General features: G+C 45.6%; 1 protein-coding gene across 4 annotated transcripts; it reads right to left on the bottom strand.

Annotated features, from left to right (window-relative positions):
- Positions 1 to 80,348: 80,348 nt before the first annotated feature.
- On the bottom strand, positions 80,349 to 143,775 carry TRIM36 (tripartite motif containing 36; the record flags this gene model as incomplete). Of its 4 annotated transcripts, XM_080698419.1 has the most annotated exons (11): positions 80,349 to 80,703; positions 82,486 to 82,783; positions 85,301 to 85,591; positions 95,573 to 95,697; positions 95,937 to 96,190; positions 99,530 to 99,625; positions 115,719 to 115,865; positions 118,842 to 119,167; positions 123,116 to 123,145; positions 130,145 to 130,379; positions 143,713 to 143,775. In XM_080698419.1, 11 exons carry the CDS (start codon positions 143,773 to 143,775, stop codon positions 80,349 to 80,351), a joined length of 2,220 nt encoding a protein of 739 aa, XP_080554545.1. The 4 variants fall into 4 exon arrangements, with proteins under 4 accessions (XP_080554545.1, XP_080554544.1, XP_080554546.1 ...); XM_080698418.1 differs by lacking the exon at positions 123,116 to 123,145 and having other exon boundaries at positions 118,842 to 119,193; positions 130,141 to 130,379; XM_080698420.1 differs by lacking the exon at positions 123,116 to 123,145.
- Positions 143,776 to 144,179: the final 404 nt, after the last annotated feature.

The raw sequence follows: 144,179 nt of genomic DNA, 5'->3' as shown, positions 1-144,179 counted from the left end.
GACTGGATGCGGTAGCGGCAGGATGGCCCCCGTGCCTCCGTATCATTGCAGCCATAGCTGTGCTTGTCAAAGATGCAGATAAATTGACTTTTGGACAAAATCTACAAATTACAGTTCCCCATCCAGTGGAGGGAGTCCTAAGACAGCCGCCAGGGAAATGGATGACAAATGCCAGATTAACTCATTACCAGGGACTGTTATTGGACTCGCCCAGGATTACCTTCACAGACTCAGTGATTCTGAATCCAGCCACCCTGCTGCCAGCACCGGACCTGCAACAGCCTCTTCATGACTGTGCAGAAATCCTGTCAGAAGTCTCCCAAATGCGAGCTGATCTGCAGGATGTCCCACTGCCTAACTGTCAGTTGAACTGGTACACGGATGGCAGCAGCTTCGTACAGAATGGGCAACGGCGAGCGGGGGCAGCAGTGGTGAATCAAGAAGGAGAGGTAGTCTGGAGTAGTGCCCTACCCCCCGGAACGTCAGCCCAAAAGGCTGAGCTGGTAGCACTAGCCGAGGCCCTTGAACGAGCTGAGGGAAAACGCGTCAATGTGTATACCGACAGCAGATATGCATTTGGTACTGTACATGTGCATGGCGCCATCTACCGGGAACGGGGGTTTCGCACATCAGAAGGCAGAGAACTTAAAAATTTGGCTGAAGTACAGCGACTGCTCACTGCTGTGAGTAAGCCAAGAGCTGTGGCTGTGATGCACGTTCCAGGACATCAATCAGCCAACACCTCAGAAGCAATCGGTAATCGACAAGCAGATGCAGAGGCCAGAAGAGTGGCCACAGAAAACATCATCACTGTGGCCGCTGTGAGTCTGCCCCTACCAGAGATGCCCGCATTGCCGCCACAGCCAAACTACTCCTCAGAGGATTTGAATTGGATAAAAACTCACCTACGAGTTCATGGACCTACAAATTCCAACAAATGGCAAAGAGACTGTGAAAAAAGGCTAATTTTGCCACAAGAATTAGGACTCTTTCTTCTCACCAATCTTCATCAAACTTCTCACTTGGGCTGGAAGAAATTATTGACTTTGTTTTCGGCAGCACAGATCCGGTTTCCTCACCAAAACAGCATCACACGGCAGGTAGTAGAACAGTGTGTGAGCTGTACCATGATGAGGCCAGCTTTACAGAAAAAGCTGCATACAGGTACTCGGGTATCAGGGAGGTCTCCAGGGCAGAGTTGGGAGGTGGACTTCACTGAGGTAAAGCCTGGCAAGTTCGGGTATCAGTATTTATTAGTGTTAGTAGATACTTTCTCTGGGTGGGTAGAAGCTTTTCCTACAAAAAGGGAAACAAGTCAGGTGGTAGCCAAAGCCTTACTAGAAGAAATAATTCCCCGATACGGGGTCCCAGAGACAATAGGGTCTGATAACGGTCCGGCTTTCATTAGTAAAGTCCTCCAAGGACTGGCCCAAGCAATGGGGTTGGATTGGAAATTGCATTGTGAGTATAACCCCCAAAGCTCTGGGCAGGTAGAAAGGATGAATCGGACTCTAAAGGAAACCTTAACTAAATTGGTAACAGAGACTGGTGGTGACTGGGTGACACTCCTCCCTCTAGCCATTTTTCGGGTTCGGAACTCTCCATACATTCATGGCCTAACTCCTTTCGAAATTTTGTATGGAGCACCTCCCCCCATCATCCAGCGTGCTGTAGCACCACCAGGGGAGAAGAATCTGGCCTCAAATTACCTAACTATGTTGCAGGCCCTGTCCAGGGTCCAGAAAACAATTTGGCCCTTAATTCAGGCCTATCATGAAAAGAATACAGAACCGAACCCAAAACGTGGTATCATCCCAGGGGATATGGTCTGGGTCAAGAGACACCAGTCAAAGACTTTAGAACCTCGGTGGAAAGGACCTTATGTTGTCTTGTTCACTACCCCTACTGCTTTGAAGGTTGACGGTATTGGACCTTGGGTGCACTTTTCCCACGTGAGGAAAGCACAACCCAGTGAGGCAAGAACAACTGACGAGTGGACTGTCCGACGACATCTCTCCAATCCACTGAAGTTACATCTAACCAGAAAGAAGAACGATGGCTCATCTTCTCTTTTCTCTCTTGCTCGGAACAATCCTGACCCAGACTGAGGCTGAACCCTTCAACCCGCTCTATCCCAGTGACCCTTATCAACCGGTAAAGCAAACTTGGGTGCTTAGAAGTGCTACTACCCAGGAAATATGGAACTCCACATCCAAAGTAGCACCGCCACTGACTTGGTTTCCGGACTTGTACTTCAACCTGGAAACTATAATGGGGGGTGTCAATGACAAAACTGATCCTGAACTCAAATTGATAACATGTGCTGATATGAGAAAACAGGGATTTTGGGTATGCCCAGAAAACCAAGCGGTAAACTTAAGAGAAAAATGTGGGGGCGTACAAAAAGCATATTGTGCACTGTGGGAATGTGCTATTACTGCAGATAGACAGGAGCCAATAACTTTAGTGAACTCAGGCTTAATATCAATGAAATTCATTCGCCCCTATCCACCTGATAGCGATGGAGAAGATGTTAATGTAGTTAAAATTCAATTTACTGAAAGAGGCAAAGCAGAAAATCGATGGGAACGAGGGTTCACTTGGGGTACAGTATTGTCTCCTACAATTGAAGTCATGACTTTCCCGGCTACGGGAATAGGAATGGGGATGCACTGGGGATTTAAGTCCAGTGATATGGTAAAAACATACCCCGGCCGCAGTGTACTGGCCCAAATACTCTTGAAAATAGAACAAGTGGCAGAACCGGCGTGGGGACCTGCCCGGCTAGGCCCAAAACCAGTCACCAGGGTTCCTACCACCACCACTACCATGGCCACTCCTACTACCGTTATCCCTACTACATCAATAGCTCCAAGGACAGTGTGGACCGATCCACTATGGTCAATGGTTAAGGCCATTTATAATACCATTAATCACACGGTTCCAAATTATACGGAGTCTTGTTGGCTATGCTATGAACCCACCTTACCTTTCTATGAGGAGGTAGGAGTAGAAGGGAAGTATACTACTAGCAGTGAAGCCCCAACCAATTGGAAACAGCGCCCTGTGGGTTTAAATCCATTGACTAAACTTACAGGTAAAGGAACATGCATTGGAAAAGTCCCTGATGACCAAAGACAGTTATGTGCTACCACAGTGCCCTCTCCCGGTTGGCCAACTAATACCTGGGTCATCCCAAGTCAGGATCTGTGGTGGGCCTGTTCCTTAACTGGAATATCTTCCCACATAACTACTACGGTGTTTGATCCCACTCAAGAATTCTGTGTTACGGTCATGGTGATACCCCGTATCCTCTACTACAAGGGAGACAGGCTCTTCCGATACTATAATCATAGAGCCCAGGTGAGCAATCTAGGAGAACACATCAGGTTGAGGAGGGAACCAATTACTGCTATTACTGTCGCAGTATTGCTGGGATTCGGGCTAGCAGGAACAGGAGCAGGTATTGCTGCCTTAGCCACACAGAAATATGGACTTACAACTCTTTGGGCAGCCATAGATGATGATCTAGAACGTATAGAACAATCAATTACCTCTTTGGAAAAGTCTTTAACATCTCTCTTGGAGGTGGTCCTTCAGAACAGGCGAGGATTAGACCTTTTATTTCTCAAGAGTGGTGGGTTATGTGCAGCCTTAGGTGAGGAATGCTGTTTTTACGCTGATCATACAGGAGTGGTGCGAGAATCAATGACTCTATTAAGAGAAGGATTGCAGAAACGTAAAAAGGAAAGGGAATCTCAACAAGGATGGTTTGAATCTTGGTTCAATTTTTCGCCATGGCTGGTAACCCTGCTCTCAGCTCTGGCGGGGCCTTTAGTCATTATCCTTCTCTTGCTTACCATCGGCCCATGCGTTATAAATAAACTGATAGCTTTTGTGAAGGACCGTATCAACTCTGTACAACTCCTGGTCCTCAGACATCATTATGATCTCTTAGATGGGCCTAACAGTAAGTCTGAGGAAGATTCCTCAGTTTGAAGAGAAAAAGGGGGGAAATGTAGGGGTGCTGGAAAGCAGGCTGGAAGAAGCGCTTTCCCCCCAATATGAGAAGTTAACTAGAGAAGTCTTCTTCCATATTAGGATTAGAAATAAGACATTAAAATATAAAGTCAGGATATAGAAGTAAGGTAGGATTGGAAATAGAGTGAAGATCCATAAGCCCAGTGGCCCAAGTTGCAGGATTCAAGGACGAGGGTAGGGGACCCACAAGGTCAAAGTCTCTAATCTCCAGCTTGCTGACCAAGGTCTTTGTAAATGGGACCCCATCCCCATATCTCTGAGCTAGATCAGCAAACAAGGCCAGGCTAATCTGCTCTCCAGGCAGACTCTCCAGTGCAGAGATAAGCCTGGCCCAGCCTAGGTGGGTGGGAAAGACAGCCCTAGGGAACAAACACATACCATAAGGGAGATAAGCAGTCCTTAGCAGGCTCTGACATGTGGATGCATGTTTTAAAATTATTGGTTGTACTTGTTTGTCCTTGTATCTGATTGTTTGTATTCTAAGGTTGGCGGGCTCAAACTTTTGGCGGGCTCTGACGTGTGTAACCACTCCCTCGCGTGTAACCACTCCCTCATAAGGTAATAAAATTCAGAGTGTGGAGGAGGGAGAGGTCGAACCTCGGCCATAGTGTCTTGGTCTCGACCCCTGGCTAGCCGGGACAATAAACCTCGCTTGCATTTTTACATCTCTTGTGAGTCCTTCGATATTTGGGTTGGTGGGCAATTCTTGGACCCTTTCAGGGTTAGGGTTACTGGCTGCCAGTGTGCCTAGGGTTAGGGTTCCTGGGTGCCTATGGTTAGGGTGCCTGTGTGCCTGATTTCCTAGGATTAGCATTCCTGGTTTTTTTTTTTTTTTTCGCTAGAAAGTTAATGGTTTATTTTTTTTCGTTTAACAATTTTTTTATTGAACATAAATAGTATACATTTAAGCTATATTTTGTGCCCTCTCCCCTCCGCCCCCCATGGTTGTCCAGGTTAACCATATCATATTCATAATTTTACACATATTCAGATGTAGACCCTCATTAATCAATATCAGCCTTCCTCCTCTCCTGTTTCCATTCAAACTTTGCTGATATTTCCCCTCCATTATCTGGAGTCCCTCTGGTATCCTCTGTGTTTCCTAGTTTGGGCATATTAGAGAAAACATATGTACCTTCTCCTTCTGTGCTTGGCTGATATCACTTAACATAATGTTTTCCAGGGCTTTCCATCTTCTAGGCACCCCATCTCCCGGGCACCCTAACCTTAGGCACCCAGGCACCCTCACCCTAGGCACCCAGGCACCCTAACCCTAGGCACCCAAGCACCCGATCTCTAAGCACCCGGAACCCAGGAACCCTAAAACTAGGCACCTAAAACCCAGGAACGCTAATCCTAGGAAATCAGGCACACACGCACCCTAAACCTAGGCACCAGGGAACCCAGGCACGCGAAACCTAGGCAGCAAGGCATCCCGGCACCCTAACCATAGGCAACCATAGGCAACCAGGCATCCAGGCACAATAACACTAGGCACCCAGGCACCCAGGCACAGTAAACCTGCCACCTCCCACCCTCGGCATATAGGAGCGTGACAAATGCTTGTATCGCTCGGCAAGGTCCAAGGAGGCCATGCCCGGAGGAAGGAGGCATCATCTCTGGCAGAAGTACTCCCCCACTCTTAGATATTCTTTCATAACTATTACCCTTTTGGTAATGATTCTTTTAACTTTCCACACGAATTGCTCTGGTGATGAAAGATCAGGACTGTGAGTGAAACTGAGTCTGTGAAAAATAAATTTTCTATTAATTTGTCTAAGCCTCTAAACACCCTTGGCTTTGCTCAAAAAGATGTAAATCTAGTCAGAATTCAGATACTGTGGAAGCATCCCAGCTACCGCAATTACAAATGCAGAACTCCTCCCTATCTTTGACCTTCATTCTAATCATTACAATAGAGCCAAGGGCTAGAAGGAATCTTGACCTTTGCACCTAGTGATAGCGCTGCCTGGAGACAGGGCGACACCACCTGTTTAAAATAGCTATGACAGAATAAAAGACATATAATAAAAACTTCATGTTGTTTTTTGGGCCCTGTCTACTAAAATATATTTTAAGTGTTTAATAGGGTGAAGCATTCAGACAGCAGATGGTATTGCAGACAAAATCCAGCAGACATTCATCGAAATCCTCTAAATCATCATAAATGTACACGGATTTCCTACGCCAACTACATGTATGAAAGCTGGCATCTCGGACTTCGTCCCCCATTCAGCTCAAAGGAGGTTGCTAGATAGAGAAGGACATTGGACTAAGCCCTAGGAATAAAAGTTCCGAAAGGGTTAAAGAAAACTCTCAAAAACTGGATTCTTCAAGTGATTTTGGGTGTGACTTTTGTTTTTCTGGAGTTTGCCCACTAAAAGCCTCTGCAGCTGCAAGGCCAAAGGGGCTGACTCGAAGCACAAGACCCACCTGCAGGGTCATGGGACTGATTTCAATCACAAGGACCTGTGATGTCACAGGCCTTACTTTTGTCTTGTTCAGGGTTGGTAATTTGCATGTGTATCTCACTATTGTATTTTGGGTGTTTGCACTTTTCTACTAGGGAATCTTGGGGAAATGGGGAAATATAAAAAATCTTGTGTCTAGAATAAAGTGTTCGATTGCACAAGAGGCATTGATCCATGTCAGATTCTTTCTCGGAGAGGAATCTCCACATTTAGCGCCGTGAATAGGAACTTAAAGGAGTTTATTTCATAAAAGGGAAAGAATCGCTGCAGATAAGTGGCTGCAGAACTACCACCCTAACCTTTGTCCACCTTTCTGAGATAAAATCGATCTCGAGCTTATTTAGTGCTGGATTTATTATTCCCGACTGAGCCAGGCTGCCATATAAACCTAAGCACCCAGGCACACAGGCACCCTAAACCCAGGCACCCAGGCACCGTAACACTAGGCACCCAGGCACACACGCACCCAGGCAACATAAAACTAGACAACCAGGCACCCTAACCCTAGGCACTAGGGCACCCAGGCACCCTAAAACTCGGAACCCAGACACCCTAAACCTAGGCACCCAGGGACCCAGGCATCCTAACCATAGGCACCCAGGCACCATGACCCTAGGCACCCAGGCAGCCAGTTACCCTAACCCTAGGCACGCAGGCAACCAAGCACCCGATCTCTAGGCCTCCGGCAACCAGGCACCCTAAACCTAGGCACCTCGGCACTCAGGCACACTAACACTTTGCACCCAGGCACCCAGGGACCCTAACTCTGGGCACCCAGACAGCCTTACACCCTAACCTTAGGCACCCAGGCACCCAGGAAACAAGTACCCTAATCCTAGGCGCTGAGGCACCCTAACCCTAGGTACCCAGGCTCACAGGCACACAAAGCCTAGGTACACAGGCACCCAGGGACCCTAACTCTAGGCACCCAAATACAGGCACACTAACCATAAGCACCCAGGCACCCAGGAACCAAACCCTAGGCACCCAGGAAACCTAACCTTAGGCACCCAGGCACTCTAAATCTAGGCCCTCGATCTCCCGGCCACCTTAACCTTAGGCACCCAGGCACCCTAAGCCTAGGCACCCTGGAACCCTAACCCTAGGCACCCAGGCACCCAAGAACCCGATCACTAGGCACCTGGCACCCAGGCACCCTAAAACTAGGAACCCAAAACCCAGGAACACTAATCCTAGAAAATCAGGCAAACAGGCACCCTAAAACTCGTCACCATGGCACCCAGACACCCTAAACCTAGGCACCCAGGCACCTCGGCACACTAACCATAGGGAACCAGGCACTAAGGCACAATAACACTAGGCACCCAGGCACCCAGGCACAGTAAACCTAGGCACCCAGGCACACAGGCACCCTAAACCCAGGCACCCAGGCTCCCTAACATTAGGAACCCAGACACCCACGCACCCAGGCACCCTAACACGAGACAACTAAGCAACCTAACCCTAGGGAACCAGGAACACAGGCACCCTAACCCTAGGCACCAGGGCACCCAGGCACCCTAAACCTAGGAACCCAGACACCCTAAACCTAGGCACCCAGGCACCCAAACCACCCAGGCACCCTACCCTAGGTACCCAGGCAGCCAGTTACCCTAACCCTAGGCACCCAGGCACCCAAGCACCCAACCTCTAGGCACCCGGCACCCAGGCTCCCTAAAATTACACACCCAACTCCCAGGCACGCTAACCCTGGGAACCCAGGCACACAGGCACCCTAACCTTAGGCACACAGGCACACAGGAGCCCAAGGACCCTAACTCTACTCACCCAAAGACAGGAACCCTAACCATTAGCACTGAGGCACCCAGGCAACAAAACCCTAAGAACCCAGGCACCGAGGCACCCAAACCCTTGACACCCAGGCACACAAACAACCTAACCCTAGGCAACAGGCACCCAGGCACCCAAAAAATAGGCACCCAGGCACCCAGGCACCCTACCTCTAGGCTCCCAGGTACACAGAAACCCTAAACCTAGGCACCCAGGCTCCCAGGCACCCAGGAACCCAGGTACCCTAACACTAGGCACCAGGGCACCAAGGGACCCTAACCCTAGGCACCTAGGTAACATGCACCCTAACATTAGGCACCCAGGCACCCAGGTACCCTAATCCTAGGCACCCAGACATCCTAACCCTAGGCACCCAGGCACCCTATCACTAGGCACCCAAGCACACAGGAACCCTACCCCTAGGCACCCAGGCTCCCAGTCACCCTAACCCTAGGCTCCCAGGCTCCCAGGCACCCTAACCCTAGGCACCAGGCACCCAAGCATCCTAAACCTAGGCAACCAGGCACACAGGCACCCTAAGCCTATGCACCTAGGCCCCAGGCACCCTAACCCTCAGACCCAGGTATCCTAACTCTAGGCACCCAGGCACCCTGTAACCCTAACCCTAGGCACCCAAGCACAAAGGCAACTTAACTCTTCACACCCAGGAACCCAGGAACCCTAACCTTAGGCACCCAGGCACCCAGGTTCCTGTGTGCTTGGGTGCCTAGTGATAGGGTGCCTGGGTGCCTAGGGTTAGGATGTCTGGGTGCCTAGGATTAGGGTACCTGGGTGCCTGGGTGCCTAATGTTAGGCACCCAGGCAGTGGTGTACCCTAACCTTAGGCACCCAGGCAATCAGGTACTCTAAACCTAGGCAACCAGGCACCCTAACCCTAGGCAACTAGGCACACTGGAACCCTAACACTAGGCACCCAGGCACACAGGCACCCAAACCCTAGGCACCCAGGCACCCTGGATCCCTAAACCTAGGCACCCAGGCACACTGGCACTCTAACACTTTACACCCAGGCACCCAGGGTCGCTAATCCTAAGCACCCAGGCACCCAAGCACCCATGCACCCTAACCCTAGGCACCAACACACACAAGCACCCAAAACCTAGGCACACAGGCACACATGCACCCTAACTCTAGGCACCCAAACACAGGAACCCTAACCATAAGCACCCAGGCACGCAGGCAACCAAACCCTAGGCACCCAGGCACCCTAACCCTTGGCACCCAGGCACACAAGCAACCTAACCCTAGGCAACCAGGCACCCAGGCACCCAAAAAATAGGCACCCAGGATCCCAGGCACCCTAACACTTCGCACCCAGGTACAAAGGGATCCTAACCCTAGGCATCCAGGCAGCGGTGCACCCTAACCTTAGGTTACCAAACACCAGGAACCAAGTACCCCAAACCTAGGCGCCCAGGCACCCTAACCCTAGGCACCCAGGCACACAGGCACCCAAAGCCTAGGCACACAGGCACCCAGGGACCCTAATTCTAGGTACCCAAACACAGGAACCCTAACCATAAGCATCCATGCACAAGGCACCCTTACCCTAGGTACCCAGGCACCCAGGCACCCAGGAACCCTTAACCTAGGAAACCAGACACCCTAAACCTAGGCACCCTATAAATAGGCACCCAGGCACCCATGCACTCTACATCTAGGCACCACGTCTCCCAGGCACCCTAAACTTAGGCACCCAGGAACCCTAACACTAGGCACCCAGGCACGCAAGCACATGATCTCTAGACACCCAGAACCCAGGCACCCTAAAACTAGGCACCCAAAACCCACGAACACTAATCCTAGGAAATCAGGCACACATGCACCCTAACTCTAGGCACCAGGGCACCCAGACACCCTAAACCTAGGCACCCAGGCACCACGGCACTCTAACCATAGGCAACCAGGCACCCAGGCACAATAACACTAGGCACCCAGGCACAGTAAACCTAGGCACACAGGCACACAGGCACCCTAAACCCACGCACCCAGGCACCCTAACCCTCGGGAACCAGGCACAAGGCACCCTAACCCTAGGAACCAGGGCACCCAGGCACCCTTAACCTAAGAAACCAGACACCCTAAACATAGGCACCCAGGCACCCTAAACATAGGCACCCTGACCCTAGACACCCAGGCAGCCAGATACCCTAACCCTAGGCACCCAGGCACCCAAGCACCTGATCTCTAGGCACCCGGCAACCAGGCACCCTAAACTTAGGCACCCAGACACTCAGGAACCCTAACACTTCACACCCAGGCACACAGGGACCCTAACCCTAGGCACCTAGGCAGCAGTGCACCCCAACTTTAGGCACCCAGGCAACCAGGAACCAAGTGCTCTAAACCTAGACACCCAGGCACCATAACACTAGGCACCCAGACACCCAGGCACCCAGGCACTGTAACACGAGACAACTAGGCACCCTAACCCTAGGGAACCAGGCACCCAGGCACCCTAACCCTAGGCACCAGGGTACCCAGGCACCCTAAACCTAGAAACCCAGACATCCTAAACCTAGGCACCCAGGCACCCAGGCACCTTAACATAGGCACCCAGGCACCCAGGTACCCTAACCCTAGGCACCCAGGCAGCCAGGTACCCTAACCCTAGGCACCCAGGCACCCAAGCACCTGATCTCTAGGCACTCGAAACCCAGGCACTCGAAACCCAGGCACCCTAAACCTAGGCACCCAAGCCCTAGGCACTCAGGCACCCTGGAATCGTAAACCTAGGCACCCAGGAACCCTAACAATTCACACCCAGGCACCCAGGGTCCCTAAACCTAGGCACCCAGGCACACAGGCATCCTTACCCTAGGCACCCAGGCACACAGGCACCCAAAGCCTAGGCACACAGGGACCCTAAATCTCGGTACCCAACACAGGAACCATAACCATAAGCACCCAGGCACCCAGGCAACCAAACCGTAGGCACCCAGGCACCCAGACACTCTAAATCTAGGCACCCCGTCTCCCAGGCACCCTAACCTTAGGCACCCAGGCACCCTAACCCTAGGCACTCAGGCACTCTAACCCTAGGCACCCAAACACCCAAGCACCCAATCTCTAGGCACCCGGCACCCAGGCACCCTAAAACTAAGCACCTAAAACCCAGGAATGCTAATCCTAGGAAATCAGGCACATAGGAACCCTAAACCTAGGCACCAGGACACCCAGACACCCTAAACCTAAGCACCCAGGCACCCAGGCACAGTAAATCTAGGCACACAGGCACCCTAAACCCAGGCACTCAAGCACCCTAACACTAGGCACCCACGCAACCACGTACCCAGACAACCTAACACAAAAAAAACAAGGCACCCTAACCCTAGAGAACCAGGCACACAGGCACCCTAACCCTAGGAACCAGGGCACGCAGACACCCTAAACCTAGATACCCATGCAACCCGGCACCCTAACCATAGGCAACCAGGCATCCAGGCACAATAACACTAGGCACCCAGGAACAGTATACCTAGGGACCCAGGCACACAGGTACCCTAAACCCAAGCACATAGGCACCCTAACACTAGGCACCTAGGCACCCACGAACCCAGGCACCCTAACACTAGACAACCAGGCACGCTAACCCTAGGGAACCAGGCATACAGGCACCCTTACCCTAGGCACCAAGGCGCCCAGGCACCCTAAACCTAGGAACACAGACACCCTAAACCTAGGCACCCAAGCACCCAGACACCCTAACCATAGGCACCCAGGCACCCAGGCACCCTAACCATCAGCACCCTGGCAGCCAATAACCCTAACCCTAGGCACCCAGGCACCCAAAAACCCAATCTCTAGGCACCCAGGCACCCTAAACCTAGGCACCCAACACCCAGGCACACTAACCCTAGGAACCCAGGCACACTGGCACCCTAAACCTAGGCACCCAGGCACCCTAACCATAGGCACCCAGGCGCCCTAACACTAGGCACCCAGGCACAGTAAACCTAGGCACCCAGGCACCCTAAACCCAGGCAACCAGGCCCCTAAACCTAGACATCCAGGTACCCATTTACCCTAAACCTAGGCACCCAGGCACCGTAACTCTAGGCACTCAGGCATCAGGGCACCCTAACCCTAGGAAGCGAGGCACAAAGGCATGCTAACCTTAGGCACCCAGGCAACCAGGCACCCTATAATTTTAGGCACCCATGCACCCAGGCACCCTAACCCTAGTTGCCCAGAAACCCTACCTGTAGGCACCCAGACACCTAGGCACCCTAAACCTAGGCACACAGGCACCCTAAACCTAGGTACCAAGGAACCCTAACACTAGGCCCTTAGCTCCCCAGGTACCCAAACCCTAGGCACCCAGGCACTCAGGCACCCTAACCCTTGGCACCCTGGCATCCAGGAAACCTAATCTTAGGCACCCAGGCCCACAGGCACTTTAAACCTAGGCACCCAGGCACATATGCACCCTAACCCTAGGCACCCAGGCACCCTATCCCTAGGCACCGAGACACTAGGCACCCAGGCACCCTAAACCTAGGCAACCAGGCACACTGGCACCCTAACCCTAGGCACCTATGATCTCAGGCACACTAACCCTAGGCACCCAGGCACCCTAAATCTAGGCACCCAGGCACCCAGGCACTCAGGAACCCTAAACCTAGGCACCCACTCACCAAGTCACCCGAACCCTAGGCACCCAGGCACCCTAACACTAGGTACCCAAGCACCCATGCACCCTAACCCTAGGCATGCAGGCAACCTAACCTTAGGCACCCAGGCTCCCAGGCACCATAAACCTAGGAACCCAGGTACTCAGGCCCCCTAACCCTAGGCACCAGGGCACACAGGCACCCTAACCCTAGGTTCCCAGGCACCCAGGCACCCTAGGCACCCAGGCACCCAGGCACCCTAACCCTAGGCAACATGACACCCAGGCACCCTAACCCTAGGCACCCATGCACCCAGGCACCCTTCCCTAGGCTCCTAGGCTCCCAGGAAACCTAACACTAGGCACCCAGGAACCCTTCACCCTAACTCTAGACACCCAGGCACACAGGCACCCTCACAATAAGCACCCAGGCACCCAGAGACCCTAACCCTAGGCACCCAGGCACCCATGCAACCTAACTTTAGGCACTCAGGCATACAGGTACACAAACCCTAGGCACCTGGGCACCCTAAACCTAGGCACACAGGCACACAGACACCCAAAGCCTAGGCAACCAGGCACCAAGGTACCCTACCCCTAGGCACCCAGGCAACCAGGCACCATAACCCTAGGCACCTAGGCATCCAGGCACCCTAACTCTAGGCACCCAGGCACCAAGTCACCCTAATCCTAGGCACCCAGGCACGGAGGCACGTGACCCTAGACACCCAGGCACCCAAGCGCTCTAACTCTAGGCACCCAGGCACCTTAACCCTAGGCACCCAGGCACACAGGCACTCTAACACTAGGCATCCAGGCACCCAGGCACAGTAAACCTAGGCACCCAGGCACCAATGCACCCTAAACCTAGGTACCCAGGAACCCAAACCTTGGGCACGCAGGCAACCAGACACCCTAAGCCTAGGAAACCAGGCACCCAGACACCCTAACCATAGGCACCCAGGCACCCAGGCATCCAGGCGCCCTAACACTAGACAACCACGCACCCTTACCCTAGGCAACCAGGCACACAGGCACCCTAAACCTAGGCACCCAGGCACCCAGAAACCCTAAACCTAGGCAACCAGGCACCCAGGCACCCAAACTTAGGCAACCAGGCACCTGGGCACCCTAACCCCAGGCACCCAGGCACCAAGGCACCCTAAACCTAGGCACACAGGACCCGGCACCCTAACCCTTGGTACCCAGGCACCATAACCCTAGGCACCCAGGCACCCTAACCCTGGGCAACCAGGCACCCAGGCACCCTAACAATAGGCACCCAGGCACTCTAACCCTATGCACCCAGGCACCCTAAACATTGGCACCCAGGCACCCAGGTACCCTAACCCTAGGCAAACAAGTACCCTAAACCTAGTCACCCAGGCACCCATGCACCCTAAACCTAGGCACCCAGCTCCCAGGTATCCTAACCCTAGGCACCCAGGCACTCTAACCATAGGCACCCAGGAACCTTAACCGTAGGCACCCAGGCACCATAACCCTAGGCACCCAGGAACCCTAAAACTAGGTTCCCAGGAACCCTAACTCTAGGCACCCAGGCACACTAAATCTAGGCACCCAGGCACAAAGGCACCCTAACCCTAGGCAACCAGACACCCAAGCACCCTAAACCTAGGCTTCCAGGCACCCTTAACCTAGGCACCCAGGCACCAAGAAACCCTAACTCTAGGCACCCAGGCAACCAGGCACCCTAACACTAGGCACTCAGGCACCCTAATACTAGGCACCCCAGCTCTTAGGCACCTTAAACCTAGGCACCCATTCACCCTAACCTAGGCACCCAGGCACCCTAAGCCTAGTCACCCAGGACCCAGGCACCCTAAATGGAGGTACCCAGGCACCCTTACCCTGGGCAACCAGGCACCCAGGCACCCTAGACCTAGGCACCCAGACACACTAACTCTAGGAACCTAGGCACCCAGGAACCCTAAACTTAGGCACCTCAACTCCCAAGCACCTTAACCCAAGGCACCCAGGCACCCTAAACCTAGGCACCCAGGCACCCTAACCCTAGGCTCTCAGGCACCCAAGCAACCTATCCCTAGGCACCCGGCACCCAGGCACCCTAAACCTAGGCACCTAAAACCCAGGCACCCTAACCCTAGGAACCCAGGAACCCAGGCACCCTAACCCTAGGCACCCAGGCACCCTATACCTAGGCACTCATGTATCCTAAACCTAGGCACCCTGGCACACGGACACCCTAAGCATAGGCACCCAGGCACCCAACACTAGGCAACAAAGCACCCAGGCACCTAACACTAGGCATACAGGCACCCTAATCCTAGGCAACCAGGCATCAAGGCACCCTAACCCTAGGCACCAGGCACCAGGTGCCCAGGCACTCTAAACGTAGACACCCAGGCTCCCAGGCACCCTAACCCTAGGCACACTGGGACCTAGGCACCCTAACGTTAGGCACCCAGGCACACAGGCACCCTAAATTGAGGCACCCAGGCAACCTAACCCTAAGCACTCGGGCACCCAGGCACCCTCATCCTAGGCACCCAGGCACCCTAACCCTAGGCACTCAGGCACCCAGACACCCTAACCTTAGGCATCCAGGCACCCACATACCCTAACATTAGGCATCCAGACACACAGGCACCCCAACCCTAGGCACCAAAGCACACAGGAACCCTAACCTGAGGCATCCAGGCACCAGGCGCCCAGGTACCCTAACTCTAGGCACCCCGGCACTCAGGCACGCTAACCCTAGGCACCCAGACACCCCAAACCTAGGTACCCAGGCTATCTAACCCGAGGCACCCAGGCACCCTAATCCTAGGCACCCAGACACCCTAACATTAGGCACCCTGGCACCCTAACCTTAGGCACCCTGGCACCCAGGCACCCTAAGCCTAGGCACCCAGGCACCCTAAACCTAAGCACCCAGGCACCCTAACCCTATGCATCCAGGCATCCAGACATCTTAACCCTATGCAACCAGGCACCCAGTCACCATACACCTAGGCACCCAGTCACTCAGGCACCCTAACTCTATGCACCTAGACCCCCAGTCACCCTAACCCTAGGCACACAGGACCAGGAACCCTAAACCTTGGTACCCAGGCACCCATGCACCCTAAACCTAGGCACTTGGGCACACAGGTACCCTAACCCTAGGCACCCAGGCACCCAGGAACCCTAACCCTAGCCTCTCAGCCTCCCAGGCACCCTAACCCTTGGTACTCAGGCAGCATTTCAACCAAACCATAGGATCCAAGGCACCCAGGCACACACGGAACCTAAACCTAAGCACCCAGGTGCACATGCACTTTAATCTTAGACAACCAGGTACCCTAACACTAGGCACTCAGTCACCAAAGCACCATAACCCTAGGCAACCAGGAACCCAAGAACCCAAAAACTAGGCACACAGCCACCCAGATACCCTAAATCTAGGCACCCAGGCTCCCAGGCACCCTAACCCTAGACACCCAGGCATCCAGGCACCCTAACCCTAAGCAACCAGGAACACAGGCACCCTCACCCTAGGCACCCAGCCACCCTAACCATAGGCTCACAGGCTCACAGGCACCCTAACCCTAGGCGCCCAGGAACCATGTCACCCTAACCCTAGGATCCCAGGCACCCAGGCACCCTAATCCTAGGCACCGAGGCACACACGGCCCCTAACCCTATGTACCCAGGCACACTAAACCTAGGCACCCAGGCACACTAAACCTAGGCACCCAGGCACACAGGCACCCAAAAATAGGAACCCAGGGACCCAGGTACCCTAACCCTAGTCACCCAGGCACGCTAACCCTAGGCACCCAGGCACCCTAACACAAGGCATTCAGGCACCCAGGAACCCTAAACTTAGGCACCTCAGATCCCAGGCACCTTAACCCGAGGCACCCAGGCACCCTAAACCTAGGCACCCAGGCACCCTAACCCTAGGCACTCAGTCACCCAAGCAACCTATCCCTAGGCACCCGGCACCCAGGCACCCTAAACCCATGCACCCTAACCCTAGGAACCCAGGCACACAGGCACCCTAACCCTAAGCACCCAGGCACCCTAACCCTAGGCACCCAGGCACCCTATACCTAGGCATTCATGCACCCTAAACCTAGGCACCCTGGCACCCTGACACCCTGACACCCTAAACATAGGCACCCAGGCACCCAGGAACCCAGGAACCCAACACTAGGCAACCAGGCACACCTAACACTAGGCATGCAGGCACCCTAACCCTAGGCACCTGGCACCAGGTGCCCAGGCACTCTAAACGTAGACACCCAGGCTCCCAGACACCCTAATCCTAGGCATCCTGGACCCAGGCACCCTAAAGTTAGGCACCCAGGCACCAAGGCAACCACACCCGAGGCACTCAGGCACATAGGCACCCTAAATTGAGGCACCCGGGCACCAAGGCAACCTACCCCTAGGCACTCAGGCACCCAGGAACCCTAACCTTTGGCACCCAGGCACCCTCATCCTAAGCACCCAGGCACCCTAACCCTAGGCACTCAGGCACCCAGGCACCCTAACCTTAGGCATCCAGGCACCCACGCACCCTAACCATAGGCATCCAGGCACACAGGCACCCCAACCCTAGGCACCCAGGCACACAGTAACCCTAACCCTAGGCACCCAGGCACCAGGCGCCCAGGTACCCTAATCTAGGCACCCCGGCACCCAGGCACGCTAACCCTTGGCACACAGACACCCCAACCCTAGGAACTCAGGCACCCTAACCCTAGGCAGCCAGGCACCCAGGCACTCTAACCCTAAGCACCCATGCACCCAGGCACTCTAATCCTAGGCACCCAGACACCCTAACCTTAGGCACCCTGTCACCCAGGCACCCTAACCCTTGGCACCCAGGCACTTTAACCATAGGCACCCAGGCACCCTAACCCTAGGCACCCAGGCACCCAGACATCCTTACCCTATGCAACCAGGCACCCAGGCTTCCTAACCCTAGGCAAACAGGCACCCAAGCTCCCTAACCCCAGGCACCCTAACCCTAGGCACCCAGGCACCCAGGCACCCTAACCCTAGGCACCCAGACACCTGAACCTTAGGCACCCTGGCACCCAGGCACCCTAACCCTAGACACCCAGGCCCCCTAACACTAGAAACCCAGGCACCCTAACCATAGGCAACCAGGCCCCCTAACCCTACGCACCCAGGCACCCAGACATCCTAACCCTATGCAACCAGGCACCCAGGCTTCCTAATCCTAGTCAACCAGGCACCCAAGCTCCCTAACTACAGGCCCCCTAACCCTAGGCACCCAGGCACACAGGAACCCTAAACCTAGGCACCCAGGCACCTAGACACCCTATCCTTAGGCACCCAGGAACCCTAACCCTAGGCACCCTGGCACCCAGGAAACTTAACTATAGGCACCCAGGCACCCAGAAACCCTAACCCTACGCACCCAGGCACCCAGAAACCCTAACCTTATGAAACCAGGCACCCAGCTGCCCTAACCCTAGGCAACCAGGCACCCAAGCACCCTAACCCTAGGCACCCAGGCACCCTAACTTACCTAGGCAAACAGGCACCCAGGCACTCTAACCCTAGGCACCCAAGCACCCAGTCACACTAACCCTAGGCATTCAGGCACCCAGGCACCCTAATCCTGGTCACCCAGGCACCCATGCAGTGGCCAGTCGGGTTTGCATCCTGCCAATCAGCCAGCCAGCCAGCCGTAACCCCAGGCACCCTAACCCTAGGCACCCAGGCACCCAGGTACCCTAACCCTAGGCACCCATGCACCCAGGCACCCTAACCCAAGGCACCCAGGCACCCAGGCACCCTAACCCTAGGCACCTAGACACCCTAACCTTCGGCACCCTGGCACCCAGGCACCCTAACCCTAGGCACCCAGGCCCCCTAACACTAGAAACCCAGGCACCCTAACCATAGGCACCCAGGCACCCTAACCCTAAGCACGCAGGCACCCAGGCCCCCTAACCCTACGCACCCAGGCACCCAGACATCCTAACCCTATGCAACCAGGCACCCAGGCTTCCTAATCCTAGTCAACCAGGCACCCAAGCTCCCTAACTCCAGGCACCCTAACCCTAGGCACCCAGGCACACAGCGGCCAGTCAGGATTGCAGCCAGCCAGCCAGCCAGCGACCAGTCGGGTTTGCAGCCAGCCAGCCAATATTCTCATATCAGCGTGACCCAATCAACGGGCTAGCAACTCATTTTTTCCTCGTTTTCTCAGGAAGGCAATATTCTCTGTTCTCTGGTCGGCACGCTCAACAAGCACAGGAGTGCTGATCGATCATCTCTCTCTGTCTCTCTCTCTCTCGTCTCTTTTTCTACCTCTGCCTCATCGGTGGCCCATCAATTATGGGCACTTTGAAGTCACACATGAAGGTGACATGCAGCATCCCAAGGCCCCGACCGAGGAGCCCGGCTGGCCAGCCGGCCTGCACGGATCTTTGAAAATTTGGCCAAGTCCTTCCTTCCGAAGCGCGGAGGAGGGGCTGTCCGCACTTGCGTGGGTGCCCGAGGCGGGGCACTGGTGAACCGAGGAGCAGAGGAGATGAGGGGCCAAGGAGCCGAGGAGTCGAGGAGCTGAGGGGCCAAGGGGCCGAGGGGCTGAGGAGATGTTGAGCCAAGGGGCCAAGGGGCCAAGGGGCCGAGGGGCTGAGGGGACGAGGGGAAGAGGGGCCGAGGCACCGAGGAGCCTGACCGGCCATCCAACTGCCCATCCTCGGGAGATTGTACCTGCAGGAAGGTATGGCGAGGGATTCTGCCACCACTTTCCCGGGCACAGCATGGTGGGGTGGCGACGCAGGCGGGTAGACTTGCACTCACAACCTGCTTCCTCCTGAGCTTCCAGCCTAGGCATCCACGATTTGTGTGGGGGATTGACAATCGACAGAGGCATTGTACCGGCTTCTCAAGCCTCTCCACCCTGGGCCCTGACCGAGGATCCTGGTCAGCCTTCTGGCCTGCACGGTTCTTTGAAAGTTTGGCCAAGTCCTTCCTTTTGCGGCATGGAGGAGGATCGGTCCGCGCTTGCATGGGTGGCCAAGGTGGTGAACTGGTGGACTGAGGAGCCGAGGAGCTGAGACCCCGGTCAGCCATCTGGCTGCCCATTCGCGGGAGATTGTACATGCAGGAAGTTATGGTGAGATCTCTGCAGCCACTTTCCTGGGTGAGGCATGGTGGGTGGGCAGCCCAGATGGCTCCACCAGCACTCCCACCCTGTCTCCTCCTGAGCTTCCAGCCTAGGCATCCGCGATCTTGTGTGGGGGATCGACGATTGACCGAGGCATTTTGCTGGCTTCTTGAGCCTCTCCACCCTGGCCCCGACCAAGGAGCCCGGCCATCTGACCAGCCTGCAAGGTTCTTTGAAAGTTTGGCCAAGTCCTTCATTCTGCGGTGTGAAAGAGAGGTGGTCCGTGCTTGCATGGGTGGCTATGGTTAGGGTGCCTGGGTACCTATGGTTAGGGTGCCTGAGTGTCTAGGTTTAGGGTGTCTGGGTTCTTAGGTTTAGGGTGCCTGGGTGACCTGGTGCTTAGGGTTAGGGTGCCTCTGTACCTGTTTCCCAAGTGTTAGGGTGCCTGTGTGCCTGGTTCCCTAGGGTTAGGTTGCTTGGTTGTCTAGTGTTAGGGTGCCTGGGTGCGTGGGTGCCTAGGTGCCTAGTGTTAGGGCACAGGGGTGCCTGGGTGCCTAGGTTGAGGGTATCTGGGTGCATTGGTGTCTGGGGTTAGGATGCCTGTGTGCCTGATTTCCTAAGATTAGTGTTCCTGGGTTTGGGGTGCCTAGTTTTAGGGTGCCTGGGTGCCGGGGGGCCTAGTGATCAGGTGCTTTGTTGCCTGTGTGCCTAGGGTTAGGGTGCCTGGTTGCCTAGGGTAAGGGTGCCTGGGTGCCTAAGGTTAGGGTTCCTGGGTGCCTAGGGTTTGGTTGCCTTGGTGCCTGGGTGCTTCTGGTTAGGGTTCCTGTGTTTGAGTGCCTAGAGTTAGAGTCCCTGGGTGCCTGTGTGCCTAGGATTTGGGTGCCTGTGTGCCTAGGGTAAGAGTGCATGAAAGCCTAGGTTTAGGGTACTTGGTTCCTGGATGCCTGGGTTCCCAAGGTTAGGGTGCACTGCTGCCTGGGTGCCTAGGGTATGGGTCCCTGGGTGCCTGGGTGCGAAGTGTTAGGGTGCTGGGGTGCCTGGGTGCCTAGATTTAGGGTGCCTGGTTGCTGAGTCCCTAGAGATCGGGTGCTTGGGTGCCTGCATGCCTTGGGTTAGGGTATCTGCCTGCCTTGGTGCCTAGGGTTAGAATGCCTGAGTGCCTATGGTTAGTGTGCCTGGGTGCCTAAGGTTAGGGTGCCCGGGAGATAGGGTGCCTAGATTTAGAGTTCCTGGGTGCCTGGGTGCCTAGGTTTAGGGTGTCTGGATTCCTAGGTTTAGAGTGCCTGGGTGCCCTGGTGCCTAGGGTAAGGGTAAATGGGTGCCTGTGTGTCTCGGCTTTGGGTGCCTGTGTGTCTGTGTGCCTAGGGTTAGGGTTCCTGGGTGCCTAGGTTTAGGGTGTCTGGGTTCCTAGGTTTAGGATGCCTGGGTGCCCTGGTGCCTAGGGTTAGGGTGCCTGGGTGTCTGCATGCCTATGGTTAGGGTGCCTGGGTGCCTGGGTCCTAGGTTTAGGGTGTCTGGGTTCCTAGGTTTAGGGTTCCTGGGTGCCCTGGTGCCTAGGGTTAGGGTGCCTCTGTGCCTGATTTCCTAGGGTTAGGGGGCCTGGTTGTCTACTGTTAGGATGCCTGGGTGCATGGGCGCCTGGGTGCCTAATGTTAGGGTGCCTGAGTACCTGGGTTTAGGGTTCCTGGGTGCCTAGGTTTACTGTGCCTGTGTTCCTGGGTGTGGGTGCCTAGTGTTATTGTGCCTGGATGCCTGGTTTCCTATGGTTAGGGTGCTGGGGTGCCTGGGTACCTAGGTTTAGGGTGTCTGGGTGCCCTGGTACCTAGGGTTAGGGTGCCTGTGTGCCTGATTTCCTAGGATTAGCGTTCCTGGATTTGGGTGCCTAGTTTTAGGGTGCCTGGGTGCCAGGTGCCTAGTGATCAGGTGCTTGGGTGCCTGGGTGCCTAGGGTTAGGGTGCCTGGTTGCCTAGGGTTTGGTTACCTGGGTGACTGGGTACTTCTGGTTAGGGTTCCTGTGTTTGGGTGCCTAGAGTTAGGGTCCCTGGGTTCCTGTGTGCCTAGGCTTTTGGTGCCTGTGTGCCTGGGTGCCTAGGGTAAGGGTTCTTGGAAGCCTAGGTTTAGGGTACTTGGTTCCTGGGTGCCTGGCTGCCTAAGGTTAGGGTGCACCGCTGCCTGGGTGCCTAGGGTTAGGGTCCCTGAGTACCTGGGTACGAAGTGTTAGGGTTCCTGGGTGCCTAGGTTTAGGGTGCCTTGTTGCCGGGTGCCTAGACATCGGGTGCTTGGGTGCCTTGGGTTAGGGTATCTGGCTGCCTCGGTGCCTAGGGTTAGGGTGCCTAGGTGCCTATGGTTAGGGTGCCTGGATGCCTGGGTGCCTAGGTTTAGTGTGTCTGGGTTCCTAGGTTTAGGGTACCTGGGTGCCCTGGTGCTTAGGGTAAGGTTGAATGGGTGCCTGTGTGCCTGTGTGCCTAGGGGTAGGGTGCCTGGGCGCCTAGGTTTAGGGTACTTAGTTCCTGGGTGCCTGGGTGCCTAAGGTTAGGGTGCACCGCTGCCTTGGGTGCCTAGTGTTAGGGTCCCTGGATGATTGGATGCGAAGTTTGAGGGTGCCTGGGTGCCTATGTTTAGGGTGCCTGGTTGCCGGGTACCTAGAGATCGGGTGCTTGGGTGCCTGAGTGCCTAGGTGTAGGGTACCTGGCTGCTTGGGTGCCTAGGGTTAGGGTGCCAGTGTGCCTGGTTCCCTAGGGTTAGGGTGCCTGGGTGCCTGGATGCCTAGGTTTAGGGTGTCTGGGTTCCTAGGTTTAGGGTACCTGGGTGCCTGGGTGCCTAGGGTTAGGGTGCCTGGGTGCCTGGGTGCCTAGGATTAGGATGCCTGGTAGTCTAGTGTTAGGGTCCCTGGGTGCCTTATGTTAGGGTCCTGGGTGCCTGGGTTTAGGGTGGCTGGGTGTCTGGGTGCCTAGGTTTACTCTTCCTGGGTGCCTGGGTACCTAGTGTTATTGTTCCTGGATGCCTAGGTGCATAGGGTTAAGGGTGTGTGGGTGTCCTGGTTCCTAGGGTTAGGGTGCCCGTTTGCCTGATTTCCTAGGTTTAGCATTCCTGAGTTTTGGGTGCCTAGTTTTAGGGTGCCTGGGTGCCAGGTGCCTAGAGACTGGGGGCTTGGGTTCCTGGGTCCCTAGAGTTATGGTGCCTGAGTGCCTAGGGTTAGGTTGCCTGGGTGCCTAGGTTTAGGGTGCCTTGGAGCCTTGGTGCCTAGGTTTAGGGAGCCTCAGTGCCTGGGTGACTAGGGTTAGTGTGCCTGGGTGCATGGATGCCTAAGGTTAGCGTGCCTTCGTGCCTCACTTCCTAGGTTTAGGGTGCCCTGGGGCCTGGATGCCTAGGGTTATGGTGCCTGGGTGCCTAGGTTTAGGGTAAAAGGGTGCCTGGGTGCCTAGGTTTAGAGTGCTTGGGTACCTGGGTGCCTATGGTTAGGGTGCCTGGTTGCCTGGGTTTAGGGTGCCTGAGTGCCTAGGGTTACTGTGCCTGGGTGCCTAGGCTTTGGGTGCCTGTGTGCTGGGGTGCCTAGGGATAGGGTGCCTGGTTGCCTGGGCGCCTGGATGCCTAGAGTTAGGGTTCCAGTGTGCTTGGGTTCCTAGGGTTAGTATGCCTGGGTGCCTAGGTTTAGGGTCCATGATTGCCTGGGTACCTAAGGTAAGGGTGCACCTCTACCAGGGTGCCTAGTGTTAGGGGCCCTTGGTGCCTGGGTGCCTAGGTTTAGGGTGCCTTGGTGCCTGGGTGCCTGTGTTTAGGGTTCCTGGGAGCCTGGGTGACTAGGTTTAAAGTTCCTGTGTGCCTGGGTGCCTAGGGTTAGGGTTCTTGGGTCTCTGGGTTCTAGTTTTTTGTTTCCTGGGTGCCTGGTTACCTAGAATTAGGGTGCTTTGTTACCTGGGTGCCTAGGGTTACGGTGCCTGGGTTCTTGGATACCTAGGGTTAGGATGCCTGGGTGCCTCGTTTTAGGGTGCCTTGGAGCCTGGGTGCCTAGGTTTAGGGAGCTGGGGTGCCTTGGTGACTAGGTTTAGGGTGCCTGGGTGCCTAGGGTTACTGTGCCTTGGTGCCTGGGTGCCTAGTGTTAGGGGGCCTGGGGGCCTTGGGTTAGGGTCCATGGGTACCTGGGTGCCTAGGATTAGGGTGCCTGGGTGCCTGGGATCCTAGGTTTATGGTGACATGTTGCCTGAGTGCCTAGTGTTATGGTGCCAGGGTGCCTAGGGTAAGGGTGCTTTTGTGCCCTGGTGCCTAGGTTTAGGGTGGCTGGTTGGGTTGCCTGGGTGCTTGGGTTAGGGTGATTGGGGGCCTGGGGGCCTAGGGTTAGGGTGATTGGGGGCCTAGGTGGGTAGGTTTAGGGTGCCTTAGTGACTGGTGCCTAGGTGTTGTGTGGCTGGGTGCCTGGGTGCCCAGGGTTAGGGTTTCTTGGAGCCTGGGTACCTAGGGTTAGGGTACCTGGGACCCTGGGTGCCTACAGTTAGGGTGCCTGGGAGGGTGGATTCCTAGGTTTAAGGTTCCTGGGTGCATGGCTGGTTGGGTTGTCTGGGTGCCTAGGGTTAGGGTGATTTGGGGCCTGGGTACCTAGGGTTAGGTTGTCTGTGTCCCTGGGTACCTAGTGTTAGTGTGCCTGGGTGCATAGAGTTAGGGTGCCTGGGAACCTAAGGTTAGGGTTCCTGGGAGCTGGGGTGCCTTGGTTTAGGATGCCTGGGTACCTGGGGGCCAGGGATAGGGTGCCTGGGTGGATGGTTGCCTGGGTGCCTAGGGTAGGTTGCCTGGGTTCCTGGGTGCCTAGTTTTTGGGTGCCTGTGTGCATAGTTGTGTAGAATTTGGGTGCTTGGGTACCTGGGTGTGTAGGTTTAGGGTGCCTGGGTGCCTGGGTACCTAGTGTTAGGGTGCCTGGGTGCCTAGGTTTAGGGTGCCTGAGAGCCGAGGTGCCTAGGTTGAGGGTTCCTGGGTAATGGGTGCCTAGGGTTAAGGTGCCTGGTTGGCTGGTTGCCTAGGGTCAGGGTTCCTGTGTGCCTGGGTGCCTAGCTTTAGGATGCCTTGGTTTCTGGGTGCCTAGTTTTGGGGTGCCTGGTTGCCTAAAATAAAGGTGCTTTGTTACCTGTGTGCCTAGGTCTATGGTGCCTGGGTGCCTGGGTACCTAGTTTTTAAGGTGCCTGGGTGCCTAGTTTTAGGGTGCCTTGGAGCCTGTGTGCCTAGGTTTAGGGAGCCTGGGTGCCTGAGTGCCTAAGTTTAGGGTCGCTGGGTGCCTGGGTGCCTAGGTTTAGGGTGCCTGGGTACCTAGGGTTAGGGTGCCTGCGAGCCTGGGTGCCTAGGGTTAGTGTTCCTGTGTGCCTGGATGCCTAGAGTTAGGGTGCCTGGGTGCCTAGTTTTTCGGTTCATGGGTGCCTGATTGCTTAGGGTTAGGTTGCTTGGGTGACTGGGTGCCTAAAGTTTGGTTTCCTGGGTTTCTGGGTGCCTAAGGTTAGGGTGCATTGGTGCCTGGGTGCCTAGGGTTAGAATCCCCGGGTGCCTGGGTGCCTAGGAGTAGGGTGTGTGAGTGACTGGGTGCCTACGAGTAGGGTCCCTGGGTATCTGGTGATTAGTGTTAGGGTGCCTGGGTGCCGAGTGTTTGGGTGTCTGGGTGCCTGGTTACCTAGGGTTAGGTTGCTTGGGTGACTGGTTGCCTAGTATTGGGGTATCTGGGTGCCTGGGTGCCTAACGTTAGGGTGCATGTGTGTCTGGGTATCTAGGGTTAGGATCCGTGGGTGCCTGGGTGCCTAGGGTTAGGGTGCTTGGGAGCCTGGGTGCCTAGGGTTAGGGTTTCTATGAACCTGGGTGCCTAGATTTATGGTGCCTGGGTGCCTGGGTGCCTAAGTTTTGGGATCCTGGGTACCTGGTTGCCTAGGGTTAGGTTGCTTGCGTGACTTGGTGCCTAGTGTAGGGTACCTGGGTGCCTGGGTGCCTAAGGTTAGGGTGCATGTGTGCCTGGGTGTGTAGGGTTAGGGTCCGTGGGTGCCTGGGTGCCTTTGTTTATGGTGCCTAGGTGCCTGGGATCCTAGGGTTAGGGTGACATGGTGCCTGATTGCTTAGGATTAGGGTGCCTCGGAACCTGGGAGTGAAGGTTTAGCGTGCCTGGGTGCCTGGGTTTCTAGGGTTAGGGTGCTTGTGTGCCCTGGTGCCTAGGGTTAGGTTGGCTGGGTGCCTGGGTGCCTAGGGTTAGGGTGATTGGGGGCCTAGTTGGGTAGGGTTAGGGTGCCTGAGTGACTGAGTGCCTAGGTGTAGGGTGGCTGGGTGCCTGGGTGCCTAGGGTTAGGGTGCCGGGGAGCCTGGGTGCCTACGCTTAGTGTGCCTGGGAGGGTGGGTGCCTAGGGTTAAGGTTCCTCGCTGCCTGTGTGCCTAGGGTTAGGTTGCCTGGATCCCTAGGTACCTAGTGTTAGTGTGCCTAGGTGCATAGAGTTAGGGTGCCTGGGTGCCTAAGGTTAGGGTTCCTGGGAGCCAGAGTGCCTTGGTTTAGGATGCCTGGGTGTCTGGGTGCCTAGGGATAGGGTGCCTGGGTGATGATTGCCTAGGTTGTGTGTTCCACTGTGCCTGGGTGCCTAGGGTTAGGTTTCCTGGGTTCCTGGGTGCCTAGATTTTTGGGTGCCTGTGTGCCTGGTTGCCTAGAATTAGGGTGCTTGGGTACTGGGGTGCCTAGATTTAGTGAGCCTGGGTGCCTAGGGTTAGGGTGCCTGGGTGTCTGGGTGCCTATGGTTAGGTTGCCTAGGTGCCTGGGTGCCTAGGATTAGGGTGGCCATGTTCCTAGGTTTAGGGTCCCTGGGAGCCCTGGTGCCTAGGGTTAGGATGCTTGTGTGCCTGGTTCTCTAGGGTTAGGGTGCCTAGTTTTCTTGTGTTAGGGTGCCTAGGTACGTGGGTTCCTGGGTGCCTAGTGTTAGGGTTCCTGGGTGCCTGGGTTTAGGGTACCTGTGTGCCTGGGTTCCTAGGTTTACTGGGCCTGGGTGCCTGGTTGCATAGTGTTATTGTGCCTGAATGCCTGGTTGCCTATGGTTAGGGTGCCGGGGTGCCTGGGTGCCTAGGTTTAGGGTGTCTGGGTGCCCTGGTGCCAGGGTTAGGGTGCCTGTTTGCCTGGTTTCCTATGATTAGCATTTCTGCATTTTAGGTGCCTAGTTTTAGGGTTCCTGGGTGCCGGGTGCCTAGTGATCGGGTGCTTATGTGCCTGGATGCCTTGGGTTAGGGAACCTGCTGTCTGGGTGCCTAGGGTTAGGGTGCCTGGGTGCCTGGTTGCCTATGGTTAGGGTGCCTGGTTGCCTAGGTTTACGGTGTCTGGGTTCCTAGGTTTAGGGTGCCTCGGTGCCCTGGTGCCTAGGGTTAGGGTGCCTGGGTGCCTAGGGTTAGGGTGCCTGGGTGCCTAGGTTTAGGGTGTCTGGGTTCCTAGGTTTAGGGTTCCTGGGTTTCTTGGTGCCTAGTGTTAGGGTGCCTGGGTGTCTGGGTACCTAGGGTTATGGTGCCTGTGTGCCTCTTTCCCTAGGGTTAGTGTACCTGGTTGTCTAGTGTTAGTGTGCCTGGGTGTGTGGGTATCTGGGTGCCTTGTGTTAGCGTGTCTGAGTGCCTGGGTTTAGGGTGCCTGGGTGCCTAGGTGCCTAGGTTTACTGTGCCTGGGTGCCTGGGGGCCTAGTGTTATTGTGCCTGAGTGCCTAGGGAGCAAAGGGCTAGGGTTTGGGTGTCTGGTGTGCCTGATATCTAGGATTAGCGTTGGTAGGTTTTTTGGTGCCTAGTTTTAGGGTGCCTTGGTGCCGGGTTCCTAGAGATCGGGTGCTTGGATGCCTGGGTGCCTAGGGGTAGGGTACCTGGGTGCCTAGGGTTAGGGTGCCTGGTTGCTTAAGTTTAGGGTGCCTGGGAAACAGGGTGCCTAGATTTAGAGTATCTGGGTGCCTGGGTGCAAAGGGTTAGGTTTCTTGGGTGCCTGGGTGCCTATGGTTTGGTTGCCTGGGTGCCCCGGTGCTTATGGTTAGGGTTCCTGTGTCTTGGTGCCTAAAGTTAGGGTTCCTGGGTGCCTGTGTGCCTAGGCTTTGGGTGTCTGTGTGCCTTGGAGCAAAGGGTTAGGGTGCGTGGGTTCCTGGGTTCTTAGGTTTAGGGACCCTTGTTGCCTGGGTGTGAAGTGTTAGAGTGCCTGGCTGCTTGGGTGCCTGGATTTAGGGATCCAGGGTTCCTGGTTGCCTAGGGTTAGGGTGCCTGGGTGCCTAGTTTTAGGGTACCTGATTTCCTGGGGGTCTAAAGTTAAGGTGCACCAATGCCTGGGTGCCTAGGGTTAGGGTCCCTGGGTGTCTGGTTGCAAAGTGTTACAGTGCCTGTGTGTCTGGGTGTCTTGGGTAAGGGTTACAGGATGCCTGTGTGCCTAGGGTTAGGGGACCTGTGTGCCCTGTTGCCTAGGGTTAGGGTGCCTGGGGGCCTACGTGCATAGGTTTAGGGTGCCTCTGTGCCTGGTTGCCTAATTTTAGGTTTCTTGGGTGCCTGTTACCTAGGGTTAGGGTTCCTGGGAGCCTGAGGGCCTAGGGTAAGGATGCCTGGGTGCCCTGGTGCCTAGCGTTAGGGTGCTAGTGTGCCTGGTTACCTAGAGTTAGGGTGCCTGGTTGTCTAGTGTTAGGGTGCCTTGGAGCCTGGGTGCCTAGGTTTAGGGAGCCTGGCTTACTAGGGTTAGTGTGCCTGGGTGCATGGGTCTCTAAAATTAAGGTGCCTGGTAGCCTGGGTGCCTAAGGTTAGCGTGCCTTTGTGCCTCGCTTTTTAGGGTTAGGGTGCCCTGGTGCCTCGGTGCATAGGGTTACGGTGCCTGAGTGCCTAGGTTTAGGGTAAATGGGTGCCTGGGTGCCGTGGTTTAAGGTGCCTGGGTACCTGAGTGCCTAGGGATAGGGTGCCTGTTTGCCTGGGTTTAGGGTGCCTGAATGCCTAGGGTTAGGTTGCCTGGGTGCCTGGGTGCCTAGTATTAGGGCGCCTGGGTGCCTATGCTTAGGGTGCCTGGGTGCCTAGGTTTAGGGTTCCTGGGTTCCTAGGTTTAGGGTGCCTATGTGCCTGCATGCCTAAGGTTAGGGTGCCAGTGTTCCTGGATTCCTAGGGTTAGCGTGCCTAGGTGTTATGTGCCTAGGTTTAGGGTGCCTGTGTGCCGGGTGCCCAGAGATCAGGTGCTTGGGTGCCTGGGTGTTTAGGGTTAGGTTAACTGGCTGCCTGGTGCCTAGGTTTAGGGTGCCTGGGTGCCTAGATTTAGGGTGTCTGGGTTCCTAGGTTTAGGGTGCGTCGGTGCCCTGGTGCCTAGGGTTAGGGTGCCTGGGTGCCTCTGGTTGGGTACCTGGGTGCCTGGGTGCCTAAGGTTAGGGTGCATGGGTGGATTTGACCTAGGTTTAGGGTGTTTAGGTGCCTTGGTGCCTAGGGTTAGGGTGCCTGGGAGGCTGGATGCCTAGGGTTTGGGTTCTTGTGACCCTGAGTGCCTAGAGTTAGGTTGCCAGGGTGCCTGGGTCCTAATTTTTGGGTGCCTGGGTGCCTGGTAGCCTAGGTTTAGGTTGCTTGTATGACTGGGTGCCTAGTGTTAGGGTACCTAGATGCCTGGGTGCCTAAGGATAGGGAGCATGTGTGCCTGAGTGCAAAGGGTTAGGGTCCGTGGGTGCCTGGGTGCCTAGGATTAGTGTGCCTGGGTGCCTGGGATCCTAGGGTTATCGTGGCATGGTGCCTGAGTTCCTAGGGTTAGGGTGCCTCGGAGCCTGGGAGCCTAGGTTAAGGGTACCTGTGTGCCTGGGTGCCTAGGGTTAGGTTGCTTGTGTACCCTGGTGCCTAGGTTTAGGGTGGCTGGGTGCCTGGGTCCCTAGGGTTAGGGTGATTGGGGGGCTGGGGGCCTAGGGTTAGGGTAATTGGGGGCCTACGTGGGCAAAGTTAGGATGCCTGAGTGCCTGCGTGCCTAGGGTTAGGGTGCCTGCGAGCCTGAGTACCTAGGTTTAGGGTGGCTGGGAGCCTGGGTGCCTACACTTAGTGTGCCTGGGAGGGTGGGTGCCTAGGGTTAAGGTTCCTGGGTGCCTGGGTGCCTAGAGTTAGGGTGCCTGGTTGCCTAAGGTTAGGGTTCCTGGGAGCCAGGTGCCTTGGTTTAAGATGCTTGGGTACCTGGGTGCCTAGGGATAGGGTGCCTGGGTGGATGGTTGCCTAGGGTTAGTGTTCCATTGTGCCTGTGTGCCTAGGGTTAGGTTGCCTGGATTCTTGGGGGCCTAGTTTTTTGGTGCCTGTGTGCTTGGTTGCATAGAATTAGGTTGCTTGGGTACCTAGGTGCCTAGGTTTAGGGTGCCTGGGTGCCTTGGTTTAGAGCGCCTGGGTAACTGGGTGCCTAGGTTTAAGGTGCCTGGTTGGCTGGTTGCCTAGGGCTAGGGTTCCTGTGTGCCTGGGTGTCTAGAGATCGGTTTTGGGTAAATGGGTGCCTGGGTGCCTAGGTTTAGGGTGCCTGGGTACCAGGGTGCCTAGGATTAGGGTGCCTGGTTGCCTGTGTTTAGGGTGCCTGAGTGCCTAGTTTTACTGTGCCTGGGAGCCTGGGTGCCTAGGCTTAGGGTGCCTGGGTGTCTGGGTACATAGGTTTAGGGTGCCTGGGTGTCTAGATTTAGGGTGCCTATGTGCCTGTGTGCCTAAGGTCAGGGTGCCAGTGTGCTTGGGTTCCTAGGGTTAGCATGCCTGGGTGTTGGGTGCATAGGTTTAAGATGCCTGGGTGCCAGGTGCCTAGAGATCAGATGCTTGGGTGTCTCAGTACCTAGGGTTAGGTTAACTGGCTGCCTGGGTGCCTTGGTTTAGGGTGCCTGGGTGCCTATGGTTAGGGTGCCTGGGTGTCTGGGTCCCTAGGGTTTAAGTGCCTGGGTGCCTGGGTGATTAAGTTTAGGGTGTCTGGGTTCCTATGTTAAAGGTGCCTTGGTGCCCTGGTGCCTAGGGTTAGGATGCTAGTGTGCCTGATTCCCTAGGGTTAGGGTGCCTGGTTGTCTAGTGTTAGGGTGCCTGGTTGCTTGGGTGCCTAGTGTTAGGGTGCCTGGGTGCCTGGGTTTAGGGTGCATGTGTGCCTGGGTGCCTAGGTTTACTTTGCCTGGGTGCCTGGGTACCTAGTGTTATTGTGCCTGGATGACTGGTTTCTTATAGTTAGGGTGCCAGGGTGCCTAGGTTCCTAGGGTTAGGGTGTCTGGGTGCTCTGGTGCCTAGAGTTAGGGTTCATGTGTGCCTGATTTCCTAGGATTAGCATTCCTGGGTTTTGGGTGCCTAGTTTTAGGGCTGCCTGGGTGCCGGGTGCCTAGTGATCGGGTGCTTGGGTGCCTGGGTGCCGAGGGTTAGGGTGCCTGGGTGCCTAGGGTGAGGGTGCCTGGGTGCCTAAGGTTAGGGTGCCTGGGAGATGGGGTGCCTGGATTTAGAGAGCCTGGCTGCCTGGGTCCCCAAGGTTAGGGTGCCTGGGTGCCTGGGTGCCTGGGTGCCTAGGGTTTAGTTGGCTGGGTGCCTGGGTATTTCTGGTTAGGGTTTCTGTGTTTGGGTGCCTAGAGTTAAGGTCCCTGGATGCCTAGGCTTTGGGTGCCTGTTTGCCTGTGTGCCCAGGGTTAGGGTGCCTGGGCACCTAGGTTTAGGGTACTTGGTTCCAGGGTGCCTGTGTGCCTAAGGTTAGGGTGTACCACTGTTTGGCTGCCTAGGGTTAGGTTCCCTTAGTGCCTGGGTGCGAAGTGTTAGGGTGCCGGGGTGCCTGGGTGCCTAGGTTTAAGGAGCCTGGTTGCCGGGTGCCTAGAGTTCGGGAGCTTGGTTGCCTAGATTTAGGGTACCTGGCTGCCTGGGTGCCTAGGGTTAGGGTGCCTGGGTGCCTGGGTCTCTATGTTTAGGGTGCCAGAGTGCCTAGGTTTAGGGTGTCTAGGTTACTAGGTTTAGGGTGCCTCGGTGCCCTGGTGTCTAGGGTTAGGGCACCTGGGTGCCTGGGTGCCTAGAGCTAGGGAGCCTGTGTGCCTGGGTGCAAAGTGTTAAGGTGCCTGTGTGCCTGGGTGCCTAGGGTTAGGGTTACAGGGTGCCTGGGTGCCTAGGTTTAGGGTACCTGGGTGCCCTGGTGCCTAGGGTTAGGGTGCCTGGGGGCCTAGGTGTGTAGGTTTAGGGTTCCTGTGTGCCTGGTTTCTGAGGTTTAGGGTTCCTGGGTTCCTGGTGCTTAGGTTAGGGTGCCTAGGATCCTGGGAGCCTAGGGTTAGGTGCCTGGGAGACTGGGTGCCTAGGGTTAGGGTTCCTGTGTGCTTGGGTGCCTATAGTTAGGGTTCCTGGGTACCTGGGTGCCTAGGCTCTGGGTGCATGTGTGCCTGAGTGCCTAGGATTAGGGTGCCTGGGTGTCTAGGGTTATGGTACCTGGGTGCCTGGGTGCCTAAGGTTAGGGTGCATGGGTGCCTGGGTGCCTAGGGTTAGGATTACTGGGTGCCTGGGTGCCTAGTGTTAGGGTTCCTGGGTGCCTAGGTTTAGGTTGCGTGTGTGCCTGCGTGCCTAGGGTTAGGGTGCCTGAGAGCCTGGGTGCCTAGGGTTAGGGTTCCTGTGAACCTGGGTGCCTAGAGTTAGGGTGCCTTGGAGCCTGGGTGCATAGTTTTTGGGTGCCTGGTAGCCTGGAGTTAGGTTGCTTGTGTGACTTGGTGCCTAGTGTTAGGGTATCTGGGTGCCTGGGTGCCTAAGGATAGGGAGCATGTGTGCCTGGGTGCATAGGGTTTGGGTCCGTGGGTGCCTGGGTGCCTAGGATTAGGGTGCCTGGGTGCCTGGGATCCTAGGGTTAGCATGACATGGTGCCTTAGTTCTTAAGGTTAGGGTGCCTCGGAGCCTGGGAGCCTAGGTTAAATGTGCTAGGGTGCCTGGGTGCCTAGGGTTAGGTTGCTTGTGTGCCCTGGTGCCTAGGTTTAGGGTTGCTAGGTGCCTGGGTGCCTAAGGTTAGGGTGATTGGGGGCCTGGGGGCCTAGGGTTAGGGTGATTGGGGCCTAGGTGGGTAGGGTTAGGGTGCCTAATTGCCTGGGTGCCTAGGGTTAGGGTTCTTTGGAGCCTGGGTGCCTAGGGTTAGGGTGTTGGGGAGCCTGGGTGCCTACGCTTAGGGTGCCTGGGAGGGTGGGTGCCTAGGGTTAAGGTTCCTGTGTGCCTGGGTGACTAAGGTTAGGTTGCCTGGGTCCCTGGGTACCTAGGGTTAGTGTGCCTGGGTGCGAAGAGTTAGGGTGCCTGGGTGCCTAAGGTTAGGATTCCTGGGAGCCAGGGTGCCTTGGTTTAGGATGCCTGGGTACCTGGGTGCCTAGGGATAGGGTGCCTGGGTGGATGGTTGCCTAGGGTTAGTGTTCAAAGGTGCCTAGGTTTACGGAACCTGTGTGCTGGGTGACTAGGTTTAGGGTGCCTGGGTGCATGGGTGCCTAAAATTAGGGTGCCTGGGTGCCTAAGGTTAGCGTGCCTTTGTGCCTCGCTTCCTAGGGTTAGAGTGCCCTGGTGCCTGGGTGATAAGGTTTACGGTTCCTGGGTGCCTAGGTTTAAGGTAAATGGGTGCCTGTGTGCCTAGGTTTAGGGTGCCTGTGTACCTGGGTGCCTAGGCTAGGGTGCCTGGTTGCCTGGGTTTAGGGTGCCTGAGTGCCAAGGTTTACTATGCCTGGGTGCCTAGTGTTAGGGCACCTGTGTGCCTGGGTGCCTATGCTTAGGGTGCCTGGGTATCTGGGTGCCTAGGTTTAGGGTGCCTGGGTGCCTAGGGTTAGGGTGCCTATGTGCCTGCGTGCCAAGTTTAGGGTGCCAGTGTGCCTGGGTTTCTACGGTTAGCGTGCCTGCGTGTTGAGTGCCTAGGTTTAGGGTGCCAGGGTGCCGGGTGCCTAAAAATAGGATACTTGGGTGCCTGTGTGCCTAGGGTTAGGTTAACTGGCTTCCTGGGTGCCTAGGTTTAGGGTGCCTAGGTGCCTATATTTAGGGTCCTGGGTGCCTAGGTTTAGGGTGTCTTGGTTCCTAGGTTTAGGGTGCCTGGGTACGCTGGTGCCTAGGGTTAAGATGCTAGTGTGCCTGGTTCCCTAGGGTTATGGTGCCTGGTTGTCTACTGTTAGGGTGCCTGGGAGTTTGGGTGCCTGGCTGCCTAGTGTTAGAGTTCCTGGGTCCTTGGGTTTAGGGTGCCTGTGTGCCTGGGTGCCTAATTTTACTGTGCCTGGGTGCCTGGGTACCTAGTGTTATTGTGTCTGGATGACTGGCTGCCTATGTTTAAGGGTGCCGGGGTGCCTGGGTGCCTATGTTTAGGGTGTCTGGGTGCCCTGGTGCCTGGAGTTAGGATGCGTGTGTGCCTGATTTCCTAGGATTAGCATTCCTAGTCTTTGGGTGCCTAGTTTTAGGGTGCCTGGGTGCCGGGTGCCTTAGGATCGGGTACTTTGATGCCTGGATGCCTAGGGTTAGGGTGCCTGGGTGCCTAGGGTTAGGGTGCCTGGGTGCATAAGGTTAGGGTGCCCGGGAGACGGGGTGCCTATATTTAGAGTGCCTGGGTGCCTGGGTGCCTAAGTTTAGGGTGCCTGGGTGCCTAGGGCTTAGTTGCCTGGGTGCCTGGGGTCTTATGGTTAGGGTTTCTATGTTTGGGTGCCTAGAGTTAGGGTCCCTGGGTGCCTGGGTGCCTAAGGTTAGGGTTCCTGGGGGCTCGGGTGCCTTTGTTTAGGAAGCCTGGGTTCCTGGGTGCCTGGGTGGATGGTTTCCTAGGGTTAGTGTTCCATTGTGCCTGGGTGCCTAGGGTAAGATTTCCTGGGTTCCTGGGTGCCTAGTTTTGAGGTGCCTGTGTGCCTGGTTGTATAGAATTAGGGTGCTTGTGTACCTGGGCGCCTAAGGTTAGTGTGCCTGAGTGCCTGGGTACCTAGTGTTAGGGTGCCTGGGTGCCTAGGTTTAGGGTGCCTGGGAGCTGGGGTGCCTAGTTTAAGGGTGCCTGGGTAACTGGGTGCCTAGGTTTAAGGTGCCTGGTTGGCTGGTTCCCTAGGGTTAGGGTTCCTGTGTGCCTGGGTGCCTAGGTTTAGGGGCCCTGGTTCTCTGGGTGACTAGTTTTTGGGTGCCTGAGTGCCTGGTTGCATAGAATTAGGGTGCTTTGTTACCTGGGTGCCTGGGTACCGAGCATTAGGGTGCCTGGGTGCCTAGGTTTAGGGTGCCTTTAGTCAGGGTGCCTTGGTTTAAGGCGCCTGGGTGCCTGGGTGACAAATTTTAGGGTTCCTGGGTGCAGGGGTACCGAAAATTAGGGTGCCTGGTTGCCTGAGTGCCTAAGGTTAGGGTGCATGTTTGCCTGGGTGCATAGGGTTAGGGTCCGTGGGTTCCTGGGTGCCTAGGTTTAGGGTGCCTGGGTGCCTGGGATCCTAGGGTTAGCGTGATATGGTGCCTGAGTTCCTAGGGTTAGGGTGCATCGGAGACTGGGAGCCTAGGTTAATGGTGAGTGGATGCCTGGGTGCCTAGGGTTAGGGTGCCCTGGTGCCTGGGTGCCTAGGGTTAGGGTAAATGGGTGCCTGGTTGCCTGGGTTTAGGGTGCCTGAGTGCCTAGGTTTACTGTGCCTAGGTGCCTGGGTGCCTATTGTTAGGGTGCTTGTGTGCTTAAGTGCCTAGATTTAGGGTGCCTGGGTGCCTAGATTTAGGGTGCCTATGTGCCTGTGTGCCTAAGGTTGGGGTGTCAGTGTGCCAGGGTTCCTAGGTTTAGGGTTCCTGTGAACCTGGGTGCTTAGATTTATGATGCCTGGGTGCCTAAGGTTAGTGTGCCAGTGTGCCTGGGTTCCTAGGGTTAGCGTGCCTGGGTGTTGGGTGCCTAGGATTATGGTGCTTGGGTGCCTGGGTGCCTAGGGTTAGGGTAACTGTCTGCCTGGGTGTTAGGGTTAGAGTGCCTGGGTGCCTGGGTGCCTAGAGTTTGGGTGCCTGTGTGCCAGGGTGCCTAGTGTTAGTGTGCCTGGGAGCCTGGGTTCCTAGGTTTAGGGTTCCTGTGTGTTTGGGTGCCTATAGTTAGGGTGCCTGGGTGCCTGTGTGCCTAGGTCTGGGTGCATGTGTGCCTGGGTGCCTAGGGTTAGGTTCTTGGGTACCTAGGCTCTGGGTGCCTATGTGCCTGGGTGCCTAGGTTTAGGTGTCCTGGTGCCAGCGTGCACAGGGTTAGGGTCCCTGGGTGCCTGGGTGCCTAGTGTTAGGGTGGCTAGGTTCCTGGGTGCCTAGGTTTAGGGTTCGTGGGTGCCTGAGTGCCTAGGGTTAGGGTGCCTGGGAGCCTGGGTGCCTAGGGTTAGGGTTTCTATGAACCTGGGTGCCTAGAGTTATTGTGCCTGGGTGCCTGGGTGTCTGGTTGCCTAGGGTTAGGTTGCTTGCATGACTGGGTGCCTAGTGTAGGGTACCTGGGTGCCTGGGTGCCTAAGGTTAGGGTGAATGTGTGCCTGGGTGTGTAGGGTTAGGGTCTGTGGGTGCCTAGGTGCCTAGGTTTAGGGTGCCTGGGATCCTAGGGTTAGCATGACATGGTGCCTGAGTTCCTAGGGTTAGGGTGCCTCAGAGCCTGGGAGCCTAGGTTAACGGTGAATAGGTGCCTGGGTGCCTAGGTTTAGGGTGCTTGTGTGCCCTGGTCCCTAGGTTTAGGGTGGCTGGGTGCCTGGGTGCCTAGGGTTAGGGTACCTGGTTGCCTGGGTTTAGGGTGCCTGAGTGCCTAAGTTTAATGTGCCTGGGTTAGGGTGCCCGGGAGACGGGGTGCCTTGGTGCTTAAGGTTAGGGTCCCTGGGTGCCTGTGTGCCTAGGCTTTGGGTGCCTGTGTTCCTGGGTGCCCAGGGTTAGGATGCCTGGGCACCTAGGTTTAGGATACTTGGTTCCTGGGTGCCTGTGTGCCTAAGTTTAGGGTGTACTGCTGTCTGGGTGCCTAGGGTTAGGGTCCCTGGTTGCCTGGGTGCGAAGTGTTAGGGTGCCAGGGTGCCTGGGTGCCTAGGTTCAGGGGGCTTGGTTGCCTGGTGCCTAGAGATCGGGTACTTGGGTGCCTGGGTGCCTAGGGTTAGTGTTCCTGGCTGCCTGGGTGTGTAGGGTTAGGGTGCCTGGGTGCCTTGGTGCCTTTGTTTAGGGTGCCTGGGTGCCTAGATTTAGGGTTTCTGGGTTCCTAGGTTTAGGGTTCCTTGGTGCCCTGGTGCCTAGGGTAAGGGTGCCTGGGTGCCTAGTGTTAGGGTTCCTGTGTGCCTGGGTGCAAAGTGTTAAGGTTCTTGTGTGCCTGTGTGCCTAGGGTTAGGGTTCCAGGGTGCCTGGGTGCCTAGGGTTAGGGTTCCTGGGTGTCTAGGTTTAGGGTACCTGATTGACTGAGTGCCTATGTTTATGGTTACAGGGTGTCTGGGTCCCTAGGGTTAGGGTTCCTCAGTGCCTGGGTGCAAAGTGTTAAGGTGCCTGTATGCCTGGGTGCCTAGGGTTAGGGTTACAGGGTGCCTGGGTGCCTAGGTTTAGGGTACCTGGGTGCCCTGGTGCCTAGGGTTAGGGTGCCTGGGGGCCTAGGTGCGTAGGTTTGGGGTGCCTGTGTGCCTGGTTCCCTAGGTTTAGGGTTCTTGGGTGCCTGGTGCCTAGGTTAGGGTGCCTGGGAGCCTAGGGTTAAGGTGCCTGGGAGCCTGGGTGCCTAGGCTCTGGATGTATGTGTGCCTGTGAGCCTAGGGTTAGGGTGCCTGTGTGCCTAGGGTTAGGTTACCTGGGTGGCTGGGTGCCTAAGTTTATGGTGCATAGGTGCCTGGGTGCCTAGGGTTAGCGTCCCTGGGTGCTTGGGTGTCTAGTGTTAGGGTTCCTGGGTTCCTGGGTGCCTAGGTTTAGGGTGCGTGGGTACGTGGGTGCCTATGGTTAGGGTGGATGTGTGTCTGGGTGCATACAGTTAGGGTGCCTGGGTGCCTAAAATTAGGGTTCCTGGGAGCCGGGGTGCCTTGTTTAGGATGCCTGTGTACCTGGGTGCCTAGGGATAGGGTACTTGGGTGTATGGTTGCCTAGGGTTAGTGTTCCATTGTGCCTGAGTGCCTAGGGTTAGTTTGCCTGGGTTCCTGGGTGCCTAGTTTTTGGGTGCTTGTGTGCCTGGTTGCCTAAAATTAGGGTGTTTGGGTACCTGGGTGTCTAGGTTTAGGGTGCCTGGGTGCCTGGGTATCTAGTGTTAGGGTGCCTGGGTGCCTAGGTTTAGGATGCCTGGGAGCCTGGGTGCCTAAGTATAGGGAGCCTGGGTGCCTGAGTGACTAGGGTGAGGGTGCCCTGGTGCATGGGTGCCTCAAATTAGTGTGCCTGGGAGCCTGGGTGCCTAATTTTAGCATGCCTTTGTGCCTCGCTTCCTAGGGTTAGGGTGCCCCGGTGCCTGGGTGCCTAGGGTTATGGTGCCTGGATGCCTAGGTTTTGGGTAAATGGGTGCCTGGGTGCCTAGGTTTAGGGTGCCTGGGTACCTGGGTGCCTAGGGTTAGGGTGCCTGGTTGCCTGGGTTTAGGGTGCCTGAGTGCATGGGTGCCTAAAATTAGTGTGCCTTGCTGCCTGGGTGCCTCAAGTTAGCATGCCTTTGTGTCTTGCTTCCTAGGGTTAGGGTGCCTGTGTGCCTGGGTGCCTAGGTTTACTGTGCCTGGGGTCTGGGTGCCTAGTGTTATTGTGCCTGGATGCCTGGGTGCCTAAGTTTAGGGTGCATGGGTGCCTGGGTGCCTAAGTTTAGGATCCTTGGGTGCTCGGGTGCCTAGTGTTAGGGTTCCTGGGTTCCTGGGTGCCTATGTTTAGTGTGCCTTGGTGCCTGGGTGCCTAGTGTTAGGTTTCCTCTGAGCCTCAGTGCCTAGGTTTAGGGTTCCTGTGAAACTTGGTGCCTAGAGTTAGGGTTTCTCGGTTCCTGGGTGCCTAGTTTTTGGGTGCCTGGGTGCCTTGTTGCCTAGGGTTAGGTTGCAGGCATGACTGGGTGCCTAGTGTTAGGGTACCTGGGTGCCTGGGTGCCTAAGTTTAGGGTGCATGTGTGCCTGGGTCCCTGTTGCCGACTAATCTCAGTCGGGTCGTTATTGTCTGCTTCCGGTCAAATCCTCAGAAAGATGGGGCAAAAGGCAGGTGAAGTTCTGCAGCCTCCTGTCTGCAGCGATTCTTTCCCTTCTATGAATTCCTTAAGTTTTTAGGTACGACGCTTTGGAAAGAACCTGAGATGGACAAAGGCTTCTTGAGCCAATGACACTTTATTACAAAAAACCCAGAAATGTATACCCTTCACCAGTAAAGTTAATGATAAAGAGAAGAGGGGGTGAATGCAATCACTGTGAAATAATAATGAATGACATGTAAACAAAGGTAATAAAACTAGTCCTTCAGCTGGCTGTTGATCTTCGAGAGATTAACTCCCAATCCTCTCCAAGGTCTTGCAGATAAGCAGTTTCAGGGGCCGATCTCCCAGGAAAAACAGGCATGCCCAAGGCTTGGGGGCTTCTCAGGGGATCTTCTTTAACTTTCTTGGAACTTTCCATCTTTTGGGCTCAGTTCATATAGCAAGTGTGGGGAGATGTGGTGATTCAGATGGATGCGATAGAGTTTCTTCAGGTGTTGGCATCTTATCTTCTAAATCTGAAAGCTTAAGCATACTCACAACACAGTTTGGCAGACAAAATACCACAAACAACACCACAAAGTTCTTGGTTTTAATTGTCAGATGTATTTCCTTAACTGCTGAACACTCTTCTTTAGACAACAAGCCTATTAAAAGCCTACTCATCTTTAATAATCCATTTCTCTGTCACAAACCCTCTGCAACCTGCTTCTAACTTTCTAATTCCTTTCTTTCCCAGTTGGGACTTCCTTATGATAAGCTCTTTTTCATGCAAAAATGCTTTTCTTACTCTTACGGTATTTCATTTCCTTCATACATATATATTTAGAACATCTGTCCTTTATTTTGTCATATTCATTTCTTAACCATGTGGTCAGTCTCCCTTTCTCCAGGAATGCTCACACTGAGGTAAAAGTCAACAATCTTTTTCATTGGGTCTATTGTATTTGGGCAACTAAGTTGTTTACCAACTAAATTGCTTTAAGGTCACACACAAGGTTTTTTCTTCTCTGTCGCTAGGCAGGATCTCCAGGGTAAACAGTTACCTTGAATTGAGCTACCTTACCGGAGTTAATGGCTTAACCTAAGTTAGTGATTGGAGTGAAGGTCGGAGACCCTTTGTAATTGCTGCAGCTGGAATGCTTATCACAGTACCTGAATTCTGGCCAGTTTCTCATTATTGTTGAGCAGAGCCAAGGACATTTAGACAAATTATTAGAGAGTTTATTTCCACAGACTCAGTTTCTTTTTATAGTCCTGATTTCACATCACTGGAGCAATTCGTGTAGAAAGTTAAAAGGAATAATAGTGAAGGGTATCTAAAAGTGGGGGGTACTTTGGCCAGAGACGATACCTCCTTCTCGGGGCTTTTTTTTTTTGCCGATTAACTATGTGGAGTGGGGTCTCAACACATAGATGCCGAGGCAGCAGGATGTCTTGGCAGGTCCCTTGGGTTAGGTTCCGTTGGTGCCTGGGTGCCTAAGATTAGGATGCCTGTGTGCCAGGGATCCTAGGGTTATCGTGACATGATGTCTGAGTTCCTAGGGTTAGGGTGCCTTGGAGCCAGGGAGCCTAGGTTAAGGGTGCCTGGGTGCCTGGGTGCCTAGGGTTAGGTTGCTTGTGTACCCTGGTGCCTAGGTTTAGGTGGCTTGGTGCATGGGTGCCTAGTGGTAGGGTGATTTGGGACCTGGGTGCCTAGGGTTAGGGTGATTGGGGGCCTAGGTGGGTAGGGTTAGGGTGCCTGCGTGCCTGGGTGCCTAGGATTAGGGTGCCTTTGAGCGTTGGTGCCTAGGATTAGGGTGCCTGGGAGCCTGGGTGCCTACGCTTAGGGTACCTGAGACAGTGGGTGCCTAGGGTTAAGGTTCCTGTGTGCCTGGGTGCCTAGGGTTAGGTTGCCTGGGTCTCTGGGTACCTAGGGTTAGTGTGTCTGTGTGCGTAGAGTTAGTGTGCCTGGGTGCCTAAGGTTAGGGTTCCTGGGAGCCGGGGTGCCTTGTTTTAGGATGCCTGGGTACCTTGGTGCCTAGGGATAGGGTGCCTGGGTGGAAGGTTGCCTAGGGTTAGTGTTCCATTTTGCCTGGTTGCCTAGAGTTAGGTTTCCTGGGTTCCTGTGTGCCTAGTTATTGGGTGCCTGTGTTCCTGGTTGCATAGAATTAGGGTGCTTGGGTACCTGGATATCTAGTTTTAGATCGCCTGGGTGCCTGGGTACAATGTGTTAGGGTTTCTGGGTGCCTGGTTGCCTATGGTTAGGGTGTGGGGGTGCCTAGGGGTCTAGATTTAGGGTGTCTGGATCCCCTGGGGCTTAGAGTTAGGGTGCATGTGTGCCTGATTTCCTGGGATCATCCATCCTGGGGTTTGAGTGCCTAGTTTTAGGGTGCCTGGGTGCCGGGTACCTAGTGATTGGGTTCTTGGGTGCCTGGGTGCCTAGGGTTAGGATGCTTAGGTGCCCAGGTTTAGGGTGACTGTGTGCCTAGGTTTAGGGTTCTTGGTTCCTGGGTGCCTGTGTGCCTAAGGTTAGGGTGTACTGCTCTCTGGGTGTCTTGGGTTAGGGTCCCTGGGTATCTGGGTGCAAAGTGTTAGGGTGCCAGTGTGCCTGGGTGCCTAGGTTTAGGGGGGCTGGTTGCCGGGTGCCTAGAGATCGAGTGCTTGGGTTCCTGGGTGCCTAGGGTTAGGGTACCTGGCTGTCTGGGTACGTATGGTTAGGGTGCCTGGGTGCCTGGGTGCCTACGATTAGGGTGCCTGGGTGCCTAGATTTAGGGTGTCTGGGTTCCTAGATTTAGGGTGCCTCAGTGCCCTGGTGCCTAGGGTTATGGTGCCTGGGTGCCTGGATGCCTAGGGTTAGGGTGCCTGGGTGCCCGGGTGCAAATTGTTAAGGTTCCTGTGTGCCTGGATGCCTAGGGTTAGGGTTCCAGGGTGCCTGGGCGCCTAGGGTTAGGGTTCCTGGTTGTCTAGGTTAAGGGTACCTGATTGACTGGGTGCCTAACTTTAGGGTACACCACTGCCTAGGTGCCTAGGGTTGAGGTCCCTGGGACCCTGGGTGCGAATTTTAAGGTGCCTGTATTCCTGGGTGCCTAGGGTTAGGGTTACAGGGTGCCTAAATGAATAGGTTTAGGGTACCTGGGTGCCCTGTGGCCTAAGGTTAGTGGGCCTGGGGGCCTAGATGAGTAGGTTTAGGGTGCCTGTGTGCCTGGTTTCCTAGTTTTAGTGTGCTTGGGTGCTTGGTGCCTAGGTTAGGGTGACTGGGATCTTGGGAGCCTAGGGTTAAGGTGCCTGGGAGCCTGGGTGCCTAGGGTTAGGGTTCCTGTGTTCTTGGGTGCCTAGAGTTAGGGTGCCTGTGTGCCTGGGTGCCCAAGCTCTGGGTGCATGTGTTCCTGGGTGCCTAGGGTTCAGGTGCCTGGGTGCCTAAGTTTAGGATACCTGAGTGCCTGGGTGCCTAAGGTTAGGGTGCATGGGTGCCTGGGTGCCTAGTGTTAGGGTTCCTGGGTTCCTGGGTCCCTAGGTTTAGGGTGCGTGGGTGCCTGGGTGCCTAAGGTTATGGTGCATTTGTGTCTAGGTGCATATAGTTAGGGTGCTTGTGTGCCTATAGTTAGGGTTCCTGGGAGTCAGGGTGCCTTGGTTTAGGATGCCTGGGTACCTGGGTGCCTGGCGATAGGGTGGCTGGGTGGATGGCTGCCTAGGGATAGTGTTCCATTGTGCCTGGGTGCCTAGGGTTAGGTTTCCAGGGTTCCTGGGTGCCTAGTTTTTTGGTGCCTCTGTGCCTGGTTGCCTAGAATTAGGGTGTTTGGGTACCTGGGTGCCTAGGTTTAGGGTGCCTGGGAGCCGGGGTGCCTAGGTTTAGGGTCCCTGGGTAACTGGGTGCCTAGGGTTAAGGTGCCTTGTTGGCTGGCTGCCAAGGTTAGGGTTTCTGTGTGTCTGGGTGCCTAGGGTTAGGTTTCCTGTGTGCCTGGGTGCCTAGGTTTTGGGTGCCTGGGTGCCTGGGTGCCTGGTTGCGTAGAATTAGGGTGCTTTGTTACGTGGGTGCCCAGGGTTACGGTGCCTGGGTGCCTGGTACCTAAGGTTAGGGTGCCTGGGTTTCTAGGTTTAGGGTGCCTTGGAGCCTGGGTGCTTAGGTTTTGGGAGCCTGAGTACCTGGATGTATAGGGTTAGGGTGTCTGGGAGCATGGGTGCCTCAAATTAGGGTGCCTAAGGTTAGCATGCTTTTGTGCCTCGTTTCCTAGAGTTAGGGTGCCCTGGTGCCTGGATGCGGTGTCTGGGTACCTGCGTGCCTAGGTTTAGGGTGCCTGGTTGCTTGGGTTTAGGGTACCTGAGTGCCTAGGTTTACAGTGCCTGGGTGCCTCGTTGCCTAGTATTAGGGTGCCTGGGTGCCTGGGTGCCTAGGCTCTGGGTGCATGTGTGCCAGGGTGCCTAGGGTTAGGGTGCCTTGGTGCCTATGTTTAGGGTACCTGGGTGCCTAGGAGCCTAGGGTTAGGGTGCATGGGTGTCTGGGTGCCTAGGGTTAGGGTCCCTGGGTGCCTGGGTGCCTAGTGTTAGGGTTCCTGGGTGCCTATGTTTGGGGTGCCTTGGTGCCTGGTTGCCTATTGTTAGGTTTCCTGGGAGCTTTGATGCCTAGGTTTATGGTTCCTGTGAACCTGGGTGACTAGAATTAGGGTGCCTCGGTGCCTGGGTGCCTAGTTTTTGGGTTCCTGGGTGCCTTGTTGCCTAGGGTTAGGTTGCTTGCATGACTGGGTGCCTAGCGTTAGGGTTCCTGGGAGCTTGGGTGCCTAAGTTTAGGGTGCATGTGTGGCTGGTTGCCTAGAGTTAGGGTCCGTGGGTGCCTGGGTACCTAAGATTAGGGTGCCTGTGTGTCAGAGATCCTAGGGTTAGCGTGACATGGTGCCTGAGTTTTTAGGGTTAGGGTGCTCGGAGCCTGGGAGCCTAGGTTAAGGGTGCCTGGGTGCTGGGTGCCTAGGGTTAGGGTGCTTGTGTGCCCTGGAGCCTAAGTTTAGGGTGGCTGGGTGCCTGGGTGCCTAGGGTTAGGGTGATTGGGGGCCTAGGTGCCTAGGGTTAGGGTTCCTTGGAGCCTTGGTGCCTAGGATTAGGGTACCTGTGAGGGTGTGTGCCTAAGGTTAAGGTTCCTATGTGCCTGGGTGCCTAGGGTTAGGTTGCCTGGGTCTCTGGGTACCTAGGGCTAGTGTGTCTGTGTGCGTAGAGTTAGTGTGCCTGGGTGCCTAAGGTTAGGGTTCCTGGGAGCTGGGGTGCCTTGGTTTAGGATGCCTGGGTATCTTCGTGTGTCACAGGCCAGCTAGTCCAATGGGGCGCGAGTTTGCTCGCGGTCGAGGGTCTCAGTAAAGGTGGGGAAGGATAGAGTGATTTTACCACAGATTCTTGTCGCAAACCAGCTCAGTCTAATTGGGGCGCAAGTCCACTCGTGGTCGAAAACCTCAGCAAAGATGGGGAAGGATTAGAGTGAAGTACCGCAGCCTCTTCTCTGCAGCAATTCTTTCCCTTCTAGGAACTAAGAGTTCCTAGTGACAGCGCTCTCTAGAAAGAATCTGACATGGACAAAGGCTTCTTGAGCCAATGACACTTTATTACCAAAACCCCCCAAAATTTATACCCTTCACCAGTAAAGTTAATAATAAGAGAAAAGGGAGTGAATGCAATCACTGTGAAATAATAATGAATGACATGTAAACAAAGGTAATAAAACTAGTCCTTCAGCTGGCTGTTGGCCTTCGAGAGATTAACTCCGGATTCTTTCCCAGGTCTTGCAGATAAGCAGTTCCAAAGGGCGACCTCCCAGAAGAGACAGGCACGCCCAAGGCTTGGAGGCTTCTCAGGGAATCTTCTTTAACTTTCTTGGAACTTTCCATCTTTTGGGCTCAGTTCATATAGCAAGTGTGGGGAGACGTGGTGATTCAGGTGAATGTGATAGGGTTTCTTCAGGTGTTGGCATCTTACCTTCTAAATCTGAAAGCTTAAGCAAACTCACAACACAGTTTGGCAGACAAAATACCACAAGCAACACTACAAAGTTCTTGGATTTAATTGTCAGATGTATTTTCTTAACTGCTAAACACTCTTCTTTAGACAACAAGCCTATTAAAAGCCTATTCATCTTTAATAATCCATTTCCCTGTCACAAACCCTCTGCAACCTGCTTCTAGCCTTCTAATTCCTTTATTTCCCAGTTGGGACGTTCTTATGATAAGCTCTTCTCCATGCAAAAATGCTTTTCTTACTCTTATGGTATTTCCTTTCCTTCATACATATATATTTAGAACATCTGTCCTTTATTTTGTCATATTCATTCCTAACCATGCAGCCAGTCTCTCTGTCTCGGGAATGCTCATACTGGGCGTAAAAGTCAACAATCTTTTTCCTTGGCTCTATTGTATTTGGGCAACTAAGTTGTTCATCAACTAAATTGCTTCGAAGTCACACACAAGGTTTTATCTTCTCTGTCTCTAGGCAGGATCTCAAGGGTAAAGAGAGTTACCTTAAACTGAGCTGCCTTACCAGAGTTAATGGCTTAACCTAAGTTAGTGATAGGAATGAGGGGGAAGTTAATGGCTTAACCTAAGTTAGTGATAGGAATGAGGGTCGGAGACCATTTGTGATTGCTACAGCTGGAATGCTTATCACAGCATCTGAGTTCTGGCCAGTTTTTTCATTACTATTGAGCAGAGCCAAGGGCGTTTAGACAAATTTTTAGAGAATTTATTTCCACGGACTCAATTTCTTTCGTAGTCCTGATCTCACATCACCGGAGCAATTTGTGTAGAGAGTTAAAAGGAATCATTACCAAGAAAATAATAGTCATGAAGGGTATCTAAAAGTGGGGGGGAAAAAATATTGGACTTCCGGGAAGATGGCGACCGAGAAAAGCGGGGCTTAAGAGTCCCGCTAACAACCAATCTCCATTACCACAAAAAGAGCGCCTTTCATAGCCAGAAAACACCATCACCAGAAAAACAAAAAAACCACCAGGCTCCAGAGAGAAAGCGGACTGAGAACAGAGCTCAGGGCCACAGAGGAGACACACGCGCCCGAGGACACGGCAGCAGCGCCATACTGCCGGCGGCAGCGGCGAACACAGCGGACGGCTACAGCAAGCCGAGGTGAGCCGATGCGGAACAGCCAAGCGGGATCTTTCGGCGCAGACAGCATTTAAAGCTCCCAGTGGCTGAGCTCAGCACACGCTGCAGGGATTCAGAGTGGAAATCAAAACCAGAGAAGAAAAAATACGCCAGCCTCATGGCCGAGGGCGTGGCAGAGGCGCCATATTGCCACCGGCGGCGGCAGCAGCAGTGAATTCACCGAGTCCAGTACAGCTACATCTACGTACTCAAGAACAGTGAGTCAAATTGCGGGCCACAGAGGAGAAATCCCAGTATTGTGCCTTCTGGGACTTGACCCAGTGAGGGAGTGGTGGTGGCAGAGATATCACACCATAGGAGAGCGTGCAACCTGGCACCCCCCATAGTTTAAAGCAGCCTCTATCGACTCCCTGGGTCGGAGACTCTGTGATACAACCCAGTAAAGGAGTAGTAGGGTCTGAGATAATACAGACTCGAGATCCAGAGCACCTTAAGTGAAGTCATAGTGACCCAAGGGAAGAACCCAGAGAAGGCACAAACTTCCGAAATCATGGGAAAGAGGAATAATACTGGAGCAATGAATGCCCACAACCCCACAACATCAGAACCTGATAAAACAGAAAATCAGAGATTTCTAGATCAAATCAGGAAAATAACTGTAGAAATAATAGAGGTGCTTCGAAAAGAACTCAGAGAGAGCCAAAAAGAGATAAAGGATGCAATTAATGAAGTAAAGGCCTCAATTCAAAGCATAAACAACCGATTAGACCACATGGAGAACAGAATCTCGCTCTTAGAAGATGAGCAATCCAAAAATGAATGCATAGTTTCTAATCTAGAAAAAGATATCCAACAGCAGGAATCTGACATTGAAGAAATATGGGCCCATCTTAAGAGAGCTAACCTAAGAATAATTGGAATAGAGGAGGGAAAAGAAAGTGATACCAAAGGGATCAACAATCTCTTCAAGGAAGTAATAGCAGAAAATTTTCCAAATATAGAGCAAGAGGTTGATACACAGATCCAGGAAACTTATAGAACTCCCTTTAGACAGGATCCGAGAAGAGGATCCCCACGCCATATAATTGTCAAAATGACCAATGTGGAAGCCAAGCAGAGAATCTTAAAGGCAACAAAAACAAAGGGCCAAGTGACATTCAGAGGCAAACCAATTAGAATCACTCCAGACTTCCCAAACCAAGTCATGAGAGCCAGAAGGGCTTGGAGTAACATATTCCAAACTCTGAAAGAAAACAACTTCCAGCCAAAAATTTCCTATCCAGCAAAACTTTCTATCAAATTAGATGGAGAAATAAGAAGCTTCCATGACAAACAGAAACTGAAGGAATTTATGTCTTCAAAACCAGCGCTAGAGAAAATACTCAAAGAGATTAACTACAAAGAAGAAATAGGTAACACTCACCAGAACCAGAGAAACAAGAGTTTCCATCCAACAGACAACTAAGATTGGTTATCTGTGGAGATTCATTATTTATGTTAGTCTTTTACCTATCTCTAAATTGTATTGTTTGCCTTTATTGTTGTTAATTTTTAGGATTTCTAGTTGGAATATTAATATACCTTCAGATATAGCATTTGGAAATATTTTATCCAATTCTATTAGTAACTTTTAACTCTGTTTACATTGTCTTTGGATATACAATATTTTCTTTTATTTTTTAGGGAGTTTGTATATTCTTCTGTTGCCTGTGCCATTGAAATCATATCCAAGAAATCACTGCCAATTTCAATGTTGTGAGGTTTTATGACCCAGATTTTCTCCTAAAAGTTTATAGTCTTAAGATTTATATTTAGGTCTTTTATCTAGTTTGAGTTAATACTTGTATGTGGGATTAGGTAAGGGTCCAATTTTATTCTTTTCCATATAATTATTATTTTTCAACAATATTTAGTTAAAAGATTATTATTTCCACCACCAAATCTTCGTGGAAACCTTGTCAAAAATAACTTGACAATATAGGGAAGAAGTTAGCTCTAGGCTTGTATTTAACTCCAATGGTCTATATATCTGCCTTTAGAACAGTACTACACTGTTTCAATTATTGTAGCTTTATATGGTTTGAAATCAGAAAATATACATCTTCTAGCTTTGTTTTTGCTTCGAGATTGTTTTGGGTATCTAGAGTCCATATTCCATATCAGGATAGATTTTTTTCTGAAAAATAAATATATGATAGTTTCACCTAAAAAAAGAAAAAAATATTCTCTGGTAAGAAAGAAAGCAAAAAGAAATATTGAAATGTTATCTTTAAGTCATCAAAAGCTTGGTATCAGACAAATGAAACTGTTATGTGAGATTATCATTTTTAATTTTGGATAAATTGCTATAATACTAGATGTCAACCACTAAGCCAAGCATGGGAGGGAGGGATGGGGAGAGAATGGGGTGGGGATCGGGTTGGGGCTGACTGGGCGATGTGTGCATGTATGTCTACAAAAGTTTGTATCCCACTATGATGTATGAATACAATGCACCAATAAAATAAAATTAAAAAAAAATAGCTATGTCAAAACAAAGGACAAATAAAAATAGATGTGTAAAGATGAAAGAAAGAAAGAAAATATGGTGAGAATAAGAAAGTATTTTGTATGAAGAAGAGCTTATCCTGAGGTTGGCCCGAATGGGAAAGAGAGAATTAGGGTAATCAGAAAAGAAAAGAAAGTTGCAGAAGGTTAGTGATAGGAATATGGATTATTAAAAGAAGGAAAATGCTCAGCTGCTAGAGAAATATATCTGACAACTAAATCTAAAGACTTCATGTTATTTCTTGGTGTTTACCTGCTAAACTGTGTCATGAGTTTGTTTAAGTTTTCAGACAGCGGATAGTATTGCAGACAAAATCCAGCAGACATTCATCGAAATTCCTTAAATCATCATAAAGGAACACAGATTTACCTTATGATAACTATACTATGTTTGGGTGCCTAGAGTTAGGGTCCCTGGGTGCCTGTGTGCCCAGACTATGGGTGCCTGTGTGCCTGGGTGCCCAGGGTTAGGGTGCCTGGCGCCTATGTTTAGGGTACTTGGTTCTTGGGTGCCTAGGTGCCTAAAGTTAGGGTATTCCGCTGTCTGGGTGCTTAGGGTTAGTGTCCCTGGATACCTGGGTGAGAAGTGTTAGGCTGCTGGGCTGCCTGGGTGCCTAGGTTTAGGGGGCCTGGTTGCCGGGTGCCTAGAGATGAGGTGCTTGGGTGCTTGGGTGCCTAAGGTTAGGGTATCTGGCTGCCTGGGTGCATAGAGTTAGAGTTCCTGAGTGCCTGGGTACCTATGGTTAGGGTGCCTGGGTGCCTAGATTTAGGGTGTCTGGGTTCCTAGGTTTAGGGTTCCTCGGTGCCATGGTGCCTAGGGTTAGGGTGCCTGGGTGCCTAGGGTTAGGGTGCCTGTGTCCCTGGGTGCCTAGGGTTAGGGTTCCGGTGTGCCTGGGTGCCTAGAGTGAAGGTTAATGGGTGTCTAGGTTTAGGGTACCTGATTGACTGGGTGCCTAAGTTTAGGGTTACAGGGTGCCTGGGTGCCTAGGGTTAGGGTCCCTGGGTACCTGGGTGCAAAGTGTTAGGTGCCTGTATGCCTGGGTGCCTAGGGTTAGGGTTACAGGGTGCCTGGGTGCCTAGGGTTTGGTTTCCTGGGTCCCTGGGTGCTTATGGTTAGAGTTCGTGTGTTTGGGTGCCTAGAGCTAGGGTCCCTGGGTGCCTGGGTGCCTAGGCTTTGGGTGCCTATGTGCCAGGGTGCCTAGAGTTAGGGTACCTGGTTGCCTAGGTTTAGGGTACCTGATTGCCTGGCTGCCTAAGTTTATGGTGCCCCACTGCCTGGGTGCCTAGGTTTAGGGTCCCTGGGTGCCTGGGTACAAAGTGTTAAGGTGCCTGTGTGCCTTGGTGGGTAGGTTTAGGGTTACAGGGTGCCTGGGTGCCTAGTGTTAGGGTACCTGGGTGCCCTGGTGCATAGGGTTAGGGTGCCTGGGGGCCTAGGTGCATAGGTTTAGGGTGCCTGTGTGTCTGGTTGCCTAGGTTTAGGGTGCTTGAGTGCCTGGTGCCTAGGGTTAGGGTGCCTGGGGGCCTAGGTGCATAGGTTTAGGGTGCCTGTGTGTCTGGTTGCCTAAGTTTAGTGTGCTTGAGTGCCTGGTGCCTAGGATTAGGGTGACTTGCATCCTGGCAGCCTAGGGTTACGGTTCCTGTCTGATTGGGTGCCTAGATTTAGGGTGCCTGGGTGCCTGGGTGCCTAGGCTCTGGGTGCCTGTGTGACTGGGTGCCTAGGGTTAGGGTGACTGGGTTCCTAGGGTTAGGGTACCTTGTTGCCTGGGTGCCTAAGGTTACAGTGCATGTGTGCCTGGGTTCCTAGTGTTAGGGTATCTGGGTTCCTGGGTGCCTAGGTTTAGGTTGCCTGTGTGCCTGGGTGCCTAGGGTTAGGGTGCCTTGGAGCCTTGGTACCTAGGGTTAGTGTTCCTGTGTACCTGGGTGCCTAGAGTTAGGGTTCCTGTGTGCCTGTGTGCCTAGTTTGGGGGTGCCTGGTTGCCTAGGATTAGGTTGCTTGGGTGACTGGGTGCCTAAGGTTAGGGTATCTGGGTGCCAGGGTGCCTAAGGTTAGGGTGTATGGGTGCCTGGTTGCCTAGGGTAAGGATAACTGGGTGCCTCGTGCCTAGTGTTAGGGTTCCTAGGTGCCTGGGTGCCAAAATTTTGGGTGACTGTGTGCCTGGTTACCTAGGGTTAGGTTGCTTGGGGGACTGGGTGCCTAGTGTTAGGGTACCTCAGTGCCTGGTTGCCTAAGGTTAGGATGCATGTGTGCCTGGTTGCCTAGAGTTAGGGTCCATGGGTGTCTGAGTGCCTAAGATTAGGGTGCCTGTTTGCCTGGGATCCTAGGGTAGGGTGACATGGTGCCTAAGTGCCTAGGATTAGGGTGCCTCAGAGCCTGGGAGCCAAGTTTTAGGGTGGCTGTGTGACTGGGTGCCTAGGGTTAGTGTGCTTATGTGCCCTGGTGCCTAGGTTTAGGGTGGCTGGGTGTCTTGGTACCTAGGTCTAGGGTGATTGGGGGCCTAGGTTTAGGGTGATTGGGGGCCTACGTGGGTAGGGTTAGGTTGCCTGAGAGACTGGGTGCCTAGGTGTAGGGTGGCTGGGTGCCTGGGTACCTAGTGTTAGGGTGCCTTGGTGCCTAGGTTTAGGGTGCCTGGGAGCTGGGGTTCCTAGGTTTAGGGTGCCTAGCTAACTGGGTGCCTAGGGTTAAGGTGCCTTGTTGGCTGGTTACCTAGGGTCAGGGTTCCTGTGTGCTGGGTGCCTAGGGTTAGGATGCCTGGGTCTCTGGGTGCCTAGTTTTTGGGTGCTTGTTTGCCTGGTTGCGTAGAATTAGGGTGCTTTGTTACCTGGGTGCCTAGGGTTACGGTGCCTGGGTACCTAGTTTTAAGGTGCCTGGGTGCCTAGGTTTAGGGTACCTTGGAGCCTGGGTGCCTAGGTTTAGGAAGCCTGAGTGCCTGAGTTTTTGCGGGGTGAAATGTGCATGGTGTGTGTGTGGGGAGAAGTAATTCCCCCACCACCACCACACAGACAGACAAACAGAAAAACCGTGGATTCTTGTCCTAAGCTAAAAATAAGCATTCATCGCTTGGACAGCTACTGAAGATTTTAAAGAAGTTTATTAAAAAGATAGAAATATAGGAATAGTTACAGCCCTGTGCCAGAGCAGGGCACAGGGAGGCAATTCAAATGAAAATGCCAAAGAACTCCAGTTTACTGAGTGTTTTTATCCCACCCAAGTCCAGCAGGTCCCTTTCATTTTGGAGATATGCTACCCCTTATCTCCAGCCCCGGCTCTGCTTCTGCTATCTCTCCAGCAGGATTTAGGGCTGGAGGGGGAGGCATTTCTGTCTCCAGACACAGGCTTTTACATTTTGTCTTATCCCCCAAAATGTGTGAAATTGTTCTTAGAAATGTAAAGACACATTTTTTCCTGGCTCCAGCCTTTCTTCCTTTACAAATGGAAATTACAAGTCTCTTATTCCTGTTAGCTAACCCTGGCTTTCTTAGTAAAGAAGATATATTTTATAATTGGAAATCTTTCCCAATACTGATACATTAATAAATTTTAGAACCTCTTCCCAATACTAGTACATTACCCCCTTTGTCTAGTAACTTCCTGACATCTGTCAGACCAAAGGTAGGTACAGAAAATACATTTTGACATTTACAATTTTACAACCATTTAACATGAGCTAATTTTATATCAGTGTCATCACCTTATTATTACATGTATACATGTACCCCTAGCAAAGGAATCAGGGCGACGACTCATCGAGCTGCTTCAAAGCTGAACAGGGGCGATGTAAGGGGGCCCCGGCTAGGGTACATATGTATGAAATTGGCATGGGGAGATTAGATGGGTCCATGTTGTGTGTGTCTATGACGAGTCAAAGTTCTCGGTAGATGTCTGTCAGGTTTTGTCTGTCAGAAAGCTTTGATTCTATGAGATAATATTTAACAATATAGGTTAGCCATGAAAACCTAAACATAATAGTTAAATGAGAAATTACATTTGTTTTGTTGACTTAGACTGAAACACACAAACGTGGGATGTATTAAGTTTATTTTGCACCATGTGAATCCAGAAATTATTATTGTGGAGACCTGAAATAGGCTTTGGAATAAAGACTTTGGATGATTTGATGAGTGCCAAGTCACCTGGATAAAACAGTTTATTTATTTTATTTTTGGCCCGGTTGAAATGTAGTTAAGACTTGTTGATATTGCCAATTGGGTAACATAGTCTGTTAATATTTGAGACTCTGTATCTAAGACTATATCTTGAGTTAAGAAAGGTCTTTTATTAAAGGGGGTGAGACTTAATTGGCTAGGCATATTTTGAATCCATATTAAGGCCATTGGAAGTAATTGTCACCAGGGGCCCTGTACCTCTTGGGTAAGTTTGAGAAGATGGCACTTTAAAACCCCATTTGCTCTTTCTACCTTTCCTGAGGACTGGGGATGACAGGCATAGTATACATTAAAATCTATTTCCAGAGCTGACTTTTGATTTAAATGTTGGCTATTACCACTTTAATGAGTGGGAAACTCCAAAAAATACTAGTACATGGGTGATTAGAGTTAGGGTACCTGGGTGCATGGGTGCCTAAAATTAGGGTGCCTGGTTGCCTGGGTACCTAAGGTTAGTGTGCCTTTGTGCCTCGCTTCCTAGGGTTAGGGTGCCCTGGTGCCTGTGTGCCTAGGGTTACGGTGCCTGGGTGCCTAGAGTTAGGGTAAATGGGTGCCTGGATGCCTAGGTTTAGGGTGGCTGGGTACCTGGGTGCCTGGGGTTAGGGTGCCTGGTTGCCTGATTTAGGGTGCCTGAATGCCTAGGTTTACTGTGCCTGGGTGCCTGGGTGCCTAGAGTTAGGGTGCCTAATTTTAGGATACCTGGGTGCCTAGGTTTAGGGTGCTTGTGTGCCTAGGTTTAGGGTGCCTGTATGACTGCGTGCCTAATGTTAGGGTGCCAGTGTGCCTGGGTTCCTAGGGTTAGCATGCCTGGGTGTTGGGTGCCTAGGTTTAGTTTAGGGTGCCTGGGTGCCGGGTGCCTAGAGATCTGGTGCTTGGGTTCCTGGGTGCCTAGGGTAGGGTACCTGGCTGCCTGGGTCCCTAGGGTTAGGTTTCCTGGGTGCCTATGGTTAGGGTGGCTGGGTGACTGGGTGCCTAGGTTTAGGGTGTCTGGGTTCCTAGGTTTAGGGTGCCTGGGTGCCCTGGTTCCTAGGATTAGGGTGCCTGGATGCTTGGTTCCCTAGGGTTAGGGTGCCTAGTTGTCTCGTGTTAGGGTGCCTGGGTACATGGGTGCCTGGGTGCTTAGTGTTAGGGAGCCTGGGTGCCTGGCTTTAGGGTGCCTGTGTGCCTGGGTGCCTAGGTTTACTGTGCCTGGTGCCTAAGTGCCTAGTGTTATTTTGCCTGGATGCCTGGTTGCCTATAGTTAGGGTGCCGAGGTGCCTGGGTGCCTAGGTTTAGGGTGTCTTGGTGCCATGGTGCCGAATGTTAGGTTGCCTGTGTGCTTGATTTCCTAGGATTAGCATTCCTGGGTTTTGGGTGCCTAGTTTTAGGGTACCTGGGTGCCAGGTGCCTAGTGATCAGGTGCTTTTATGCCTAGGTCCCTAGGGTTAGGGTTCCTGGGTGCTTGGGTTAGGGTGCCTGGGTGCCTAAAGTTAGGGTGCCCGGGAGATGGAGTGCCTAGATTTAGAGTACCTGGGTGCATGGGTGTCTAAGTTTAGGGTGCCTGGGTGCCTAGGCTTTGTTTGCATTGTTGCCTGGGTGCTTATGTTTAGGGTTCCTGTGTTTGGGTACCTAGAGTTAGGGTCCCTGTATGCCTGTGTACCTAGACTTTGGATGCCTGTGTGCCTGGGTGCCTAGGTTTAGGGTGCCTGATTGTCGGGTGCCTAGAGATCGTGTGCTTGGGTTCCTGGGTGACTAGGGTTAGGGTACCCTGCTTCCTGGGTGCCTAGGGTCAGGGTGCCTGGGTGCCTATGTTTAGGGTGCTGGGTGCTTAGGTTTAGGGTGTCTGGGTTTCTAGGTTTAGGGTGTTTGGTAGCCCTGGTGCCTAGGGTTAGGGTGCCTTGTGCCTGGTTCCCTAGGTTTAGGGTGCCTGGATGGGTGGGTGCCTGGGTGCCTAGTGTTAGGGAGCCTCGGTGTCTGGGGTTAGGGTGCCTGTGTGCCTGGGTGCCTAGGTTTACTGTGCCTGGGTGCCTGCGTGCCTAGTGTTATTGTGCCTGGATACCTGGTTGCCTATGGTTAGGGTGCCAGGGTGCCTGGGTGCCTAGGTTTAGGGTGTGGGTGCCGTGGTGCCTAGGGTTAAGGTGCCTGTTTGCCTGATTTCCTAGGATTAGCATTCCTGGGTTTTGGGTTCCTAGTTTTAGGGTGCCTGGGTCCCGGGTGCCTAGAGATTGGGTGCTTGGGTGCCAGGCACCTTAGGGTTAGGGTGCCTGGGTGTCTAGGGTGAGGGTGCCTGGGCGCCTAAGGATAGGGTACCCGGGAGACAGGATGCCTAGATTTAGAGTGCATGGTTGCTTGGGTACCTAGGTTTAGGTGCCTGGGTGCCTGGGTGCCTTGGGTTAGGGTGCCTGCGTGCATGGGTGCTTATGGTTAGTGTCCCTGTGTTTGGGTGCCTAGAGTTAGGGTCCCTAGGTGCCTGTGTGCCTAGGCTTTGTGTCCCTGGGTGCCTGAGTGCCTAGGGTTAGGGTGCCTGGGCGCCAAGGTTTAGGGTACTTGGTTCCTGGTTGCTTGGGTGCCTAAGATTAGGGTGCACCGCTGCCTGGGTGCCTAGTGTTAGGGTCCCTGGTTGTCTGGGTGTGAAGTATTAGGGTGCCTGGGATCCTGGGTGCCTAGGTTTAGGGTGCCTGTGTGCAAGGTGCCTAGAGATTGGGTGCTTGGGTGCCTGGATGCCTAGGGTAGGGTACCTGGCTGCCTGGGTGCCTAGGGTTAGGGTGCCTGGTTGCCTGGGTTCCTATGGTTAGGGTGCCTGGGTGCCTGGGTTTAGGGTGTCTGGGTTCCTAGGTTTAGGGTGTCTGGGTTCCCTGGTTCCTAGGGTTAGGGTTCCTGAGTGCCTGTGTGCCTAGTGTTAGGATGCCTTTGTTTCCTGGTTCCCTAGGGTTAGGGCACCTGGGTCCCTGCTGACTAGGTTTATGGTGTCTGGGTGCCTGGGTGCTTAGGTTTACTGGGCCTGGGTGACTAGGTGCCTTGTGTTATTGTGCCTGGATGCATGGGTGCCTAGGTTTAGAGTTCTGGGTGCCCTGGTGCCTAGGTTTAAGGTCCCTGTGTGCCTGATTTCCTAGGATTAGCGTTCCTGGGTATTGAGTGCCTAGTTTTAGGGTGCCTTTGTGCCGGGTGTCTAGTGATCAGGTGCTTGGGGTTAGGTGCCTATGGTTAGGGTGCCTGAGTTCCTAGGGTTAGGGTTCCTGGGTGCCTAGGGTTAGGGTGCCTGGGAGAGGGGGTGCCTAGATTTAGAGTGCCTGGGTGCCTGGGTGCCAATTGTTAGGGTGCTTGGCTGCAGTGGCGGTGGAGGCTTGTATTTGGGAGAGGCAGAGATCTGATCCAACACACCCTGATCTTCTGAAGAAATTGCCCCAAAGGTGGAATGCTACCATCACACATGATCAGGAATACTGGACAACATGCAGTAGGGGGAAAGAGTTTGGGAAAGAATTGAGATGGTGGAGGCAACAGCAATGGCAGTGGCCAGTACTTAGGAGAGGCAGAGATCTGATGCAACAGACCTGGATCTTTTGAAGAAATAACCCCAGAGGCAGAACGCTACCACCGTGCATGCTTGGGAACCTGGGAAAACATGCTGTGTGAAAAGGGTGCTCAGATCAAAGCCTGCTGAGGGATGATGCCAGTGCCGGGTACAGGGAGGCTGGGATTGGGGCCTACCATGAGGCAAGGCCAGAGCTGGGGCCTCCCAGGCTGGGATTGTAGCCTGCTGAGGGGTGAGGCCAGTGCCGGGGCCAGCCTGGATGGGATTAGGGCCTGCCGTGAGGCAAGGCTTGTGCTGGGGCCTCTGAGGCTGGGATTGGAGCCTGCCAAGGGATGAGGCTGGTGCCAGGGATACCGAGGCTGGGATCAGAGCCTGCCGTGAAGCAAGGCTTGTGCTGGGGCCTCCAAGGCTGGGATTGGAGCTGGCCGAGGGATGAGACCAATGCCAGGGCCACTGAGGGTGGGATCGGAGCCTGCCGAGAGGCAAGGCTCTTTCTGAAGCCTCCAAGGCTGGGACCGAAGCCTGCCGAGGGACTAGTCCAGTGCCAGGGCCAGTGAGGCAGGGATAGGAGCCTGCCATGAGGCAAGGCCAGGGCTAGGGCCCCCGAGGCTGGGATCAGAGCCTTCTGAGGGGTGAGGCCAGTGCCAGGGCCTCCGAGGCTGGGATCAGAGTGTACTTGTACATCCTCACAAGTCTTGTACTCCATTGTGATGTATGGCTACAATGTATATATATATATATATATATATATATATATATATATATATATATATATATATATATATATATATATATATATATATATATATAAATAAATCTCCATTATAGCAGACAGAGTTAGTATCCTGCACTAATTTTTCCAGGATGTATTCTAGTGGCTGCTGGATCCATTTGGTATCTTGTTGTTTTGGCTCTAATTGGTCTTTAGATTTTGTTTTAGCCAATGCTGCCACAATTGTTTCAATTGTTAAAGAAATCTAGGTGGTCTTGGAGGTTAAACAGCTGAAGATAAGCTACTTCTATCCATCTTTCCTCCTTTTTACAAAATAGATCTAGTTGTCAAATAATTTAAACTTCACTGAAGGGGCCAGATTTCTCCATCCTCCAGCACATACTGTGGCCATACTTGGGTCCAGAGAATATGAGATCTTTCTTCCTTTGCATTTTGGTGTCATTTCCCCCCAATTTTGGAGAACCCATGCTAGTGGAGATCTGGCTTCCACTTTGGATTGATGGGATCCCATCTGAGAGAAAAAGGGCATGGTTTTAGTGGTCTGTCTGGGCAAGGTTGTCTCCCCTTCCCAGAGCTTCCCAATCTAAAAACCAATTACTTTAGCATTTAAGATATTGCTGTAATCTCATCTAAGACAGAGAGAGGTATTTTGTTCCCAGAAGGTTGCCCTTATTTGCTGCATCCTGTGTGTGTGAGGGCCTTATGAGGGTGGCCTCACTTCCCACCAGTTTGCTGCCCACCGGGAGGGTACTAAATGGGAAGGGGTTTTGCCACCATTTTCCCTTGCTTCATATTCCCCTGTCCAATTGAGCTGCATGACCTTTCTCTGTCCAGATGTGGTTCTCAGCATCCCCTAAAGCTTAAGCTCAGCCAGGAGAGAATCCAGTCAAGCACCTGTGTGTGAGCATTCGTGAGGGCGACTCCTCATAGCTCAGCCACGATGGGCTATAAGAGTGTGAGTCTGTGGCATCCCAAACCCTGCCTTCTTTCTCAATCCCACCCTCTCCTTTCTTCCTCTGGATAAGATAATGGTACCGGCTAATAAAACACTATATAGTTGTATTATCTAGGTAGGATTAGAAGCCTAAAACTGCCAATAAATCAGAGCTAGCCAAAAGCAGATTTCTTTTACAGAGGGCCAGTAACACCCTAGTTGATTGGAGGCTAATCTGGCAGCACTAGGACCTTGAGAATCCCAAGCCGCTGGAGCTGTGCCTGGGACAATATGGCTTTCTTAGCCACCTAGACCTCTCAGAGACAGCCATTCAGGCTTCTAGATGCAAAATTTAGACTTCAGCACTTAGCTGCTGGGAGTTCAAAGCCACTGGGGTGCATGAACTGCCAGGGTTTACAGACCAACAGGGCACACATAGCCACGGTTGATGATGGCAACGCTTCTCAGGTGCCACGCTAGAAACAAGCTGGCTTATTTCCCTACAGGCTGTTCCCAACTGCAGCTGCAGAAAATAAAACTCACTGCCATTTAGAAATGGGTGATGGCTGGCATATCCTGTTTGGGGAGTTTTCTAGAGATGGTATTTTTTTCTTAGATTTAACCATTTATAGGGCTTTTTTTTTTAAGAGTGTCCAATCTTTGATGGGGGCAGACTGCACAGGACACTTAATGGGCCTACCAATCCTACACTATTTAAAGGGGAATTTTCACCTCCCCTTGAGATTCTGCCAGAGCTAGGCAGTGGCAAGGGGGTCTCCAAGGTTCCAGAGAGCCCGTTGGTGCTAGCAATGCAGTAATCTGCCACGATCTGGTCACATTTTGGAGAGGGTTACTAACTTTCAAGATGCAGTGGCTTCAGGACACCATTAGCTAGAGTCACCTTTGGCTCCAGAGATAGCCCCATGTGGGCACCAAAGATGTTACAGTTTGGACTGTTATTGATTAGGAAACTGTTACTGAAGATCTTTGTTAGGCTCCCGGGAACAATTCCCATAAAACAAACCACAGGTTCTTGTCCTGAGCTAAGGATAAATATGAAATAGCCTGGACTCTTGCTGAAGATTTAAAGGAATTTATTAAAAGGATAGAAATACAGAAGACAGTTACATCCCCATGCCATTCATCAGTGGCATGGGGGGTGGTGAATGAATTCACCAAAGATTTCTAGACACAGAGTATCTTTATAACCAGCTCAAGCAGATCAGTGGCAGGTTGTTTGATATGTAGATATCCTGCCCTATCTCTAACCCAATCAGATACACCCCCTCTGGGGAGGCAACTCTGTCTCCATCACAGACTCCCACACCTTTTGTTACACTCCAAAATATGTTAAGTTGCTTATCTGGAATCTGGGATTTCCTCACATTCTTGAGGAAGTTTGCCCTTTTTTAGAAATGTAAAATAAAAAGGTCCTAGGCTCTTGGGCTTCTTCTATTCCCTTGCTAATTACCCCTGGTGCCTGGAGATCTGCAGCCTTTTTCCTTGAAGCTCCTGGATTTCTTCACTATCAATGATATATTTTAAAATTTAAAGTCTTTCTCAATAATACTGGTACATTAATATATTTTGAAGCCTCTTCCCAATACTGGTACAGTATATATGAAAATTTGCAGCTGCTTTACATTCATTAAAATTGGCTGGAACATAGGCTTCTGTGGTAGCTCCACACAAGGACTCTATAAGTTACACTACAGAATTCTAGATACAGTTGTGTGTGAACCCCCCTTATCTTCTAGCCATAGGCACTTTGATAGATCAACAAAATAATGTGACATGCTATAATTGTAGATTATATACCTATGTTAATACATCTGTCAACTTTAATAGGTCTAAAGAAAGTCTTATGATTCTCAAAGATCACATATTTGGATACCTGTCACTTTAAACTACCCCTGGGAGGAATTGTCTTTTGTTCATGCTTTTCATCAATATATCCTCTGTAGAGGAAAACATTTTATAGAATGGATAATTTTAATAATAATAGTAGGACTTATAGCTGTTGCCTTCATGGGAGTTGTTGCAGACATGGTGTTGCATAATTCTATGTAAAATAAAAAATTTGTAACTAATTGGCATAATCAATCCCATACTGTGTGGGAACAAGCTAGAGTAGATCAACAATTGTTAGAGGAAATAAATGAGTTTAGAGAAGCTATCCAATAGATAATAAATCAATTGATAGATTATCTCTGAGATGTCATTAGAACATTAGTCAATTTTATGTTACTAATTTAGAATACAATCAAACAAAATATAAATGGGATTCTGTTCGTTGGCATTTGGTCAGGATTTCTGATAATAATTCCTTGGATGTTACCACATTAAAAAGAGATATCAAAGAAACATTTGCTCATGTACTCTCCTCAAAATATGATGGTAAATTTTTCAATGCTTTAAACAATGTTATGACCAATAGCCCTTTGACAAATTTAGTGAAACACCAGCTGGAATATTACAATGGATACTTATTGGACTATGTTATATGCTTGAACTCTTGGAATTCGGGTGGATCCAACAGAACTTTATATGAATCAAAATCCTTTAACCTCGCTCTCACTGTGGCTGCCATCCAACTTGACAAAAGAGGGGGAAATGACAAAAGACATGGACAAAGCCTGAGGAACAAAAGTTTCTGATAGTTAAAAGCTCAACATGTTAGGAATTAAAAACCATCTTCAATAATCACACTGAATGTAAATGGACTCAACTCCCCAATAAAAACACATAAAGTAACAAAATGGATTAAGAAACAGAACCTATCTATCTGCTGCTTGCAAGAAACACACCTTATAATTAAAGATAGGAAAAAAACTAAGGTAAAGGGCTGGAGCAAGGTAATACATGCCAATGGAACTCAAAGACAAGCAGGAGTTCTATGATACCAGATGAGTTAGACTTCATGTCCAAGCTTCTATAAGAGACAAAAAAGGTCATTTTACTGGTAAAAGGAACAATCCAGCATGAGAAAATAATGATAATAAACATTTATGCCCCAAACTTAGGTGCAGCTACTTTCATAAAACAAGCTCTTTGTGACATTAAGTCACATATAAATCAAAATAAAATAATACTGGGAGACTTCAACACACCTCTCACCCATTAGATCATCTTCTAGACAAAAGGTCAGTAGAGATGCCTCAGACCTAAAGAACACCATTAATCAAATGGACCTGTTAGACACATATAGAATATTTTACCCAACTATAGCAGAGGTTACATTTTTCTCAGCTGTGCATGAAACCTTCTCCAAAATAGATCATATCCTGGGCCATAAAGTGAGCACTAGCAAATTAAAAAATGTAACATACTAAGCCGGGCGTGGTGGTGCACACTTGTAATTCCAGCATTCAGGAGGCTGAGACCAGAGGATTGTGGTTTGCGGACAGCCTCAGCTACTTAGTGAGGCCCTCTGCAACTCTGTGAGACCTGGTTTCAAAATAAAGAATAAAAAATAGTGCAGGGGGTGTAGCTCAAAGGTCATATGTCCCTGGGTTCCATCCCCAGACCTGAAAAAAAATGTAACATACTTCTGTCTGTGTTTTTAGACCATAATGGACTGAAATTACAAATCAACTATAAGAAGACTCAGAAACCACATAAACATGTGGAGACTCAACACCATGCTTCTAAATGAAGAATGGGTAATCAGAGAAGTAAGGGGTGAAATCAAGAAATTTTTAGAAACAAATGAAAATAGATATACAACATATAAAAACCTCTGGGACACATTGAAGGCAGTATTAAGAGGAAAATTTATAGCACTGAGGGCTCACATAAGAAAAACAGAAAATCATCAAATAAATAACATAATAACACACTTCAATGCCCTTGAAAAACAGGAACAATCTAACAACAAAGCCAGTAGAAGACAGGAAATTGTTAAAATCAGAGTGGAAATCAATGAAGTAGAGAATAAAAAAACAATACAGAAAATCAACAAAACCAAAAGTTGGTTCCTCAAAAAAATTAACAAGATAGATAAACCACTAGCCAACTTAAATAAAAAAGAGAGAATAAACCCAAATTTTGAAAATAAGAGATGAAAAAGAGATATCACTACTGTCAGTGTAGAAATCCAAAGGATTATCAGAAACTACTTTGAAAAACTATACTCCAACAAAATGAAAAATCTGGAAGAAATTGACACTTTTAAGATAAATGCATCCTTCCTAAACTGATTCAAGAAGATATAGAAAATTTAAACCAAACAATAGCAAGCAAAGGGATTGAAACAGCAATAAAGATCTTACCATCAAAGAAAAGCCCAGGACCAGATGGCTTTCCAAGTGAATTTTACAAAATCTTTATAGAAGAGCTAATACTGATACTCATCAATCTATTTAATGAAACAGAAAGAAACGGGACTCTCCCAAATACATTCTATGAAGCCAACATCACATTATTACCAAAACCAAATAAAGACAGTTAAAGGAAGGAAAACTACAGGCCTATATCTTTTATGAACTTAGACACAAAACCGCTAAACAAAATACTAGCAACACACATTCAAAACCACATCAAGAAAATCATACATCATAACCAGGTAGGTTTCATCCCAGGGATGCAAGGCTGGTTCAATATATGAAAAACAATCCATGCAATTCCTCATATAAACAGAACCAAAGACAAAAATCAAATGATTGTTTCAATAGATGCTGAAAATCCTTTGATAAAATCCAACCTCCATTTGTGATAAAAAAAAAAAACACTGCAGAGAATTGGAATAGAAGGAACATATCTCAACATCATAAAGGCAATAAGCCCACAGCCAACATCATATTAAATGGGGAAAAACTTTGAGAATTCCCCCTAAAAACAGGAACAAGAAAGGATGTCCATTATCACCACTTCTCTTCAATATAGTACTTGAGACTCTAGCCAGAGCATAAGGCAAGAAAGGGAAATCAAAGGAGTACAATAGAAAAAGAAGAACTCAAACTATCACTATTTGCAGATGACATGATACTATATTTAGAAAATCCAACAAACTCAACCAAAAGGCTTATAGAACTGATCAACAAATTCAGCAAAGTATCTGTATATAAATCAATCTTAACAAATCAGAAGCTTTTCTGTATACCAACCATAAATCCACTGAAAAAGAAATTCAGAAAATATTTCCACTCAAGATATCCCACAAAAAATAAAATACTTATGAATAAACTTAACCAAGGAGGTAAAAGACCTCTACAAAGAAAATTATAAAACATTGAAAAAGGAAATCAAAGAAGATCATAGATGAAAAAAATCTTCTATGCTCATAAATAGGCAGGATAAATATCATTAAAATGGCCATACTTCCAAAAGTGATCTCCAGATTCAATGTAATGCCCATTAAATTACCAAGATCACTCCACAAGACATAGAAAAATCAGTCCTTAAATTCATTTTGAACAACAAAAATCCAGAATAGCCAAAGTAGTTTTCAGCAACAAAAAACATGCAGGAATAATCACAATACCTGACTTTATACTACAAAGCCATTGTAACAGAAAACAGCATGGTACTGGCACAAAAACAGATACACAATGAATGAAGCAGAATAGATGACCCAGAAGGAAATCCATACACAGTTAATTGATTTTTTACAAATGCGGCCAAAAGCATACACTGAAAAAAAAAAGATAGCCTGTTTAACAAATGGTGTTGGCAAAACTGGTTAACTATATGCAGAAAATTAGAAATTAATCCCACTTTCTCACCCTGCACAAAAGTCAATTCAAAATGGATCAAAGGATTGGAAATCAGACCAGAGACCTTGAAGCTCCTTGAAGAGGGCATAGGTCAAACACTGCAACCATAGGCACAGATAAACACTTTCTCAACAAGATCCCAAAGGCACAACAAACTAAAAGGTGAATCAATACTTGGAATTGCATGAAATTGAAGAGCTTCTGTACAGCAAAGGAAACTGTTAAGAACCTCAATCAAGAGCCAACGGAATGGGAGATTTTTGCCACCGACACCTCTGATAGAGGACTAATATCTAGAATATATAGAGAATTCAAGAAACTCAACACTAAAAAAAAACAAATCATCCAAACCAAAAATGGGCAAGTGAACTAAAGAGACACTTCATGAAAGAAGAAATTCAAATGGCCAATAAATGCATGAAAAATGCTCACCATCATTGGCAAACAAAGAGATGTAAATCAAAACTACCCTGAGATTTCACCTAACTCCAAATAGAATGGCAATCATTCAAAACATAAACAACAAAAGCTGGAGAGGATGTGGAGAAGTGGGAACTCTAAAATATTGCTGGTGGGACTACAAATTAGTGCAACCACTTTGGAAAACAGTATGGAGAATACTCAGAAGAATGGGGACAAATTTACCATTTGACCTAGCAATACCACTTCTGGGTATCTACCCAAAAGAAAAGAAACCAAATTACAAAACTAATGCATGTGTATCTATGTTCATAGCTGCACAACTCACCATAACCAAAATATGGAACCAGCCAAGATGTCCATCAACAGATGAATGGATTACAAAACTGTGGGATATGTACACAATGGAATTTTCCTCAGCCATAAAAAAAACACAATTACATCATTTACACGGAAATGGATGGAACTGGAAGACATTATGCTACGTGAGATTAGTCAGTCACAAAAAAATAAGAAATTGGGTACTTTCCCTAATATGTGAAAGCTAAGGAGAAATGGTTCATAGGAGGAACTCTAGATTAAAAAAAGAAATAACATAGAAAAGCAAATAAGGCAACCTGAGGGGATGGGAGGGGGAAGAAGGAAACTCTCTAAATCACATGATGTACTTAAACATACCAAAGTCAACCACTAAGCCAAGCATAGGCAGGGGGGATGGGGAAGGAATGGGGTGGGGATTGGCTAACTGGTTGACATGTGCATGTATGTCTACATAAGTTTTTTACCCCATTATGATGTATGAATACAATGCACCAATAAAATTTTTTTTAAATAAAACTGATTCATGTTTAAAAAAAAAAAGGAAACCAAGCTACCAAACTTATGCATGCATATCTATGTACATAGTGGCACAATTCACCATTGCCAAAATATGGATCTCGGCAACATGTCCATCGACAGATGAATGGATTACAAAACTATGTAATATGTACAATATGGAATTTTACTCAGCCATAACAAAACACAATTATATCATTTACAAGGAAATGGATGGAACTGGAGGACTAATTGAGATTAGTCAGTCACAAAAAAAGAAGAAATTGGATGCTTTCATTAATATGCAAAAGCTAAGGAGAAATGGGTCATAGGAGGAACTCTAGATGAAGGAGATCCTATAGAGGAGTAAATATGGCAACCTAACTGAGGGGATGGGAGGAGGGAAGAAGGAAATGCTGTAAGCACATGATGTACTTAAACATATCAAAGTCATTCAGTAAGCCAAGCATGGGAGGAGGGATGGAGTAAATATGGCAACCTAACTGAGGGGATGGGAGGAGGGAAGAAGGAAATGCTGTAAGCACATGATGTACTTAAACATATCAAAGTCATTCAGTAAGCCAAGCATGGGCAGGAGGGATGGAGAGGGAATGGAGTGGGTATTGGGTAAAGACTAACTGGGTAATCTGTGCGTGTATGTCTACACAGTGTTTTTTTTTTTTTTTTTTTTTTTTTTTTTGTGTGTGTGTGTGTGTGTGTGTGTGTGTGTGTGTGTTACTGGGGATGGAACCCAGGGGCTTTCTGCCTTCAGGCTACATTCCCAGACCTGTTTTTTTATATTTTATTTGGAAACAGGCTCTCACTATGTTGCTGAGAGCCTCACTAAGTAGCTGAGGCTGGCTTCAAACCTGTGCAATTTTCCTGTCTCAGCCTCCCAAGTGCTGGGATTACAAGCGTGCCCAACCACACCCGGCTACACAAATTTTTTATCCCGTTAAGATGTATGAATAGAGAAACTCCATCTTGTCTCACTGCACCCAACTCCAGAGATGAACAGGAAAACCACCAAGGACTTGAAGTAAGCAGCTGCAGATCATCAGAATTGTAAAAGTTCCTCTTGCACAAACACTGCTACAACTTGCACCAGTGGCGGTCGAGTTCATCACACCCTGCAGAGATTCAGACCATTGCTCAACAACAAGGTAAGTGCAACTGCCATCCCTGCAGGAGATCTCTCAGTGTGGCAACCTGGGGACTCACGCATTTCTGATAAACTCCCTTAGGTCTGAGACTTTGCAGTTCAACCTAGTGAAAGTGAGACTAGAGTCTGCTGTTAAACATAGCAGAGCCTCAGACAGACTCAGGCTCTGCATCAGTTGAAAGTGGCAGGGAGACCTATCCTTAACACTAGATCCAACTAGTAGGATCTTCAGGATCACCACAGACCACCCAATCATGGTGAACAGGGAAAAGCCAGACAAGACCAGCTGTGGAGAACAGAGACTCTTATATTGAGTTTAGTCTCAGAAGCATCCACCACTTATGGAGGCAAGGAGAGACCTAGACTCCACATCTATGAAATGTGTGGAGGGTGAACTGCACTTAACACTAGATCTAACCCCATTGATACCAGCCACCTGCATAGACTGAAAGACTCAGAGAACCAGGCTTGTACCAGGAAAGGTGCCAGTAGCAGTCGATGTCTGCACAGAGAAAGACCACAGAGGCCCAGTCTGCTGAATGTGTGTGTGTGTGTGTGTGTGTTTGCATTATTTGGTTGTTTTGTTTTTGTTTTTTGTGTATATGTATGCTTATTTGCTCTCTTCACCCAACCCTTTTCCCAAACTTCTTGTACATACTCTCTTTTTCCATCCCTTTTATCTTTCTTCTTTTCTTTTCTTTGTCTTGTGCTAAATCCACTTCATATCACCGTACTAAATATTTCACACTGATTAATAGAATACTACTACACATTCAATATCTCTAATCTCTACTACATACTACCTTACAACACTTATCTCATTCTATTCAATCCTATCTGTGGCTTTATCCTATTCTTGCATTTGCAACTTCACTTCCCTCCTCACTCAACCTTCACTGTTGAATAAAACACAACTTTCCCTTGGATATACCAGCTGACACCTACAAACTGAGAAAAATCTGTCAAAAGCAACATAAACAAACCTCAGAAATCATGAGAAGGAGAAATAACAAGGAAGCAATGAGCTCCACAGCAGCACCACAATAACAGAACCTGACAACACAGAATTGCAGAGACCTACAGAAGGTCAAATTAGGAATGTAACTGTAGAAATAATACAGGACTTCTGAAAAAAGTTTGGAGAGAATCTGAAATAAATAAAGGATACAATAATTGAAGTGAAGGCATCAATTCAAATTATAAACAATTGGTTAGACCACATGAATAGAATCTCGCTTCTAGAAGATGATCACTCCAAAAATTAACTCATAGTATATAATTTAGAAAAAAAACAAAAACTCAAAAATCTCAAAGCAAATAAAACAAATAACAATCAAAAATGAGCAAGTGAGCTAAATGGACACTTCACATAAGAAGAAATTCAAATGGCCAATAAATGCATGATGCTCAACATCATTAGCAATCAGATGTAAATCAATATTATCCTGAGATTTCACCTCACTCCAAATAAAATGGCAATCATTCAAAACACAAACAACAAATGCTGGAAAGGATGTGGAGAAGTGGAAACTATAATAGAATGTTGGTGGGATTGCAAATTAGTGCAACCATTTTGAAAAACAGTATAAAAGATTCTCAGAAGAATGGGAATGAACTTACCATATTATCCAGCAATAACCATTTCTGGAAAATAATGTATGCATATTTATGTTCATATCTGCACAATTCACCATTGCCAAACTATGGAACCTGCCAAGATGTCCATCAACAGATGAATAGATTACAAAACTATGGGATATGTACACAGTGGAATTCTACTCAGCCATAAAGAAAAACACAAGTATGTCATTTACAGGAAAATGGAACTGGAGAACGTTATGCTAAGTGAGATTAGTCAGTCATGAAAAAATAAGAAATCAGATGCTCTCCCTAATATGTGGAAGCTAGGGAGAAAATGGCTCATATGAGGAAATCTAGACAAAGAAGGAGATACTATAGATGAGCAAAGAAGATGACCTGAGGGGATTGGAGGGGGGAAGAGGAAAATTTCCTAAAGTATATGATGTACATTAACAAACATATCAATGTCAATCACTAAGCCAAATATGAGGAGGGAGGGGAAAGGAATGGTGTGGGAACTGGGTAAGGGCTAATTGGGTGATGTGTACATGTATGCCTCCACCATCTTGTACCCCATTATGATGTATGACTACACTTCACCAATAAAAAAATTAATAAGAGTAAATCCTACTGTAAACTATAGACTCAAGGTGATGATGTGTTCATGTAGATCTGCCAATTGTGACAAATTTATTATTCTGGTGGGGTATGTTGATAATGGGAAAGTCATGCTTGTGTGAAGCCAGAGGGTATATGGAAAATATCTGCACCTTCCTCTTTATTTTGCTGTGAACCTAAAGCTGCTCTTTTAAAAATCTATTTTAAAAAAAGAGAAAAAGGCTAGGCATAGTAGTGCATGTTTGTAACCCCAGTATTTGGGAGGCTGAAACAGGACTGCAAGTTTGTGGTCAGCATCAGCAACTTAGGCCCTCCACAACCTAATACCCTGTTTCAAAGTAAAAAATAAAATACAACTGGGGTGTAGCTCAGAAAAAGAATGCCCTGAATTCAATTCCCAGGAGAGAGAGAGAGAGAGAGAGAGAGAGAGAGAGAGAGAGAGAGAGAGAAGAGAAAGAGAGAGAGAGAGGTCTCAAATGATTGAAAAAAATCTTAACATCAAAGATAACATCCAAGTGAGCTAAGCTTGGTGGTGCACACCTGTAATCTAGTATTTGGGAGGCTGAGACAGGGATCACAGGTTCAGTTTAAGCCTGAGCAACTAACCAAGGCCCTCAACAACTTAGTGAGGCCCTGTTTGAAAATAAAAATTAAAAAGGGCTGGGCATGTATCTCAGAAGTAGTATGTGCCTGAGAAGGAAACAGAAGGGCAGGGAAGGAAAGGGAAGGGCAGGGAAGGGCAGGGGAGGGCAGGGTAAACTTAGCCTAAGTGACAAGAAAAAATACTGCATCAATGAAACAAAAACTAGATACTGTCAGAATGGGTAAGATGAAGCAGTTTAGCATCTGACTAGGTGAAGAGTTCCCAAAATGTAGTGATAGGATATTAAAAGAAAGACATTACCAAGGAAATAATACAAGAAAACTTCTCAAACATTCTCTAAATATAATCACAGAATTTACTATAATCCAGCCATAAGCCAACTAAAAGACATAGGATACAGTAAGATTCAAGTTAGAAGCAAGAAAAACGGGTTATTCCTGGGACAGATACCCTCCACCCAAGAGCTATGTAGCAGCTCCAGAAACCAATCAGTCCACAGTGGAATAGGACAACAAAAAGCTGTAGCAGAGATCCCAAGATAAGTCAATGCCTAACTGAAGGCATGCTGCAGAGCTTTTTGAGAGGTAAATGTATTAATAGTTTAATTCCATGGGGAAAATATACATAAAATGTAGTCATAATTCACCTATTTGGCTGAATATTTTACAGTATTTGGTATTACATAATCATTTAACATTGTATAATATTGATGTGTAATGCCTAATAATTTTAGTAAAAAATAAATAATATAAAGAAGAAATAACATTTACTGACTGAAGAACTGGATGGAGATGGGAGTTTGGAAGTTTATGACATTTTTATCATTGACTTTATAAACTCTGCATTCAGTATCTTGGAGATATACAAATATATCCATATTACTTTGACAAGATTGTAAGATACTTTAGTAGCTAACAATGCCCCCTACTTTAGGAAAGTGAGACAATGTTGCACCAATTGTCTTAAGCTTATAAGGCAGGTATATCATCCTAAAGAATATTAACTCTGAATATTAACTCTGTATATAGAAGACTGTTTTCTTAGATCAAGAGTTAGAAGAAAAGAAAGAAAGCCAGTGTGGTGATACATGCCTGTAATCCCAGCACTTGGGAGGCTGAGACAGGAGGATTGCAGATTCAAGGCCAGCAAGCAATAATTTACGAGAGACCCTGGGGTTTTTTGTTGGTTTTTGTTTTTTGTTTGGTGGTACTTGGGTTCCTGGAAACCCTTCTACCTCTGGGCTACACTCCCAGACCCATTTTTATATTTTTATTTGGAAACAGGGTCTCTTAAGCCAGGGAAGCTGGCTTTGAAACTGCGCGATCCTCCTGTCTCCACCTTCCAAACGCGGGGATTACAAGTGTGCACCACCACGCCTGGCAAGAGACCCTGTTAAATTTTAAAAATAGGGCCAGGGGTGTAGCTCAGAGGTAGAATACCCTTGGGTTCAATCCTCAGCACACACACACACAAATGGAATCTGGGGCTAATCGTAGAACACTTGGCTAGCACTTGCCAGTCTGAGTTTGATCTCCAGCACAATTCACGTATGCCATGTTTCAATTTTCATTTCGACAATATTCTACAAATCTTCTATATTGCAAGCTAGAACCTACCCAGAACAATAAGAATACTTTTTTCTTAGCATAGCACTTATTCTTTTCTATTTCGAATAACAGAAGATTCCATACACAAGATAGCAAATGCAAAGAAGCACCAACTTCATTTGTCTCACAGATTATCTCTGCATGAAACAGTCAACTGGTTGCAAACACAGCAAGCTGAAAGAGATAAGTTTCACAGCTTTCTAAAGTATGCAGGACAATTCTTTTTTTTTTATTTTTAATTGGTGCACTGTATTCATACATCATAGTGGGATACATACTTTTGTAGACATACATGCACACATTGCCCAGTCAGCCCCCACCCGATCCCCACCCCATTCTCTCCCTATCCCTCCCTCCCATGCTTGGCTTAGTGATTGACATCTAGTATTATAGCAATTTATCAAAAATTAAAAATTATAATCTCACATAACAGTTTCATTTGTCTGATACCAAGCTTTTGATGACTTAAAGATAAGATTTCAATATTTCTTTTTGCTTTCTTTCTTACCAGAGAATCTATTTTTTCTATTTTTTTAGGTGAAACTATCATATATTTATATATTTATTTTTCAGAAAAAAAAATCAATCCTAATATGGAATATGGACTCTAGGTACCCACAACGATCTTGAAAAAGAACAAAGCTAGAAGATGTATATTTTCTGATTTCAAACCATATAAAGCTACAATAATTGAAACAGTGTAGTACTATTCTAAGGCAGATATATAAACCATTGGAGTTAAATAAAAGCCTAGAGCTAAATTCTTCCCTATATTGTCAAGTTATTTTTGACAAGGTTTCCACTAACATTTGGTGGTGGGAATAATAATCTTTTAACTAAATATTGTTGAAAAATAATAATTACATGGAAAAGAATAAAATTGGACCCTTACCTAATCCCATATACAAATATTAACTCAAAATATATAAAAGACCTAAATATAAATCTTAAGACTATAAACTTTTAGGAGAAAATCTGGGTCATAAAACCTCACAACATTGAAATTGGCAGTGATTTCTTGGTTATGATTTCAATGACACAGGCAACAGAAGAGTATACAAACTCCCTAAAAATAAAAAACATATTGTATATCCAAAGACATTGTAAACAGAGTTAACAGTTACTAATAGAATGGGATAAAATATTTCCAAATGCTATATCTGAAGGTATATTAATATTCCAACTAGAAATCCTAAAAATTAAGAACAATAAAGGCAAACAATACCCTTTAGAGATAGGTAAAAGACTAACATAAATAATGAATCTCCACAGATAACTAATCTTATTTGTCTGTTGGATGGAAAATATTGTTTCTCTAGTTCTGATGTGTGTTACCTATTTCTTCTTTGTAGTTAATCTCTTTGAGTATTTTCTCTAGTGCTGGTTTTGAAGACATAAATTCCTTCAGTTTCTGTTTGTCATGGAAGCTTCTTATTTCTCCATCTAATTTGATAGAAAGTTTTGCTGGGTAGGAAATTTTTGGCTGGAAGTTGTTTTCTTTCAAAATTGGGAATATGTTACTCCAAGCCCTTCTGGCTCTCATAACTTGGGTTGGGAAGTCTGGAGTGATTCTAATTGGTTTGCCTCTGAATGTCACTTGGCCCTTTGCTTTTGTTGCCTTTAAGATTCTCTGCTTGGCTTCCACATTGGTCATTTTGACAATTATGTGGCGTGGGGTTCCTCTTCTCCGATCCTGTCTAAAGGGAGTCCTATACATTTCCTGGACCTGCATATCGACCTCTTGCTCTATGTCTGGAAAATTTTCTTCTATTACTTCCTTGAAGAGATTGTTGATCCCTTTGGTTTCACTTTCTTTTCCCTCCTCTATTCCAATTATTCTTAGGTTAGCTCTCTTAAAATGGGCCCATATTTCTTCAATATCAGATTCCTGCTGTCGGATATTTTTTTCTATTTAGAAACTATGCATTCATTTTTGGAATGATCATCTTCTAAGAGCGAGATTCTGTTCTCCATGTGGTCTAATCGGTTGTTTGTGCTTTGAATTGAGGCCTTTACTTCATTAATTGCATCCTTTATCTCTTTTTGGCTCTCTCTGAGTTCTTTTCGAAGCACCTCTATTATTTCTACAGTTATTTTCCTGATTTGATCTTCTAGAAATCTCTGATTTTCTGTTTTATCGGGTTCTGATGTTGTGGGGTTGTGAGCATTCATTGCTCCAGTATTATTCCTCTTTCCCATGATTTCGGAAGTTTGTGCCTTCTCTGGGTTCTTCCCTTGGGTCACTATGACTTCACTTAAGGTGCTCTGGATCTCGAGTCAGTAGTATCTCAGACCCCACTACTCCTTTACTGGGTTGTATCACAGAGTCTCCGACCCAGAGAGTCGATAGAGGCTGCTTTAGACTGTGGTGGGGGTGCCAGGTTGCACGTTCTCCTATGGTGTGATATCACTGCCACCGCCCCTCTCCCACTGGGTCAAGTCCCAGTGAGTACAGTACTGGGATTTCTCCGCTGTGGCCCGCAATTTGACTCACTGTTCTTGAGTACGCAGATGTAGCTGTACTGAATTCGGTGAGTTTGGTGCTGTTGCCGCCGGTGGCAATATGGCGCCGCTGCTACGCCCTCGGCTATGGGGCTGGCGTTTTTTTTTTTTCTTGGTTTTGATTTCCACTCTGAATCCCTGCAGCGTGTGCTGAGCTCAGCCACTGGGAGCTTTAGATGCCCTCTGCGCCGAGAAATCCCACCTGGCTATTTCGCAGCGGCTCCCCTCGGCTTGCTGTGGCCGTCCCGTGAATTCGCCGGTGCGCTGGCAGTATGGCGCTGCTGCCGCGTCCTCGGGCATGAAGCCACGTCCTCAGGCATGAGGATCTCCTCTGTGGCTCTGTTCTCAGTCCGCTTTCTCTCTGGAGCCTGGTGATTTTTTTGTTTCTCTGGTGATGTTGTTTTCTGGCTTTGAAAGGCGCTGATTTTGTGGTAATGGAGATTTTTTGTTAGCGGGGCTCCTAAGTCCCGCTTTTCTCGGTCGCCATCTTCCTGGAAGTCTTCTTTTTATTTGCATATGCTATGACATTTGAGGACATCATGTATAACTTTTTTTAAGCAGTCAGCACAATAACCAATAGCATCCCTTTTGCCCCTGAAATACACCAAGCTCCTTCACACTTCTGCCAGGTGTTTTCCATTTACATCATCCCTCAGTCATTTCCAGGTCTCTTTTTCTTTCCTTTTTCTGCCCCAGGAAGATTACCTAAGCCCTTGCTGCTGGTTTCCAGCTGAGTTTGATCAACCAACTGCACCAGCAGACGAGATGTGGGATGGTACATTTCTAGCAATAGCCACAGCCACAAGGAGCTCAGTTCCTGGCAGGAAACCTTTTCTAATGCTTAAACTCTTGCTGAGATCTAAGTTGCACTATTTCCTCCCATCCTTCTTGCTCTTAGTCATGGCTTCAGGCTCTTCTTAGCCTTTTGAACATCTCACCATTGTTTCTAAATTTATTGCTACCCATACCTTTATGAAATCCTGTCTAGCATTTTCCTTTTGAACCATCTGGGGGTGAATTCTACTTCCTGTCAAAACTTTATAAACAATTCATCACCCCAAATGTTTTTCCTTCTTGGTTCTACCAAGAATGTTCTTCCTTCAATCATGGTCAGATCCTTAGCAATTAGGTGTCAAACTTTATCACTCTCCTTAGAAGGGCTTCCCATCATCAAATCTAACAGTAACTCCCATCTCAAGCATTCTCTAGATCCTTTCCTGTTCTGATCATCTATGCTAGATTTTAAACTCTAGGAAAGCAGAATCCTAGTGATTCTTGTCTTGTTCGCTTTATATGCAGTGAGTAGCAAAATATCTCAGAGATAGCAAGAGTTTAAAACTTTGTATAATGAGCCAGGCATGGTAGCATACACCTGTAATCCCAGTACTTTGGGAGACAGGAGAACTACAGGTTCACAACCAGCCTTAGCAATCTTATGAGGCCCTCAGCAATTTAGTGAGACTTACTTTCAAAAAAAAAAAAAAAATCTGGGTGTAGCACGCCAGACCCCTGGAGAAACCGGACCCAGTAGACCCTGGGTCCTGAGCAGGGGTCGCGTGGGGCATGCCAGCTGGGGCCCAGGTCGCGGGACTCTGGGCCCCGGGCCGGACCGTGTGTAGCAGGCTAGAGCCCTGGAGAAACTGGGCCCAATAAGACCCTGGGTTCCTGGCAGGGGTCGCGCAGGGCACACTGGAACCCCAGAACAGCTGGGGCCCGGGTCGCAGGACTCTGGGCCCTGGGCCAGACCACGCGTACCACGCCAGACCCCTGGAGAAACCGGGCCCAGTAAGACCCTGGGTCCTGGGCAGGGGTCGCGTGGGGCAAGCCAGCCAGGGCCCGGTCGCGGGACTCTGGGCCCCGGGCTGGACCACGCGCAGCATGCCAGACCCCTGGAGAAACCGGGCCCAGTAAGACCCTGGGTCCCGGGCAGGGGTTGGACGGAGCACGCTGGACCCCGGAACAGCCAGGGCCCAGGTCGCAGGACTCTGGGCCCCAGGCAGAGTAGTGTGGAGCACGCTGGACCCATGGGGAAACCGGGCCAGGTCACAGTGCTACTTAGTGCCTGATCCCACTACCTCCTCAAACCATACATACTGTCTTCTCTTATTGAAAAAAAGTAAAGGAAAAGAAAAAGAAAAAAGAAAAATATCAGAGAGGGGTTAAGAAGGCCGTGGCGGATGCCAGGATACTGGAGATGCAGACAAAACTTATCCAAATGCACTGGAACTTATGGAAAAATTCCCCATGAAGGAGGACTGCTGTTGCTCTATATTGTTAAGAATCTTGAACATCACCTGTAAGGAGAGAGTTTAGTGGAGACCAAGGAGAAAGGCGGTGTTGAAAGCGGTCTCCACGATGGCGGTGGAGACTTGTATTCAGGAGAAGCAGAAATCAGATCCTACCAACCTTATTTTTTTGGAGAAATTACACCAAATGTTGAATGCTACTGTCATGCAAGCTTAGGAACACTGGACTCTCGGGGCCCACTCGGCTAGACCGGGATGGGGCTGTGGCTCAAGATGGCGCCTAGGCATGTTGCCAAGTCATGAGGCTCACGAGGCTGGCGATGCCCTGAGCCTGCGCAGTGAGCCCTATCAGGCACCCTACGGATGATCAGTGATGCAGTGCCTTGTGCTACCACCAGCCCGCCTATGAGAGGGTTAGAAATGGGCATGCCCTAGCTGTGGGAAACTTGGGGTTGGTAGAGTGATGAGGGAGGGGTTATGAGACTGATATATATTTGCCTGCTGTGCACATTGAAGGAGAAGCATTAAAGAGGAAGCATCATCAACAGACTTGGCATTTGTGTGTTCTTTCCCAGGGCTCTGCAGGATGGAGCCTTAGGGACAGGACACTGGACAACATTCAGAGTGTAAAAAGAGCTTAGGAAAGATTTGAAATGGTGGAGGCAATGGCAATGGCAGTGGCCAGTACTAAGGGGAGGCAAAGATCTGATGCATTACACCTGGAACCTTTGAAATAATAACCCCAGAGGCAGAATGCTACCACCACGCACCCTCGAGAATGTGGGACAATTGGTTGGGCAAAGAGAGTGCTCGAATTGGAGCCTGCCAAGGGGTGAGGCCGGCAATGGAGAGAGCAAAGCTGGGTTTGGAGCCTGCCATGCGGCAAGGCTGGTGCTGGGGCCTCTGAGGCCGGGATTGGAGCCTGCCGAGGGGTTAGACCGGTGCTGGGGCCAGCGAAGCCGGCATCAGAGCCTGCCGTGAGGCAAGGCCAGTGCTGGGGCCTCCGAGACTGGGATAAGAGCCTGCCAAGGGGTTAGGCCGGTGCTGGGGCCAATGGCTGGGATCAGAGCCTGCCGTGAGGCAAGGCCACTACTGAGGCCTCTGAGGCCAGATCAGAGCCTGCCGAGGGGTTAGACCGGTGCTGGGCCAGCGTGCCTGGGATCGGAACCTGCCATGAGGCAAGGCCGGTGCTGGGGCCTCCAAGGCCAGGATCGGAGCCTGCTGAGGGGTTAGGCCGATGCCAGGGCCAAGGCCGGCATCAGAGCCTGACAGGAGGCAAGGCTGCTACTGGGGCCTCCGAAGCTGGGATTGAAGCCCAGCTTAGGGGTTAGGCTGGTGTCAGGGCCAGCGAGACCAGAATCAGGGCCTCCCATGAGGCAAGGCCGCTGCTTGAGCCAGCGAGGTCTGGATCTGTCCACTGGGTAGCCAGGCCACTACTGGGGCCATCAAGAATGGGATCAGTACTTGCAACGCGGCATGCACAGAGAAATATCTCAGAAAATAAAAATAAGATGCTTCCCCTAATCAGCAAAAACTAGGAGGAAAGGAGCAACAGGAAGAGGTCAAGCTATAGAAAGGGCCCTATAGTGAAGCAACTAAGGTGACCAATCAGAGGGTATGGAATAGGGGAGGATGGAGCCTCTTTAAAACTCAGGAGGTACATAAACAAATGTATCAAAGTTAATCACCAAACAAGCATGGGATGGAGGGAGGGGGAGGGAATGGAATGGGGGCTGGATGAGGGCTAATTGGATGATGTGTGCTTGTATATGCTCTCAAGTCTTGTATTCCAATGTGATATATGATTACAATGCACCAATAAAAATGAATAAATAAATAAACAAAACAAAAAAAAATCTGGTGGTGTAGCTTAGAGGTAGAATGTCTCTGGATTCAATCCTGTCTGTCTGTCTGTCTGTCTGTCTGTCTGTCTGTCTGTCTGTCTCTCTCTCTCTCTCTCTCTCTCTCTCTCTCTCTCTCTCTCACACACACACACAAAAAAAAAAATGTAAAATGAAATGACATAGTTCCAAACCAAACTTAACAGAAATAAATCCCTTCATATTTATTTTCTTAGAGAGAAAAGCAAAAAGAAAAGAAAATATCCCAAGAAAAACTTGTCAGGATTTCCCCCCATAAACCTCTTTAAAAAATAATGCAAATCTGTTTGTTAGAGTATCATTTCTTATAAGTATTCTCGCCTGTAAAAGTAGTTCTCACTTTTTTCTATAGCAGTAAAATTACTTCTATTTCCACATGGGACGTAACCCCAGAGCCCAATCAGATTATGAGCCCAGACAAAGGTATATATTATCCCAGATTATGTTGGATCTCAAACGGAGATGGTTCTGGCTCTTTTGGAGATAGGGACTTCCATAGGAACAAAGGCCAAACGATACCCTTGGGCCTGAATTCTTAGCCTGTTAGCTATTCAAGATTTGGTATTGCTTATCAGCTTCTGAGACAAAGTACATTATTAGGAATGTTCCTATGAAAAAACGTTTTGAAATGTACCTTAAAGCCAATTAATCCTAAACCCTATCCTAATGCCAATTAATCCTAAACCCTTATCCTCTCTTGCCAATAACCCTGCTCAAATGAGTAATGTGCAGTTCTCTTCTTTGTCCTAGAAGCCAGTCTTAAACTGTCTTGGGTCAGTGCTGTGTCTCCCTTTTGCTTAAGAAGACCCAGTAAAGAAGCCTTGTTCCCCTAACAGCTGTGTCCAATTCTTCTGATGGAGAGCACAAGAACTCACCAGACCAGCATCACTATTATTTAGAAAAAAGCAACTCTGAAAATCAAGTTATAATACAGTATCACAGAAACAGCCTTGAATCTACAGAGCCCCAAAATCCAAGCACATGAGTAGGAACCACATGACCACTCATCTGGTCTAATCTCCTCTGGATCAGAAAATAAATGTTAGACAAACTAATCAATTGAACAAGTGAAATAAATTAGTTTCACATTAAACTTTTCTAACAATTCCACAAGCTAATAAACATAAAAAATAATTTATATAAAACTTTACCTCTGAATTAATATGTAAAGCTAAATATAGTTTCAATTTTCCATACAAACATGCTAAGATTTTTTTAAGTGCAGATTTGAATAACTACACTTGTCTTAATTTTTATTAAAAATAAAATTCTATTAAACTATATATATATATATATATATATAATCATACAATATTTGGAAAAGCTTTCTTATTCCTGTTAAAGCTTTATATTTAAGAATGCCTATAAAATATGTGCTTACACAGGCTTGAGAGTTACCAAACTTAACCACACATATGACTTTAGCAGCTTTATTGCACAATGTTCCACATAACACTGCATATTTGCTTACTCTTTAAGAAAGTGCCATTCATAGATGGGAAAATAACAAAGACTACTAAACATAAATTCTCCACAGTATTTTCTACCTGACTTAGGAGAGACAGGAATCTAATGTGGTACTACTAGCCTGAATAACAGATTTCCATTAAAAATTTAAAAACAGGCCCCAAGAGTTTGATTGTTCTATTAAAATATGTCAATAGCATTTCAAAATAAATGATTAGTGCTAAAATATAGAACAGTTTTAGTTTCTGAATATTTTTTTTTTTTTTTGCAGTTCTGGAGATGAAACCCAGGGTTGCTCAACCTCCAAGCTACACCCCTTGCCCTATTTTTATTTCTTTATCTTGAAATAGGGTCTAAGTTGCGGAGGGCCTCACTAAATAGCTGAGGCTGTCTGCGAACTGGGATCCTCCAGTCTCAGCCTCCCAAATGCTGGGATTACAAGTGTGCGCCACCACACCCGGCTAGTTTCTGAATATTTTGACTTAGAAAATAATCAGTTTAAATGTAAATCACCTATTTAAAAGAATATCTTTCAAAAATGAACATCCAGTTTAGATAAAATATAATTCTTCAAATTAAAAGAAATTTGAAAATTTAAAATCATTATGATTTGTTATTATTCCTCAAACATTTAAATTTGCATTAACTGCTTGCCAAACAATGAGCCATAGAAAATGCCATACTACTGAACAATTACTCCACATTTTTAACACATTTAATGTTACAAAAAAGTATCATAAAATTTTCAGATTTGTAAACATAAACTAGGAAAATCTGACATGTAATATTTGTGCCATAAAATGAAAATCAAGATACAACAGAAGAATTAATGTCTGACTTCAATATCAGTCCATCTCACTGTTATTCCTGAAAAATAACTGATATAAGCACAAGTATTTTCAGATAGTAAGAAAAATTATGGGTAAGTTCTTCCAAAATATATATATATATATATATAAAGTAAACATTTTCATGGATTAGCCAAGAAATTTGTGTTTCCTTCAAAAAACCATGTTTACTATACATGCCAGTTAGTGGACATTACAGTAATGTAACTAAAAAATGTTCTGATCAATACAGTTTTATTTGAACTGTCTTTAAAATACACACAGCAGTAATTATTTTCCAGGCAATATTATCTTAGTAGTTATACGTTTTAAAATATATAGTTTTCCACTTAAATATGCTACCATTTTATGGTCTTTTTATTATTCTTTTTACCTATCTCTAAATTATGTTCCTATTAAAAACAAAAGACACACTACTTAGTCCTAATTTCTATTCACAGTAATTTTAAAAATATCACAACATAAACATGAAATAAAAATAGAAAACCAAACACAAAAGAAGCATAATAAATAGTTTTGAATTATTCCCCTCAAAGAGGAATGCTATCAGCAACACCAGCTGACATAAATAAGTTAGATTCCCTGTGCATCAGAGAAAGACAAACCAGCAACATTAATCATTTAGTATTAACCAGGAAAGAATGTCTTCACTCCCATCATTTGTGAAAAGCAGAACAATAACATTAAAGAGACAAGACTGTTTGGGTTTTTTGGGTTTTAACAAAAACCACACACACAAAAACCAAGTGTAGCCACTTAGAGGACTTAGATGATATATAATTAGTTACAAAGGCTAATGCCAAGAGGCATAGTTTTGTTACATTTTTCATCCTAGTCACATTGGATATTGAAGCTACATGTCCTCTTGGTAGTCCAGATACTTCTCTGTAATGGGTTCTTCAAGTTGAATTCCTCCACTGCCCATTAATGCAAATGCTGGATACATTGTGTGTGAACAGTCCACTTGTCGCTCATATAGGCACTTCATGTGATCCATATCATAGAAACTCACTTTACCTTTATCATAGTCAAGGAAAATCCCTATACTTGTTGGCATAGGAAGAACTCTATTTTCAGGCTCATTAGAAGAAGCAGATGACTTGGGTATAAAAAATCTTTTCATACCTATAGTAACTAATGTGAAAGGCTGCGAAGAATCGTAACTGGCATCTTCACTTCCACTGTCATGCCCACTGTCTTGCTCATATCTAGAACACAGCATATAAACACATATCTGTATCTTTGTCAAGTCTTCAGGCATTTTCAAAACATTCACAAGATAATATATATACACTGATTTAAAGAAAAATTTTCTACATCAAAAGCTTTCTATTAAAACATCATCAATTAAAAGCATACTCAGCCCTAAATTCCCTGTCATAAAACCTTATTCATTTTACCTAGATATACAACAAAGTGAGAACTTAAAAATTCATTAATAAATTTGGCCCATCAAAAATAAAGCAGGGAGGAAAGGAGTAAAGAGACTTGTCAAAGATTAAATATTTATGGTATAGTCATAAACAAGAAAGCAAAAGGCAAGATATATGTTCTAAACAAAGGAATTATTAGGGTAAGCAAAACAAGTAATTTATCAAGGTAAGTAAAATAAGTGAGCACTGCAAAATAATATAAGAGGAAAAAAAGCATGTTTCATTCTCTTCTTGAAAACTCTATTTCCTGATTGGAATTTTTACATCAAGAAAGGATTACAATGTTGCTCCACTCCCATAATAAATCAATAAAATCTTAAAGAAAAACTTAATACATGACCCATTTTTTCTCTATGCACAGCTTACTGATCATATTGCATCAAAAATTTTAACCATGTTTATTTCACTTCTAATATTTCTCATGTTATAAACTTTTTTTTTTTTTGGCGGGTCTGGGGATGGAACCCAGGGACATTCAACCTCTGAGCTACACCTACTGCCCTATTTTTTATTTTTTATTTTTTATTTTGAAACAGGATCTCACTAAGTTGCGGAGGGCCTAAGTAGCTGAGGCTGTATGTGAACTGCAATTCTCCAGTCTCAGCCTTCCGAATGTTGGGATTACAAGCATGTGCCACCATGCCTGGCTGTTATAAACTTTTTAAACAGTAATATCAGTTTTTTATCAACTGAGCATACTACTCTTTTTTAACTAAGCATTTCCCCATGATAACATCTAGGTTCTAGTATTGTGTAAATTTCTCATATCTCTAGAAAAAAAATTTTCCTATCATTCAGATTATTAATCAGAGATACTGTTCACATAAATAATAAAAGATTATTTGTCTTGGCTAGTTCACTTTATCCCAATCTCTTGAGAAATCACAATTCTTTTCTATAAAAAGATGTCTAACATAACCCAATTTTGTTAAGAATATATGGGAAAGTTTATATAAACTGGGTCCCCTAACAAAAGAACCACTTGGTATCAACTATTAATTATGGCAATCAAGTATTTCAATATATATGTGAATAATATTATTATATAAATTAGGTATCACATATAAATATGTGTGTGTGTATGTGTGTATGTATGTATGTGCGTGTAGCACTGGGGATTGAACCCAGGAGAATTTTACCTCTGAGCTACACCGACAGCCCTATTTTATTTTTTATTTTGAAACAAGGTCTTGCCAGGTTGCTGAGCATCTCACTACTTGCTGAGACTGTCCTTGAACCCGGGATCCTCCTGTCTTAGTCTCTTATGTACTGGGATTACAAGCATGTGCCACCACACCTCACTCCATGTGTAAGATTTTTAAAAGTTAAAACTGTGAAGCTCTACCATAAGAGCCATCCAAAACAGAATTATTTCCTCGTGTCATCAAAAGTTAACTGCTAATCTCTTTACCTAAGCAAGCCACCTGATCAGTCAAAATACCTGAATCTAAGAAAGGTATATTCCAAATGTAATTAATAAATACAAGTCTATTTTCAAGATTATGTTTATAAACAAGAATATTTACTTTTAAAATAATTATCAAGTTTTAAACCTACCTTGGACTGACTGCATCCCGGGGAGAATGGAGCCATTCTTGTAGTTTATTACTGGAAGCAACTCCTGCTTTAACCAGGTAGGAATATGGTTCCACACGGAAGGCCCAAAAGTGTTTCCCTTTTGTAATTCCAATATCTCCAATGATGTAGTCTAAGCTTGTGTAATATCCCACTTGGATACGTTCTGCAGCAAGCAGAATGTTAAATCCTGCTCTACTCTCTACTCGGTCTCTCTTCAAGTTCAGTAAGAGATGTTCAGTATTATAGCCACATTTTTCATCAAAGAGGAAACTGAAAACTAAATAGTTCAAATTAATGTAAAATTAGTCTGAGAATTATTAGAATTTCTATAATTTAGGTTAAATTTGTTAAGCTTTTAAAATAGAAATTATTGAAAAGAGATAGGAAGAGAAAGGTATCAACCTAGACAACTATGTTAAACCAAAACTCCAACCTAGCATAAATTTCAATATATTCTCTGCATCTGAAAATCTTCAGTTATCTCAAAAGGAGAAGTAAATATTTTAGGTGTTTGTAAAAATTTATAACTGCAACTCTTTGGAATAAAATATCAAAACTATCATAGATATGTTTCACTTACTGGATTTGTTCTTTTATCCTTTAAATGAGAGATATTTTCATAAATATCTACTTATTTTTCTAAGTTCTATTACAAATGTAAGTATGGAGAATTTTAGCTTTGTGTGTGTATGGCACTAAATATTAAGCTCACGGGTATTCACCACTGAGCTATATTCCAAGTGCTTTTATTTTATTTTGAAACAGTGTTTTGCTAAATTATAGTATATTGGCCTCAACTCTGTAATCCTCTTGTATCAGCCCCCCCCCCCGCCATATTGGGATTACAGTTGTGTACCACCATGCCTGGGAAATTTTAGGTATTTTAATAAGGCCTTTCCTTTGTGAATCAACATGGCAGACATAAGAAAAATAGCAGTGGTTAAGAAAACAAAGCATGGGCTTTGGGTTCAGAGAAACCTAGGTTTGCATCCTTGCTCAACATTTGACTAGTGTTTGACCCAAACTTAATTTCCTCATCTACAAAATAAAGAAATCATCACTCCCATAATCTCTGGTCAACTCCAATTCATTAAACATAGCACTAGTTAGCCGAGTGTGGTGGCGCATGCTTGTAATCCCCTTGCTTGGGAGGCAGAGACAGGAGGATCGCACAGGTTCGAAGCCAGCCACACTGGTTTAAGAGACCCTGTGTCCAAATAAAAATATAAAAAATAGGTCTGAGAGCATGGCCCAGAGGTAGAAGGGCTTCCAGAAACCCCAGTACCACACACACACACACACACACACACACACACACACACACACACACAGCACTAGTTGCTAACCAATGTGGAAATAGCACAAATGTCTATATTATACCACAATAATAAAAAATATCCTACTAGTAAATTAAGTCATTCCACATATGTCAATCTCCAAAGTCTCCCAGGTAATACAATAAATTTAAAGTGTCCTCCTATTCATATGGCTTCTCTCAAAGAAAAGGAAGATAACCCTATTTTCTTTCCTCCTCCCACTCCTCCCACACCTACCAATACTACTGAAAATATCAACTATCTCCAAGATTCTTTTTCTTCCACTTTCAGTTAGATACTAGAAAAGAAAGTGGAAATAGCATAAACCACAAAATGTTTACTTTATACTTGCAAAATCATTCAAAACCTCTATTGGATTTTATTAAAATGCAAGAAAAAATAATTTTAGCCACCTCTATATAAAACTATTCTAATTTTCTAAAGCTACACTGTGCCTGAAAGACACAGTATATATCTGCTATCCTCTCTATTTTGGACAAAAAAGGAAGGAAAGACAGAGTGTAGAAAATATGGATACACAAAAAATGGACAGAGAGCAATGGTGTCTAAAAGTCAACTAAAGGTACCTTTAAGGAGGAATTAGAATTCCAGGGCAAAATGTTTTTCTGCTAACCAAATTTAGCACAACTATAAAAGTAAATGTTCCTCATCTATGAAGATGATTGATGTAGTGGACACCAACTAATCTGTAAGGCATTGTTATTCTATGAAAATCTTTGGACATTCTTTAAGTAACATCAGTGAATTTTAACTTGGAGGGAAAGAGAGGAAGCTAGGCACAAGTAGCTTTTTTTTTAATATACTTTTTTAGTAGGGGACAAGCTATCTATGTAGTTTTAGGCCTTCCATCCTGTAAATCACAGAGTGAGATAGAAAACCTAGTCAAGTCAGAACTTGGTTAAATAAAAATAAAAGTTCAGGCCAGCCGTGGTGGCACATGCTTGTCAGCCCTGTGCTTGGGAGGTGGAGACAGGAGGATCATGCAGGTTTAAGATACCCTTTTTCCAAATAAAAATATAAAAAGTAGGTGTCTGGGAGTGTAGCCCAGAGGTAGAAGGGTTTCCAGGAGCACCAGTAACACCAAAAAAAAAAAAAGTTCAGATAACTAAAACCAATAAATTTTTAAAATACCTACCTACATCCTGTAACTGACCAAAAATTGAATTATATTATTTTAAACTTTTAAAGCAGCATTATGTTATTTGAATCCCAAATTATCCCTGCTCACTCAAACATCTTCATGTTTTTCCCTGACTGATGTTTGTTAAAATCTAATCCTGTTCTCACCCTACAGGGTGAAATTCAACTATTTAAGTTCATTTCTAAATCCTAGCTGTATTTTTACTGGTCTGAAGTCTTTTAAAATAAAGAGCTGGTCTACGTGGAGGCACCAGCTAGCTGACACTATTAAGGTCTCTTCCAAGTCTATGCTTTATTAATTCCCACATTTCCAGTACCTGGAGCTGGAGGAGTATGAAGAATCAGTTCTCTGCTGCACGGGCTACAGATGGAACCCTTGTAAGCTCTTACTCTGAAAGCATAGTGAGAATTATCCTCAAGATTTGAGACAACTTTACTTGTGCCACATACTTCTATCTCATTCCATGACATCATTTCTTCATCTTTATTAATCTTCCGATATTCAAGAATATAGCTGTCAGCTTTATCCTTTTCCGGATGGTGCCAATTTATCAAGGCATTGTTATAAACTTTGCTATGTTCTTCATTGATCTCAGGCACATCTATGCCTGAAAGAATTATGATATAGAAAGCAATATTAAAATACTCAAATTTCCAAACCTGTATTTGTTAATCAATAAAAAATATATTGACAATTACTTCTATACTAAGATTTTTTCTTTTATGTAGTGCCAGGGATTAAACTCAAAGGCTTGTACATGCTAAACAAACATTCTACCACTGAGTTACAAATCCAGCCCATTATTTGATTTTATTTTGAGATTGGGTCTCATAAAGTTGCTTGGGCTGAACTCAAACTTTGTAATCCTCCTGCCTCAGTTTCCTGAGTAGGAGGGATTATAGGTGTGCACCACCAAGCTGGCTTGTCCAAGACTTTTCTAAATTTATGATACTCTGTATAAGAAAAAATATAAAATAAGATATATCTTTATTTAGAACTGAAATGAGAAATAAAAATGGAAAATAATACAGATAAAAATTAAGTTTGGTGACTATCCCAAACTCCCAATAAACATTACATAATTTCACATTTTATCTTTAAAAAGCAATTTAATTTTTCTTAGTATAAACATACTTATTTTTGCAAAAATAGAAACTAAAGAAAGAACACAAAGATGTTAGATAATTCAAAGATAATCACCATAATAATTTTGTATAGATCCTGCCAGTATTTTTCTCCAAAGGTATACCACTGTATAGATATATCAACATTTATCTATTTGGGGAAGGAGGTTTCTAATATTTCATAGTAATATGATTAAAGTATAACAGTCAATAGCCAGGCATGGTGGCACATTCCTGTAATCCTATTATTTGGAAGGCTGAGACAAGAGGATTGTGGGTTCAAGGCCAGCCTCAGCAATTTAGTAAAATCCTTAGCAACTTAGCAAAACCATATGTCTAAATAAATAAACAATAATGAGCGTAGTGGCATATACCTATAAGCCCAGTACTTGGGAGGCTGCAATAGAAGGACTGCAGGTTTGATGTCAGTCTCAGCAACTTAGCTAGACCCTCAGCAACTTCCAAAAAAAAAAAAAAAGGATATAGCTTGGACTCAGAATGCCTCTAGGTCCAGCACCAAAAAAAAAAAAAGGCGGGACACCCTTAGGCAACCCCCTCCCCCACCCAGTTGGCCCCGACCCCGGAAGGGTGGGCGGGCATAGGCGCAGGGAGGGCACCCTTAAGCAACCCTCACCCTACCCAGAAGGCCCCGGAGATCTGGGCCACATGGCCCTGACCCCAAGAGGGTGGGCAGGCACTGGCACAGGCGGGGCACCATTAGGCGACCCACCCCACCGGGAAGGCCCAGGAGGCCCAGGCCGCAGGGCCCCGACCCCAGGAGGGTGGATGGGCATGGCGCAGGCAGGGTACCCTTAGGCGACTCCCCCACCTGGAAGGGCCCAGAGGTCCGGACCGCAAGGCCCTGACTCTGGGTGGGTGGGCAGGCACGGGCAGGGCACCCCAGGAGACCCCCCTCCCACCTGGGAAAAAAAAAAATTTTTCATCGCTACCGAGTACTGATCCCACATCCTCCCCAAACCACACATGCTCTCTTCTCTTATTAAAAAAAAAAAAAAAGAACAAAAAAAGAAAAATATTCGAGAGGGGTTAAGATGGCCCAGTGGCAGTAAGAATATTGGAGATGCAGACAAAACATATCCATCTGAACTGGAACTTTTGGAAAAATTCCCTGCGAAGGAGGACTTCTGCTTCTCTACATCGTTAAGAATCCGGGACATCACCTGTAAGGAGAGTCTAGTGGAGACCCAGGTGGAAGGCGGTGGCGGCAGCAGTGGCCGAGATGGCGGTGGAGACTTGGATTTGGGAGAGGCAGACATCTGAGCCAACCCACCCTGATCCTCTGAAGAAATTACCCCAAAGGTCGAATGCTACTGTTGCGCATGCTTAGGAACACTGGACATTATGCGGTATGGGAAAAGATTTGAAATGGTGGAGACAGTCACATTGGCAGTGGCAAGTACCCAGGGGAGGCAGAGATCTGACGTACTACACCTGGAATTTTGAAAAAATTACCTCAGAGGCAGAATACTACCACCACACACCCTTGAGAACGTGGGATAACCTGCTGGGTGAGGGGGGTGCTCGTACCGGAGCCTGCCGAGGGGTTAGGTTGGTGTCAGGGCCAGCGAGGCTGGGATTGGAGCCTGCTGTGAGGCAAGGCCACTACTGAGGTCTCCGAGGCCGGAATCAGAGCCTGCCGAGGGGTTAGGCTGGTCCCGGGGCCAGCAAGGCCGGGATTGGAGCTTGCCGTGAGGCAAGGCAGGTGCTGGGGCCTCCGAGGCCTGCATAGGAGCCTGCTGAGGGGTTAGGCCAGTGCTGGGGCCAGCGAGGCCTGGATCGGAGCCTGCCTTGAGGTATGGCCTGTGCTGAGGTCTCCGAGGCCGGGATAGGAGCCCGCAGAGGGGTGAGGTCAGTGTCGGGGCCAACGAGGCCGGGACCGGAGCCTACCGTGAGGCAAGGGCACTACTGAGGCCTCCGAGGTAGGGATCGCCTGGGGTTAGGCTAGTGCCAGGGACAGCAAGGTTGGGATCGGAGCCTGCCTTGAGGCAAGACCGGTGCTGGGACGTAAGAGGCCAAGATCAGACTCTGCCAAGGGTTAAGGCCAGTGCCGGGGTCAGCAAGACCGGGATCGGAAACTGCTGTGAGGCAAGGACGGAGCTAGGACTTGCGAGACCAGGATAGGAGCCTGCCGAGGGGTTAGGCCGGTGTCAGGGTAAGTGAGGCCGGGATCAGAGCCTGTCATGAGGCTAGACCGGTGCTGGGACCTCTGAGGCCGGGAGAGGAGCCAGCCGAGGAGTTAGTTCGGTGTGGGGGCCAGTGAGGCCAGGATCAGGGCCTCCCATGAGGCAACGCCGGTGCTGGAGCCAGTGAGGTCGGGATAAGAATCCTCCAGGTGGCCAGGCCACTACTGGGGCCGTCAAGAATGGAATCGGAACTTGCAATGCGGCATGCACAGAGAAATAGCACAGAAAATAAAATCCAGATGCTTCCCCTAATTAGCAAGAACTAGGAGGAAAGGGGTAACAGGAGGAGGTCGAGTAGTAGAAAGGGCCCTATTGAGAGGCAATTAAGGTGACCAATCAGAGGGGAGGGGATGGGGGAGGATGGAATCTCTTTAAAACTCATGAGGTGCGTAAACAATTATATCAAAGATAATCACCAATTAAGCATGGGATCAAGGGAGGAGGAGGGAATGGGATGGGGATTGGATGAGGGCTTATTGGATATGTGCTTGCATATCCTCTCAAGTCTTGTATTTCAAAGTGATCTATCATTAAAAAAAAAAAAGTCTGGTAGTATAGTTCTGAAGTAGAATAACCTTGAATTCAATCTCCAGTACCAAAAAAAAAAAAAAAAAAAAAAAAAAAAAAATCACAAGCCAGGTGTGGTGGCACATGCTTGTATTCCCAGCATTTTGGAGGCTGATACAGGAGGATGACGGTTCGCTGATAGCCTCAGCTACTTAGTGAGGCCCTTTTCAACTCAATAAAATACTGTTTTAAAATAAAGAATAAAAAATAGGCCTGGGGGTATAGCTTGGAGGTAAAATGCCCCTGGATTTATCCCCAGTACCACAAAAAAAAAAAAAAAAATCACAGTTAAATATTTTCAAGTATGCATAATCCTTTCTAAGAATAAATCCCTAAATTTGGATAGTGTAAGAACAAGAACAACACACTATGAAAGTTATACATGAGTACATGTATATGAGTGTGCACACACACATGCATATATACACACAAACCCACCACAACTTATAACAAATCACAGAAAGGGAGTTATAAAATGAAAAAGAAAAGTTTCCCCCTTCTCTGCCCCAAGTATATATAAGAAATATGTCTGTGTATGGTGCATTTATATACCTGAATATTATATGCCATAATAAGACGTGGAAAGCCATCTAAAATACATCTTTAAGATAAAAAAATAAAACTTATGAAACGACATGAATAGTATAATCTATCCCATACTCCTTTTTCTTTTCTTTTTCTTTCTTTTCTTCTTTCTTCTAGAAGCATAGCTTACTAAAATAATGTACACATGGGGAAAATGAAGGGAATATCCAGCAGGAAGCGGGTGTATACTGTCCATTCTTATCCATCCTTTTCAGTGGTCCTTTGCTTAACACCGAGGATAAGCTTAACTCACACTTAACCTCACTCTCCCAGAGATAGTTTGGGGATTTACAGAAGAGGAAGATCTTGGACAGATATATAAAAAATTACATATAAAATATTTCAGGCATTAGAGAAGCTAAGCCAGGAGGATCAAGGTTCACAGACAGCTTTGGCTACGTAGTGAAGCCCTTTACAACTCAGTGGGACCTTGTTTCAAAAATAAAAATAAGACTAAAAAATAGGGCTGGAGGTGTAGCTCAGAGGTACAATGCCCCTAGGTTCCATCCCCAATACCATTAAAAAAAAAAAATTCAGGTAGGTAGTTTGTAAAAGGGAAAGCAGTGTTTGCAGTAGAATTAGCAATCAAAATATTATTTAAAGATTTAGATTGTAAGCCAGGAATGGGGGTGCATGCTTATAATCCCAGCATTTGGGAGACTGAAACAAAAAGATCACAGCTCGTGAACAGCCTTGGGTACTTAGTGAGGCCTTTTGCAACTCAGTGAGTCCCTGTTTCAAATAAAAAGAATAAAAACTGGGGCTGGGGGTGTAGCTTGGAGGTAGAATGCCCCTGAGTTCCATCCCTAGTAAAAAAAAAAAAAAAATTAGATTGTAAAAAAATTTAGTCACAATAAATATCAGATTCAGATATAGATTTAAAAGCAAAGAATTTCTTTTGAATGTATAAATGCATAATTCTATGCCTACATAGTAATTAGATTAAAACTGGGAAGATTCTGATCATTCACCATGAAAAAAGCCTTAGAGACAGATGAGGTAGATATAAGAAGTGGGGGAGAAAGGCCTTCCTATAAGAACTCACAAAACATAAACCTAAATGAGCATTATGGGTTGAACTGTGTCCTCCCTCTATTCTACCAAGTCTTAACCCTCAGAATGTGACTATAATCCTCAGAATATGACTAATTGGAGACTGGAAATACAGGGGAAATTAAACTAAACTGAGATCATTACCATGGATTCTGACTCAATATGATGGAGTATCTCCTCTTATAAAAGAGGAGAAAATTAGGACCCAGATCTCTACAGAGGAAAGACCATGTGAAGATACTGGGAGAGAGGCCTGAGAATAAATCAACACTGCCAACACCTGGTCTTAGACTTCTAGCTACCATAATTGTGAGAAAAGTATGTCATTTAAGTCTATTAAGTCTGTGGTCCTTCATTATGATAGACCTGGCAAACAAATACAGCAATGTAAACACCTGAACACCAACAGTCAATTTTAGTGTACAGATTCAATTTCTTGCTTTCTCTTTTTGAAAAAATCGCATTTGTGTTAAAAAAGAAACCCTGATGAAGATGTTTAATATACCCCTGCTATGTTAGAAAAACTGCTTTAATTACAGAACTGCTATAATAGAGAGTAATGGAAACATTGTCTCTCAAGAAGGAAATTATTTTATTACTATTAAACAGTTAAAATACTGTTTCAAACCAGAACTTCAAATATTAACAAATATGCCTTAAACTCAATTTTTTAAAAAAGCAATTTACAGATTATTAAGGTTTAGTGATGGGAGCACGCCAGACCCCTGAAGAAACTGGGGCCTGGTCGCAAGGCACTGGGCCCCGGGCGGGGGTCAGGAGGGGCATGCCAGACCCCGGAAGAGCCAGGGTCCAGGGCGCAGGACTCTGGGCCCCAGGCAGGATTGCACGGAGCACGCCAGATCCCTGGAAAAACTGGGGCCCGGTCGCAAAGCCCTGGGTCCCGGGCGGGGGTCAGGTGGGGATCACCGGACCCCAGAAGAGCTGGGGCCCGGGTCGCAGGAATCTGGGCCTGAGGTGGAGTCGTGTGGAGCACACTGGACCCCCGGGGAAACCGGGACTGGGTCACAGTGCTACTGAGTGCCTGATCCCACAACCTCCTCAAACCACACATACTGTCTTCTCTCTTTTATTTTATTTTATTTTTTACTTATTTTTTTGTGTAGTACTGGGGTTCCTGGAAGCCCTTCTATCTCTGGGCTACACTCCCAGGCCTATATTTATATATTTTATTTGGAAACAGGGTCTCTTAAGCCAGCACGGCTGGCTTCAAACCTGCGTGATCCTCCAGTCTCCACCTCCCAAGCGTGAGGATTACAAGCGTGCGCCACCATGCCCGGCTTGTCTTCTCTTTAAAAAAAAAAAGAAAAAGGAAAAGAAAAAGAAAAAAGAAAAAAGGAAAATATTGGAGAGGGGTCAAGAAAGCCGTGGCGGATGCCAAGATACTGGAGATGCAGACAAAACTTATCCAAATGAACTGGAACTTTTGGAAAACTTCCCCACGAAGGAGGACTGCTTCTTCTCTACATTCTTAAGAATCTTGGACATCACCTGTAAGGAGAGAGTTTAGCGGAGACCTAGGAGGAAGGCGGTGTTGGAAGCGGTCTCCGCGATGGCGGTGAAGACTTGTATACAGGAGAGGTAGAAATCTGATCCTAAAAACCTTATTTTTTGGAGAAATTACACCAAACGTCGAATGCTACCATCACCCATGCTTAGGAACACTGGACAACATTCAGAGTGGAAAAAGAGCTTGGGAAAGATTTGAAATGGTGGAGGCAGTGGCAATGGCAGTGACCAATACTCAGGGGAGGCAGAGATCTGATGCATTACACCTGGAACTTTTGAAGTAATAACCCCAGAGGCAGAATGCTACCACCACACACCCTCGAGAACGTGGGACAAATGGCTGGGCAAAGAGGGTGCTCGGATTGGAGCCTGCCGAGGGGTGAGGCTGGCGACGGAGACAGAAAAGCTAGGATTGGAGCCTGCCATAAGGCAAGGCCAGTGCTGGAGCCTCCGAGGCTGGGATCGGAGCCTGCCAAGGGGTTAGACCGGTACTGGGGCCAGCAAGGCCAGGATTGGAGCCTGCCATGTGGCAAGGCTGGTGCTGGGGCCTCTGAGACCGGGATCAGAGCCTGCCAAGGGGTTAGGCCAGTGCCGGGGGCAGCGAGGCTGGGATCGGAGCCTGCCGTGAGGCAAGGCCAGTGCTGGGGCCTCTGAGGCCAGGATCGGAGCCTACCAAGGGGTTAGGCCGGTGCCGGGGGCAGCGAGGCTGGGATCGGAGCCTGCCATGAGGCAAGGCCGCTACTGGGGCCTCCGAGGCCGGGATTGGAACCTGCCATGAGGCAAGGCCGCTACTGGGGCCTCTGAGGCTGGGATTGGAGCCTGCCGAGGGGTTAGGCCAGTGCCAGGGCCAGCGGCCGGCACTGGAGCCTGCCATAAGGCAAGGCCGGTGCTGGGGCCTCCGAGACCGTCATCAGAGCCTGCCAAGGGGTTAGGCTGGTGCCGGGGCCAGTGGCCAGCATTGGAGCCTGCCTTGAGGCAAGGCTGCTACTGAGGCCTCTGAGGCCTGGATTGGAGCCTGCCAAGGGGTAAGGCCGGTGCCAGTGCCAGTGAGGCCGGGATCGGAGCCTGCTGTGAGGCACGGCTACTACTAAGGCCTCTGAGGCCAGGATTGGAGCCTGCCGATAGGCTAGGTCAGTGGCGAGGCCAGCGAGGCCAGGATTCGAAGCCTTCCATGAGGCAAGGCTGGTGCTGGGGCCTCCGAGGCTGGGATCGGAGCCTGCCAAAGGATTAAGCCAGTGCCAGGGTCAGCAAGGTTGGGATTGGAGCCTGCCATGAGGCAAGGCCGGGCTGGGGCCTTCGAGACCGGGATCGGAGCCTGCCGAGGGCTAGGCCGGTGCCGGGGCCAGCAGTCGGCATCGGAGCCTGCCTTGAGGCAAGGCCGTTACTGAGGCCTCCAAGGCTGGGATCCGAGCCTGCCGAGGGGATAGGACAGTTCAGTGGCCAGCGAGGCCAGGATCAGAGTCTGCCGTGAGGCAAGGCCGGTGCTGGGGCCCTCGAGGCCTGGATTGGAGCCTGCCAAGAGGTAAGGCTGGTGCCAGGGCCAGCAAGGCTGGTATCAGAGCCTACCATGAGGCACGGCCACTACTTAGGCCTCCAAGGCCAGGATCGGAGCCTGCTGAGAGGGTAGGCCGGTGCCGGGGCCAGCGAGGCTGGGATTGGAGCCTCCCATGAGGCAAGGCCAGTGCTGAGGCCTCCAAGGCCTGGATCAGAGCCTGCCGAGGGGTAGGCCGGTGCCGGGTCCAGCAGCCGGCACTGGAGCCTGTCTAGAGGCAAGGCTAGTGCTGGGGCCTCCGAGGCCGGGATCGGAGCCTGCCGAAGGGTTAGGCCGGTGCCAGGGGTCAGCAAGTTCGGAATCGAAGCCTGCCATTAGGCAAGGCCAGTGCTGGGGCCTCCGAAGCCGGGATTGGAGCCTGCCGAGGGGTAGGCTGGTGACAGGGCCAGCGGCCGGCATTGGAGCCTGACAGGAAGCAAGGCCGCTACTGGGGCCTCCGAGGCTGGGATTGGAGCCTGCCGAGGGGTTAGGCCAGTACTGGGGCCAGCGAGGCTGGGATCGGAACCTGCCATGAGGCAAGGCTGCTGCTGGGGCCTTTGAGGCCAGGATAGGAGTCTGTCGAGGTGTTAGGCCGGTGCTGGGGCCACCGAGGCCAGGATCAAAGCCAGCCGAGGGGTTAGGCCGGTGTGGGGGCCAGCAAGACCAGAATTGGGGCCTCCCATGAGGCAAGGTCACTGCTGGAGCCAGTGAGGTCTGGATCAGTCCACCGGGTAGCCAGGCCACTACTGGGGTTTTCAAGAGTGGGATCGGTATTTGCAACGTGGCATGCACAGAGAAATATTGCAGAAAATAAAAACCAGATGCTTCCCCTAATCAGCAATAACTAGGAGGAAAGGGGCAACTGGAAGAGGTCGAGTTATAGAAAGGGCCCTATAGTGAAGCAATTAAGGTGACCAATCAGAGGGTATGGAATAGAGGAGGATGCAGCCTCTTTAAAACTCAGAGGTACATAAACAAATGTATCAAAGTTAATCACCAAACAAGCATGGGATCCAGGGAGGGGGAGGGAATGGGATGGGGAGTGGATGAGGGCTAATTGGATGATGTGTGCTTGTATATCCTCTCAAGTCTTGTATTTCAATGTGATATATGATTACAATACACCAATAAAAATAAATTTTAAAAAAAGCAATTTACAAAAAAATAAACTTAATGTAATGCCTTTTATGCATTGCTTAAAAACACACATGCCCAAAGAATACATTCTTTTTTTTTTGCATAAAAGTAGTGATAAAAAGACAAATGTGAAGAGCCTGGAATGGTGGCACATGCTTGTAATCCCAGCATTTGAGTCTGAGACAGGAGGATCACAGTTCAAGGACAGCCTCAGCTACGTAGTGAGGCCATTTGCAACTCAGTGAGATCTTGTTTCAAAATAAAGAATAAAAAATAGGGCCGGGGCCAGGCATCGTGGCACACACTTGTAATCCCCTTGCTTGGGAGGCAGAGACAGGAGGATCGCACAGGTTTGAAGCCAGCCTTGCTGGCTTAAGAGACACTCTTTCCAAATAAAAATATAAAATAGGTCTGGCAGTGTAGCCTGGAGGTAGAAGGGTTTCCAGGAACCCCAGTACCACCAAAAAATAAATAAATAAATAGGTCTGGGGGCGTCGTTCGGAGGTAGAATTCTCCTGGGTTCCATCCCAAGTACAGATAAAATTTCAGTCAACTGATAAGCTTTTTTTAGTGTCAAAATAAAATTATGGGGTTTTCTTCTTGTAATATTGTAGACCACACCCAGCGCCTCATACTATCTAGACAAGCATACTTCCACTGAGCTACTTTCCCTGCCATTTTGAGACAGGTTCTCACTAAGTTGCCAGGCTGATCTCACATTTATACCCTCCTACCTCAGCTTCCCAAGAAGCTGTGATCACAGGAATGCACCAACTTGCCCAGCAATAACGGTGTTTCTTCTGTTTAGTATACATTCAATCTAAAAGAACGAGGCTTCAATAAGCCTCAATAAGACTTACCACTAGAGAAAAAGGACAATTCTCCAAGAAGTTCTGTTTGTTTAGATGTATTTATAACATAGTCTTCAAAAGAAGTTTGAGCTGCGGGTCTAAAGCTCTTCAAAGATTCTGTAGCTTTCTGTATTCTGCAGACAGATACATTTTATGTAAATATGATTCTTTTAAAGGGCAAATGAGACTAAATATCTGCAATGTGATTAACAAAAGAAAACGTACACTTAACGTTAAACTCAAGAATGAAGCAGCAGCAAATGCTTTGCATTATCACAGAATGATGAACCACACTGGAGCTAATGTTGAAATACACATCAGCATTTAATAACATTGGTAAAAAGATCCTAAAGTAAAAAAAAAAAGACAATACCTGAGGTGGAGTTGCTTTGCCGTCTGTACAAAGCAAGACTGATCTGTCTCCTTGAGCACTTCTTGAGCATATCCCACAAGCCCATTATTCTCTAGAAGTCCCTGATATTCTTCCATTTGAGTTTGAAATTTGTCTAGTCTTAGTTTCTTAGATGAATCAATTGCTTTCAGAACAGATGATTTTCTCTCTTGTAGAATTTCAAAGAGCTTCTCAAAATGTGTAATTGCTTCTTCTTTGGCTCTCTCTCCATTGCACTATCATGAAACAAACAAGCATTACCTCATCTTCTAAATCTAAATCTTCTCAAAGTTTACATATTCATACTTCACCTAGGTGATGAGATTACCAAAATTCAACAAAACAAATCCAGATATTGTAAAAAAAAATTGTCAGGAATTTTCAATACAATAGTTTGGTATCAAATATACTTAGCAAAGATAAAACAACAATTTTTATTGAGATTTGCTTCCTTTGTAATTTTAATTTCCTATATAATGTATGTTGTATTTCATTAAGCTTTTTATCTCCAAACTCAGCAATACACATTTTATTCAAAGTTCAGCAATAGATAACCTCAATTAAGTAAAAATACAATTTTTAGTTATACATAAAGGAATCTGAAGCAGAAATAAACTGATTTGACCAAAGATAGAGAAAAAAATCACTTCTAGAATTTTAAATTCATTTCAAATTCAGGTTTTCTTAACCCTTCCTACACCATTTTAATTTTTTAAAGTTAAATCACTAAAAAAAAAAACTTTTACAAAGATCTTTACTAAGATATACAAGTATATTTTTCAAATTAATTACAATTTTAATTCTGACTGCTGTGACTTATGCAATTTATTTAACTTTTCCATGCCTGAGTTCTTTTCTTTTAAAAACTGGGTTTTGCTAGGGTTTTAGTTCAATAGTTAAGTGTATGCTTCACGTGAGCAAGGCCCTAAGTTCAATGCCCAGCACCCTACCCCATCCTCCAAAACAATGGATAAGAAAAATCATTTAGGTTTTGTTAAAGATTTTAAAAGATCATTTACACAAAATGCATACCACAGTGTAACATACTCTAAATATTCTTAATATTTTATATACAGTTTATGTCATAAAACAATCCTATATGCAATATTTGTTAAACATTTTGGATCAAAAACATGATTTTGAAAACAAGACTAACAGAGCACTAACATAAGCACTTCTCATGGTAGACAACGAAAAAAAAATCTGCAAAAACATTCCTGCTGTGCATTTTCCAATGACTTCTGGCCAACACTTATAATCAAAGGAATTTTTCAGAGTCCCCTCTTTGTTTCTTAACTCCAACTGTCATACTTTCTAAAAAGGCAAGGAGCAGAGAATGTTGACATTTTCATAGAATTTTAATGACATAACCAAACACTAATTTCATAAATATCATCATACATAAATTAACAGGCATTTTTCCAGCCAATATAACCAAAGCTACAAAGATAGTGCTAATGAAGAAAAGTCAAGAACTCCTACTGAAAATACTATAAATATAGGTCAGGCCAAAGGAAGGAAAAAGCTCAGTGAGGATCCTGCAGGATCACAAGAAATTGGTGTTATATGAACACTTGATACCCAACTTCCTCAATTTTCTACCTATTAGATGACAAATTCCAAAACAAATGTTTGGTTTTTCTTTATTTCTGATATAAAAAGCAGCATTACTGAGAGAACCTATAGAGTAGCTAAATCTAAAATGACCAAAGATACAATCAATCCCTGGAGATATCTACTATCTAGATGATAATTGGCTTTGTGTTGCGAGATTATACTGAGTTTGTCAATCAGACAAAAATACGTAAAAGAAAATCACACCTTAAATTATAAGGAAAAAACCCTTAGTATCTTAAAGTGGTAAATGAAATCAGGAAAAATCTAGCACATATTTTTTAAAAAGCAACACGGGAGGCAGGGACAGTAGGATCGCAGTTTGCAGGCTACTTAGCGAGGCCCTTCGCAACTCAGTGAGACCCTGTTTCAAAAATAAAAAGACTTAAAAAATAGGGCTGGGGTGTGGCTCAGAGGTACAATGCCCCTGGGTTCCATCCCCAGTACCACACACACACACAAAAAGCAATGATGATAATACAGTGCTAATTCACATAATTTCTCAATTTTATTTCATTTTACAAAATAACTGGATGAAATAAGTTTCATATTAGCAAGGATAATTTTTATGCTTAATTATAACTTTTAAAATAAAAAAGGAGTAATGGCTCTTAGCTTTGCTTCAAACAATGATGAGAAATAAGGACATATAAAAGCTAGTCAAGAATATTTAGAATTTTAAAAGAAAAAAATCCTATCTTTTTCTACTATATTTTAAAAATGCTATTACTTTTTTATTTTGTGGTACTAGGGATTGAAACCAGGGGCATTCAACCAGCAAGCTACACCCTCAGCCCTATTTTTTAATACTTTTCTTTGAAACAGGGTCTCACTAAATTGCAGAGGGCCTCACTGGCTGCAAACTTGGAATTCTCCTGTCTCAGCCTCCCATGTACTGGGATTACAAGCATGAACCACTATGCCCAGCTTTTTTCTTATTTTTTTTATTAAAACAATCTAGAAACAGGATGAATCTTTATAAACACATGCATTTACCAGAGCATCTAGATTAGAGAGAAGAACCTTTCTGGAACTGTAAAAGCCATTCTCTTAACCTCTACAGGCACCAATTCTCCCTTCTAAACAAATAATTTCCTGAATTTTAAAAACAATCTGGTAAACCAGGCATGGTGGCACAGGCGTGTAATCCCACATGGTTTGAAGCCAGCCTCAGCTACTTAGTCTCTCAGCAACTCAGTGAGACCCTGTTTCCAAATAAAGTATAAAATAGGTCTGGAAGTACAGCCCAGAGGTAGAAAAGCCCCTAGGTTCTACCACCAGTACCAAAAATACAAATAAATAAATAAGTAAATAAATAAATGAATAAATAAATACAATCTGGTTTCTTGGCTTGGAGTGCTTTCTCTAAACATCATCAAAGTACATACTCCTTTGTATCTGGCAACACGATTTCAAGATCAATCTACACTCTTATGTGTACTTGTAGATCATCCATTCTTATTGCTTTTCCTCTATGGTATACCACTATTGATATATTCCAGAACTGATTCCACTACAATGTGCATTTGAGTAGTTTGTACTTTGGAGCTATTAAAAAAATGCATCATGAACACTTTAAAACATATCTTCCCCCCCAAAAAAGAAATTTAAACATATACTCAGGAATTGCAAATAAACCTGGTCTCATCCACATATAGTACATTTTTCAAAGGCATTCTATTTTTTAAAATACAGATCAATTCTAAAGCTATCATTTCCTTTATATCACTACTGTTGAGACCTTGTTACTTGTCATCTATAGTTAGTTATTCTTTCCTCTGTTCTCCAAAATCATTTAGTGACTCCTGTATCACAGCAATGACCAGAGGGCAGCATTTTATTTTGTTCCCTAGAAATGTGGGGGCAAGAACTAACACAACTTTATGTTCCCAGCTCACAAAAACAACAGGACTTTACAAATTAATGAATGTAAAAAATACGCACACCAGTTTGTCACTTACCTCTGTCTCTTTCATTAACAAGTTTAGTTCAGAAATTTGACTCTTCACCTGGCTTTCTTTGCCAATAAGGTAATCAATATCCTTTGAAAGTTTTTCCTGTAACATGTTTATAACACAAATAGACAAAAAAAGAAGTTCAGCAAAGACTTGGTGGCATGTACTTAAAATAACACAGTACTCATCCTCTAGGATAAACCAATGGTAAAGTCAGTGACAGTGATTATCCTTATTAACCCACAGTAGATAGTGCCAGCCATTAAGCACATAGGCCCAAGGATACAGGGAAGATTAAAAACAGAGTGAAAGATGGATTTGGTGGTTTATCCCTATATTCCTCTAACTACTGGGAAGGTTGAAAATTCTTGGCCAGACTCAGCAACTTAGTGAAATCCTGTCTCAAAATAAAAAAATAAAGGGCAGGGATGTAGTTCAGTGTTACAGTGTCCTGGGTTCAATCTCCAGTATTAAAAAAAAAAAAAAAAGACTGAAAAAGATGAAAAAGAGTAGTGATGCTTACATTAGTCCAAAATAATTTTGTTTCTTTTATTATCAACTCCAGAACTCTTCCTCCTAAGGCCTCTAGTAAATGAAAGGGCAGAAATTCAGCCTTGTCTTCCCCAGATCTTATCCTTCACTCACACCCAACCCAACACAAATTTGTACACAACAGCAAAGCAACACAAAGGAGTCTGAAATAATCTTCCTATCCTTCCAAGGCTACATATCATTAAATAATGACACAATAGTGAAAATACAAATTTATAAAAATGGGCAGTTTCCAGAGTTGACTGATAAACTTATTTATAAGGTTCTAATTTTAAAATTAGTATAATTTCCCATAAAAATAACATTATGGGTTTTGCTGAGATTCCCTAATCTAGCCCAGAAAACATACGTTGTAATCTCTGAAGTATATTGGAAAAACAAAAATTCCTGAAAGAACCATGGAATAAAAAGTTGTGAAGCTGGGCGTGGTGGCGCACGCTTGTAATCCCATTGCTTGGAAGGCTGAGACAGGAGGATCAGCTACTTATTGAGGCTCTCAGCAACTTAGTGAGACCCTGTTTCCAAATAGAGTATAAAATAGTTCTGGGAGTATACCCTGGAGGTAGAAAGCCTCTGGGTTAAAAGTTGTTAAGACTTTTATTCAGTGTCTAAGCAAGAATAAGAATGCCCAGTAAGCTCCTCTTAAGCTGCAGCCCCCACAGGATCTGTGCACTCCAGCATCTCAGTCTCTGCCAACAACCTAAAATGGAAAGGGTAAGGAAGAGGAACAGAAACTGTACTTTTAGGAACTGAAGAAATGAGTTTCTAACCTATACTATCTTCCTCTTTTTTTTTAGTAATATCTTGTAACAGGGAAAGATAATGTGTATCAAAAAGTGATGTGCTAAGTCAGGCTTGGTGGTGCATGCTTGTAATCACAACACTTGAAAGGCTGAGACAGGAGGATCACGGTTTGAGCCTCAGCTACTTAGTGAGGCCCTTTGCAACTCAGTGAGACCTGCTTAAAAATAAAGAATAAAAAATAGGGCTGGGGGTGCTCGGAGGTAGAATGCCCCTGGGTTCCATCCCCAGTAACTAACACACACACACACACACACACACACACACACACACACACACACACACACAGAGTGATGCATTCTGTGGGACCCATCTTGATTTAAGAGGAACACTCAGCAATCAGACAGCCTTCTTTGGTGGCTGCTGGAGAGACAGAGGAAGGAACTGTCAAACAGAGGAACAAGATTTCTGGGTACTAAAGGCAGAATGGGACAGAGAAGCAAATTATCAGATTTAATTATAAGAGGAGATATAAGACCTGGCATTTTACAGATGAGAAAACAAAAGTTCATTAAGTACAAATATCACACAGTCATCACTAAACTATAAACCTACTCACTGCATACTACAACAACCACTGCTCCACAGGCTGGGGTTATTCTTCAGCACCAAGCTGCAAAGCAAAGGCCAGTTCTTTTAATGCTATCCCTGCTGGGCCTACCCTGGGATGAGAAGTACTAGGTGCTGGTGATGGTTCTCTAAACCAGAGTTGCAAAGATCGAAATTTGGATTTTTAAATTTAAGTAAAGCTTAGTTACAAAGCACCTTAAATTACAAGAACAAAAAGACTAAGGTAAGTTAATTCATTCAAAGAGGTAATTACCAGAAAAGACAGATGACAGAGTCAGAAACATGGTCACAGAGCACCATCATTCACCCGCAGTGAGTTTTAAGGTTCAAAAAAAGTCCCTGGCCAACTATAGCTGCTCTTTCTCTGAGGCATCTATAGTCTTCTTAGTGCCCTCAGACCTAGACAGTCTGATTTAAAAGATGGTTTGTTTAAACTAAGAATCAGTGTCCATTTATTCACTGGCCTCCAAAAATGTAAGTGCTAGAGACTTAAAATGTACAAAGACAAGGCTCCTATCTGCAGAAGTTTACCTGACAGAGAAAGCAGTTTAAGATCAATCAGTAATGCAGTTCTCTAGGAAATGGTCAAGAGGCTAGGTTTTCAAGGACTCCAAAATGCTCAGAAACCTTCCTATGAAAGAGTGATTCTCAAACACTGGTGTGAATTTGAGTCTCTTGAGTCCTAATAAAGAATGCAGAGATCCAGGTCCCTGGAAGTAGGACAAGACTGACCTCTGTAGCTGTACCAAGTGTCCCAGGCAAAGCTAATACTCACAAAAAAGCTTGAGAGCCAGTGCTTCCCTCTTTTAATCAGTGTACTAAAGAAATATTAAAGTTGGCAAAACAATGGAGAAGCAAGAGAAAAAAGTCACTTAATGATCACACCAAATATCTTTTCTGTAGATATATGTAATTATGATGGTCCTTTATCCTCTAAGCATACATGTGAATGTGTGTGTGGGGGGGGGTAATTGGGGATTCAGGGTCATTTTACCTCCCAGTTATACCCCCAGCCCTTTATACATTTTTTTTGGGGGGGTCTGGGGATGGAACCCACGGGCATTCGACCTCCGAGCTACACCCCCCTGCCCTATTTTTTTTATTCTTTATTTTGAAACAGGGTCTCACTGAGTTGCAGAGGGCCTCACTGAGGCCGTCCGCGAACTGTGATCCTCCAGTCTTAACCTCCCGAATGTTGGGATTACAAGATTGCGCCACCACACCTGGCTTTGTTTTGTTTTGAAACAGGGTTTCCTTAGGTTGCTAAAGCTGTCCCAAACCTGCAATCCTCCTGTCTCAGCCTCTCAAGTACAGGGATTACAAGTGTGCACCACGATACCCAGCTGAAACATATAAATTTTAAAGGTGATGTCAGCTTTGCTCCACCTCTTAAAATGTTCAGAATAAAATGTTGAAAGGGGCCAGGCGTGGTGGTGAAAGCTTGTAATCCCAGCATTCGGGAGCCTGAGACTGGAGGATCGCAGGTCGCAGACAGTCTCAGCTTGCTTAGTGAGGCCCTCTACAACTTAGTGAGACTCTGTTTCAAAATAAAGAATTAAAAAAAAATATATGGCAGGGGGTGTAACTCAGTGATTGAATGCTCCTGAGTTCCATCCCCAGACCCACAAACAAAAAACATGTTGGCCGGGCGTGGTGGCGCACGCTTGTAATCCCCGCGCTTGGGAGGCAGAGACAGGAGGATCGCGCAGGTTCGAAGCTAGCCGTGCGCGCTGGCTTAGGAGACCCTGTTTCCAAATAAAAAAATGTAAAAATAGGTCTGGGAGTGTAGCCCGGAGATAGAAGGGCTTCCAGGAACCCCAGTACCACAAAAAAAAAAAACTGTTGAATGGGTATGTAATGATATATTTTAATCAAGTTCCAAATGATTTCAGCAAACATGGCAACACTATTTACCACAAATCTGACAAAAATAGTATAAATCACATCTCACAGACCCTAAAATACAAACTTTTTTAAATTCCTTATTCACTGAGGAATATTCATAGGGATGTTTACAATTCCTCTTTTTTAGGTTTTGGTTGTTAATAAGTTGTCTAAAATCAAAGCCATCATTTTAAAAAGAGGTAACAGTTTAGGAACAATATTATTAAGTCCTCAGTAGTTTAAGAAAATAACTGATAGGAAACAAAACTAGCAAAAATTCCTCAGGAAACATCCCTCTGAAAAATGCCTGCTAACTACCACACATATATCTTTATAAAGTGGATAAACTAAAGTAAGATGAACCAACAAACAACTCTCCTTGATGAGAAAACTGTAAAGTGATGTGAGAAGTTAGTAAACCCCTAAAAAACCCACTACTACAGGTAATGGAGAGCCATGCTCATGGAAGTTTTGAGGGGAGAGAGTAAATACCCAGGATAAAACAGAATTCCACAACTTGAGCAGTCAGAGCTGGTCAGAGGAAATAGTAAGTGGGGTTCCCTATGGAGAAAGGTGGAAGGTCTCTCTTTTGGTCCTTGTTGTAGAGGAAAGGCTGGTCAGCATTAGCCAGTTGTGAGAAAGATGGGACCACCCTAAACTTATGCCTGCCTATGTTGAGATTAACAGAAGCAGAGGGTATTCTATAGAAGGAACAAAACTTTTAAAACATGGGGCCTAGCTGGGTGTGGTGGTGCACACCTGTAATCTCTGTGCTTGGACACTGAGACAGGAGGATTGCACAGGTTAGAAGCCAGTCTCAGCTACTTAGTGAGGCTCTCAGCAACTTAGTGAGACCCTGTTTCCAAATAAAGTATAAAATAGGTCTGGGAGTACAGCCCGGAGGTAGAAAAGCCTCTGGGTTCCACCCTCAATACCACTAAATAAATAAGTAAACAAACAAACAAACAAACATGGGGCCTAACAAAGATTGCTAATAGTAGGACCGATCCAGTTTTTAACTCTTTAAGGCCAGGTCCCCCAAAGAGCAAGCAGTTTCTAGATTTCAAAGGGTACCTTGTACCAAACAACTTGTCAAAGGAATTCTGGGAAGATGGCGACGGAGAAAAGTGGGGCTTACGAGGGGCGCTAACAACCAGTCTCTAATACCACAAAATCAGCACCTTTCATAGCCAGAAAACACCATCAGAAGAGAAGCAAAAAATGTAAATACAAGGGACAGAGAAAAAGAGGGCTGGATAAATGAGACACCAGAAAGAAACCAGACTGCAGTGCTGCGGCCGGAGCCACGTGGACGCCATCTTCCTTCGCAGCACCAGGCTCCAGAGAGGAGGGGTACTCAGAACAGAGCTCAGAACCAGAGAGGAGATACGCCGGCCTCACTGCAGCAGCGCCTTACAACCGGCAGCAGCGGCGAATTCACCGGACGGCACTAGACCAACACACTCAACAGCCCACCAGGCTCCAGAGAGGAGCGGCAGAGAGCTAGCCAAGGTTAGCTGCTGTGGATCAGCTGGGCGGAACTTGGCAGATTTTTCAGTGCAGGGAGCGTCTAAAGCTACAAGGGGCCAGGCTCAACACACCCTGCAGGGACTCAGAGCGGAGCTCAAAAACAGAGATGAAATATGCCAGCCTCACGGCTGAGGGCATGGCAGTGGTGCCATATTGCCACCAGCAGCAGCAGCAGCGAATCCACCGAATCCACTACAGCTCCATCAGCGTACTCAACAACAGTGAGACAAATTGCGGCCCCTAGAGGAGAAATCCCAGTACTGCACTCCCAGGGACTTGACCCAGTGGGGGAGTGGCGGTGGCAGAGATATCACACCATAGTCACAACTCCCTGGAGGAGAACGCCCAACCTGGCACCCGCCATGGTCTAAAGCAGTCTCGACTGACTCCCTGGGTCTGAGACTTTGCGATACAACCCAGTAAAGGAGTAGAGGTGACTGAGATACCACAGACTTGAGATCCAGAGCACATTAAGTGAAGTCGTAGTGACGCAGGGAAGAACCCAGGGAAGGCACAAACTTCCAAAATCATGGGAAAGAGGAATAACAATGGAGCAATGAATGCCCACAACCCCACAACATCAGACCTGATAAAACAGAAATTCAGAGATTTCTAGAAGATCAAATCAGGAAAATAACTGTAGAAATAATAGAGGTGTTTCGAAAAGAATTCAGAGAGAGCCAAAAAGAGATAAAGGATGCAATTAATGAAGTAAAGGCCTCAATTCAAAGTATAAACAACCGATAAGACCATATGGATAATAGACTCTCGCTCCTAGATGATCACTCCAAAAATGAATGCATAGTTTCTAATTTAGAAAAATAAATCCAACAACAGGAATCTGACATTGAAGAAATATGGGCCCATTTTAAGAGAGCTAACATAAGAATAATTGGAATAGAGGAGGAAAAAGAAGGTGAAACCAAAGGGATCAACAATCTCTTCAAGGAAGTAATAGCAGAAAATTTTCCAAACATAGAGCAAGAGATCGATACACAGGTCCAGGAAACTTAGAGAATCTTAAAGGCAACAAAAACAAAGGGCCAAGTGACATTCAGAGGCAAACCAATTAGAATCACTCCAGACTTCCCAAACCAAGTCATGAGAGCCAGAAGGGCTTGGAGTAACATATTCCAAACTCTGAAAGATAACAACTTCCAGCCAAAAATTTCCTACCCAGCAAAACTTTCTATCAAATTAGATGGGGAAATAAGAAGCTTCCATGACAAACAGAAACTGAGGGAATTTATGTCTTCAAAACCAGCGCTAGAGAAAATACTCAAAGAGATTAACTACAAAGAAGAAATAGGTAACACACACCAGAACCAGAGAAACAAGATTTTTCATCCAACAGACAACTAAGATTGGTTATCTTTGGAGATTCATTATTTATGTCAGTATTTTACCTATTTCTAAATTGTATTGTTTGTTTTTATTGTTGCTAATTTTTAGGATTTCTAGTTGGAATATTAATATACCTTCAGATATAGCATTTGGAAATATTTTATCCCATTCTATCAGAAACTTTTAACTCTGTTTACATTGTCTTTGGATATACAATATTTTTTATTTTTTAGGGAGTTTATTTACCCTTCTATTGCCTGTGCCATTGAAATCATATCCAAAAAACCACTGCCAACTTCAATGTTGTGAGGTTTTATGACCCAGATTTTCTTCTAAAAGTTTATAGTCTTAAGATTTATATTTAGGTCTTTTATCTATTTTGAGTTAATGTTTGTATATGGTGTTAGGTAAGGGTCCAACTTTATTCTTTTTCATATAATTATTATTTTTCAACAATATTTAGTTAAAAGATGATTATTTCCTCTAACAAATGTTTGTGGAAACCTTGTCAAAAATAACTTGACCATATATGGAAGAATTTATCTCTAGGCTTTTATTTAACTCCAATGGTTTATATATCTGCCTTTATAACAGTAGTACACTGTTTCAATTATTGTAGCTTTATAAGGTTTGAAATCAGAATATATAAATCTTCTAGCTTTGTTCTTTTTCGAGATCGTTTTGGGTATCTAGAGTCCATATTCCATATTAGGATAGATTTTTTTTCTGAAAAATAAATAAATGTATGATAGTTTCACCTAAAAAAAAGAAAAAATATTCTCTGGTAAGAAAGAAAGCAAAAAGAAATATTGAAATGTTATCTTTAAGTCATCCAAAGCTTGGTATCAGACAAATGAAACTGTTATGTGAGATTATCACTGTTAATTTTGGATAAATTGCTATAATACTAGATGTCAACCACTAAGCCAAGCATTGGAAGGAGGGATGGGGAGGGAACCGACTGGGGATCGGGTAGGGGCTAATTGGGCGATGTGTGCATGTATGTCTACAAAGTTTTTTTTATCCCATTATGATGTATGAATACAGTGCACCAATAAAAAAATTTTTAAAAAAAGGAAAAAAGAAAACAACTTGTCAGACAGTATAGCACAGTTAACCTGTTACTAGAAGCCAGATCAAACAAAAAAGCAAAGGGCAAACCTGGACCCTGCTTCAGCAGTTTCAACAGAGGACAAAAAGTAAAAAACAAAAGAATAATCCTGTGATACCCATTTCTCTTCTCTGCTTTCAACACTCAAATGACCAAAAGTGAAAGATTACAGTATAAACCTACATCACAGAACCCTCCATAGATTAAAACCCAAAATCAAGTAAAAACCCAGGCCTGGCAGCTCACACTTGTAATCTCAGCATTCAAGAGGCTGAGACCAAGGATCTCAGTTCACAGACAGCCTCAGCTACTTAGGCCCTCCACAACTTAGTGAAACCCTGTTTCAAAATAAAGAATAAAGAGAGAGAGCTACGCTCAATAACACTGTAAGGAAGGACATGGCCCCCATGAGAAATCACTCACCCAGATGCCCTTAGGGTCTCACACTGCCCAAATGAAACACACCAAGTCTGAGACTTCCTGAAACAGCCCGGAGAAAGGGGGAGAGGGGGCTGCTGTTGGACATAACAAAAGCTCTAACAGATTCAGGCTATGATCAGTGGAAAATGTGGGGTTAAAAATCTAGATAGACCTAATAGAAGCTCCGGGACCACAACAGACCTCCCAATCATGGCGAATGTGGAAAAGTCAGACCAGACCAGCCCTAGCTGTGGAGAACAGAGACTCATACATTTTGTTTGGTCTCAGAGACATATGTCACTAACAGTGGCAGAGAGAGACCTAGACTCCAAATTAGTGGAAAGTGTGAGGGTGACCTGCGCTTAATACCTAACAGAGCCTGAATGGTAATGGCCATCTACATAGACTGAAAAACATCTCAGAGACCCAAACTCACAGCAGGAAGGGTGCCAGTGGTACTTGGAATCTGCACAGAGAGAGACTACTACAGACCTACATGCTGGATAGTCATTTAGTTGTAGAGTTGCATTAATTCATGGTTGAGGTTGTTTTGGTTTTATTCTTTTTTTGTGTATGTGAGTGTATATAACTGGTTGATATTTTTGTTTTGTTTGCTTTTTTTAATTTTTAACCTATTCCCAAACCCTCTCCCAAGCTTCTTCCTCTGTACATACCAACTCTCTTCTCACTATCCTTTTCCTATCTTTCTTCTGCTTTTATCTCTCACTTATACCAAACCTACTTCATATCATTATACCACAAATTCTACACTGGTTACTAAAACACTAATTTATCCTTACTATCTCTAATCACTAATATATACTACTGTACCAAACTCATACTTTCATTCTATCCAACTCTGAGATTTTGCCCTATTCTTCCATTTACTCCTGCACTTCCTTCCTTTCTCAATCTTCACTGTTGAATACAATACAAACTGCCCTTGGATATACCAGCTGACACCTAGAAACTTAGAGAAATTCATCAAAAGCAACAGAGGCAAATGTCTGAAGTCATAAAAAGGAGGAACAACAAAAAAGCAATGAGCTCCCACAACTCCACAACAACAGAACCTAATAACACAGAACTGCAGAGTTCTCCAGAAGGCCAAATCAGAAATGACACTGTAGAGTTAATACAGGAACTCTGAAAAGAATTTAGAGAGTTGAAAGAAATAAAGGATGCAATCATTGAAGTAAAGACATCTATTCAAACAAACAATCGCTTAGACCACATGGAGAGTAGAATCTCACTCCTAGAAGATGATCACTCCAAAACTGAACACATAGTTTCAACAGCAGGAATTAGACATTGAAGAAATATGGGCCCATCTTAAAAGAGCTAATTAAAAATAATTGGCATAGGCCGGGCGTGGTGGCGCACACTTGTAATCCCCGTGCTTGGGAGGTGGAGACAGGAGGACCACGCAGGTTTGAAGCCAGCCATGCTGGCCTAAGAGACCCTGTTTCAAAAATATAAAATAGGTCTGGGAGTGTAGCCCGGAGGTAGAAGGGCTTCCAGGAACCCCAGTACCACCAAAAAAAATAAATAATAATAATAATTGGCATAGAGGAGGGAAAAGAAGGCGAAACCAAGGGGCTCAACAATCTCTTCAAGGAAGTAATAGCAGAAAATTTTCCAAACATAGAGCAAGAGATCGACACACAGGTACAGGAAACTTATAGAACCCCCAATAGACAAGATCAGAAAAAAGGTTCCCCACACAATAGTCTAAATGACCAATGTAGAAGCCAAGGAGAGAATCTTAAAGGCAACAGAAACAAAAAACAAAGTGTCATTCAGAAGGAAACCAATTAGAATAACTCCAGGCTTCCCAAACCAAGGTCATGAAAGCCCTAAGGCCTGGAGTAACATATTTCAAATTCTGAAAGAAAACAACTTGCAACCAAAAATCTCCTACCCAGAAAAACTCTCTCTCAAATTAGATGGGGAAATAAAATTCTTCCATAACAAGCAGAAACTGAAGGAATTTATGTCTTCAAAACCAGCACTAGAGAAAATACTCAAAGAGATTAACTACAAAGGAGAAAGAAGGAATACATGCCAGAAATAGAGAAAGAAGAATTTCCATCCAGCAGATAACTAAGAAGAGAAGAACATGCCAGGCATGGTGACACACACTTGTAATCCCCGCGCTTGGGAGGTGGAGACAGGAGGATAGCACAGGTTCAAAGCCAGCCTCGCTGGCTTAAGAGACCCTGTTTCCAAAAAAAAGCATAAAATAGGTCTGGGAGTGTAGCCTGGAGGTAGAAGGGTTTCCAGGAAACCCAGTGCCATCAAATAAATAAATAAATAATAAAAAAGAAGGGAAGAACAAACAATCTCATACAGAAATAAAATCTCAACATGTTGGGAATTAAAAATCATCTCTCAATAATCACACTGAATCCAAATGGACTCAAAACCCCAATAAAAAGGTATAAAGTGGCAAAATAGATTAAAAAACAGAATCCATCTATATACTGCTTGCAAGAAACACACCTTACAAGTAAAGATAGCAACAAACTCAAGGTAAAGGGCTGAAGCAGGGTAATTCATACCAATGGAACGCGAAGACAAGTTGTAACTATGATATCAGATAAGTTTGACTTCAAGCCCAAGATAATTAAAAGAGACAAAGATGGTCATGTTTTACTGGTAAAAGGAACAATCCAGCATGAGGAAATAACAATAATCAACATTTATGCTCCAAACTTAGGTACAGCTACTTTCATAAAACAAACTTTTTGTGATATTAAGTCACATATAAATCCCAATACAATAATACTGGAAGACTTCAACACATCTCTCATACCATTAGATTGATCATCTAGAAAAAAGGTCAGTAAAGACACCTTAGACCTAAAGAACAACATTAATCAAATGCACCTGTTAGACACATAGAATATTCCACCCATCTACAATAGAGTTCACATTTTTCTCAGCAGCTCACAGAACCTTCTCCAAGATAGATCATATCCAGGGCCACAAAGTGAGCACCAGCAGTTTCAAAAAATGTGACATACTTCCCTGTCTCCTTTCAGACCAATAACACTAGAAATCAACAAGACTCAGAGAAACCACATAAACATGTAGAGACTAAACACCACACTTCTAAATGAAGAATGGATCATAGAAGAAGGGGTAAAATAAAAAAAAATTTCTAAAAACAAACAAGAATAGAGATACAAAATATTAAAACCTCTGGGATACATTGAAGGCAGTATTAAGAGGAAAATTTATAACACTGAGTGCCCACATAAGAAAAATAGAAATAATCAAATCAATAACTTAATGACACACCTCAAAGCCCTTGAAAAAAAGGAACAATCTAAACACAAAGCCAGAAGAAGATAAGAAATTGTCAAAATCAGAGCAGAAATAAATGAAGTAGTGAATAAAAAAAAAATACAGAAAATCAACAAAACCAAAAGCTGGTTCCTTGAAAAAATTACTAAGATACATAAACCATTAGCCAATTTAACTAAAAAAAGGAGAGATCAACCCAAATTCTGAAGATAAGAGATGAAAAGGGAGATATCACAACTGATGGTACTTAAATCCAAAGGATTATTAGAAATTACTTTGAAAATTTATACTCCAACAAAATGGAAAATATGGAGTAAATTGACAACTTCCTAGATAAATGCAACCTTCCTAAACTAAGTCAAGAAGACACAGAAAACTTAAACCAACCAATAGCAATAAAAGAGATTGAAACAGCAATAAAGACCTTACCATCAAAGAAAAGCCCAGGACCAGATGCCTTCCCAAGTGAATTTTATAAAACCTTTATAGAAGAGCTACTCCCGATACTCCTTAATCTAGTTTGCGAAATAGAGAGAAATGGGACTCTACCAAATACATTCTATGAAGCTAGCATCACATTAATACCCAACCAAATAAAGACAGTACAAGGAAGGAAAACTACAGGACTATGTCTTTAATGAACTTGGATGCAAGACTACTAAAAAAAAAAAAAAAAAATACTAGCAACACACATTCAAAAACACATAAAGAGCCGGGCATGGTGGTGCACAATTGTAATCCCCACACTTGAGAGGCAGAGACAAGAGGATTGCGCAGGTTCGAAGACAGCAGCGCTGGCTTAAGAGACCCTGTTTCCAAATCAAAAAGTATAAAAATAGGTCTGGGAGTGTAGCCCAGAGGTAGAACGGCTTCCAGGAACCCCAGTACTCCCACACACACACAAACACAAAAAAAACACATAAAGAAAAGCATACACAATGACCAGGTAGGCTTCATCCCAGGGATGCAAAGCTGGTTCAACATATGAAAATCAATCCATGTAATTCATATATAAACAGAACCAAAGACAAAAATCACGTGATCATTTCAATAGATGCTGAAAAACCTTTGATACAATCCAACATGCATTTATGATAAAAGCACTGCAGAGAATTGGAATAGAAGGAACATCATAAAGGAATCTACAACATCATAAAGGCAATCTACTTAAGCCCACAGCAGCCAACATCATATTAAATGGGGAAAAAACTTTGAAAATTCTCCCTAAAAACAGGAACAAGACAAGGATGTCCATTATCACCACTTCTCTTCAACATAGTACTTGGGACTCTAGCCAGAAAATAAGGCAAGAAAAGGAAATCAAAGGAGCACAGCTAGTAAAGATAGAACTCAAACTTTTACTATTTGCAGATGACATGATATTATACCCAGAAGACCCAAAAAACTTAACCAAAAGACTTACAGAAATGATAAAAATAATACAGCAAAGTATCCAAAATACTGGATACAAAATCAATCTTAACAAATCAGAAGCTTTTCTGTATACCAACCATAAATCCACTGAAAAAGAAATTCAGAAAACACTTCCACTCAGGATTTCCCACAAAAAATAAAATACATAGGAATAAACTTAACCAAAAGGTAAAAAACCTCTATAAAGAAAATGATAAAACATTGAAAAAAGAAATAGAAGAAGGTCTTAGAAGATGGAAAGACCTCCATTTAAAACACAAACAACAACAAATGCTGGTGAGGATGTGGAGAAGTAGGAACTCTTAAAACACTGTTGGTGGAGCCAGGCTGAGACCTGGAGGATCGCAGTCGCGGACAGCCTCAGCTACTTAGTGAGGCCCTCTGCAACTCAGTGAGACCCAGTTTCAAAATAAAGAATAAAAAATAGGGCAGGGGGTGTAGCTCAGAGGTCAAATGCCCCTGGGTTCCATCCCCAGACCTGCAAAAAAAAAAAAGAAAAAGAAAGAAAGAAAGAAAGAAAAACATTGTTGGTGGGATTGCAAATTAGTGCAACCACTTTGAAAAACAATATGGAGGATTCTCAGAAGAATGGGAACTAATTTACCATTTGACCCAGCAATACCACTTCTGGGTATCTATCCAAAAGAAAGCAAACCAAACTACCAAACTAATCCATGTGTATATATGTTCATAGCTACACAATTCACCATTGCCAAACTATGGAACCAGCCAAGATGTCCATTAATAGATGAATTGATTACAAAATTATGGAATATGTACACAATGGAATTTTACTCAGCCATAAAAAAAACACAATTACATCATTTTCAGGGAAATGGATGGAACTGAAGGACATTATGCTAAGCAAGATTACTCAGTCACAAAAAGTAAAAAATTGGATGCTTTCCCTAATATGTGAAATCTAAGGTAAAATAAGTCATAGGAGGATCTCCAATGAAAAAGGAGATCCTATAGAGGAGCAAACAAGACAACCTAACTGAGGGGAAGGGAGGGGGGAAGAAGGAAACTCTCTAAAGCACATGATATACTTAAACAAACATATCGATGTCAACCACTAAACCAAGCATTGGAAGGAGGGATGGGGAGAGAATGGGGTGGGGATGTGGTAGGGGCTAACTGGGCAATGTGTGCATGTATGTCTACACAAGTTTTTTTATCCCATTATGATGTATGAATACAATGCACCAATAAAAAATAAACAATAAACAATAAAAAATAGGGCTGGGAATGCAGCTTGGAGGTATAATGCCTCTGGGTTTCTATCCCCAGTACTAAAAAAAAAAAAATTAAGTTTAAAATACATTATAGAGTCTCTTTCCAAAAGTAGAGACAAATAAGAAATTAGCACAGACTATAAAAGCTGTGATATTGTGAAGTATATATTTGGTCTTTGCCTATTGTTCTGGAATACAGCTCCTAAAAACCATGAACTCTCTGAAATGACAGTGTCATTTTGTAGCCTAATAACTTGGGCAATGGCTTGCAGTCCCTATGCTGGCAGTCCTTCAGGAGATGAGGGCTGCTCACCAGAACCACTGAGGCAGGATTGCAGAGTGGAGACTTTGTCCTACCTCCCAATCACCACAGAAGAAAAAAAGGCTTAAGGTTGAACTGATCAGCTGTAGCCAATGAGTTAAACAACCAAGCTGGGAATGGTAGTGCACACTTGTAATTCCAGTTCTTGGGATGCTGAGAATTGCAGATTCAAGGCTACCCTCAGCATCTTAGTGAGGCCCTCTGCAACTTAGTGAGGCTGTTTCAAAAGAAAAAACAAAATGGGGTTGGAGGATATAGCACAGAGACAGAATACCCCTAAATTCAATCCCCAGTATCACAAAATAAATTTAAAAATAAAATAAAGCTTTTATAAAATTCCAAAGGATAGGATTTGGGGAGCTTCCAGACTTCAGAACAGGTGAAGGTTCCTAGAGGGCAGTGTAAGAAGAATGTATGTAGAGGATCAAGCCCCTCCCACAGGCCCTGCTCGCCACATCTCTTTATCTGTGTCTTCTGTGATATTCTTTACAATAGTAGCTATGTACATTTCCCTGAGGTCTGTCACCTGCTCAAGCAAATTAACTAAACCAGAGAAGGAGACTATAGGAATCCTGATTTGCAGCAAACTTGTCAGAAGCACAGATAAACCCACCTAGGTTTGTGAATAGCATCTAAAGTTTCAGGAAAGGACAGGGAGTCAGGAGTTGTCTTGGGGACCAAGCCCTCAATATGTAGGGTCTGACACTATCTCCAGGTAGACAGGGTCAGAGCTGAATTGTAGGACACCCAGCTGTTGTTTGCTGCAGAACTGCTTGCTCACTGGTGGGAAGAATTCCCCACACTTTGTGAAGTCTTCTGTGTTAACTGCTATGGTCTGAGATCAGAAGAAAAGCATGGTTTGTTTTCCTGGGGCAACACTCTAAGTGTATACTATTGTGAAAATTTTATTCCAAGTAACAATAAAAAGTATTTTTGGACAGCTTGTGTAAGGCTAAGCCAGAAAAAATCCTAAAATTTTTAAAAAGGTGTTAAATTTAATTAAAATAATAATACATGAACATTAGTCTGTTTACTTTCTCACTTGAAACAACCTAACAAAATATATTAAACAGCTCTTAGGACACTGGACATCAAGAAACAAAGAAAAGACCTTTCCCTGAAAGATGGGAAACTAGATGAGCCTATGATTGCCCCATCCTACTTTCTGGAGGCTTCCAAGGCTGGCTGCAGAAGAAATCATGAATGGAGTTCAGGGTCTCTGTGAATGCAGGAGACAAAGCCGGGCATCTAAGGAAGCCAGCTTCTGGACAGCATAGTGCCTAAGAAGAGATGTCTGTGAAAAGAAAGCTGCAGAGACGTTCAAAGCAGAGTGCTGACCAGCCTGTGTGCATGGAGACTGTCATAGTAAAGGTAAACTGCTCAAAAGGATGAGCAGGAACAATTCCAGGAGCTCACACTGCTGAGTGCCTGCTCTCCACCAACCAGACTAAAAATGCTTAAAATCATAGACCATCGAGAAGAAGAATCAAAGGGATTTTCCTCTACAGTCAGGTAAAAGTCACCCCAGAACTAAATGCTGCTCCGTTCTGCCTAACAAAGCTTAGAGACAAGACTCAAAACAGTTTTCAAGTAAATCAATATACCCAATGAAAAATCCAAAACATAAAGCTATAATAAAGTGACAAATAATTGAAATTCAGTTTCAAAATTATTGAGTCCTACCTTTAGGGTTTTGTAGGCACTGCTCATGGTGGTTACACGGTGATTAGAATGATTACCACCCAGCTTACACAGATGACAGACCGGCCTCCTACATAATTCACAGTACATGTTTATTCTCTCTGTTTCATGTTCTGGGCACATTAAAATCTATTGCATAAGGAATAAAGGCATGATTAATAATCTAGGATTCAAGTAATCTGTTAAAATATCAAAATATAAACATTTGCCAGGCACGGTGGCATACGCTTGTAATCCAGCATTTGGGAGGCTGAGACAGGAGGATCACGGTTCACTAATAGCCTCAACTACTTAGTGAGGCCTTTTGCAACTCAGTGAGACCCTGTTTCAAAATAAAGAATAAAAAACAGGGCTGGGGGTGTAACTTGGAGGTAGAATGCCCCTTGGGTTCCATCCTCAGTACCACCAAAAAATAAAATAAATAAATAAACAAACAGACTAAAACTTAAGGCTGGTGGTATAGCTCAGAGGTACAATGACCCTGGGTTCCATCCCCAGTACTGCAATAAAATGTGTGTGTGTGTGTGTGTGTGTGTGTGTGTGTGTGTAATCATTTGTTGCATAAAATTAATAAAGCTATTAAACAAAAATGTAAAAAGTCAAAATGCTGGATATATCACATGAAAGGTATATGATTAAGTGTTAGTTTTCGATTTAAATTAATATAGATGTTATTTCTCCTAAACATACATTCTGACTGACTCAGGTAGAATTATTATTCAAGCCTGAAAGGCCCTCTAACCACACTGAGTAGGCAATTCTTGATCATGATCAACATTTGCTTAGGACAATCTATGGCCTGACTATCCTTACAAAGAGCCTGTTGCTAAGAGAGCCTTGGAAACACTTTATGATATAAGCTTCCATCATGTTATCTTTCACAAATTCATTACAAACACACCGACCAGCTGTCTTTTTATGATGTGAGTGAGCATCTATATTTTTATTCACTCTATAAACTATCACCACAGGTACATTTAAAATTTTATATAAATCAACTTTTCATTTGGAACAAAGGGGTTATTTTAGTACATTAATGAAATAAAAAAGTTGTTCATGATTCTATCAGACTGGATTTTAGACAACTAAAATCCGTCTAATAATTTGCAGGTATTGAAACAAAATAAAACAGTCCAACATGAAATATCAACATATTATCAACCTAATATCAACATAGGTTTAGGAGAAAAACAATGGAGAAATACTTCAAGATTTTGGGAATGTTCAAATTCCTACATTCTCAAAGCTATAATGTATAAAATAAAATATAAATGTGTGGCTTTCTACAAGAAATGACTGAAAGAAATCAAAGTTATAAGCAAATATTCTATAGCATCAGGGATATTTTTAGAATTGTACTCTATTGAATAACAAGCTATTTGGAAAAAAACTTTTTCTTTGGTTTTCTTCAAATAAATGAAATATAAAACTGTAGCTTATACTTCAAGACTAATATAATTCATTTAATAAACATGGGTCCTCTCATGACAGTACTATGTAATTAATCTTTTTAAAAACATTAAAACATCAGGTTGAAGTAGTATTTTAAAAATCAATGACTATTTATTTATTTTAGTGTGGAACTAGGAATTGAACCCAGGGGCATCTACCTCCAAGCTACACCCCCAGCCCTATTTTTAATTCTTTATTTTGAAACAGGGTTTTACTAAGTTGTGGAGGGCCTCACTAAAGTAGCTGAGGCTGGCCGTGAACCTGAGACCCTCCTGTTTCAGCCTCCCAAGTACTGAGATTATAAGTGTGAGCTACCATACCTGGTAACCGTGAGAATGTAATATGGTATGAAGCCCAGAAAAGAAGGTTAAAAGCTGTTTGATAAATCTATTACAAGAGTAATAGAGCCTGAGAGAAGGGTCACTCAAAATGTGGAAGCATAGTTGTTTTTGTTTTAATTTACCAGTCTTCTGTTATTTAATAAAAATATACTCAGATCAGTTTCAAAATAGCTTTTGAAATTTCCTCCTTATTATAAAGGCTTTATGCTTAAGAATCAATTATAATTTCATATTCTCACAAGCTACTAGGGAATAAGAACTTTGAAAAAATATTGTTTTAAATCTATATAATTCAGAAAGATGCTTAAAAATCATTCTGCCTTCCAGTCACATAGCAGAGCAAACAACAATACACAAATTTCTATTATTACTAAAAAAATTACTGAGAATGTTTAAAAACTGAATTCTACTTGAGATATTAGATCACTAGCTTCAGAATATTAAGCTGTTAATTACTCTTTATTTATCTATGGTACAATTTTAGCAAGCTTCAGAAAAAAATGTTTCCCAATCTTACAGGCAACTCTGATTTTATCACACTAAAGCACAAAAGCTTTTCAACTTTCTTAGAGATAACCTTTTCCCTATTATTCAGTTATTAATATGAACATTCATTTGTTGTATTATACTGGATTATACTATAAATGGTGAGCAAGCCATAAATTTTGCCTTCTAAGCTGGAGACTTTTAGCCTCATAATAAATAACTTCAAATAAGAATAAGCCTTAGATTCTTATGCCTGCTTTTAATGTTAATTCCTGTCAAGTTCTAAACTCATAATAATCTCTCTTATAAAGTGTAATATTCTAGCAGGGCGTGGTGGCACATTCTTGTAATCCCAGTACTTGGGAGGCTGAGAGAAGAGGATTGTGGTTGGCGGACAGCCTCAGCTACTTAGTGAGGTCCTTTGCAATTCAGTGAGACCCTGTTTCAAAATAAAGAATAAAAAATAGGGGAAGGAGCCTGGCTTGGTGGCACACACTTATAATCCCAACATTTGGGAGGCTGAGACAGGAGGATTGTGCAGGTTCAAAGCCTGCCTCAGCTACTTTGCAACTCAGTAAGACCCTTTTTCAAAATAAAGAATAAAAAAGTAGGACTGGGGTTGTCATTCAGAGGTAAAATGCCCGGGTTCTATCCCTAGTGCTGCAAAAATAAATGAATAAATAAGTAAGTAAATAAATAAATAAATAAATAAATAAATAAATAAATAAATTGAGGTAGGTGTATAGCTTGGAGGTGGAATGCCCCTGGGTTTCATCCCCAGTACCGCAAAAAAAAAAAAAAAAAAAAGTGTAATATTCTAACTTACCTTGGGTCTAAAGTTAGTGGTGGGACCCACATACTCATGCTGAGCTTTTACAGTTCCCCAGGGATGGTAAATTTTGAAGCATTCATTGCAGTAGCTTGCACTACAGTCCATGCAACTTTTTGTGGATTCTTGAGGTGGCGGTTTGCAAAGGTCACACATAATGGCTGTGGCTGCCCTAGCCGCCTGCCGGTATCTCTCAACAATAGTTTCCAAAGTAAAATTTCGAAATAGACCATTGATTCCTCGTTCTCCAAGATCCACATCATGTTCACAGCCAGGGCAAGGAAAAGTAGTTGTCCTAGGGATTAGTGAATTGCGCTTCCAGCCTGTGTAATTAGTAAGTCCTTGTTTAGTTACATCAGTAGGAAAATGATTAGAATGAAGAAAAGAGTTATGTTTTAGGAAGATGCATCTACAAATATATTCCAAAAAAATATCCAGAGTGGCTCCTTTTGAATCAATTTATACACCAAAAATGCTTTTTAAAAACTTTTTGGGGGCATGGTGCTGCACACTTGTAATCCCAGTACTTGGGAGGCTGTGATAGGAGGATCACAGGTTTGATTACAGCCTCAGCAAGTAGTGAGACTGTCATCAACCTAGGGAGATGCTGTTTCAAAATAAAAATAATAATTCTGGGAGTGTAGCTCAGAGGTAGAATGCCCCTGAGTTCAATCTCTAGTACCCCCCACACACACATTCCAAAAACAAAAAAAAAACCTTTTTCTTTGGTATACAAAAGACAAACTCAAATTATTGAATAGTTACTAGACAAAGAGGAAAGTAAAATAGTATGAGATAAATCCCATATAATGCCCTATAAAACCAAACAAAGACAAAACATATAATAGAATGCTATATATGGGATCAGGATCTTTTGAAGTTATATAATTAGCATTTTGATATGCCACATCTGAGGTATTTAAATGAACACAGCCTTAAGAGGAAATAAGAAGATACATAAAAGTTTTTACCCAGAGCCCCTACACAGGCTTGAGGCAGATCTATGAACTATTTGAAGGTTTGTGCAAAATTCTTCATTCATCTATCTATGTATTACTATTAAACATTCTATAGGTTTTATCAGATTCTCAAAGGAATACATGACCACAAATTTTAAAGAATCATTATAATAGGTTTCCCTCTGCAGTATTATTTTACCTAAAAAAAAAATTCAGTAGGTAAGATCACAAATAAATGCAATCTACAGAAGAGTGCAAAACTCATTCATAGAATTACAATTTAGTAACTTTAAGAGAGATCAATGATTAGTATCTTATGACCTGAAACAAAGAATCACTAACATTATTTAATTCAATAAGACAAAAGTTATATTACAAGTAATTTTAGAGTACATATAACATATGACATGACTTATCACATTTTGTTCAACACTATCATCCTGTTTTTTTTTAAAAAAAAAATAAAGAAACCAAGGCTTAATTGTCATTACCCACAGGTCCACAGGAATTCAAAGTTGTCCATTTAATACAGGTGCATACATACCTATATTCCCTCCTTTTTTAAAAAAAAAATAAATGCCTAATGATCTTGATAATCAATAATAATTCATTCTTAATTCTTAATAATAATTCCTAGTAATAATGGTTACCCACAATATAACTCCCTTAATATAAACACAAACTTCTCAACCTACATCCCCTTCTTTTATATTACCATGTATCCATTGCCAAAAATGAATTATGAGGCTTAATATATGACATTTAGAAAAGGTCTTGAAATAGCTACATAAATTAGTGCATATGCAAATAACTATTATCACTCAAAAGAATATTTTAAAAGATGGCATGATACCACTATAGGTAAAATTCTACAATCACTTCACAATACTGATATTTAAAGTGACTTTATAGGATGCTAAAATGGTGTCAGGCTCCAAAAGCTTCTTATACAACAGACATCCAGAATATTTTTAGTATCTCCATTTAAACATATTTTAACCCTTTCTATTTTCAAAAATAATTACACCATAAAAATCTGAAAATATTACCCAAAATATGTTCTGTAATAATTCTAAAAGCCTGCAGTATAGTTCAAGATGTTTCACACCACAGCAGGCATATAATGAAATAAGCAGGAAAGCTACTTTTGAAACACATGCCAATGAAACCTTCATTTAGTAAAAACACAGCTAAACTACTTTTGAAGTGATATAGTAGAGTGGTCAAGTTCAAACAAATGGAAATTCACAACTGTATGCTTCCATGCTTGAACTTGGGATAGAAATTTAAATGATGAATAACTAATCTCAACAATCGACATTTTTAAAAAGGCTATAATTGGTTTTGTAAAGGTTGTGATCAATTAAGTAATAAGATCAAACAAAGGTAAGGAAGTAATGCAGACCAAGCACTGGCCAAACTATTTGTGAGGCCAATAATATTTTAAAAATTTGAGTATTATCAACTTAAAAAATCCATTCTTTTCTTATATATCTTCACTTCAAAGGTAAGGCTGTGTGTGTGTGTGTGTGTGTGTGTGTGTGTGTGTGTGTGTGGTACTGGGGATAGAACCCAGGGGCATTCTACCTCCAAGCTACATCCCCAGCCCTATTTTATTTTATTCTCTATTTTGAAACAGGGTCTGACTGAGTTGCAAAGGGCCTCACTAAGTAGTAGCTGAGGCTGTCCATGAACCACGATCCTCCTGTCTCAGGCTCCCAAATGCTGGGATTACAACCATGTGCCACCACGCCCAGCTCGTAAGGCATAATTTTTAAATGCTTAAAATATTCACAAACTGACTTATAGCAAATCCTCCCAGAGTCAACTTTCAGTCAGTATTTCACCATTTAAGTATCAAAGAAGAAATAAAATATTTCAAAACAAAGGAAGAATCAACTCATAACAGGTTCCAAACCTCTACCAGTTTCATTTTCTCCCATATTCTTGATACAAATGACTTCCCCACAGTTAACACCCAGCCAATTAGTGAGCTACTCCTCTCCATGGTGGATGTCCATGCTGGGCTTCTTGGTGTCTAGCAACTGGCTGATACGTTATGCTGCTACCCTGTTTTCCTTTATCAGATTCTGACTATCTAATGTCTAGGTGTTATACTTCCTCTTTGAGTATTAACATTTTTCAGCAAAAACTATTTTTCTCAAGTATCCTCTGAAACAAAAACAAGGTTATAAGAAATTAACTTATTTTAAGTCAACAGCTCCTATTTCTCCTCCCAATGACTAAATTTAAACACTTAAAATTCTCATACACTCACTAAAGGCTTACTAAAAGATGTCACATGGATTCTAAAAGTGGCTATGAGATTTTAAATCAAAAGATGCAGAAAGCCAGGAAAACAGAAAGGGGATGCCATTTCAGATCTTTATTATTCCCCAATGAAAAGAAGGCATCACAAGTATTTAACAAACAAACAAAAAAATAGCCATTTTTACTTTTTTTTTTTTTTTTTTTTTTGGTGGTACTGGGGGTAGAAACTAGGGGCTTTTCTACCTCCAGGCTATAGTCCCAGAACTAGTTCATATTTTATTTGGAAACAGGGTCTCACTAAGTTCCTGAGAGCCTCACTAAGTAGCTGAGGCTGGCTTCGAACCTGCAGGATCCTCCTGTTTGAGCCTCCCAAGCACGGGGATTACAAGCATGCGCCACCACGCCCAGCTCACCATTTTTACTTTTAAGGGTCAAATGGAGTAAAAAAAAAAAAAAAAAAAAAAGTAAGATTGGTTGGTCCATCTTTCATACATAATCAAATATTTCAGAAAGCCTTTAATAAAAGCATACACTATTTACCCACCAGTAGGGAAGAGCTCAGTGTTAAAACTCTAATGCCAAAAATTTTAAAACATTTACAACAAAGAAATCATATGCATAAAGCAAGCAAAGATTATGTTATAGAATATATCAATACCTTTAAGTCAATTTTTTCATTATATGAAATACTACTGGTTTAACTTCCCCAATGTCATAATATTAAGCTTTGTTCCACACAGTAAATGTAAAGGAGTTTACAGATACTATACATATAAACAAAAGGCATATATATCATTTTCTTTAAAAATGTCATATATACTGGCAAAACATACATATTATCAATGTTTACCCATAAAATATTAAAACTTGCTTAAAAATTTAGTCCTGTTGACCTTTAGGTCATTTCAGTCCAATTTGTCCATTTTATACATAATTTTGAAGACTTGACCACTGATGTTAAAGAACCTTATATAAACACAAGATAATTTAAATCTAATACTATTCTGTCTGCGGCCACAAAAGCAATAAAGCATTTTCTACCTCTCCACCCCATAGATCTCCATTGTGATCCTGTGAACAATGAACAGAAAGTTGGATTTACCCCCACCCGGAAGGCCCCCGAGGTCTGGGCCACAAGGCTCCAACCTCAGGAGGGTGGGCAGGCACGGGTGAGGCTCCCTTAGGCAACACCCGCCCCAAGACCCCAGAGTTCCAGGCCGCATAGCCCCAACCAATGGAGGGTGGACGGGTGCAAGTGGGACTCCCTTAGGCAATCCCCCCACACCTGGAAGGCCCTGAAGGTCCGGGCCGCATGGCCCTGAACCCCGGTGGTTGAGCGGGCGCGGGCGGGGCACTCTTAAGTGACCCCCAACCACCCGGAAGACCCCAGAGGTCTGGGCCACAGGGCCCCGACCCCGTGCGGGTGTTCGGGTGCAGGTGGGGCATCCTTAGGAGACTCCCCTCCCACCTGGGAAGAAAATAAATTTTTCATCGCTACCGAGTACCTGATCCCACATCCTCCCCAAACCACACATGCTCTCTTCTCTTATTAAAAAAAAAAAAAGGAAACAAAAAAAGAAAAATATTCGAGATGAATATTTTGGAATATTGGAGATATCCTCTGAAATTCAGAGTATCCTCTGAAACAAAAACAAGGTTATAAGAAATTAACTTATTTTAAGTCAACAGCTCCTATTTCTTCTCCCAATGACTAAATTTAAACACTTAAAATTCTCATACACTCACTAAAGGCTTACTAAAAGATTTCACATGGCTTCTAAAAGTGGCTATGAGATTTTAAATCAAAAGATGCAGAAAGCCAGGAAAACAGAAAGGGGATGCCATTTCAGATCTTTTTTATTCCCCAATGAAAAGAAGTAAATGAAGGAATGGGATTGGAATTGGATGAGGGCTTATCGGATGATATGTCAAATCTTGTATTCCAAAGTGATGTATGATTACAAAAAATAATAATAAATAATTGTCACAGAAATTACTCTGTGCTCAGAATATTGGAGATGCAGACAAAACATATCCATCTGAACTGGAACTTTTGGAAAAATTCCCTGCGAAGGAGGACTTCTGCTTCTCTACATTGTTAAGAATCCAGGACATCACCTGTAAGGAGAGAGTCTAGCGGAGACCCAGGTGGAAGGAGGTGGCGGCAGCAGTGGCCAAGATGGCGGTGGAGACTTGGATTTGGGAGAGGCAGACATCTGATCCAACCCACCCTGATCCTCTGAAGAAATTACCCCAAAAGTCGAATGCTACTGTCGCGCATGCTTAGGAACACTGGACATTATGCGGTATGGGAAAAGAGCTTGGGAAAGATTTGAAATGGTGGAGGCAGTCTCATTGGCAGCAGCAAGTACCCAGGGGAGGCAGAGATCTGACGTACTACACTTGGAACTTTTGAAAAAATTACCTCAGAGGTGGAATACTACCACCATACACCCTTGGGAACGTGGGATAACCTGCTGGGTGAAGAGGGTGCGCGTATCGGAGCCTGCCGAGGAGTTAGGCCAGTGCCGGGGCCAGCGAGGCTGGGATCTGAGCCTGCCTTGAGGTATGGCCAGTGCTGGGGCCTCCGAGGACGGGATTGGACTCTGCCGAGGGGTAAGGCCTGTGCCGGGGCCAGTGAGGCCGGGATCAGAAACGGCTGTGAGCCTGCTGAGGAGTTAGGCTGGTGCCAGGGTCAGCGAGGCCGGGATCAGAGCCTGTCATGAGGCGAGACTGGTGCTGGGACCTCTGAGGCCGGAAGAGGAGCCAGCCGAGGGGTTAGTTCGGTGCGGTGGTCAACAAAGCCAGGATCGGGGCCTCCCATGAGGCAACGCCGGTGCTGGAGCCAGTGAGGTCGGGATAAGAATCCTCCAGGTGGCCAGGCCACTACTGGGGCCGTCAAGAATGGAATCGGAACTTGCAATGCGGCATGCACAGAGAAATAGCACAGAAAATAAAATCCAGATGCTTCCCCTAATTAGCAAGAACTAGGAGGAAAGGGGTAACAGGAGGAGGTCGAGTAGTAGAAAGGGCCCTATTGAGAGGCAATTAAGGTGACCAATCAGAGGGGAGGGGATGAGGGAGGATGGAATCTCTTTAAAACTCATGAGGTGTGTAAACAGTTTTATCAAAGATAATCACCAATTAAGCATGGGATCGAGGGAGGGGGAGGGAATGGGATTGGAATTGGATGAGGGCTTATCGGATGATATGTCAAATCTTGTATTCCAAAGTGATGTATGATTACAAAAAATAATAATAAATAATTGTCACAGAAAAAGAAAGCTGGATATAGAGTTTAATTTCAAAGAATAGATTCACAACTTACAAAGAAAAGATAAAGCAGTAATTGTATCCTACACATAACAGTTAAAATGTGTTTTTCCCAGTACGCATGGTATTGATGAAGCCAGCAATAATGAAACATTTCAAGTTATTTCATTAGAATTCAAAATTCATCACTGCTGGTACAGCACCTAAGAGATATATTTTATCCTAATGATTTATTTTTAAACAAGAGTATTTATAGCAACTGTTAGAAATAAAAAGTAAAAACCAAGTACTGAAGTTTTGTTTGCCTTTTTAACCTAAAATCTAAACATTACAAAAACTGACAACAGGAAAATACAAAATGAGAGGAAAACCTGGGCATATATCATCAGAAACATAAAAATAAGATGGCTCTTAATTTTACATAACATGGAACTGTGCTGTACACAAACCTTAGTCTTCTTTCAAGATACTCCTTTATTTAAAAAATTATTAACCAGGTGTGGTGGCATACACTTGTAATCCCAGCATTTGAGAAGCTAAGATAGAACAATCAGGGTTCACAGCCCATCTCAGCTAATTAGTGAGGCCCTTTGCAACTCAGTAAGACCCTGTTTCAAAATAAAGAATTTAAAAAAATAAATAAAACAGGGTTGGGGTATAACTCAGAGGTAGAATGCCCCTGGGTTCCATCCCCAGTACCGCAAAATAAAGAATTTAAAAAAATAAATAAAACAGGGTTGGGGTGTAACTCAGAGGTAGAATGCCCCTGGGGTTCCATCCCCAGTACCGCAAAAAAAAAAAAAAATCAAATTTTATCAGATGGCAATATTATCCAAGTGAAATACACTAGCTAAAAGTACAATGTGTAATTTGAAATTTTCCAGTAGCCACAGTAAAAAAAAAAATAGTATTGATAGCATTATTAAACTTATATCCAAAATGGTATAATTTCAAAACATAATCAAGTCTTTTTTAATCCTGAATCTTTTAACTCAGCATGCATTTAATACTGACAGCACATCTCAATTCAGACTAGCCATATTTCAAGCACTTGATAACTATATGTAAATAATGGTTACTATACTAGATAGTCCAGTTCTAATCCTTAATTAAATCTACTGCAAAACTAATTTTTAGAATTTTATTCTTCCCATTCCAATACCTATGAGTAGCATTTCTGGTTTCCTTCGCAAATGTGTCTGTCTGACACAAAGAAGAAACCTGTCCCTCCCCAAAAGGGGAGAAGGGCTTTATTTACCCATGAACCTGTAAATCTAAAGAAAATTTATAGACCAATGCCCATTAGATGGAGGGTAAGTAATATTACATTTGTAATTCTACTAGTTTAAATAATGATCATGTGGATTACAATCCTAAAATTTGTATTCATTTGATAAAAATCTCCAGGAATAATTACCATATTAGATACATTTTCACTCACTGGCTACTGTGTTTTTATCCATTAACTTAGTATGTATGCTTGATGAAGAACTGTGCTCTAATTTTTGCACTCATGTGAAGCTTTGTACACTGCTCGGATATTCATTATGTGCCTTTTAAAAAGGACAGTTCTATCTTATCCATTATTCTTGAGCAATTTGTCGTGTCTGGTAAACCATGGACACTAGAATATTTGTTGAGTGAATAAATACAGCTGGTATTCAATAAGGAATACAACTTCAGTGCTGGAGAAGATGTGGAAGATGACAGAATGTGTTCAACATACCACCCAAAGCAGAATTTCCCTCTATAATATTCAGAGACTAGTCACCTAATGCATTATTTAAAACAAAGGCTAGCCGGGCGTGGTGACGCACGCTTGTAATCCCCGCACTTGGGAGGCGGAGACAGGAGGATTGCGCAGGTTCGAAGCCAGTCACGCTGGCTTAAGAGACCCTGTTTCCAAATATAAAAAATTATAAAATAGGTTTGGGAGTGTAGCCTGAAGGTAGAAGAGCTTCCAGGAATCCCAGTACCACCAAAAATAAATAAATAAATAAATAAATAAATAAATAGCTACAAAATGCTGGGCATGGTGTGCACACTTGTAATCCCCACAATTGGGAGGCTGAGACAGGAGGATCGCGCAGGTTCAAAGCCAGCCTCAGCTGGCTTAAGAGATTCTGTTTCCAAATAAAATATAAAAATAGGTCTGGGAGTGTAGCCCAAAGGTAGAAGCCCCTGGGTTCCATCCCCAGTACCACCAAAAAAAAAAAAAAAATGCTACAAATACTGATGGCCCAAAAGCTGGATGAGTCAGAGTCAAAAATATGTTTTGGCATATTGTCCTGCCCAATGTTGAGCTGGCATGGTGTCTTTAAATAATGTTAATTGTCACTATTTTCACATAAAAACCACTATTAGGTTTGTGACAAAGCAGTAAATCTGACAGTTTCATACCCACAGCCCGACATGATGACTCACTGGTGTTGTGTGGCTTCTGCCCCCTTTAACACAGCATCCATTCTAGTCTCTAGTCCCAACCATACCCCACTGTTCCAGCAGGGAGATCTAGAATCAGTAGGCTGCTGACACCAGGACTGTTTACTAACTGGTAGTAGAGAAACTTAACTATTTGTATCTACACCAAAGAAATAAAAGGATGGTTCTGTATTTAATATGCCTGTATTTAATACACCCTGTAGCTGGGCGTGGTGGCACACACTTGTAATCCCAGCATTCAGGAGGCTGAGACTAGAGGATCGCAGTTCGTGGACAGCCTCAGCTAATTAGTGAGGCCCTCTGCAACTCAGTGAGACCCAGTTTCAAAATAAAGAATAATAAAAAAAAAATAGGGCAGGGGGTGTAGCTCGTAGGTCAAATGTCCCTGGGTTACACCCTCAGACCTGTAAAACATAAAAATAGAAACAAACAAATACACCCTGCAGCATCCATATTTAAATGATAGGGATCTGATATAATTAAGCACCCCATTTCATTTGAGGATGGCCTTAGAGGTTTTGGGGGGGGGGGTTTCCCCCCTTTCACGTTTCTAAATCTCCCTCCTTACTCCATCTAATCACTGATCAGGAACCTATGCTAAAGATAACCAGTGCACTCCTCCATCACTGGAGTCTGCCACTAGAAATTCTTATCTCCTGTAACTGTTCTTCACAGAAAAGTTTTCAAACCCCTCTTCATTGCAACTCTACCCTCAGCACATATTCCAGCTTCACACTGTTCTTCCTAAAGACCATCTTTGATTCTATTCCTAATCTAGACAGTGGAATTCATAGTGAAATGGAGCTCTTGTTCTGAGGGGGAAAAAAGCCCCATCACTGAACACAGTCATTGCGGCATGCTCCTGTAGCAAAGGTTGGCCTTTCAACACCCATTCAACAAACGCATATTAAGCACCTACAGGATATCATGCTATGTAAATTCTTGAAAACAGAAATGATTCAAACTCTGCTAGTACTTCATATGAATCACAAAATACTATCTAAATCTTGAGATTTAAAGCCTACATAAAGTACAAGATTTCATGAAGTATGTATGTAAATACAACCTAGTTACAAGTAGAAATACTCCACTTAGATGCCTACGCTAAGTGTAAATATATAAAAACAGTAAATTTTCATGGTCAAAGAAGCAGGGAAACACAATTAATGAAGATCTACCAACAGAACATCCAGTTTTATCTGGCAAGATAACTAAGCCATTAGCTCCTTCCCTTCCTCAGTGTGCTACTTTCACAGCAAGGAGGAAAACATAGAAGGGTGACTTCATAATGAGCATAGTCCTCTATGTGCTCAGACTTCCTGCCCCATGTGCTCAGACTCCTTGCCTAAGGCTCCTTTTTGGTATGTACATATAATTTTTATATGTGCAAAAAATACCTTCCAAGCTATCAGTGATTGAAATTTAAAGAAAAGTATACATTTTTAAAATGGCATAATATCACTTATAATAAATTTACTTTTATTCATTCTCTGATAGAACACAGAACCAAGAATACCATAAAAGATGATCCCATTATCACAGAGTAGACCAAAAATAGATGGTCCTTTAAAATACAACTTGAGATTCTTTCTTGAAAAAAATTTACATGATTAAAAATTACTCCTATACTGTAAGAAAAACCTGACAAAGTGAGCAGTAGAATTAAACTTAAAATCTCTAAGTTCATATTGAGTAGAGATGAAGCTCTAAAGTCTGGAACTTAATAGTCATTCACATACTCTCATCTATGCAAAGGATGAGCATGAGGCTGTAGCAACATGATTTCAGCACCTTAAGTGATTTTAAATGCATTTTGATCTACATTACAATATATGTGCTATATAGCAAATAGACATACTTCTATATAACAATTCTACTACTATTTATAATGCTCAAAATCTTTATTTTTAAAAATAGATTTAAAATGACTAAAAAACAGCTGGGCATGGTGGTGTATACTTGCAATCTCAGTACTTAGGAGGATGAGACATGAGGATTTCAGGTTCTAGGCCAGTCTCAGCAACTTAATGAGATCCTGTTTCAAATAAAAAATATAGGACTGGGCTGTGGCTCACAGGTAGAATGTCCCTGGGTTCAATTTCCAGTGCTAAAAAAAAAAAAAAAAAAACTGGAAAATTTCCAACTGAAATTATACAAAATAATTTGTCTAAAATTTTCTAGCACTAGCCATTGTGTAAAGTCAAGAATTCATTTGACATTTTAAGTGGTGCGAACCATTTATAACTACAGTTTTAATTTATCCACCTGCAAAAATTAGCATTCGAAATGACAAAAGTAATTTTCCTCCACATTTCCATCCCATTCCCCACCCAACTCTAAGGTTCTGCTACATACCTGGTCTGTTAATTCTGTCAATTTTATCCAAGCTAGGGGAGGGGAGCCGAAGTCGAGGACTGCTCTGATTGGAGTTGTCTGATCCCACATCATTGAATGAATCATCAAGAGTCAGTAAGAGTTCTTTTACACATTTATGACAGATACTGTGTTGACAAGGGAGAATCAATGGATGGGTAAACAGCTCCTTGCATGCTGGACAAATCAGTTCTCTTTCGATATTCTTAATAGTCACCTTAAAATTAAACAAAAATCAGATTCAAAAGCCTTTAGGGGGTAAATATGTTAGCATACTTATCTCTCTTGTGGAAATACAAGTACTTAGCCAGTGTGGTGGCACGCGCTTATAATCCCAGCATTCAGGAGGCTAACATGGGAGGATCCTGGTTTGCGGACAGGCTCAGCTACTTATCAAGACTCTTTGCAACTCAGTTTCAAAAAATAAAGAATAAGCTGGGCACACGCTTGTAATCCCCACACTTGGGAGACAGAGACAGGAGGATCGTGCAGGTTTGAAGCCAGCCATGCTGGCATAAGAGACCCTGTTTCCAAATAAAAAAGTATAAAATAGGTCTGGGAGTGTAACCGGGAAGTAGAAAGGTTTCCAGGAACCCCACTACCACCAAAAAAATAAATTAATTAATTTAATTTAATTTTTAAAATAAATTATAAAAAATAGGGCTGGGGATGTAGCTCGGAGGTAGAATGCCCCTGGGTTCCAAGCCCAGTACCTAAAAAAAAAACAAAAAAAAAAAAAAACATGTACTTAAAAAGAACTAAGAGCCAGGCTTGTAATCCCTACGCTTGGGAGGCGGAGACAGGAGGATCACACTGGTTCGAAGCCAGCCTCACTGGCTTAAGAGACCCTGTTTCCAAATAAAAAATATAAAATAGGTCTGGGAGTGTAACCCGGAGGCAGAAGGGTTTCCAGGAACCCCAGTACCACAAAAAGAAAGAAAAAGAAAGAAAGAAAGAAAGAAAGAAAGAAAGAAAGAAAGAAATTTTTTAAAAAGAAAATAAAAAAGGAACTAAGAAACAGATTTTTTTAATATCTGAAATGTCCTTCAATTATAATATTCTATACCATCAACCTTTCAACATCCATAGCTTAGAACTGAGAACAGAGAGTGGCACACATCTGTAACCCCAGCTACTTGGGAGGCTGAGGCAGAAGGATCACAAGTTCAAGGTCAACCAGAGCAACTCTGCAAGACCCTGTCCAAAATAAAAAGGACCTGGCATGTTACTCCATACTAGAGGACTTGCCTAGAATATATGAGGCCCTGGTTAAATCCCCAGTGCCAAAAAACTAAATTCAGGAGACATGAGGCAAAGGGAAAAGAACATAAAAGAAAATAAAAAACCCAAAGTCACTCAAATCATCATGAATAATTATTGATTTAATGCTATAGTGAAATCCTAAAAGTAACTGCTTAGCCGGGTGTGGTGGTGCAGGCTTGTAATCCCAGCATTCAGGAGGCTGAGACCAGAGGATTGAGGTTCGTGGACAGCCTCAGCTACTACTTAGTGAGGCCCTCTGCAACTTAGTGAGACCCTGTTTCAAAATAAAGAATGAAAAATAGGGCGGGGAGTGTAGCCCGGTGGTCAAATGCCCCTGAGTTCTATCCCCAAACCTGAAAAATTAATGATAATAATAATAATAATAATAATAAAATAAAAAATAAAAGTAACTGCTTCAATTAAAAAGTCTGACTGTAACACTGAATCAACTGTATTCCTATCTAGTATCAGGCTAGCCAGTATGTTCATGGAATCTAGTCCAAATCTATTTACAAAGTGAGTAAGTGGCAATTTTGTGCATTAAATGTGACCATTTTCCATGGACTGCAACTATAACACAGCTACATGCTTGAGATTCTCATGCTATATATTAAAGCAGTTCTTATAAAAGCATTTTATGAATACGGTGTAGAGGACTTCAATACTACAGGATTTATGTCATTATTTTAAATGAGTAACATTTTAGACTCATAACTAAAAAGATGTAATAACTGCATATCAGTTTCCCATCCTTTCTCTATGCAGTTCTATTTGTGTATCTCAAATTGCAAATTGCTGATATGAATGTATTATCAGCATCCCTGCAATTATAACAACAGCCCAACATTAATATATTCTTTTTTTTTTTTTTTTTTTGCAGGTCTGGGGATGGAAGCCAGGGGTATTTGACATCCGAGCTACACCCCCTGCTCTATCTTTTTCTTTTATTCTTTTTATTCTTTATTTTGAAACCGGGTCTCACTCATTTGCAGAGGGCCTCACTAAGTAGCGGGAGCTGGCGGTGAACTGCCATCCTCCAGTTTCAGCCTCCCAAATGCTGGGATTACAAGCATGCGCCACCACGCCCGGCTTTATTACTATATTCTTAACTTTGTACAATCATTTCAACTCAAAATACACAAAGTTAAAATTTAGTCTTTTTTTTTTTGGTGGTGGTATTGGGGTTCCTGCAAGCCCTTCTACCCCCGGGCTACACTCCCAGACCTATTTTGTATATTTTTTTTTATTTGGAAACAGGGTCTTTTAAGCCAGCATAGCTGGCTTCGAATCTGCGCGTGATCCCTCTGTCTCTGCCTCCCAAGCATGGGGATTACAAGCGTGCGCCACCACGCCAGGCTAGTCTGTTTATTTTAATGAAATAAAAATACATGCTAAACCCTCGTGTCACAAAGTGCTTTGATAATCCTTGCCAATATCACTGCAGCCAACTGATTTTATCATTGTCAGTGATTCTTGCAGTGCAGTGTCTTGCATTATTTTACTAAATAAAGGCCCAGAAAAGCCAGGCGTGGTCGCTCCTGCTTGTAATCCCAGTACTTGGGAGGCTGCGACAGGAAGGATCTTAGGTTCGTGGACAGCCTCTGCTACTTAGGCCCTCTGCAACTCAGTGAGACCCTGTTTCAAAGTAAAGAATAAAAAATAGGTCTGGGGGTATAGCTCTGAGGTAGAATGCGCCTGGGTTCCATCCCCACACAATTTTAACCAATTTGGAAATGAGGTAACCACACCACAATTCACATAAAGGTACAGGATATTCACAACTTATCTCATTTAACCAAGTTTGACATTAATTCAAAAGAATTATCCTACAAGTCCAAAATACATTCTCATACCCCATTTTGATATATAAAACGATACCTTTGGTTACAGTTTACCTCCCACTGCAAGATCAGTGGGACCTTTTTTATTTTTGCAGTATTAGGGATGGAACCCAGGGGCATTTTCTACGTCTGAGGTACATCCCTGCCCTATTTTTTATTCTTTATTTTTGAAGACAGGGTCTCATTGAGTTGCAAAGGGCCTAAGTAGCTGAGGCTGTTTGTGGACCTGTGAACCGCAATGCTCCTATTTCAGCCTCCCAAATGCAGGGATTACAAGGGTGTGTCACCACGCCCAGATCGGTTTTTCTTTTCCTTTTTTTTTTTTTTTCTTGGCACATAAAGCATTGACTTGAATTTATAATCACAATGAAGTAATTCTTACATGAAAGAAAAATTAGTGTCCATTCTTTTATTCACTGAGGGGAAAACTAATCTAAGAGAAATGTGATGTGGTGGCGCCCTCGCTGCATTGGCTTCAAAGGGGTTCGTGGGGAAACTTCGGAAGTGCTTAGCTCCAAACCAACCTCGGCCACCTGGACCGCCGCGCCCGAGAGCAAGGGGGCGCCCGCGGCCCTCCAGACCGCGCTCCGCCGACCCCACCCAGCGGCTGGCCCGACCCGGAGGGGCGAAGGCCAGGGCGAGGCGCGGCCGGCGGCCCTGCCCACTCACCCGAGCGTCCGCAGCGTCCCCCTCCATGGCAGCCGTCAGCCGTCGGCCAGGTGTCATCCACGGCGGCCAGGGCCGAGCCGAGCGCGAGCTGCAGCCGGAGGCGGCCCGCGGCCACGCGGCGAGGACCGGCCGGGCGGGTGAGAGCGCGGGCGGCACAGGCAGGCCAGCTCCGGCTGCGCGGCTCCGCGGACTGCGCTGGCGGCACAGCGACCCGAGGGCGGGCTGGCGGGCAGGGGCGTCGCCCGGCAACCGCGCCGCCGCACAAAGGGGGCGTGGCCGGCCCCGCCCCGGCTCCCCCCCGAGGCCCCGCCCCAGCTCCCAGCTCCCAGCTCCCTGCCCTGCCCCCGCCCACCGGCGCCCCCCAAGCTGGCCCGGCTCCCCCACCCTGCGGCCCCTCCCCGGCTCCCCCACCCGCCCCGGTTCCCCGCTCCCCCCGTCCACTGATACTTCGGTGAACTCCCCAGCTCTTAGAGTTACGCAGCACTCGCTCTCCGCGGGCTCCTCCTCAGGGCGCGGCTCGGTCGCGCTCATCAGGTTCCTGCCCCAGGGACGCGAACCCTCAGGGTAGGGGCTCCACCCCGGGGTGCTGGCCAGAGATGGAACTCCACAGACCGCAGCAAAGGGGCGCCCCCTCCAAATCCGACAGCGTACCAGAGGTTTCCCGCGGGAGAGCCGAGTACCCGCAGGAACTAGCGGAGAAAATTCCACCTGCCGCGATTCAGGCGCGTTTCTTCTGTTTTGTTTGCAGCGCACACGGAGAACAAGTTAACCTGGGATTGTTGGGAACCGTTGCTTAGATCACGCAGCCTTCCCGGGCAGCTTAAATAAATTCGTCCTTAGTTATTAGACTGCAAAGGCCGATGCCCTAAACTGCTGAGTGAAGGGACCACAAAACTGCAGCGAGGCGTCTTGTTTAGGTTTTAAAATGCTTCCCATTTTAAATTTCCTGTTTGAAAGAAATCTCTTCTGTGTCAAGTTCCGCTGTCTTCCCGCAGCCGAGTTAACAGCCGTAGCCCCTTTTCCAATATCCCGAATGATTAAGAATAGCAAGGAAATACAGCAGTGGTCTTTAATGGAACGCCCTCGACTTACAGATAAGGGGCAGAGAGGATGAAAGCCTTGCCCAGTAATGGCTGGGCTGTTCAGATGCAGATCCATGGCCTAAGTAATAGCCTCAAACAACTTTCCTTCCTCCCAAGAGTCCTTATCAAGAGGTAAGGAGGTGAACAGCAAGTGCCTGCGTGTTCTCTAAATCATGCCCTATGGCCATATGCCTATATAAGTTCTTAAAGACTTATCATAAGTCTGTTGCTGCTGCTACTTGCTATTTCATTCTTTTTTTAATTTTTAAACGGTGTTCCACTAAATTGCGGAAGGCCTTACTAAATTCCTAAGGCTGGCCATGAACTTGAGATCCCACTGCGTTGGCCTCCCAAGTACTGACATTAAATTAGGCATGCACCATCACACCTGGCTTCTATGAATCTGTTTCTAATACTTGTCTTTGGGTTAAGACACTTCTCTAGCTATAATTTCACAGCAGCTCACTTGGATAGTGCTTTGGTCCAAAAAAAATCACTAGTTGACAGAAAAAAAGAGATTAGACGGTTTCAATAACATGAACTAAATAGACAACTTATGTAGAAAATATGTGAGTGAAAATAAAATGTAAAAGCCTCCCTTTTTGCAAATCAAACTTCATTGAGATATTTTCCACCTAATGTAGTCCAAAAATTATGTTAATATACTTGCCAAAAGTGTGGGTAATTAGGCACTTACAAACTTTTATGGTGTAGACTGGTAAAATTTATTTGAAGTGAAAATTTGCAATCCTATCAAAAAAATTTAATACTTTTGACTGATTCCTATCTAAGAATGTTTCTACTGTAATCATTGCATTGAAAAAATGCATACACATATCTTATTGAGGACTTTTAACAGCTAAATATTTATCTTCCATAATGTATACTCATACCATGAAATATTATGCAGCAGTTAAATGAATGTACCAATGAGAAAGAATACTTAAAATATAGTGTTTCAAAATGTAAAATCATAGCCTGGCATGGTGGCACACGATTGTAATCCCAGTACTTGGGAAGCTGAAACCAGAGTTTCAGGTTAGTAGCCAGTCTCAGCTACGTAGTAAGGCACTCTACATCTTAGTGAGATCCTGCTTCAAAATAAATAATTTAAAAAAAATAGGGCTGGGGGTGTAGCTCAGAGATAGAATGTCCCTGGGTTCCATCCCAAGTACCACGAAAAAAAAAAAAAAAAGTAAAATCATATGGTTTCTGTATGCTTGCCCCTCTAGTAAGAGAAAAGTCCAGATAGGCATATATGTTTGTATAAGCAAACAAAAAGTGTCTCTGGAATACAGGTCGCGCCCGCACATACGTTAGCCAAGCACACACCTGCAATCCCAGTACGTAGAGGCTGAGTGAGATAGGAAGATCTCAGGTTTGAGATGAGCCTTAGCAACTTAGTAAGGCCCTCAGCAACTTAGACCTTACACCCTATTTCAAACTATATATATATATATATATATATATATATATATATATATATATATATATATATAATCTCAGAGTGCAAACACCCTGAAATTTAACCTTTAGTATCCCCCAAAATAAATTATTCCTCCATTTTGCATTGCTCCTTGACACCTATCCTTCCCCAGTCTGGAGTATTTTAGCACCTTTTTTTCCTAATAGTTTCTTTTAAAATCTCAAAATTCAAGACAAGGAAACCATCACACACTAAGTGCACAGACCTTCAACACTTCCCTTCACTGAGAAATCTTACACTTGTTGGTGTTATACATTCGCTCTTCTATCCCAGGGGTGCAAGCTGTCTCAAATCTATCTACTTCATAACGTTTGAAAGGTCAACAACACCCTCTCCCAACTGTATTTAAGTTTTGGTAAAATAGAAGCTCAATACATGTTTTTCATTAGGTTTGTTTGTTTGCTCATTTGTTTGTTTTTGGTGGTAGTGGGGTTCCTGGAAACCCTTCTACCTCCGGGCTACATGCCTAGACACCTATTTTTTATATTTTTATTTGGAAACAGGGTCTCTTAAGTCAGCGAGTCTGGCTTTAAACCTGCATGATCCTCCTGTCTACACCTCCCGACATTCATTGGTTTGTAAAATGTTAACTTTTGCTCTGTAGGCTATATACTACTCAATAAGCTACCTTGATCTCTTCCCATATTAACTCAGTTTGGCCTGACAGAGAAGTAGGGTATCATTTTATTAGTATTTCCTAAAAAAGAAGTAGAAATAATGTGCTGTGACCACATACAACTAAAACTTGCCCCCTGTTGGAACCTCTAGTATTCAGCATCCCTAGTACAAAATTGAGAGAGCTCCTGAACTTAGGGAAATAAGGAAGATGGAAATGAAGTAAATCACATTTTACAATAGATTGACACATAGTCTACCCATATTGCTAGGTATCAGGAAGTTAGAGGTGAAGGGACAATGAAGGGCACTATCTGTCAGTGGTTGACCCAGGCCTCTGCCAGACCAAGCTGATCAGTCATAAAATGGTTCTACAGGAACAAAGTCAGGACACAGGTGTGCAGAAAGCCAAGAGGTTCAGATTTCCACCGCCTGGTGGAATCTGACTCATCTTTCAAGTACAATTCTAGAAGCCTCTTCCATGAGTCTAGTTTTCATTGATTCTCTCTCCTTACTCTGAACTCCTCCAGCACTGTCTCACTGCTCAGTTAACACAATTACAATACTCTCATTCCATACACTAATGTTCGATGTTTTCTAAGTATTCTCTCTCCAACCAGTTAAGCTTCTATTTGTTTAAGACAAAATCTAGGAGGCAAAGCCAGGCGTGATGACACACGCTTGTAATCCTAGTACTTGGGAGGCTGAGACAGGAAGATTGCAGTTCGCAAACAGCCTCAGCTACTTAGTGAGGCCCTCTGCAACTTAGTGAGCCCCTGTTTCAAAATAAAGAATAAAAAATAGGGCTGGGGGTATAGCTCAGAGGTAGAATGCCCCAGAGTTCCATCCCCAGTACTGCAAAAAATTTAAAAAAATTAAAACTCCAGTAGCATCAGACGAACAATTTGAAATTGGGAAGATAAAAAAAGAAACAATTCTCTTCTAGCAGATTTTTTTTCTCCATTAATAACAGGAATGTACTTACTGGATAAGTGGCGTGGAAAGGGGTCTCTTGACCAACCTAAGTTAATCAACATTGGTAATACTTTGAAGTTGTCTAGAAGGTCCTTTTTGACCACATCTTATTATCTTTCCCAACCCCCATGCTAAGGGTTGCTAGAGTTAGCGAATCAAAATAAAAAAACACACCCAGTTACATTTGAATTTCAGATGCACAATGAAAACACTTTTAGTATAAGAACATCTCAATTATTGCATGGCACATACTTGTTCTAAAATTGTTATTTAACTAGAATTCTACATTAACTTTACATCCTATATTTTATCTAGAAATCCTACCTCCACTTGTTAAAACTTGTTTTATCTAGAAATCTTACCTCCACACAATTTGGAGATAAGGTATCTCAAGATCTATGTTGTCATAAATAAGAGCTAATGGTAATACTTTTTATTAAGGGCCAGTTGTGTGGTAATAACAGTTTTAGGAAACTCAGATGACCCATTCATTTAATCCTTATGATAATCTTGTGAAATATACTTATAATTCTCTTCAGAGGAGACATGTAATCATCACTACTCCTCCCCACCTCCATTTATTTATTTATGTATTTATTTATATATTTTTTGGTGGTACTGGGGTTCCTGGAAGCCCTTCTACCTCCGGGCTACACTCCCAGACCTATTTTATATTTTTATTTGGAAACAGGGTCTCCTAAGCCAGCACGCGTGGCTGGCTGGCTTCTAACCTGCGCGATCCTCCTGTCTCCACCTCCCAAGGTGGGGGGGGACTACAAGCATGCGCCACCATGCCTGGCCTCCCCACCTCCATTTAAAGATTAGATAATCTGCTCTCATATTGCACAGCTAAGTACTAAACAGAATGGAAACCTGGGCTCACCCAGCATCTCTATGGCATGGCCCATCGGTAAGTATAAAACAAGTAATTTACAATTTCATAAAATATCTGACTTTCTCTTTTATAATGTATTTTAAGAGAGCCTTTTTAAAAAAAATATCTTTATAGTAATATAGTAAAAAATAAAAATTATAAAATTATAAGTGAGCTGTTTTTAAATGATATTGCAGAACTCTAAATCTTCTTCTCTTTCCCCCTACACAGCACATATATTTTACTCAATCTCAATATATTAAAAAAATTTAAATAATACAGTGAGCACAATTTTACCTTTTCCACCAGTTTATATTTCAAAGGCTACTATCCAACCTTCTGAAACAGATCATTTGGTGGTATTTTTGTTTTGGCCACAGGAAATGTTTGAGACTTTACATTAGTCTAGATGGGAGGGTTTTCTAAATCTACTTCAGAGTGTCTTCTTGTTTTATAATCAATTTTGTATTTGTATAAATTCTTGAAATTAGCTAAGCATAGTGGCACATGCCTGTAATCCCAGTACTTAGGAGGCTATGACAGGAAGATGACAGTCTCACAACTTAGTGAGACACTGTTTCAAAACTAAAAAATAAAATAGTGCTGGGGGTGTACCGCAGAGGTAGAATGACCCTAGGTTTAATCCTTAGTACCAAATAAAAAAATTTTAATTTTTTGTATCTCCAAGGTATTCAAGGTTAAAATAACCTACCAACTACTTATATTATTGCCTGTTTACAAAAATTAAATGTAAGCTTTCCAAAACCTCTTTTATTTTGCTCAAACTAGTATATTCTTTGGATATGCCCAAATGGTAATTAGACTATGGCAAACAACAAGTATTTTCTAGATATTTATACATAAATATAAATATGATAAGTAGTAGAACTATAAAGAGACAAATTAACTTAAAATATGTGTTCCTTGCCATCAAGTCTTCATTATGATTCTAAAATAGTGTATAATAGTCTGAAGGGAATAGGTATATGAAAATGATAAAAAAAAAAAATAAGGCAAATCTGTTTCAGCGGTGTACTGCAGATTAAACCCAGAAGTGTCTACCTCTAAGTTATACCTTGAGAACTTTATTTTTTATGTTAAAACAGGGTCTTGACTGCTGGGCATGGTGGCACAGGCTTATAATGCCCCGCTTAGGAAGTGGAAACAGGAGGATCACGCAGGTTTGAAGCCAGTCCTCCCTGGCTTAAGAGACCCTGTTTCCAAATAATATATAAAATAGGTCTGGGAATGTAGCCTGGAGGTAGAAGGGTTTCCAGGAACCCCAGTACCACCAAAAACAAAAACAAAACAGGGTCTTGCCAAGTTTCTAAGGGTCTCACTAAATCTCTAAAGTTGGCATCAAACCGGTAATCTTCCTCTCTCAACCTCCCAAGTACTGGGATTCCAGGCATGTACCACACTGGCAATGAGGTAAGTCTTTGGCGAGACCAAGAAACTTAAAAATACTCTCTTGAGTAATCCTAGATACTGACCACAGACTTTAAAAGCTCTTCTTTAGTCTAAAGAAATGAGTTACAAAAGTCAGAAATGGCAAAAGTTTTACTAATAGTGACAAACAAGGAAATACATTTAATATTGATGTTTAAACCTCTTGAAAATAATAAGTATTAACTACTGTGTCCCTATAGAGTCTTGTTTGATGAGCAGAAAGATCAGTAAAATCCCAATAGAGTAAAATAAGCAGATCAAATTTGTCTTGTGGATTTTAAATTACCCTAAGATGAAAGGAGGCATGGTATAAGCTAACTGCAAATGGGAACATAAAGAAAGGCCCTGCGGGGTGGGGGCAAGTGGACTGGAAGTGGGAATAAACTTACACTGTTTCTTCTAAAAAACATTCTGAAAAGTTTGAATATTTTGCCAAAAAACATGTATTCATGTATTAATTTTATAAAATGTTAAGTCCATGTATTTAGGGGGTTAATGGGGATGGAACCCAGGGGCATTCTATCTCCAAGATACATTCCAGTCCTTTTCAAAGTTTTTAATTCTTTTTTTATTGAAAATAAATGATATACATTTAAACTGAGCTTGGTGTCCTCTCCCTCCTTTTCAGATCTTACTAAGTGGCTGAGGCTCTAGCTAAGTTGCTGAGGCTAGTCGTGTGTGTGTGTGTGTGTGTGTGTGTGTGTGTGTGTGTGTGTGTGTATGGTACTAGGGGTAAAGCCTAGGGGCTTTTCTACCTCCAGGCTATGCTACCAGACCTATTTTATACTTTATTCAGAAAAAAGGTCTCACTAAGTATACTTTATTCAGAAAAAGGGTCTCACTAAGTTGCTGGGAGCCTCACTAAGTAGCCGAGGCTGGCTTTGAACCTGTGGGATCCTCCTGTCTCAGCCTTCCAAACCCTAGGATTACAATCATGTACCACCATGCCTGGCCTGAGGCTGGTCTTGAACCTGCTATTTTCCTGTCTAGTCTCCCAAGTCCTGGGATTACAAGTACAAACCACCACTCCTGGAAGGACCCAGGAAGTAAATATATATATATATATATATATATATATATATATATATATATATATATATATATATATATATTAGTACTGGGGATGGAATCCAGGAGCATTCTACCTCTGAGCTACAACCCCAGCCCTATTTTTTATTCTTAATTTTGAACAGGGTCTCAATGATTTGCAAAAAGCCTCACTAAAGTAGCTGAAACTGCAAACCGTGATCCTCTCGTCTCAGCCTCCCTAATGCTGGGATTACAAGCCTGCACAACCACATCCAGACAGGACCATGGTTTTTTGGGGGTGTTTGTTTGTTTGTTTGTTTGTCCCATGTCCTCACTGAGAGATCCCATTTGCTACCTAGACTCAGAAATTTCAAAGGGACAACTGGCTTCACTAGCTGTGGAAGTCACGTGAGAGTGCACAGCCAGCTGCAGCCTAGACTGAAACCTGGAAGGGAGGTCTCACTATCAGGAGCAAGAGGCAGAGCAGCCCTGCAGGAGCGAAAATGTTATTTTGGTTTTGTTTTCATTCCAGTGAGCATACTATGATGGACACATTGCTGTTCTGAGAGGTTTGTTTTTGTTTACCTCATTTTATTCTAAGATATTTCAAGGATTTAGCAATGGATCACCTACCTCCCCATTTAGTGTTTATGGGAAGTTCATCTACCAACATCATATTTACCCTGGCTGTGTTAACAGGCCCATCCCTGGGCTCACCCCAGAGTTCTCTCAGAATTTCTGAATTTGATGCAACTGATTAGTTTGAAGGCAATCACATTAGCCAACAAATACAATTCTAGCTTATTTTGAAGGATGAATGAACTCGTATTGATCATCCTACTATCCACCCCATCGAGAGTGATCTGTGTATTTTCAAATCAATAAAATGCAACCCCATCTCCAGCTTCCAAACAGATATCTCTGTGGGTCACTGGCTTTCTGACCTGGGCACTGCGAGCCCTGCTCTAAAGGCTGGTTTCTAGCTTTTCTCTGGTTGCACACCTCTTCACTGAGAGGGTACTGCCCTCTCTGGACTTTTCTTCCCAGACTCCCTTCCTTATAGAGAGGAGCAGGCTGCAGTACAGAGGTGGTCAGAAGGAGGCTGTTTGAGACCATAAAGATCTTGAATGAAGTGGCCAGGATGTCTCCATACATAGGAAGGAGGACCCTTACGGTGTGGGATGGAGCCCCCAATAGGAAAAAAGTGGACTGAGGGTCCACAATGTGTACTTTATTCTAGGGTTTGAATGGAAGGGGTGCCCTGAGGCACAGCTCCATCTAATAATGGTAATGAGTATTCGATTTCACATGAACTTGCGGGGTGGGTGCAGAATAGAATTCAGAGAAATCAGAGAGGCATTGGTTCACCTGGGACGCCTGAGGAGCCCCAGGACTGAAGCTAAAACTACTCCCTGATCCATATCGGCTGCGTTGGGGTTAGTGGGGCATGGTCCTAAAATTTCAAGGGTTCGCGCTAAGCCTGCAGAATCATCCTTCTCTTTTCCGATGACTGCGCCCTAGGGAGTTAGGTTCTACTCTCTTCTGGAAACTCCAGGCACAAAGCGCAAACGCCTTCTTCCAGTCAATCCCGGACGCAGCCTCAGTGTTTTCTGAAACTCTTGCCTGCAAATCACTAAGCCTCTCCAGGCAGTTCCTCGGATGGACTCTGAGCCCATCCTCCCTCCAGGCCGGGCTGAGGGCGTGGTCCTGGGAGAACAATCGGGGCCAGTCTGGGTACCTAAAGGTTCCAGACAGAAGCTGGTTGACATCTAGCTCCTCCTGCATCCCTACTTGGGTAGGGATGCACACACACACACACACACACACACACACACACACACACACACACACCTCTAATCTGATTTAGAAATGTTTTCGGCAGTGGGCAGAGGATAAGGACCTGGCTGAAGATGCCAAAGCAGGGCGAACCTGGTTGCTGTCTTTATTATCCGCTGCGTAGACAGACTGCGCGCTGGGCCCTACCCCGCCTTCACCGGCCACTCGCAGGCTGTCCGACCCTCCTCCCTGCTCCGCGTCGGGACCCACTTCTTCATGCGTTGGGCTCTCTCTCCCCTCGCTGCCTCCGAGCTGGCCCGAACTCGCCCGATAGTTCCCGCGGCTCCCCTGGCTCCTTTCAAAGATGCTTCGAGATAAAGAAAAGCCGCTCCTTTGCATTCTGCAGCCGCGGACCGGGGACGCCAGCCTCGCCGCCTTCCCCGGGCGGCGCGGGCCGGACAGTGCCGGGTGCGGGGCAGCACGGCGCTTACCTTGCCTTTGGCTAGCAACTCCATAATGTAGCCAAACTCACTTATCTCCCCCGCCTCCGACATGGTTGCGGCCGTTCACAAACTCTGGAGAGCACGACCAGGACATCCAATGTTCTCTTTTTCCCTCCTCTTTCTATGCTTTGAGTTTTGCCAAGCTCCCTTCCAGTATGCTGTTAGCCAGGAAAATCGAGGGAGCGGCGGGGAAAGGCGGGAGCCGGATGAATGGGATGGAGTCTTTGGGGGCACGGACAGCCTGGTCTGGGCACTGCGCCGGCCCCGCGGAGAGACCCAAGGGAACAAATGAGGGCGGCGCCGGGCGGGCGGAGCCCAGCGCAGGCCGCGTCCGGGCCGCGCCCCCACCCAGCTGCGGGCGCTGAGCGGAGACACCGCGCGCACAAAGCCCGGACTACTGACCCCCGCCTTCCCCAGGCGGCAGGCTAGCGGAGGCCAGAGGCGGCTCTCACGAG

The sequence above is a fragment of the Muscardinus avellanarius genome (genome assembly GCF_963383645.1).
Source record: "Muscardinus avellanarius genome assembly, chromosome: 7".
NCBI lineage: Eukaryota > Metazoa > Chordata > Mammalia > Rodentia > Gliridae > Muscardinus > Muscardinus avellanarius.
The sequence above is the reverse complement of the archived record's forward strand: the minus strand, read 5'-3'. Positions and strand labels throughout refer to the sequence as shown.